A 138,903-nucleotide genomic window follows, 5' to 3' on the forward strand; every position below is an offset into this window, starting at 1 on the left:
TTTGAACCCACAGTAATGTTATCATTATTATCAGTATTAGCTAGCTAACAGTTAGGGGTCATTAACATACCAATACATTACGTTAATGGTAGACATATAAACTGTAGAACGGCACATATGGTTAATGCCATATAACCTTGACAATTGATCAATAGTTAAAGAACCCTGACCTTAATTTAATATTAAAATATTTTGTCATGAATCATCAAAACCAGATTGAGAAGCCTAGCTAGACTGATAAGTGGATCGATAAACAGATTTAACATTATCTATCAAAGCTCTAAAATGAACTAGAATTTTCTTATTAACTAAAATAAGATTACTTCCTTAAAAGGAACTGATAGCTGTAACAGGGTTTCTGCAGGTTTGAACAAGTCAAATTTTAGACTTTTTAAGACCTGTTTTAAGACCTTTTTGAACTAAATTAAAAACTTACACGAAGTACGAAACAGTAATAATAAATAAATAATAAAGTCCCAGAATTACTTTCAAAAATAACTACATTTATTGCCATTCACAGAGCAACTCAAACAATGAAGAATGGAGTGAGTGTGTGTCAGGGTTATTATACTTTTTAAATTTCATTAGTTTTTTTTTAATTTGTTTTTTCAGTTTGCTTTTTATTTCAGTTTAGTTTTAATTAATTTAAGAAGTGATTAATAGTTTTAGTTTAGTTTTCATCTAGGAATTTAACCTAATTTAGTTAACTCTAATAACCCACACTTTTTTAAAAAACTGCACGCACACACACACACACCGTGTTCAAAATCCAAAGCACCTCCGCTTTCAACGTCGGAGTTAAAACGAAGATGGTTTGAATGTTGCTCGACTGCGAGATGGGAGAGGCAGCGCAGAGTTCGAGTCGAGCAGAACTGGACAAACTTGGACCGGGAACTGGTGACAAAGGCGTACAAAAGCGCGTGATAGTGGGACTTCCCTGGAGACTTTTAGAAGCTTAACTGGTGCTTCTCCGATTTTGTGTGTGACACCAGCGCTTTCACACCAAATGTGCCCAATTTGAGGGTCCTCTTGCAGAGCGTACACTGCGCTTCAGATTCATCATTATGCGGCTTTTAACCAACTGAATTCTGGTTGTTCAAGCCAACACACTAAATTTACACTTTCCCATAGTTGTAGCAGTTTCCGCAGTCGAAGTCTTTCCGGAACTGGCGAAGTGTACGGCGATAAATTCCGACCGGGCTGTTGGCAAAATGCCACTTACGTTCCTGATACTTCCGCAAAAAATACAACACACGGCGCTAACTGTGACTCTCACCAACACGTTTCCCAAAAACGAAAAACAAAAAAGAAGAGGACGGAAGCGGTAAATGAACGTTCATATTTAAGACCTAACTAAATGTAATATAAGACCTATATGCAAAATATGGACATATTTAAGACTTTTTAAGGATGCGCGGACACCCTGTGTAAGTTCTTGAGAAGATTCTTTCAATGTGTCTCTGTTAAAATATAAATGACAGGGAAACAGATGCTTCAACACTTTCCTGCATCACTTGTGAAAATCTTGATTTTCTGCAGCCAGTTCAGAACACAGCAGCTGGATTTCAGCTTCATCTAACAGGAAAGATCATTGAAGTCTTGTTCACTTCCTTAAATCTTCTTCCAGCTGAAGAGTTCAGAGCTGATTTGAAGATTTCCTGCTTGTTGTTGAAGCTGCAGCAGCTTGAGCTCAGTTTCTTGTCTCTGTGTGCAGAAGAACTCATTTTAACTCACTTTCATTTAGCATTGTTGTTCATATTTGTGTGTGTTTGAATGTGTTTTCAGCCTTAATGGAGTCAGTATCAGTCCTCTCTTTATTATATCTGTTAACAATATCATCTGCAAATAAAGACCTCTTCACCACTTCACTCTACACTGTGTTTTGTGACTCCTTCATGTACTAACAGTGTCATAATGGAAAGTGAATATTCTCTACTATGAATGTCTTGACTCTACTAGTAGTAAACCTTCCCTCTGGTGGCTTGAACAGCTCTGTTCTCTCTGGACACTAAAATATGTCTTAATACAGATAGAAATGCAGCCAAAGTGAGCTGAGAATGTCCAGAAATCTAATAACTCAGGCTACTTTCAGAAGGTTTGGATGCACATGACCACCTACTCTGACCTAAAATGATGGAGATACATTTCACACATCTTAAATGTCCAACTAGTCGTGTCTGCAGTGAGCATACAGCATGAAAAACCTCCAGACCACAGGTGAAGTATTGTAACTGTCCAGTTGAACAGCACATATTGTGGAGGCTTGATGCTCCACGTCGTGACAGTTAAAGTCAGTTCAGTCAGGACGCTCATCAGTGTTTGAACCGTTTGTTGTAACTAGTCTCAGTGAGTCCAAACCTTCCAGGAGTTCAAGTGGTTTTCAACAGAATTTGATAAGCGCCTCTTTGTCTCATCAAAACACTTCCCCTTCCTTTTCTGAGAAAAATAAGTGCAGAGAAAGAAGGAGGAACCAACAGACCTCAGACCACAAATACACGGTGGGACTGGACACAGTGTGAACGTGAGACTCAATAAGAGTCTTCATATAGTTTGTTTGTTACAGTGTTAGATTGACTCAAACATTTTCCTTTGTCTTGTAATCAGTGACTTTGTCTTCTTCACTCGCTCATTCCAGTTTCACAGGATCTTTGTGGGGCTGCTGCGAACTCTGACCTCTGACCTCTTCACTGATGGCTGCGCTCATGTTGCTGATCAAGAGTTTGTGGTTGCTCTCGGTCACTGTGGATGAGAGAAAACTACATTTCAAACCTGTAAAAGTGGAAATTGTGACATTTACCAGAAATTCAGTGAGATAAAAATCTAAAACAGACTAAGATTAAGAATGAGGAAGTGACATCATGTGAACCACAGGAAGTAGGTGCAGCTTCTCTCGACTAAAGCACGACTTTAGAAACTCAGATGATCATAAGAACAGAGACAGAAGAAGGAGAGAGACAGAGAATCATGATGGTCGAGTTCAAATGGATTCAAATGTCTTTATTTCTCACAGCGATGCTTCAGTTCACAGGTAAGAAGACGTATATCACATATAGAAATAGAAGGTGCATTGAAGTTTCTTTATTGGATACATTGGATTCAACTAAGAGAAGAAAATATGTTAATATTTGTCTTTAACATATTGAACAATGAACATGCCGAAGCATCCTTGAGCAAGATGCTGAACCCCTAAACTGCTCCTGATGCGCAGTTTGCACCTTGCAAGGCAGCCTCTGCCATCAGAGGGCCCTGGATGAAGTGGCGTCTCATCCAGGGGTGTACCCTGGCCTTCGCTCTGTGAGAGCTGGATTTGGCCCCAGTAGCCCCGCAACCCTCCGAAAGGGGGGGATAAAAGCGGCAACACCCCGCGACCCCAATAGGGACATAGCGGAAAGACAATGAGATGAGAGATGAGACAATGAACATAACAAACATTTTCTCATTTCACCAGTCTCTCTTATATTTATCTCTCATCTTCTACAGCAGTAACTGGACTGAAAGACACCTCCGTCACTGCCAGAGTTGGAGATGAAGTCACTCTGCCTTGTGACAATGTGATCAAACATCAGGACAAATGTGACAGTACTTTTTGGCTTGCCAGTCAGTATGAGGTAACAGCGAAAGAGCTGGTTAAGCATGGACAGATCAGTAAAAGTGAGATTCCAAAATCTAACTCAGACAGACTGATGGTGACAGAGAGCTGTTCTCTGGTTATTAAAAATGTCACAGTGGAGGATGTTGGTCGTTACAGCTGCAGACAGTACGACAAATCAGGAAAACAAGGTGAAGATGCTCTGGTTCATCTGTCTGTTGTTAACGGTGAGTATTTAAATCTTAATGTTTTTAGATCAAACTGTTTTGTTCGAACAAAATACTAGACATTACAAAACTAATGATGACAGTGATGAGGTTAATTTTATTCTTGTTGTCTGTCTGTCTCATCTTCACCAGTGGAGAAACACCAGGTGAATGATACAGACATCTTGACCTGCGCTGTGTTGAGATATGCTGGATGTGGACACACAGTGAAGTGGCTGTATGCTGATAATATGGATGGAGTGGAGACAGTACGGCTTGGCTGTTCTGCCAGGGTGACATTTAAAACTCCTCATCTTAATCAGAAGTCAAACTATTACAAGTTACCTGAGTGTGAAGTGACAGATGATCAGAGTGGACAAACGCTGCTGTGGAATGATAGATCAGGTACATTTGGTCTGATTTCATGAATCATAATTTTAAGATGACATCATTAATTCTCAGTGAGTCTTTTTGGATGGTAAACACCAGGTATCATATTATCATTTGTGATGTGTTATCATTTCATGTCCTATTCAACAATGAAGGAAGCAAGACACCATCTGCAGAGGACGACACTCCACCACAACTAGGTACTCTCTCTCTCTCTCTCTCTCTCTGACCACTAAACTCACAGTTAACATCTTTTAGATGCTGACAGACACTTTGTGTCTGTGTTTTCTGGTTTGTGTTGTTTCATCAGTAAATGGTTGAATGTTTGGAAATGCTCGACACAGTGGCTGTAGACAAATATTATTTAGAAATATTTGCATTCATACACAACCAATTACAAAAGCAAACAAATATTTTGTAAGACATAAAATATCCTGAGGGATTTGATCAACCTCCAGCCATGTAGTCACCAGTTAAAACTATGAAGTGATTGTTTAAACACTTCTGAAAGTCACATGTAATCTTCTTCTCTTTTAGGGAAATGATTTTGGAACTAAACAGGAAGCTGCAGCCAGAATGTTGTTTCTAACATGAGAAGCAACTTTTATTTCCATGAATCACTTGAATTAGATTTTCACAGATCAAAAACATTTTCTTCATCCAAATTATTTCAAATGCTCATTAATGAGACAACGAGTCTGCAGCTGTTATCTTAGTACAGTGTGTCAGCGACCGCCTGACATTTCCATCCCCAGAGCCACGTCACTGACATGACTAAACACATGTGTTGTGCTCCTGATGTTTGATGATAACTTTGTTCTCTGACATGATGTTTCTGCTCCACAGCTCGTACAGATTGTTCTGTTGTCAACTACATCATGTTGGTTCTGCGTGTGGCTGAACTCGTCCTAATTACTGTGATTACTGTTCTTCTCATCAGAGCTCGAGGTGAGAAAATTCACACCAACATTTGTTTGGACTGATGAACACAAACTGTCAGTTTAGAGCTGAAATGTTACTCTGTGCTTTATTTTCCAGGGAACCAGAGACCAGTGAGGCGTTCAGGTGTAGCAGCGAGCCAGGTAAAGATCAGATCAGACACAAGCTGGTGGTGCGTTCAGGTTCTGCTGACTCAGTTTATAAACATCAACAGTCAGCTGGGAGGAACATTTGGAGCACTTTTGGGATAATATATATACACACACATACAGATATATATACAAGTAACAGTAAGTGATGGTGCGTTCAGGTGTTGTCAGATTATTTCTTATTTCTTGTGTTAAATGTGGGTCAATGATGTGAAAGTTGTCAGTTGAAGTGTTTGTTTGTGTTGTGTTTCACAGGTGGATCATGATGAAGATGAAGATGATGGTGTGGTGAAATATGAAAACTGTGGAGACACTTCTGCCTCTGTCAGACTCCACTGAAGAGTTCAGAGCTGATTTGAAGATTTCCTGCTTGTTGTTGAAGCTGCAGCAGCTTGAGCTCAGTTTCATGTCTCTGTGTGCAGAAGAACTCATTTTAACTCACTTTCATTTAGCATTGTTGTTCACATATTTGTGTTTGAATGTGTTTTCAGCTTTAATGGAGTCAGTAACATTGGCAGCTGTGGCTCCGGGGTAGAGCCAGCGTCTTTTTATATAATATTGTAGTGACTGGAGGAGTACCAGTTACGGACAGTGAGGGCTAGGTGGCGCAATGACTCATGGGAGTGTAATGTGGGATACTCATATTACTGTCAACGGTAAAGCCCAAAGAGGTTTTATTTATTGCTGTGGCTTTCAAAGACACATTTTCCTAAAAATGTAAAATTATATATATATATATATATATATATATATATATATATTAGATTTAGATTTTGAATGCCACAGCAATAAATAAAACCTCTTTGGGCTTTACCGTTGAAACATTTTGTTGTGTTAAGTAATTTTTTCTTTCCATCATATCAACCTTGACCACATGTATTGTTCGTTCCAGATGTGGAAGTTGTGAAAATCATTAGCCATAAATAAATGCATAATAGAAGATTTATTAGACTTAATAAGGCATTGTTCTTGCTTTAGATCCAGTACCTGCAAAAAGCATAGTTAACTGTTAACAAGTGCATAGTTAACTGATAATAAGGGCATAATAAAGTATATTTTATTTGATAAAGCAAGCAAAAAATATTCTTAAAGGCATAATAATGCACAGTAAAAGATTTATCAGCCTTAATAAGACATTGTTCTCGCTTTAGATCCGGTACCTGCAAAAAGCACAGTTAACTGTAAACAAGGGCATAGTTAACTTATAATAGATTAGCAATAAAGTATATATTAATGTTAATAAATCAAAGAAAAAAGATTAATAAAGGCATGACAAAGACATCATGGTTGGGCTAGTTGAGTCAATATATGTGTTTGTAATGTTATTATGAACAATTATAAGATACTCATGAGGATTTTATTAATGGTCTTAAGCCTCCACAAACAGTTAACAAGTTTCTTACAAGTTATTATAAATCTCTTATAGTCTGCTATTAACTATATTATAATGAGACTATTAATACTTGTAAGCACTTATAAGAGCCTTATTACCTATTAACTAACGCTTATTACAAGGACCTTAAGATTAATAAAGGCATAACAAAGACATAATGGTTGGGCTAGTTAAGTCAATATATGTGTTAGTAATGTTATTATGAACAATTATAAGATACTCGAGGATTTTATTAATGTTCTTAAGCATCAACAAACAGTTAACTAAGTTTCCTATAAGTTATTATAAATCTCTTATAGTCTGCTATTAACTATATTATAATGAGACTATTAATACATATATAGTCTTATAAACACATAATAATGTTAATAAGCTTCTTGTAATCACTTATAAGGGCCTTATTACCTATTAACTAATGCTTATTACAAGGACCTTAATATAAAGCGTTACCGTGTTGGGGTTGTGTCCTGTTATATTGATGCTTATTTAACACACACATCCTTAGAACATAAGTTTTACATTGTGCCACCATGGCCGAATATGATATAGCGTGTAATGACGTTCATCAAATGTTTGTGTATAATAGTCTGATTAATGTCATAACTGCTGCCCTGGTGTTGAATTGTGGAAGTTGCACGGGATCTGCCTTGAATGTAAAGGTCTGTCTCGTGAGACTTTCTTCCTACTAACTCTGCCACAATGTATTAAAAAGTATATCATCATAATAATAATAATCCTAAACTTATCTTTTTATTCAATCCAAACGTTTAACTAGACTTTACAGATTTACAGTTTGGAAAAGAAGCAGGGATCACAGCCTAATCAAAATGTGTTCATCTTGGTCCCTTTATTTACATGAAGTAAAAATAGTCTATAACATCTCCACAGTCACAATAAGATATAAGTCAACCTCTGAATGTCTAACATTTTGAAAGTGAAGGCTTTTAAGGCTTTACCTCCAAAGGCATCAAGCTAAGCCAGCGTCACATATTTTAACTGAAATTTTGAGGTTTTAAAGGTCCAATATTATGAAAAACACGTTTTCGCTGGTCTCTACATATTTAAACTTGTTTGCTTTCCTCATTCTGGGAGTTGGTAGGATCAGGAAGGACAAGTCCTGCATGGTCTCTGCAGCATGGATGTATAATTAGTGGATACCGGACCGGAAAATGGCGGCCATTGATTTCAACGGAGTTGTTCGCCTGGCGCATACGCCGAAAAAGTTTCTGACTTCCGGGTTTACTTCCGCGTTATGGGGCCTGTCATAGAGCATGCGCAGTTGAGTCATCCTCCATGATGCTCTGGGGCCTCCCATCATGCCCTGGGGCAATGAGAACGAGCAAATTGCATTCTGGACAAGCGCTGCGCGCTCATGAGTGCTTGTGGATGAGTTTGACCAGTAACGACAGATCTACACAATCAAATGATGGATTTATAGGGCACATCAACCGATGATGTTCTCAAAGTCATGGTTATAGACTATACGTGGTTAATTTGTGTTGTTTTATTTTTTCTAAGTAAGGATAAAACGTTGTTCTCCGCTGTTTTCCCAACCCTCCTCCCGGTCGTATGCATTTGTTTTCAGCGAAGTCAATCAGTGGATCGATGGATTATCATATACATGTTATGTTGTGTGTATTTGTGTAGTCTGATCTGTCATAAACAACAGATTACATGTTACGGGACGCATTTGTGTCGCGGACTCACGGTGCCACAGAGATGGGAGCTTTTCTTTTTTTTCACCGGGACGAGAGAGCTGAGCCTGTGGCCAGAGTGACTGTCTGTTTAGTGTTTCATACTGTACACAGTGACTCAACTAAATGCACACAGTTATGGCACTATATTCTACACATGTGAGACACAGTAATTATGGTACATGTTCCACCAAATACTAACAAAGTGATACACCATGTCCAATCTCCCTCTAGTCAGGATCCTGACTCTCCCTTTCGGGCGGAGCTGGTGTGATGTGTAAACAATGTTGTGTGCAAATCCAATAAAGTGTAAATATCTCTATCGAAGTGCAAGTGCCATTATTCATGTGCATTGTTAAGTTGATTGTGCATATATGTATCAAAAATAATTGTAAAATATTTCCAAGGCTCAAACAAATCTGTCCCAAGTAAAAATTGTTTATTTTGTGATTAGTCTGCAAAACTGAGAAAAATTGTTTGTAAGAGCCAAGTATAACATGTGACTGCATGTTGACTGTTGTTTCTTACTTTCTTTAAATAGAGAATGCTTTGACATTACGTAAGTAAAATGTGCATTTCTTAATTAATTTTATCTTATATTTTTCTATTTTATTCATCTTTATTATTTATTGCGTTGTAGTTTATACTTGCATCATCATCAGTATGCTCTGCTGCAGACTGCATAATTCCAGGCCATCAGACTGAGACGGTTCAAACCGTAATAAAAGGTCGTTATGATAGGATGAAAAGGATACTGAACATCAGTCAAGGTGAGACCGAGACCCTGGTGACACACATCACCGAAACTATCACATGCATGGTAAATAACTTTTCGACTTTTACACAGCAGTGGCACTGGCAGTAAGTGAAAATGCGGTCATTAAGCGGGTAATTTAACGCCAAAATACCTTTAGAATTGCATTTAAAAATACATGCCATTAAAATATGAAACTTGTATCACAACTCTGTCTCGAAAAAAACTCACCCTGGAGTCATTTAATTCACTTTTCCGACCACGTTTAGCCCCGTTCAGAGCTGTCATTAAGCCAACAGGCATCCTCGCTCCCGAGACACAGCACGGCCGCGTTTGGGAGTGCACGCACACAGCTGTGACGTCACCATGGAAAATGAGACTTTGGGGCTTTTCTGGCCTTTAGAAAACTTTTTGACGGTTTAAAAGTCCATGACATAAAAATATGGAATACAAAGATTAGCAATTAACAGTGGTTACAGCTGGAGGTGTCCTGAGAACAGTTTTACAGGCTTCTCTTTTACTATTACGGTCTATGGGAAAAATGCTTTCTGGGCCCCATGGGATTTTTTGTTGCAATACCATGAGTGGCCACTGGAAAAAATCTGCGTGCCTGCTGAGAGGCGTCGTCATATCCAGGTCTTATAATAGATGCATGCTCTGCAGCCCACCCACTGTTAAAACAGGGCTCCTACAGGCTGTTCAGATTCAGCTCCTGTCGTTACGTAACGACAGGAGTGATTTTCATAGGCTGGGCTCCTCTGCGCAAAAACACTTCCCCCTCTCCCCGGAGATATCCGAGAGGGGGGAAGTTCGGTGCGTCCAGCGGTAAGCTAGCAGTGTTTTGCAATGTCGTCGCTCAGAGCTAGACACGCAAATTTCTCTGTTGTTGGTTGTAAAAATCAACATAAGTGCCTATATTCTGTCCCAGCTACAGAAGAACAGAAGAGACAGTGGTTGGGTTTCATTTTTGTCATCAACGTGCCGGCTACGGTTCCTGTAAGTCTGTTTGTGTGTGCTAACCACTTCACATCGGACTGCTTCAGTAACGAGGGTCAGTACAAAGCTGGCTTTGCCTCGACACTGACCCTCGTAAAAGGATCAGTCCCAACCACACGGGACCCAGCAACTGCACCCGAGCAAAAAGTGTCGCCACGTTTTGATAGTATTTACAGTTACCTTTGAGTATGGTGAAGTCAGCTTGAAATTGGCTAACTAGTTGGCTCCGCTTTGGTCCGTTATGCATTGGCGGACAGAAGCAGACTGGAGACAGAGACTTGCGGACAGTGTCCAAGCGTTTGGAGACTGTGTTGGAGACAAACACAGCTGTTTTCTCTGACAGCTGTGTGAAATTGATGAAAAACAGTATAATATGGGACCTTTAAGGTCCCTTGAAGTTTAACATATCTGGCGTTGGATTTTCAAATGAGTAAAAACTGAGTATAAACCCAATACCTACATATACCTACAATACCTACCTACATTTTCTTTCTTTCCCTCTTTTTTTTCGGGGCTGAGGACTTTTTTTGAGCCTGTGCGCGGCGTTGTGACCTAATTGTCCTTGCAACGTGACGTTGTGCTGCGCTTCTCCAAGGATCTAATCAACTTCAACTTTTCCACCACAACTGGCTACGTTTTTTTTTTGCGGAACCCCCTGCAGGCACGCACCGCCACAGCCAAAACAGACTACCCTCATTAAAATGAATGGGAAAACCTGCGTTTCCGGATCCAATGTGAATATAAGTCCTGTTTACTTTTTGTCCCCACCCAAACATAATATATATTAGGATTACACAGATTACCAGTGAAGACTGGGCTATTGTTTTTCTGGTGAATAATGCCCTACAGTGCATACATTATCATATTTGTTTGTTGATGATTGAGTAATATACTGAAATAGAAATGTTTTTAACATGTTATATTGGGTAAATTCGTTGTTATATTAATCGAGTAATAGGTGCAGCCCTAAAATATTTCTGAGATTTATGAGTTATTAAAATGATGACACTTAGACATGTTAGTAGGGTTATTATTTCTGTGTGTTGTAATTCCTCTGGATGCTCGTTATGGCAGAAAAACAGTTGAAATTCTTTCAGGAATAATTTTCATCCTGCAACATAAGAACAGATGACGACTCTGCAGCCCTGACTGTATGTGGGGGAGACAGGCTGGTGGCGTTTATAATAGTTGTGACGCACGAGGTGGACTCCTTTCTGTGTGTGTGTGTGTGTGTGTGTGTGTGTCTGTGTGTGTGTGTGTGTGTGTGTGTGTGTCTGTGTGTGTGTGTGTGTTATTCATAGTCTCGATTGGCGTCATCAGCCCTGAGCAACCCACTGCTGTTTCAGAAAGACACGCTGTGATGCAACATGTTAACCATCAGCACGCGTTATGGCCCACTCCCAACTACAAGCCGAGCTGTCACCCTGTGTGTGTGTGTGTGTGTGTGTGTGTGTGTGTGTGTGTGATGGTGCAAACTGAAGCTCTATAGCTGTGTGCACTGGTGTGTTTGTTTGCATTCATGTGTGTGTTACTTACATTATTCCAACACACTGCAGGTTTTGGTCGAAGCCTCCAGGGAGCCTCACCACTGGTACGTTGTTACACTGGAGACACAAACACACAGAACAGGTGCTTAGACGAGCTGCGATGGTGTCATGTGTCCACCAGGTGTCAGGATTTCCCCTCACAATGAATTATAATGAGTCTTTCAATGAGCTGCTGTCACATCGGTGGGATTAAAACATATCTGGAGAGTCTACAGCATTCAGCCATGACATGTGTGCCTGTTTCTGCTGAGGGACTGTGGAGGACTGAAAGTTCCAAAATGAATTTTTCATTTGCTTTCCCATTTCATTTTCAGGTTGATATATTCATTTTAAATTACATTTATTTATTAAACCATGTTAATGCATTTATTTCTGCATTATTTTCCCTTTGCGTTTGCACCCCAGTTAAATCCACCAACTTAGTTATTTCAGTATATTTTCTTCTACATTTCCTTCACCATTTTTCCTCCATAATTTTATTTTATTTTATAATGTTTTTTTATTTATTGACTAATGCCTCCATTAATTTTTAATATTATGTTTTTGTTTATTGAAACACATTCATTTCTTCATATATTTTGATTTGGAGGTTTCAGTCCTCCATAATGCAGCATTGAATGAGTCCTAACTTGATTAAAACTGTGCTTCACCTCTGACTAGCTATAAAAAATGAAATAACATCCACCCGTGAACTGTAGGTTTTAGATTTATCATGTAACAAATTATTTGTTGGCACGATAGACTGTCTAAGAAATGATGACTAATTTTACTGTTTTACTGTTTTCTAAGGGACCTTTGAACTGGAACTGCAGGACAAAGTCAGATTTTACTCGTGTTTGTCCTGGAAAGCTGTAACTGTTCCTGCACTGATATCCTTCTCCTACAGCACTAAACATACTGTCTGCTGCAACCAAACAGTGGAGATGTTCAGAGTGGGTGTGGTGAACCCGGGTCTTACTGTGTGTGGAGGAGCAGCAGGGTGACTGACGGCTGCTGCTGCGGGTATCAGGAAGGCGTACACAGGCCACTGATACGGTAGGAACTGTGGAGACAGAGAGAGAGAGAGAAAGAGACATTTAATAAACCCATGGCACCCTTCCTCCACACATGAAGACACAGAAGAATACAGACATTACATTCAGGAAAACAAAGTCATCTTACATTAAAATGAACATTTTTCCTGCCTTCTTTTGCCACAAAGCACCCACCATTGACAAATATCTGTATCAATACAGACACTGATCTACTTCTAATGACATCTTTGCCTAGCCTATACTGAGTATCTCACCCGTGCCTGGATGTAAGCGTCTTGCAGACGTCCACCACGTCCTCTGTGTGCAGGCTCAGGCTGGGTGTTCAGTTCCAGCACAGCAGGGTCTGGAGGAGGAGGTCAGGATTGTCAGTGGAGTTTCTGTTCACACAAATTGTAAAGAAGCTGCTTTTGAGACACTTGTACCAGGACTAACATATATTATATTCACTTAGGGATATATATTGTACTTCACTGCATTTATATGACAGCAGATATAGACAAAATATATGACTGGTTAAGAAAAAAGTGACGATTTGTAACTAACAAAGCACCACCTACAGGACTCGCATCTCACACACACACTTACTTTGGGAAGTCTTTTGGCGATTCCCTAATCCTCCTCAGCACAGGTACAACATGAACAGAAGGTCTTCCTCATCCAGGAGAAGATGCGTCTGAAGCGATTCTTCTTCTTCTGACGCTTCTTCTTTGACCCCATGTTTTCTGAAAGTCAAAGGACATTAAAGACCTCAGCCGTACTCCAAAATGCACAACAGTTCAGACGCAAGTAGAGATGACTGTTACTTACCACATGAGCCTGAGTCCTCACATATTGAGGACTTCATGCTACTTTCAGTGTTGGTCACTGAGGACCCTGACGTCTCGTTCAGGCCAGACTGAAAACCACAAAAAAGTTAGTTAGAGTGTTATTCCTGTTAATGTCATCACATCTTAAAGCTGCAACAAGGAACTGTTCATTTCATTTCAGATCTTGATCTAGCTTCGTGTGGATTTGATGTGGAAGTGAGTGAAAGACAAAGGCAACAGGTTCTGATACTATTTTCATCATCTCACCTGACTGCACTCTCCTGGTCTTCCAGCAGCGTGTGCTGGGCTGTCGCAGGCCGAACCAGGATCACACCTGATGGTGGAAACGTGGGATATGGAGTGCAGCAGTGTGGTCGGATGTTGATGACGTCATCATCCGTCAGAGGAGGGGCAGCAGGCTCACAGTCAAAGTCCTCACTCGAGGAAGTGAAGGCAGAACTTCCTGAGATCTTGACAATGTAAGTCCTGCCACTGAACATGAAAACACACACACAGAATGATCCTGTTATTGTCATGACATCTTCAAGAATCATTTCTCTGCTATTCTTTCTGTTGATCTGAACTATTTTCTCATCTGAGAAATGGGTGTCGTGACCAGAGGAAGACATCTCACCTGACTTTGCTGCTCAGACCTTCCAGCAGCAGCGTGTTCTCAGTTGCCGCAGGCCGAACCAGGATCACACCTGATGGTGGAATTTCTGGAGATGGAGTGCAGCCGGGATGGGATGCTGCTGCCAAAGCCCCATTGCTACAAAAAGACACACTCACTGTTACACTGATGTCCCAGAAACACGACAGGACACGGATCAAATGATAAATCATCACTAACTAACAAAGCACCACCTACAGGACTCACATCTCACACACACACACTTACTATGGGTAGTCTTTGGTAATAAATGGATGAGTGAGGACTTCACGGGGAGTGATCCTCTCATCTGCATCCACCTTCAGCATGGCCTTCAGGAGCTCGATGCACTGCTCTCGCTCTGCGGCCTCAGCTTCATGATTTTCCTCAAGACGCATCTAGTTGAGGAAACAACGGTCAAATCCAGCATCACGAAAAGACAATCGATCATAGTGAGGATGAAAGTTACTTCACACTTACTTCTTTGAGATCGTCCAGAGACTGGAGCTGGTCCTTGTTGGCACAGATGAGGTGATATCCGTGGTACTCCATAGATGTCTGAAAGAAGGATCAAAGTGGTTCAAAATCAGTCTGAATGATCGACTGTTAAATGTTGGGAAATGTTAACAAGAAAATATTCTGATAAAAGATTAAAGGTCAGAGAAGGTTCACTGTGGTACCTTGAGCTCCCAGCTGTTGGACCCAGTCTGGTTAAAGTAGTTCTCTGTCTTTAGACCAGCACTGAGAAGACGGTCCTCTGGCTGACCCAGGAGATCAATGATGCTCTGCAGCTGGAGATTAAACACAGCACTACATCAAAATGTGCAAGAGGAAGCAAAATATTGTTCTCAGGAGGGCAAAGTAATGACTCTCCGTATCTGAATGGCCAGTTCTCATCGGTTGGTTCGGTTCAGGCACGAGGAGTGAGATTGGCCAATCAGAGGCAAAGTAGAGCAGGTCATTCTTTGACTACATGCTAATGCTAACACCTCCCATCGTAGCTAAGGTACAAAGTTCTTTGAACCACTAAACATCAGATTACTTCCTTCTGTCACACTCAAAGTAAACTTTGAGCATTTTTTCATCTGTTTGAACAAAACACAAAGATGGTTTCTCTTTGCCTATTTTCTTTACATTTCCTTTTGATTCCCAGCTTTAGATTTCTCATCATACATGTGGGATGTACATTGATCACTAATTAGAGCAAATCCACAAGCACGAGTGAAGACACGCAAGTATGAGTAACTGACAGACTGTCTGAATATAGTAGGTGACTTACTATTTCATACTCTCCATTGTACAATGAGAATCCATTGAACGGTAGTTTGCCACAGCTCATTACGAACATCAGACAGCCCAGGGACCACATGTCAATGGCCTCAGAAAAAGGACAGCCCAACATGATCTCTGGAGACCTGAATGTGGAGGAGAAACATTACACAGGATATTTACATTGTCAGACTTGGGAAGGGAGCAATAAATGGTAAACGACTCACTCACTCCAGTGTAATAATAAAAATAATGAACCCTACCTAAAAGACAGTGGTTGCAGGGTCAGGCCCTGGCTGGCTTCTGATCTGGACATGGCAATACCGAAGTCAATGAGCTTGACTCTGAAGGGTCGTGTTTGGTGATTCACCATCATGATATTGTGGAGGTGGAGGTCACCGTGGATCACCCCGATCCCCTTCAGCTGCTGTAGCCATCTGAAAGTACAAGGTCGGTAAGAATATACCAAAGCCTAAAAGTGACAGGGTGCTCAGTGCTTTGCTTTCCATCTGATGTGATGGTGCTGCTGGAGTTCATACCTGCTGGATGACGGTGGTGATGTCACTCAGACGCATAGGCGCAAAACTTGTCTTTTTAAGGTAGTCGCCTAGGCTGATATCCAGCACCTCAAACATGATTGCCCTTCCATGTTTGGTTTGAAAGCAATCGATGAACTCGACGATGTTGTGTCGGTCGAGTTTGAGGCGCTTGAACTGTCTCAGCATGGAAATCTGGAGACACACAGCAAGTTTGACATGATTAGTTTTTACTGTCAGTTAATGTGTTAACGTGTCTTCATAATGTGGTGCTTAAAACTTAGTGTACAGATAATCACTATATCTTTACATAGTGACGTTTGTAGATAGCTTAAAGTAGCTTACAGTAAAAGGAATTGCTTGTTTGCACGAGGCACTTACTGCACCTCTGACTATACAATATCTTTTACAACATCAAAATCAACACCTCCTACCTCATTGATGGTGTCCTCGTAGAAGAATTTAGGAATCTTCACAGCCACAGTCTGCTTGATGTCCTTTTTCCAACATTTCACCACCTTTCCGAAGCAGCCCTCTCCCAGAACTTCCAGAACCTCATACTCACTGGGGAGCTGGACGGGCTTCATCTGGGAAGATGAGGTGGACTCGATGGATACTTTGGAGCCCATTTTGTCTCTCAGAATACTGAAACAAAACAGGTGAAAACAAGAAAAAGGAGAAGTTACTTTCATTCCCTTTGAAGGACCATAACAATGTTTCATATATAGATATTGAGGATATTTATTTTTGCTACCATCTGTCGGTTTCTGCCCAGTCAACAATTGGATTACACAAAACATGTTAAACCACCGCTTCAGGTCTTTACAAAGACAATCATGTAGTTATTTCATATTCCACATTTTCAGTGATCATCTGATCGTCTGAGGTCTGAGCAAAATCAAAGCAAAATTTCCACTAAATGTTAAAGATTTCTACAGGTATCTACAAATAAGATAATAATAATAATATATGAAAAACAGATAAAACCAGAATTCTCTGAGGAGGGTAATGCAGTGATAATTCAAGCTTATAAACACAAAAATGTCTAAACTACACCAGGGTCTGCAGAGGCAGAAAGGGAACAATACCGAATATGTTAAAGTGAAATGGGAAAAAGAACTAGACACAGAAATATTACAGGAGGCTTCGACAATAATATTAAAAGTAAATGCATTAATGAATACCCTAATCAGACTCATCTCTGTCTCTCAAATAAAAGTTCAAATTAACAAAAAACTTATCTCCAGGATTTGTTCACCTCTACAACTGGAAAGGAGCCTTTCCACAATGTATATTAAATCAAGATGGGAGACAGAAGCTAACATACAAATGACTGAAAATGAATAAATATCTGTAAGACACAGTCAAACACCTCAAGTTCAGGTATCTGGAGGGAATTCACCTGGAAAAACACCTTAAGGTTTTCATTACTCCCAGAATAAAAAAAATCCTGCAGTAACAAATCCAAATATGGCCATTGCTGGAGAATGTGTGGTAACATGTCTGCAGGTCACTATCAAATTTTTTGGGAGTGTCCTAATATCTCTGCCTACTGGACAGATGTAGTAACAGAGATCAGATCTATAAGCGGCTCAGATCTTGATTTTTATGGAAGCAAATCTGGACCATAATCTAAATTAAAATGGATTAATAGAAATTCTTTTTCATTTTTAGAATATAGCTGCATTTTTTGACTCAAATTTGACATTTCAAATTGAATTTTGGTAACTATTTGCTGGGGCATCTTTTGAAAATGTAATCTTAAGCGTCCTTTTCTTTTTCATTTTAATTAAGTCACAGAATGAGCGGTTTGGAAGAAGAAAATGAAAATGCAGTTTGGATGATTTATTATTAATTTCATTTATGAGTCAAAAAAAGCAGTAACCAGGAAATGGCGGAGTTAAGAGTCTCCAACAATCCTTGAGTGGACAGAAAATAGTTCAAGAAATGCACATAATGGAACGGTTAACTTTCTCTCTGTTCTCTCTCTCTCAGTTTTGAATTTTTGTAAAGATTCTGTCCAGTATGTGATCAAGAGTATTAAACCGTATTCACTTAATAAACGGACAGAATAAATACTCAAAAAGTTCTTTGTTTGTGGTGTTTTTGTTGTAAATACTTTGTTCAAATAAATGTGTCCATCCACCACAGAAACAACACCTGAGAACCATTTAAAAATGTTGATTTGAAAAGACGTTATTTACACCCTCGACGTGCGGTCGAGCTCGTGCACGCTAACACTTTTATCTCAGCAGCTACAGTGAAGATTTGAGGTTAATAAAGTGTGTAAATAACATATTTTCAGATCAGTTTGTGATCTCGGGGCTTCTGCAGACTTGGATTACACCAGACGAGCTGTACGGAGACATTTGATGTTGTTTTTTGTTGTTTTTTTAACCAGCGTCAATCTGCTGTTCTGAGGATTGAGGCCGACACTGTCAGTCCTCATAAGAGTCCATGTTAAAATATCTTTCCAGCAGAAATAAACATGTTTACAGCTGCTTTCTGTAGATTATTTATCCATTCATCTGAACTTTTATACAACTCACTGCTTTAAATTAAATTAAGGTTTACAGTTATGCATAATTAGGGGTGTGGTCTCTTTAATAATAATAATAATAATAATACATTTATTTTATATAGCGTCTTTCAGGGTACCCAAGGACGCTTAACAAAGTGGAACATACAAAACAAAGAATAGATGGAAAAACAAAATACATATAATATAAAGAACTAGCAAATCTTTGAGTGACAGGTAGCTGTGAACTGTGCTGCCTCACCTCAGATCATTCAGTCACTGATCTTCACCTCATTGTGTTTGTGCTGTTGGAGCCTTTTGGAGGATTTTAATTCAGATACTCTTTACAAGTTACATTACAGATGAGGGTTTTACATATTAAAACCTGAGATTAGCTCATAAAATATGATGCGGTGTTACAGATTTGAATACCAGTTGATTCATTTATTATAAGAGTCCGTCATGTAAAGTAAGTAGGCCTATCCTCCAAGAACACAACCATTGTACTATTTATATACTGTACATCCGCCAAAACGTCTGTTGTGTACAGAACAGCATGCGCCATTTCACAAGTGAAACTGTGGGTACCTTGGTTAAAAAGCACGCAGTTAACAACAGGACTTCTCTAGCATAAGCACACAATAATCTGTTCTTCTGGACACCACTCTCATCTCTTCACAACTTTTTTCAATACCAACACGTCAAGTACAAGCTCTGAGTGCTGACTGAACACAACAGGGAAAGGTCCTTCACAAATATGACCAGCTGTGAACTTGAACTGTCTCAACAACATATCCGGTTACACTTTAAGTTCACTTTCAACAATTCTAGCAGCAGCCTGAGCTGCACGCAGAGAGACGGGCCTGGTGCGGTCACACCTGCAGCGTCATCTCCTCACGTTCCATCGTCTCCGTGGCTGCGCACAAGACAAAACCCTGTTTATTTTGGCATTTTTCAAAAAAAAAAAGGCCCGGTCGCCATCTTTTCCTCTAAATTCCACTTCTCCAGCAGTTAAAGGTGGTCCACGCTCTGCGGTAGTTGTCCTCAGAAAAAAGATATCCAAAAGGTTTGTGTGAGAAAAAGTGTTCAGGTGATCAGGTAAAATCCAAAGGTTTATTTGAGGAGAAGTTTTCAGGTGTTCAGGTATAATCCAACAGGTTTTCTTGTGATAAAGTCTTCCAGTTGATCAGGTTTCTGATATTTCAACTTTCCAACAGTAGATCCGCAGGAGGTCAACTTGTCAAAGTTTAGTGCGTGCGCATGATCGAGTGACGGATTCTGTGCAGCAAATTGATTTATTTAGTTTTCTTGTCTAAAATGTCCTCATTCAATAATATGTCATTTAAATGTGTCAATAATGTAACTTCATTCATACCAATAAAGTTTATTTGAATTGACAGATGTAAACTGTGGGAGTTGTTGGAGTCTGTGTTTCTACAAGAGCTTCACTTAAAATCTTCACTTTGTGGGGTCTAAAATGCCTGACGTTAGGGCGAGAGATCAATAAATACACCAGTTAAAGAAAGAAAAGATGAAAATTAAGCTTGATGAGTAAATATTTCTATTGTAAGTCAAAATTCTGAGATAAAAAATCTAATTATGAGATAAAAAGTCACATTGTTTTAACAGACGTGCCAAATTAAAGACCTACCCACATTACATACCATATATCACAATCACAATCAGAAATACTTTATATATATTGTATATATATATATATAAGTATATATATATTTATATATATAATTGAATAATTTATAATATTTTTGGGTAATCCTACCCGTTAAAATAGATCATGTACTGTGTTCTCATGCCTACATTTTCATTACAAGCATGTTGCCTTGATGCCGTTAGCATTTAGCTCTCAGCAGCACTTGGCATAGCTGTGCTGAATGGCTCGATTAAGCACATGTAGCTCTATGATCAGTTTTATTATGGGTTTTCTTTCATCAATCTTTCTGAAAAATCTACAATTCTCATTTAAACCAATACATGTGGCGAAAAGCCTGGAGTCATGTTAAGTCACCTGCCTGGTTATTATGCTATTATAGTCCCTCCCTGCCAGATTGTCTTCAATCACTCTCACTCTTTCCTGTTGGTTTCTTGTAACATTGAAGTTTTTTCCTTCTGTCACTGTCAGTATGAGCCCCAAAAGCGTCACCTACAAACCTACAACCTAAAATATAAGACGGCTCAAGGTATCTCTGCAGGTCGTTCTGACAGTTTGATGGATAGATGAGAGACTCTGGCCTGCATGGGTTCGACGTGAGGTTTGGATGTTGTGGTGGCACTCATGGGAAACACACACACACACTGTGCCCGGCAGCCATAATGTTCCTGTCCACAGGCAAAATGAGAGTAATCAAGTATAATTTTTTATTTAATAATTTATTGCCCCATATGTGGAGGGATGAAGTCTGTTGGCAGGTTGAGCCACAGAGGTCAAAGGTCACCTCTGAAGTCAAGACCTTCCATTATTCTCCTGCTGCCTCAGGGATTCAGACATGCAACCTTAAAGGAGCACTGTGTAGTTTTGGGGGATAGTTTTTATTAAGAGAAAGATCTTCATTGACTGATTTTTTTTTTTTAAACTAAATAAAAAAACTGACCTTAAAGGACAACAGTTTTATTCTGTTTTAATTTGTTTATATGTGGCGGACCCTGCCAACTATCTAGCTTCAGTGTGCTAGGGACCTTATTTTCTTCTGGTTTATTCACTTATGGAAAGGATTAATATTTGTAAGTTTGTGTTATTACCTCATTAACATTGTTCCAAGTTTGAATTTCTTCTCCAAAACTACACAGTGCCCCTTTAATACTGCAGACTGGTGAGAGGAAACACAGTCATTTCTAAGTTTCATACAAGTTCGGTTTATTATTGATTACAGTGTCTTTGTTTGAATAAAGGTGAATTCCCCATTACATAAAGTTCAAACCAAGATGAAAAACATTTTTAAATCAGAATACAAAGAAAAGTCAGAGAAAAGTAAAATATAATACAACATTCTGTAAGTCAGGACATGATCATGAGATATAATACAGAGTCTCCAGAAACACTGCAGCTCTCTGTTGTAAACATAAAGCTACAAACATCCCTCTCAAACTGTCGTGATCCTCTTCATCGTTGACATGAATTCTCTGTGAGGAGCTCAGCAGACTGACCGGGCTGAACGGGACCATCATCTCCAGGAGTTCAATAAAAAAAAAGGTTTGCAGAGGTGCAAATTAAAATGATCCATGTGAAGTGCTGTCCTTGTCAAATCATCTTCATTTGCCCCTGCTCAGTCTGGATTTGATGATTTTGGTGTTTCTGATATAAGCAACCATCAGCTGAGTATTACTGATATTGTCAGTTGAAATCTCTTTAACAGACACTCTGTGCAACATCCGACCCTTCTGGTAACCTGGAGATGATCTCATCAAAGTTCTGTAGCTTCTCCAGGTTGTGTCTGAACCGTGAGGATATCTGGTGCCTCCTGGTGGCTACGTGCTCTGCACAGCGTTCTGTGGACTCGAGGAATCTGCAACAATAACAGTGCACAGTGAAAGGAAATAATAAGCAATGTTTAGCTCATCACAGATATACTTCATCAGAGCAAAGAGCAAAAAAAAGTGTTATAAGATCATCAAAGAAGATTATTTTAATTGTGAAATAACACCTTCCACTCTGAATATCAACATGACTCCGCTTAAATCTATAAATATTCGGACTTTAAGAGCCTGTATAACTTGCTTTGTTACCTGTGTGCAGCGTGCTCGTCTTTATGCGGCTTTCCTCCACCGTTAAGAAGCAGCTGCTCTTCTCTCCGGTCACGTCTCCTGCCCCGATATCACAGGTCATCACCATGATGGGACCCCTCTCCCCCTTCAGGTGGACCTGGATGTTGTCCTGTGTCAACACAAACACAGAAGACCTACATGAAATACAATCTGTAATATCAACAAGGTCTATATTTTAATCTCATAAAAATGAGTATGATATGTCTCATATCAATACATCTCAAGTAAACATGAAATTGCATAATCAAGACCATTATAAACACATTTTATTCAAAAAATAAACAAAGAGCACATTTATCTTCTCAGATAAAAAAGACAGAACAGAGCCGATGATCCTGAAGATGATTCTGCCTTCGGTTGTTTTACCTCTTTGGGTGGAGGAACCTCAAGTTTGGTTTCCTCTGGAGCTTTGACAACAAACAGCGTCTGCTCCTGGAAAGCTGCGAGCCGGCTGATGTCCTCGTAGGTCACGTAAGCCGACGTGAAGGCACAGTTAAGGAAAACCTGCTGAGTAGTTAGCTCCTTAGTTAAAAATATACATATACATATATATTTCGGCCTTCTGGTTCAATTGATGGTTTAGAACTTGTGGTTGAAACCTGTTTCTCCTTCCTCATCGGCCTCAGTGCATAATGTGACATATTAATCACAGTCATTAAAATAAAATGTCTAATTATTGGTAACTGGATCAAAACCACTGTTGGTAGATTTTAGCAGTTTTGGCCACTTGGGGGCAGTAAAGCAAGCTGTAAACACATCACTGAATCCAATACAGATAATATGGAAAACTTGTGATAAACAGAACTTTCTACACAGGTACAGAGAGAAATCATTATTCATTTGGAGCCATGTTTGTGTGCACCTGATTAATATAAGTCCAATATTCACTCTCCTTTAGCTGTGGTATTGGCCTCCACCAACTCCAGATGGAAATATCTGCTTCTTCAGCAGCCTCATGCTTCACTATTTTCGGTTTGCTGGAGCCAATGATGCAATAATTAGCAAAGATACTGACGATTAAAAGTCATATATGTAAACCTGAAAGAAAATCAATATAAACACCATTGTTTTCGCTATTGTCGGTCCCACAACTGAGGTGCACCGTCATACTAAACAGCAAATAAAAGACAATGTTACCTGAATCCAAAATTTTCAACGACGTCCAATTAAAACATCCTGATTAAAACTCAGTGGAAATGCAAGGCTAAACCAAGAACCAATGCCTTCCGTGCTCTTTAAGTTCAGGTTATGAGAAGCTCTGGTATTCAGGTCGTTAAGTTCCTGCAGCAGTAAAGAGCTCATGAATGATGAATGGAAAGCCTTAATTAGCAGCAGCACTACTGCTCGTCTAAAACTGGGTCTGATGTGAAAGGATATGAAGCGCTTTCCGTGTCGTCGGTCATGTCGAAGAGCTGCTGAGCGCATCTTTTGATGAGGGTGTCCAAGGTTTCCTCCACCAGCTTCAGGTTCTCCATCTCTCTCTCAAACACCTCCTCATCGTTCCACAGAAAGCTGGAGATCTGAGACTTTCCTCTGGACCGACGACAGGAAGAGAGCAGGTTTAATGTAAAGATCATAATCTCATAAAGTCCCCATAAAACCTGGAGCCATCTGATGACAACTGAGCAAACTCCATTCACTGATGGAGGACAGACTGAGTGAAAAGTAGTAAGAAGGAGTAGCTGGTGCTTGGTATGATTCAAGACACAACATCTCTGGCGCGTCCGCTCCCAAGGCAGTCAACGTTCGGGAAACGCTGATCTGATTATTATTTTTACAAACCATCATTCAGCCTACAAAGAAATCAAACTGCAAATAACTTGTTTTCTCTGAGTTACAACCCCAAACCCAAAGAATCATTTTTTAAAAACATTGAAAAGCAAAAATGTTAGCATTTTTTTGTGTATTGAGTTCATAAAACACAAATGTATTAATGTAACCTGCACAGTGAATAATAATGCAAACACATGCTTTCATCTGTTCACTCACATCCACTTGAACTTGTTGGCCGACTGCCTCTCGACGAGGCTGATGCCTTCCATGACGTTGGTGATGTCATAGATACGCCTCCTGCGGGTCTGCAGGTCGATGATCACCTGCCTGATGTCCAGCGAGTGGTCAGGAGCCGCCAGCATCTGGTCCAGGAAACGCCGCGTCAGCACGCCCAGGGACACATCTGGATACAACACAACACACAGTTACAGCCAAAAACAAAACAAACCTTTAATTATACATCATCTTCTAATTCAAACTCCAAACTGTTGAGGTTCTATAACCAGATCTTGTTAGAACAAAGTTGTTAGAGCGAAACTCCTGAAAAATTATTCAGTTAAAAGACAGAAGCACGCACCCTGTCTGTGGCCGACTCTGTTAGTGTGGTTCACCTCTTTCTTCTGATCAGGGTTGACGCTGGAAAGAAAACATCTTACTCAACTTTAAGTCAAATTTGTATTTTCTGTCAAGATCATTACAGAAACCTGCAGTCTGTTAACATGTATGAGGAAAAAACAGAAGCAGAGAGGTTTGTTTACCCGGTCGTCTTGGCCTCTGAAGTCCTCCCGGCAGCTGGACACTAAAATTTAGAAAGTGAAAACAGAGCAGGTTAAAGCTGCTCTCATTACATCTGGAAAGAGGGAAATACTTGATTATTTGCCGAAAGTTGGGAGAAATTATTAATTTAGCAAATCAAATCATTGGTTACAGGAATTCTGTCATTTTAATGAATATTTTGGGTGTTAAAGGGGAACTACCGTTTTTTACAACCTGGACCTTATTTCTAGCAAAATATATGATCATTTACTCACCCAGATAACTTTGGTGTTATTTGAAGTCGTTCGGACGAAATTAGATCCAGTGTAGCGCCGATATATCCATATAATGCGAGTGACGGGGCAGCGACACACAGCCTCTATAACGCATTATCTGCCACGAAACTAGTTCATTTCACCAATATTTTGTCATGATACGCTAGTGCTATTCCCCTCTGAGTCCGGGCTTGTCTGTTATCAACATCCGGGGTCAAACTAGCAGTAGCAAACTACAGTAAACAAGCCGGCTGTCGCGGGTGCGCGCGCAGCTCAGAGACGACATCTTCTAGGTCAGAGGTAGTAGATCAGCCTACAGACCCCGGATGTTGACAACAGACGAGCCCGGACTCAGAGGGGAATAGCACTAGCGTATCGTAACAAAATATTGGTGAAATTAACTAGTTTCGCCGCAGATAATGCCCATAGAGGCTGCGCTTCAGTGCCCCGATCACTCGCATTATATGGATATAGCGGCGCTACACTGGATCTAATTTCGTCCGAACGACTTCAAATGACACCAAAGTTATCTGGGTGAGTAAATGATCATATTTTATGCTAGAAATAAGGTCCAGGTTGTAAAAAACGGCAATTCCCCTTTAATACACATTATGTCTGTTTTTCTGACCTGCTGTGGTGGATCCACTGCAGGAGGTTCTGTTGGAGGAGGAGGTTCTGGTGCCAGAGGTTCCACATTAGCAGGAGCGTCGTCATCATCATCATCATCTCCACCACCCCACTGGTCCTCTTCCTCAGACGACTCTGCTCCCCAGGGGCTGATCATGCCCATGGGCCCATCCAGGCAGGGAGGCATGATGGGAATGGCGTCGTTTTTCACCCCATTTTTGAAGATGTCCTCCGGAAGGAAGTGGTCTTCACAGATTAAATGCTGCTCTGTAGAGTCCTGCTTGTCCGTCTCCCTCAGAGCCGCCAGCCATACCTGAACAAGGTCATCATCAGTGTTACTGCTGTCTGCTGTGTTATTTTACACTGGATATTTACAGATGTTTATTGGCTTTTCTGATTTCTAATTCCATTTCAGATCCCTGATGTCAACAAACATGTCATGTTTTTGTAATGTCTGTGGCCCAAAATCAAGAATTCAGAGCCTTTAGAAGGTGGATGTCATGAATATCATGAAATCTATTGACAAAACACTGTTTCTTTTCTTTTGCATGACCTTAAATTAATATCAAAACATTTCTAGGCCATATCCCAATACATGATATATACCTCAAGATTTTGAAATATCATTAATGCCAGGACCGGGCGACAAAATCAACCATAACAATATTTTTAACCCAATAGACCCGACTTCGATATCAGTATTGCAACAGTATTATAGGATGACTCCTGGTCCTTTCACAAAATAGTATCAGAATGAGAGTTTTGATAAATCAGTAATGTGGATATAATAACTAAGTGGGTAAAGGCGAGTATTAGAAAAAGTAGAACAGTTTTGTTTTGTTTATACCTGGAATATTTTTAGTTGTGTTTACATTGTTTTATGTTATTTGTTTTCAGTCTATGCAACAGTTCAAGTATGGGAGTAACTTGTCTGAGTATAGCTCAAACCAATTAGTAGCCGGACCTTTGCTTAAAAGCAGATGACCTTTTCATTGTTGCATATCTTTGTTTAAATAAAAGATGTCAGTACTTCTTCCACCACTGAAATCTTTACAACAAGACAGGTCAGGTAGTTGTTGCCTAGAAGTGAACTGAAACTAACGGCTCCCTAGACATTTAATCAATTTCAGTAATAATTAACTGATTTAAAAACTGGTCATTTACTTATTCATTCATTCAGTCATTTACCAACTTACACACGTCAGTGGCATGTTCTGGCCCATTAGTTAACCAATGGGCCAGAACATGCCACTAACGTGTGTAAGTTGGTCCTTTAATTACAGGTAGTTAGGTTAGCTACTACATGTTAGCATCAAGTTAGCTAGCCGGGGAAAAGAGGATAAAAGAAGGAATCCTTTATTCAGGTATTAACGCCACCTACACAACCATGTCTTAGTTTGTGGTGGACTCAAATCTCCAGAACTCACCTTGACTCGTGTTGGGTCTTTGGGGAAGTTGAAGAACCTCTTCGGCGGTCGGTTGAGGACCCCCCGGTTGTTCGCGTTAACGGTCACCACGCGGTTCGGACACCCAGAGACGACACACTTCACCATGCTAACCGACACTTCTCCACCCAAACCGAGCCGAGTCGGGCTATCGGCACATCCGAGCCCCGTTTAGTACAGTTTGGATTCTGAAACAAGCGCCACAGTCACACGGTGTTTGTTTACGTCGTGTTTCACAGGCGTCTCAGACCGGAAGGGGCGTGTTTTTGACCCGGAAATACAACAATGGAGGGAAAACTGGCAGAGTGATGGCGCCAAATTTGCGCCCTCTACCCTCCATTTTGTGTCACACACGTTTACTTACTCATGTACATTTATCGTTATCTACTGATTTACTTGAATTTTTGTAGACAAAAGTACATTGACCAAGAAATCCTGTTTTGTTTTTATTCAGTATTCACATTAGTGTAAACTTAAGACCCCATAATACTGAGGATTTTGTAACCAAAGCAGGGTTCTGGGGGTCCTACTGCCAAAACAAATTGACTGTGTTTCCTGCATTCTGGTGCCATTTAAAGAAAGAAAATAACAAAATAATAAGTTAAATGCACAGGGTTTTTTGTATCAAATAATTTTATTTTATATTTTTAATTCTCAGAAAACACAACACAATAATTTGCACCCTCTTTATTTAGCACTTTACATTAATTCCCCAGATAGTACACATACATCTCGCAGATTGACCCAGCTAATATAATTCACGTTGGAAAGTATGGGGAGCATTTGTTAAGTGGGAAGACGTTGGTGAGACGTCCCAATATGTCTTGCCAATTAGCAAATGTTGTGTTATTGTGTTATCATGTTTGGTTCAGGAGATGTGTCACAAAATACATAATCCAGTTAAAAAACAGAAACTGACGATGAGCAACAAAAAACTTTGAGTGGATTGACCTTCCTGCAGCCGGAGGAAACTGAAACAGGTGCAGGTACTGTATGGCACCTTCAGAAGATGATCAATATGATTTATTCAGCCGCAAAAGATGTGCAACTTGCAAGAACTGTGCATGGTGCTGCTGTTTCCAACAAAAGTTGACTGTGTTCACTCAACAGACCTGGACTTCAAGTTTTTGTTGACTCTCCTGAAGTTTTGTGTGTCCCTGAAAGTCCAGGAAATGGACCACTTAATGAATTAAAGTAACTAGTAACGTCAATATCCCAGACTCCCTTACAAAACACATGATTTTAAGAGTTGTTGCACCATGAGTAGGTACTCAACAAACTTTGGTAAAGCAGCTATGGCAAATTCTAAATCACTGGTGCCTCCTTGTTAATTCGGCATTAAATACAATACACTAAATGCTTCCAAAATCCTTGTGGAAAGTGTCAGTTTGTCGTGGCATCACTGTAAAAGCTTGTCTGTTTAAACTCATTTCACATTTACACTAAATGCATTAAAGAACATAACATGTTGACAGTAAACACTAACTAAAACTACTTCTTTTGGAGAAAGAAGAAAGTGGAGAAAATCACCAGACTCCCTTTAAAAAACGCTTAGTTTTGAGACTTGTTGCATCAAGAGAAACTGTATGAACTCTCTGAACCGTGTCTACAACACATTCTTAACTGTTCATGCCTACTTGTTAATTCAGCACATATTATGCATGAAGATATTTCTTTCTTTGTTAAAAAAAAATATGTATCTGTTTGTTCCAGTGAATAGGCGTATATTTCCATATAGAGTGGGGAAGTGAGATCTGATCACAAGAGGTCACTCAAGGCGCATTTAATGCCAGGTGTGAATAGACAGGCTCGAAGCTGGTCACTTATGATTGGATCTCCCTCTCTGTCATCTGTTTATGGTATGAATATTTGGTCAGAAATATGCTGATATTTGTCAACAACACCCAGCACTGTTTAGGCTACTGTGATGAATTATTAATATACACATAGGCTGAGGAAGCATTTAAAATGTGGGTGGGACAATTTTAAAAGAGGTTTGGGGGTTCTCACCCAGATTATTTTTAAATAGAGTAGATGTCACTTCATGTGTTCTGGTGCATTTTAACAGGCAGTTTGATCCTTTATCTGGCTAAAGAGCCCCAGATCCCATATTTAACGATATTAAAAAGCTAAAAGTATGTACACTGATTCAATGACTCATTTATAAAACTTTGTGGCACAGGCCCATGATATACTGTACTGATTGGTAAAAAAATACATCTTTGCTAACATTTCCAATAGAAAATAACTTAAAATTCAACACATAAAACCAAAGATTTGAATGAAATGTGACACAATTAATCACCAACAATGATGATATAATAGAAATCATGACCTCACACCATTATAATGTGCCCAGTTGTAACATCTAATGTAGTAGAGCTGCACTAACAGTTAAGATTTAAGATAACAATATACAATTTTAATTTGTAGAGCTCCTCCCTGCCTTTATACCCTTCATCCCTTTTTGTTTAGTTCACTTGTTCCCTCTTTACCTCTTCATTTCATCCCTTTCCTTCCCTCCCTCTGTTTTAGTCTCATTTGCCATCTTCCTTTCCTCTTTCCTGTCATGATTCCCTTCTTCCTACCTAGTTTACTCTATTTATCGGGGCTTTTTGTGGTGACAGTGTGTGACCCACCTTCACTCAGCTGCCTGCTCGTTAATGTTTGCAGCCCATTTGTGTCGGTGTAAGGTAGCAGTGAGAACGAGGTATGGAGTTTCATTTATCGAGGCATTCTCTCAATAAGCAAGCAGACCGGTTTTGATAATGAAGCACTGATGCCTCGCTCTGAAAAGAGCCCAGAGTGGAGAGACTGACGCATCAACTTGTTATGAGTGGGGGGACTAAAAAAAAGTGTATAATAGCTGCCCATGAATCTGCAGCACATTTAAAGATTCATAAGTTGATCATCATAGAAGTGATTTAAAACTTTTGCCTCGAAAGAAGAAAAAAACACATTCAACAGTAATCATCAGCTTTCGATTCAAAACAAGAGCAGGTCGTGAGCAGTGTTGCAACACAAGATTTATTCAGAGCAAGAGATGCCGACACCAGCATGATAAAAATTGTACAAACTTCACAAGTCAAATTAAAATATCACGTAGCAACTCGTGACCTTAAACATACAGCAAAAATACCAACAAAACCCATGCCATGTGGTAAGAAAACTTCTGTTGAAAGTCTGCGAGTGACAGAGAAAAAGGGGTAAAAGGAGAGAAAATGAATGTTGTATAAAAACCCCTTCTCAATGCACCGCCGAAAAGAAACTGCAACATTTTCATAAACGGATGATTTCACATATTCATATGGATTTCTTTTGCATTCTAGCATGTCACATGTTAGTGTTGAGATTCTCTATGTAAATAGTTACAGTTTAGCTTTTACATCTGATATTACAATATCTAGTCTATTGACTGTCTTTAAGTGGCAGAATTGTGCTTTAACTCCCATTTCCTTTGTTTCAGTAAGAATAACTGACTGAATAAAAAATACAAGCTGTCAGTCTATCTAATGCAGTAGTTTACTGGCAGGAAGCTGCAGACACAAAGCTTTGGACAGAGATGTGAAGTCAGGGAATGAGGCTTTGCAGCAAAAGTCCAAAGAAGGAACATCTTTAAAGGAAAACTCCCCGTTAGCACTGTTTGTTTTTCCTTCCTGTGGAAAACTGGACCGAGAGCAGAGAAATAAGCAGAGATAATTCAACCTGGTATTTAGAAGAACCCTGGACGCCAGATTTAACCCCTTGCATTTTGCAACTTTATAGACGGGTTGTTTCAGTTGTCCGTCACTTTTGAGGAAGAGAAACAACTCTCATAATAAATAATGCAAACAATGCATTCATGTTTTAATATTTTCATTTCTTACATTATGTTTCAGGTGGTTAAAATGGAAAATTTCTGATATTTAACAAAAACCATGAAAGGTATTCAGACAGAAGCTTGTCAGTGTGGTTCAGCGTCTTGTTTTAGGAAGATCTTTTAGAATCGGTTTGATGGGTTAACGACTACACTGGAGTGGAGCAGGTTAACGGTGTCAGGAGACCAGAGGGAGAGTTTTCCTTTAAATAACAAGTCAACTCAGTGAAATTTGTTCCAGGTCGCTTTCAAACAGGAATCACCAGCACAAAGTCTTGTCGAAGTCACAGTTTCCACAAACTCGCTGTACAGTTTTTGCTTCATTTACCACATGATAATACTTTGACATACTCCAATAAAGTGCATGCATGATCGACGGTGTTCAGAAAACATACTCCATCAGTACTACTGATTTTCAGACTGAATGTCATCGTAAGGCCGATTCAGATCAAATACTCAGTCTTTTGATTCAGTGCACAGACATCGCATCACGACTGCTGGCTCTAGTTTTCATTCATCTTTTCAAGAACAATCAAAGACAATAAAAAAAGTGCTGCTTGGTCATCACTTCGTCTGGCATCATGTCCCATTGTGGCTCAGACAATAAGATGCATGATTGGAAAGACGTTTTCTACAGGACGAGTGCAATATACAATGACGGATGGGGACGTTTGACCCTGTAAGTCCAGTGGAGCCATCAGCCTTTAGGAAGGAAAATCATATCTACAAATCCTTTCGCCTGCCAAGAGCCTCTTAATCGACAATAAAAACATCAAAACATGGAAACAAAGGTGTCCCTGTGCAAAGTCGAACATGACAGAACCAAAGTCCTTTCACCCGCGTCAGATTCCTAAAACATGATTGTAGTAAAAGGTTTATACAAAACGCAATACATTTATAGTTAGTAAAAAGATCTATCAGCTCTTTGCTAGTTTTATTCATAAGAAATTGCATATACCCAAACATGTTTTCATATAGATTGCATCCCATATCTAAACAAACGATTTAATATTATCATACCAATATTGCTGACACGTTGTCCTATTAGCTAGTCAAGGTTGATGATTAAAAGAAATTCAGAATGGCAGATTGTCTCCTACATTTTCTGTAGCCATTGGTCTCTCCGCTTCGTTCCCCGCACCAACAAAGAAAAAAGCGACAGAACAGGACAGGTTGAAACGAAACAACTCCGAAGGGGATGATGGGATTTGCACCAGTAAGTTTCCGTGTCATGATGTTTGAGATCTTCTCGCTTATAGCATTGGTTCTTCTTCTTCTTCTTCATAATTTGAGCTAAAGATTTACAGTAACATTAGTGTCCACACGGTCCACTTTTTCAAACATTACAAAAATGAATGAATTTACATCCATTGAACAACCTCTAGCTTTACGGCTCGTGAGAAAAGCCTTTCGAAAATGATTGCTCTTCATGTTCGCCGCTCCGCTCCCCGTTAAACCCGTGACGCCCAGTTTTTTCATGTATGTAAATTGCATCGAAATAAAAAATGATTCAAGCTTACGATAAATAAATACATACATATACACTAGAATGTGCATACATTAGCAGCTATAAACAGTACATCACATTATATTAGATCATATGAAAATGTACAAAACGTGAATGTTTGTTTAAAACGGTAATTTGTTTTTCAAAGCAAGGCAACAACAATCAAAAATAATTTAAAAAAAAGATACCCATGGAGTTGAGAGCATAACAGCAGAAGAAATAAAAGAACTATGATAGATTACAGCAGCAAAAAACAACCATTTCCCCTTCTTTTTGACCTTTTTTTTTCTCTTGTTGTTTTTGCTTTGCATTTGTTATTTTGGCCTCTGTCAGGGCTACACCTGGATACCCTGAACGGCCTGTTTGATGTTCTCCAGCAGCGCCTTGTTCTCCGGGCTCTGGTACTGGTCCTGGTGAGTGTACATGTCTGTCAGTGTACTCACATAAGTGTCAAAGTTCTGTTCATTCATTGGCTCCTGTGAGGAGAAAGAAACCCATGAAGAAACAAACAATCAGAGGGATTAGAAGACATGTGTATGTGTTTAGACAATCATTTTCTATAAGACATTTTGGGAAAGAAGACAGGCGGGCAGCAAGGGAGGAAGGGAAGACTATCAGGAAAGCATGACTCAGCTACTCCTTTTTTACTACCTTTTAAAGTCTATACTTCAGCCTGTGAAGGTCTACAATGCAACTCCAAACCATGCAAAAATCAGGAGAGGGATGGTTAGCTTGTGGATAGATGGAAGGTTAATGTTTAGCATATGGAGACAAAATCAGGATGTTAAAAACCAATGGGAGGTTAATGGGCAGATGACAGAGACACAACTGAGAATTCAACTTAGCCGACTGGGAGTTTTGATCATTTACAGAAAACATTTCTCAGAGACAGAGCAGCTTTAGCTTCAGAAACAATCTCATTGGTTGAGTTCACCCTCAGTGGTTGTTCAACTGTAAAGGTCATGATTTGTTTGTTTGGATGAGCACAGTTGTATATATGGTGTCCCTCAAGGCTCGATTTTAGACCCATTTCTTTTTATCCGGTTCGTGTTTTCACAGCGCTAGAAATACTGAGTGCTGACCACAATCTTTTCTAAACATTTACCATAACTTAAGAGAGGTTGTAGAATTTTACAGATGTTATAATTTGGTGTAAAAATCATTCTTGTTGAATGCAATCTAGGATTTTGTGAAATCATCAGATATCATTCTTTTAGAATGATGTAGATATGTTATAGATATTACAATGATGTTCGATAGCTCGTCTTTATTAAGTTTAATAATCAGAATGATTCGTTTTATATGTTTAACAGAATGTTGCATCACTGTTGCAAAATGTTTTCTTACTTGAACCTGGCTAGATAGACACCATAACAAGAAATGAAACAGTCGTGTAAGACCATTTCTAGATGGGATCCCTTTGAACTACAGTCCATTTCTTTCATAATGTGTCTTTGACACTTAAATTCGACAGTTACCTTTTTAGAACCACGACAGTGACAGATGTTTACATTTCCTGATAGGCGGTGACCTCTTGTGGCTGTAGCAGTTATTACAGCAGTAAAGGAGGAGGTCAGACGAAGTAGTATAAACAGCAATACGTCTGCAGAGGGAGGAGGTTTGGAATAGAAACCAGTACAGGACTTTCATCCAGGAGTCAATCAACCTATGAGGATGTGTTAACAAATCTGTACTTCAATCACTGGGTCCCGCCAACTGTGGTTTAACTCAACCAGTCAGATTGTTTCTGGTTCCAGAGCAGCTCATCTTCCAGGTTTGTGGATCCAAATCAGTTAGCATAGCTGTGACTTGAACAATAACATCATATTTCCTGTTAAATGCTTACTGTTACTTTGTCATGTGAATTTAATTTGTATTGTGTATTCAAAGGTCCATGTCTCAGAGGACACTTGGATATGTCACAATTTAGGTTAGTTAAGTATTTCAGTTAATCTATGTATGTGTTTATATCTATATATATTATCATTAGGAAGGAATAACAAACCAGAGGTTCCTGACACTCTGGAATGTGACTAATTACTTTAAAAGGAAGTCTTAGCTTCCTAAATGGGATTCATGTTATTTACAATTTGGGGAAAAAAGTCATAAAAGGCAATGTTTGTCTGGAATTTGCCACATGTAGGTTCACTACTGAGATTATACTGCAGTATACATGGATAGTTGTGATGTGTGGACGCCACTAAAGAGGGAGGGGAGGATGACAGTGCAGAAGAGAAGGATAATTGGATAAAGGATAAATGGATCTCTTACTCTGGGAGGCATCTGTAAACAGCAGTTATGCTTTACTGGGGCCTCTTTCTGTGGCAGCGGTCTCTACAGGAGAGGGTGTACAGAGAAGTCTATTAGCCCGCTAGACACACGCCAGCGGTCACAAGGCTTCATAAGCTACACTGAAAAAAACACACAATGTCCGCCTTAACCAATCATTTCCCCTCCAGCTCTCTTCTTTATGTTTCTAGAAACAAGAAAGGGAAAAGTCTACCAATTCTACCATTTTGAATGTGGAAATTTCCACCTTGTCCGATGCAAAATCTAGAGGTTGTTTTTAGAGGGGATAAAGATCAAGTTCCTTGTTAAGACGGACATTTTTCCTACAGTGTGATATGAAGCAAATCCTGCACATGAATGGAAATACAGGAAGCTAAGAGTCCAGTTATCAAGCAACTCGATTCATACTACTTAAACAGAGATTATCCAATTAGCCCCAGTCTTCCTTCTACACTGAGACAACATGACGTCAAAAACAGCCACGAGCACTTCACTCAAACTGAAAAAAGACGGGGCTGTTTCCTTATGTGAAACTCTGTGAGGCGTTGTAAAGCACAGAAGAAGCACAGCATGGACTGCTGGGAAAAAAAAGAAGGTGGTGAACAGAAAGAAGCAGATGAAGAAAAAACCTGAGTGTCGCTATACAGAAAAGGCTAAAGACGACTTAAACAGCTCCCTGGATTAAAACTGTGAGCAGATGTTAAATGATCTCAGATCAGTTCAAATCTTTACAGTCCCACAAAGAGATATCAGAGTTTAAAATACAGCAGGAGAGAAGGTTAGGACATTAAGTACGAAACAAACATCTGAAAGAAAATCTAATTCACTCAAATAAAATGATAGAAGTAAAATTAAGCTAAATTAAATATAAGCTTATTATTATGCTTTCTCAACTTTTTTTTATTATTAAGTCACAAAAAAAAATAAATTCTTTCCCCTAACAATACTCAAATGCCATGTTTCAAGAGTCATCTTTTGACAATTACATATAAAAACAAGTTTTGAATCTCATTTCACCAGCAGTTTTTTCATGTTTTTTTTACAGATTGTATTTGGAAAAACGAAAGATTGATGTGAGAGAATAACATGTTGGAATTTTACATTTTTGCAAACCACAGATGCGTTCAAATTTGTACGAGTCACACATGCAGTATGAAATTCACTTTTTCAACATGTGTCATATTACAAACCTAAAGGAACATAAAGTTGCAGAAACGTGCATTGCCAACATTTATTGTGCCGATTGGGTTGGAAATATCTGTTTTTCTCAAAATTTGTAAGATTTTGCCAAATTCAGTCCAATCCACATAAAGCTGGCAAAGCTGATGAGTTATTTTTTTAGCTGTAAAGATTCTATTGCAGCGTTAGACTGTAAAAATATAAGTCTTAACAAACCATTTGCCTCAATTTGGTTTTGTAAAGCTGAAGTGGACTTTGTTCTTACCATGTGTGGAAGCTGGATGTTTGCTAAGCTGTTGATGAGCGACTGGCTGAGGTTGGCCAGCTCGTGCAGCAGCGAGTCGTTCTGCTGCTCGATCACCTTGTTCTCCTCCTCGATGGACTTCAGGTTGGTCTCCATGGTGGTGATCTGACAGACCAGTAAATCAATCATCAGCATGTTACAGTTTTGATAGCCATTTGACGGAGAAGTGACAGGAAACGAATAGAACATATGCTTATATCTACACCAGCATCAATGTACCTATTTACTCAATGTATTTAAACTGCATATCTGGAAACTGCCTTACTTGTGTCCTCAGTTTTATCATGTCTGATTCCACTTGATTGTTGGACTCATTCAGATCTTTGATTTCTTCATCCAGCTGTTTGATTTCTTCATCATTTTCGATGCCTGAAACCAGAAACAACACTTAATTTGAGTCTGATTGGTTTTAGTTTTTGTGTCTTGTGTTTTGTGTTAGGATAAAAGTTTGGTTCTGACCTTTGCTTGCTCTTTGCTTGATTGTCAGCATGTCCACGCTACTCATCCTGGCCTTCTTCATGGCCGAGGTGGCACGAGGACAGCCGGAGAGACTGGAATGAAACACACACGCACAATGACGATAGGTTGCCTGCGTTGGTTTATCAATCTGCTGCAGTTTTGCAAGTCTGTGCTACTTTATTTTAATTCTAGACATAAAGCTTGTACGAAAGAAAATCAATCTACATATGGTGTGATTTACAAAGCAATTGGCAGGATAAGCATCGTAGAGCATCTTATAATGACAACAATAATAACAACAATGAAAAACAATAAAAAGTGATATAGTTGGAAGAGAGTGACACAGAGCCACGCCCACCTCCGATGGGTCAGGAAGCTCCCACTGACGTGTCCTGAGCCGTCACAGCCTGGGGTCGGGCAGCTCATGCCATCCGTCTTGCCAGATTTCCAGACAAACTGCGAGCCGTTGACGTAGCTGTCCTTCTGCCGCTTCGCCGCCAAGGGGCAGCCTGACGCACTGCGGTGGGAGGCGTACTTCCCCGTCACATGACCCTGTCCATCACAGCCCGGCACAGGACACCTGAGAGGAAGAGCACACACAGAGGTGTCACTTTCATCACAAACAGGCTACAATAGAGTAGTATAGAGTTGAGTAGAGGAATACTGTTGGCAGCAGTGTGGCTATATGATCATCTGGCTTTTCCACGACTACACTTGTCTACTACTTGTCACTTTGAACATGCAGATTGCACTATGCCATAGAGGAAATAAGTGACAATACAATATAGAACTGAATGTAGGAATACTACAGGTAGCAGTGTGTCTATATGATCTTGTAACTCTTCGATGACTAAACTTTACTACTTGTCACATTAATCATGAAATTGACAATACTCTATAGCATATATAGGCTATAACAAAGTATAGAATTTAATATAGGAATAGTATAGGCAGCTGTGTGGCTATATAATCTCGCTCTTCTGCTACTACACTTTACCACTTAATCACTTTGATAATGGAGGTGACACTACTCCATGGGGTATAGAGGCTGCATAATATAGAATTGGGTATGGGAATACTATAGACAGTGTGGCTATATGATCTTCTGGCTGTTCCACCACTATACTTGTCACTGTGACCATGAAGATGACACTACTCTATAGAGGTTACATCGTAGTATAGAACTGAGTATAGGAATACTACAGGCAGCAGTGTGTCTATATGATCCTCTCGCCCCTCCACAACTGGTATAGAATTTAATATAGGAATAGTATAGGCAGCTGTGTGGCATATATTTTCACTCTCCTGCTACTACGTTTCACCACTTGTCACTCTGATCATGAAGATGAAACTATTCTTTATAGTATATAGGCTTTAATATAGAATAGAATTGAAAAGATTAATACTACAGCCAACAGTGTCTATAAGATCCTGTAACTCTTCCGTGGCTAAACTTTACTACTTGTCACTTAAATCTTGAAGCTGACACTATTCTATATTGGCTATAATATAGTGATGAATTCAATATTGGAGTAGTATAGGCAGCAATGTGTCTATATGATCTTCTGGCTCTCCTGCAGCCAACTACACTTCACAGCTTTTGCTAACAAGGGGAATGGCATCCATCTGTATCCTCCTTCAAATCGCCTAATAATCATAAACGGTATAGACTGACAAGTGCATTTCACTGGCTTGTCATGGCTGAATCCAGATAAAAAAGGAATGCTGCCAGCACTCCATTTAACTGTGTCATCTTTTAATTATTGGGCTAAAACATGGAAAACGACTGGTTCAGTCTCCACTTTAACTCTATGCAGGACTTTTGATGGAGGACTCACAGAGTCACGATTCACCTACACCACCCCTCCTCCCCTCCAAGGCCTCCAGGCCACACCGGTGTAACCATGAGCAGGACAAACACCCCTCACTCTGCAGATGACACCCCCTCAGCTCCCAGACACTCTGCTCTGCCTCGTGCATCCCAAAACGCCCTTCGCAGTGACATTTGAGCTGATTAGAATGAGCTGAGCGTCGGCAGGCCGCTCCCCAGCCGAGCTCAGGTTAAGCTTAATTATAACTTCACTGTTAATGATGATGGTGGATGGAACAGAGGTGGCAGCAACAGCTGGCTGCAGACTGACACCGGCTGAACTTTAGATTATTCACAAGGTCGTATTGGCTTAACATTATGGCTCTGCTTTAACGCAAATGTCAAACGCTCACTAGTGCTAACCTTTACTGGACCGGGCCTGCTGGGAGCGGGAGGTGAAGTGGAGGACTGACCACAGCTCCTCTCTAAAATATTCTTTCCTGAAGTTACAAAGGTCAGTGTACACTGGCAGCATTTTAAGAGAAAGTAGACGGATTAATCTGTTAACAGCATGACAGACATCCCTGTAATGTGGATGCTGTACGTTCTGTTACACACTAGGAAACGTGAGTTTTGTATTTTAGTATATATGTGTGTAGGTACGTTACAAAAAAAAAAATATTATCCACAATGCTTCATAGGGAAAATTTTGTTGAATTTTAATTCTAATTACTTTTTCAAACTAGTGCTGAAACATTTTGTTAAGTGATCTATTAGTCAACTGACGGATCAGTTATTCAAAAATTATTTTAAATTCCTCCCAAAATCACTGGTTTCAGCTTCTCAATGTGAAAATGTGTTGTTCTCCTCTATTTATATCATTGTCAGCTGAGTATCTTGTCGGCTGATCGGACAAAATCTGCTGTAGGAAAATGCAGTGATGGAATGTAACTAAGTACATTTACTCAAGTAGTGTACTTGAGTACAGTTTTGAGGTCCTTTACTAAACTATTTACATTTTCTTTATACTTCCACTCCACTACATTTTGGAGACAAATATTGTACTTTTTACTCCACTACATTTATTTGATAACTTTAGTTACAAGTTATTTTGCAGATTACATGCAGCATCAGAACTAAGAAACACATTTTTAATTCAATTCATTTTACTGGCAGATTAAAAAAAAAAAGATGATGGGATTGATAGGCCAATAATTGCTCGACCCATTGTATGCAGTATGATTTACTTTTACTTTTTTGTTTTTTTACTTAAATACATTCATTGCCAGAAAATTTTAATGCTGAAGAACAGAAACTTTAAGACATTTACTCAAGTATTAGTCATCTTTCGCAACACGATATCTTCACAGTGTTAAGATATCACAAAAAAGTGCCTAAAAAATTAAGATAAACATCGTCATATTTTTTAGACATATTATCGGCTAAAATGTTCATGAATTAATCCTCAGTAATGAAGACAATAATCATTAGTTGCAGCCCTCATTCATACCCTCTGTGTATCTATTTTTGTCGACTCACTGTAGTCATTTTTGCTTAAATTACTGAATTATTTTCTCTTATGTTGCACCGATCAATATTTTATACTAACAATATGGGTAAATGACTGTGTATGTGAAAGAAGTTGCACGTAAAGACAAACCCACAGAGAGTTATCACCAGACTAGTTCAACGCTCTACCGAGCATTTCAGTCATCTCAATGTAGGTGCTTTTGCAGCCACAACTGAACTGTTTTGGTTTACTGTCGTCACTCTCAGCAACCTCGTTTCCAGCTGCAACAGGCAGCTGTTTTTAGGGAAAAAAGCTCTGCCAAACACACTTCCTGCCCAGCAGAAAATACGAGAAAAAACTGTTAAGAGATCAGCTGGTGAAGCAGTTAGTAGAAAGTAGAGAGTTGGTGGAGACTAAAACAGAGCTAAAAGTTGTAGTGATGGGAGTCATTAATACATCCAGATACTAGTCGGCAGTATAGGCTAGCATTCCTACCTGACAGCTACACTCATATTGTCTTGGTTAGACGGAGGTGCAATAGCAGAAGAAGATGCAACACAAGGCTGTATGTACGTTCAGAGCTCTGCTGCAGATCTTCATAAATGTGTTTGCTAAGTCATGTTTCTTCAGTTTTAATGAAAACCTAACAAAAGTGAGAGTGAATATTGGACATGGATACGTCACATTGTCAGAAACATTTCTACAAATAGATCCTCATATACTGGATATGTAAATATGCAACTTTATTTTTTAAAATTTTGCATTTACATCTTGTTTTACTGCCCACAATTTGTCAAAAAAGTTCATCCTGCGTTTGACGAATATTACATTTCCTCAAAATATACAACTTTTCTCTCAAATGAGTTCATTAAAAGTTGCATAACGTTAAGTTATTATGTGCTTTCTGTTATTCATCCTTGTCCTCTCTACTCCCTCACCAAAGACTGCTCGGGCTTAACTGGACTCATTTTGATCTTGGACTGAGACACTTCAGGTTTTGGCTGTGAAACAAAACACTGACTGGATGAATTAAAGGTATGAGGTTGTCTTCTATAAAAATGGAGGTGAGCATACTCTAGTAAATTGAGGGAATGAAATAAGAGGTGAAACACTTCCCAGCAGGCTTTATATCAAAGCTGTGAAGCCTCTCAGAAACCTTACTTGATTGGCTCCTGGTCGTCTTTGTCCTCTTTGCTGTGGAGGATTTTGATGCCGCTCTTCTTGGCTCGTGGACAACCGGACAGACTGCAGGAAAATAGACATGTGTGTCATGAAGCACTCTACATTTTTGTTGTGATTTCATGTTGTAGTTGTAGGAGTGTGGTTACTGTACCTCCTGTGGGAGGCGTAGTTTCCAGTGATGTGTCCTGATCCATCGCAGCCGGGGGTCGGACACCTGAGGCACAAACACAAGGGTAAACCACCGTCCCAGGAGGTCAGGACAGCATATTTAATGAGCAGAGATGTGTTGTTTTGGACTCGACCCCCATTCAGATTTGGGCTTGTTTCGTGGTCTTGACCGCAGCCCTGCAGTATAATGACTTTGTAGACTCACTTGAGTTCCTGTGCGTTGGTCGTCATCATCCCGCGGATGTTCTTGTCGGCCAGCTGGCAGCTTGACAACCTGCAGGACGGAAAGAGACACAAACTGAACATCGACAACATTTTATCTTGAGTCTGAAACTTGTAATTTCCTTGGAATCTTGTATCTTTTCTATGTATTATATTTAAATATATATCAGATATATCTAATTTGTTGGTTGTTGTTTTTTCCGGCCTCTGTCTTTTTCTTGATTTGTCTGTTCTTATTTATAAGTGTATTATTTTGTATTTATGTGTTGCATCTGTTAAGTCTGGTTCAGTCTGATTGAGTACCTCCACAGCGCTGTGCTAATCAGTTGGAGGTATGAGGGAGTCTTACGTGATGAGCTCCTTCTTGCTCTCCTTGCAGGGCGGGTACTTGTGGTGTTTGGGGCTGGGCATGGTGACCTCGGCCGGGTAGCGCTGCTCGTCCAGCAGCTCCTGGAAGGGATCCAGCTCGTCGCTCTGGTGCAGGGACGAGAAATAAGCAGACTACAACATGTTACTACGGGCTCCAGGTTAGCACGTTTACATTCAGCACAATTTAACAGACACAGACAGTAAGTTGGGATTGTTACCTGTAAAAAGAATATTATCTAATTTAGGGGATTTCTCATTTTTCTCACAGTCTTGAAGACAGAAATTTTACAGTTTTCTTTTACATAGTCGGTAAATCTATCTTCTGTGAGACTGATAATATTTAATATGCCTTTAACAAGACATATGAGCGATCACACCACTTCTGTCCCGTGGCTGCAACTAAAGATTGTTCTCATTATCGATCAACCTGCTGATTAATTTTGTCAACTATTGTTGAGTCTATAAAATGTCCACATTGTGAAAAATGCTCATTAAAATGACCCAGAGCCCAAAGTGACGTCTGCAAATGGTCTCTGTAGTCTGTAGTAGTAGTAACCAGCAAATGTTTAAACAGTTAAACAGTTAATGAACTAATCAACGCAGCTCTACGTGTCTGAATGTGGTTTCGTAGCCATAAATTATGTTTAAAAACTACTTCAAACTACAGATTTGTGTACTTCTGATCAAACATTGAAGCAAATAGTTTCATCATTGCTTTGCCTTTATTGTGCCAGAGAGATCTTTTTATGTGTATTAAACTGTACGTTCCTGTGAGTTAACACCTCTCTGTGAAGCATAATGATATCCTTTACAGTCATATTCTACTTTAATTACTGCTCTAACTGCTTACAAGCTATTTCAATAATCTTTATTTTATTTTAAACATGATCTTTGTTTTTATGGAGACTTTTGTGAAATTTGATAAACAATTGTGTTATCGGTGTGAAATAAACCAATCAGTAAAAACACAAATAAAGCTCCAAGAAAGTCATTCTTCATTCTTATACAACTGTGTGTCTGTGTTAATTAACAACATCAAACTTTTTAAGCAGCTTTTCTAATGAATAACGGGATTTATTTAATTCTTATTTAATTTTACTGTAATAATATACAGTATGTCTGGTAGCAGGGGGCATTTACTCTTCACTTATTGACAATAAGACATAAATGACCATATAATGTCACTATCAACTTGTTTGCTTGCTTGTTTAATGACAAGGAAGCATGATCTCAACTAGAATTAAAAACAATGATAATCAGTTATTGTTTCAGTCTTTTTTTTTAAAAATGTCGAACATTTCCATCATATCTGTTGTTTTTCTAATGTGGAAATAAACTGAGTATCTTTGAAGTTTTTGACTACTGATAATTGATTTTTTGTTCCTATCAATATTTATTGTTCTTGTTAATATATCAATTTGTGTTAATTTCTATCATCAACTGTATCAGTTTATTCTTGCACTATTTCCTTTAACTTGACTCACTTTAATCAGCACTACATGCACTGTTGAACTTCCGCACAGTTTAACTCTCAGGTTGCACAGACTGTAGCACGACAGTTAGCAGTTCTGGTGGCTGAACTATGACTTCACTGCTGTGTGTGTTTTTTATTCTGATATTCTGTTCTTAAATTCTTGTTTACATTTCCTTGTTTATACTCTTTTATTACAGGTTTGTTTTGTGTTTTGTATGTGTCGTATAAACTACTGGATGTCTGAGCATCGATCTATCTAACTATCTATTGTTTGGATTACACATGATTTTTGATAACATTATATTGGAGTTTAGGGGATTTCAATTGGCTTCTTTCAATATAATTAATTATTACATTATTTTCTGATATATTATTGACCAAAGAAATATTTTATAACCACAGTATGAATAGGCCTAAAGAATTATGACCAACTAAACATGCAGGACATCCTGACAATTTCACCATTATGTTTGAGAGCCTGATATATCATATCATGTATATTAACCTTACATTTAACATGCTTAACATATTATTATAACATGGCATGCATGATGTTATTATTTTTTTATTCCAACTGTCATTAAAAAATAATAAAATCATGCATCCCATGTTATCAGGCTTTCATTCTGTGGTCCTGGATGAGTTTTTGTAATTTTGACTATTTTTCACTTGATGGGGCGATTTTACCTGTATTTTGGCCCAAATACATACTATATATTAAGTATATGGAAAACACTTTTTTTGTGTGTTTTCATTTAAATAAACAGTGGCATCATGTAAACAAACTCTTATTTAAAGGGATAAAATCCTGAATATGAATGAATACATGGTCGTTATTATCAGGACTGATGTTGGTTGAAAAATGTAACCCAGTGAAAGTTGAAAATAATATTATCATGGAATATTTTTCGCTCTAAATGTGGTCTGTGTAAAAAAACATTTTAAAATTTTCATCAGTTGCATGAGGGTTAATTTGACAGTTCATTATTATCTTCAATTCATTTGTTTTCTAACCAGTTATTAATCAGTGTTTCCATTTACTTCGTTTGACAACCACTGTACTGGTAAAACTGCACCAAATGGTACTAAAAACAATAAAAAATCACATGTCTGTACAATGTTGAACTCCTCTGTGCGCTCAGTTTATCATTTCCAATATTTCTCCTCCCATGTAGCGTCTGTTAAATCAGCTGAAGATGAGAATGAATCTCTTTCCTCCTGCCTCCACTGTGTCCGCACTGGTTTATTTGATTATTCCTACACGTGCTAATGCTTCAGTGAAATAAATCATCTCCAGTTAACCAGTTCACACTCCCTCTGCACCAGTTGGATCTTTTGTGGCTGTGAGCGCTGCAGTCTGCTCTGCAGTCCACACATCACACCTCCTCAGTGGGGAGCAGAAATCGTTCAGGACTGTCTGGAGAAAATCCCATCAGCAGCCTGCCTGCCTGCGAGCTCCGGGCTCTGGCTTCCTCCGCAATGTCGTGCTTCATTAACAAACGCAATTACTCTCCTGATTAAAACCTTTCACTTGAGCGCTCTAAATCCAACGAGGCAAATGTAGCAATTTGCTGCATGGATTGCTCTGTGTGATATCAGATCTGTGAGGATTTAAAGCGTGCAGATGATCTATCATGTTTTACTTATGTATTAGAGGTGTAATTCAGCATTTTAATGCACCGTGCTCGAGCTCCTGAAGCGGTCGTGCAGCTGACGCAGTGCCGCTTTTGACCACATGAGAGCGCACTGAGCCTGCTGGAGAGACGACTGCAATCCTCCCCATCAACCAGGGATATTTATCAGACTGCTAAAAGTGAAATATTAAACTTCCTTTTACTTTTACTCCTGCTCACAAACTGGAGAATAAAAGCTGCTTATCAAATTTCTTTTGCCCTAAAACGAGATCTGGGTATTTTTAACCTGTAGAACGTTAAAAATAAGGAGGTTTTGTAAACCAAAGCTGGTTCCTGCATTCTGATGACTTTTAAAGAATGTAAATTTTTTGTTAAATACTTTCAATTATACTTTTAATTGCCAGAAAAAGAATCCAGAATAATTCACCCTCCTGATGAATGTGCGTGAATCTCTGGCACAAACTAATGTTCATCAGTTTTTATTCATTCATCCTTTTTTTTGCCGTTGCCCTTAGAGAATCTGTGCACGCCGTCACCCTGCGACTGTCAGCCTCCAGATGGTGATTGACGTCATGCCTACCTGCCTCTTTGCTTTAAAACTTTCTGTGAAAAACAGCAGTACTTGTTTCCATGACGTCTGTATAGTTTGAACAATTGTATTTAATCAGGAGAATTGTGACCCAGGGAGGAGACCAGGAGAGGGAAATGAAAAACAGGAGTCATCGACTACCAAAGTATGTCCACTGAAAGAGCTTGTTGTTGCCACTGACAATATGAGATTGTTATTCTAAGTGTCTGACAACACTATAATAATTATAATAATTTATAAACACAGTTTACAAAGTGCTTTGACAAACAAAGCAAAAAGCAGGACTGTAAACCTAGAAACGGATCCCTACAGAAACTGCCACGATGTCGGTCTTGCCATAGTCAGCAGACAAAAACAGCAATTTTATAACCATTACAACAAACTTCATTCAAACTTTACAGAAACAAAATTAAACTCGACAAAACAACATCTGAGTTCATTCTTTTCCATTTTTCAGCTTGGTCGAAATAAACCCATAATTCAATTACAAAACTTTTCATTACTTTTTATAATCATTTACACACCAAAATATGTTTATAATAAAGATAGGGTCGAGGTGAAATTCCCTTTAAGTTTATTAAAGCTAATTTATTTAACACCACTTTGGTGTTGACAATCCTGCTGCTGTCAGTGATGATGCAAATGACGACGACTGATGAGAGTCTGAAATCTCAGTTTACAGTAGAGCAAAGCACTGAGTGTCGACTATACAGAGAGTAATGAATGAGTTTGGACACGGCTGAAGTCTCTGAGCAGACATGTGATCACACTGTTGTGAGTAAAAAGAGAGTAAGTCACTTGACATTATGTCTCGTTCTTCTCTTTCAGTGAAGAACTTTGTAATCTCTTTTGGAAACACTTTAGATTAGGCTACACATAAACTTGATGCTTATATTGGTAACATGTTGGCTTTAATTGTCATTATAAAGCACTTATTAATTCCTTATTCAGTAAATATTCATTCAGCTACAAAGCCATTAAGAGTTTTCCCTCAATTACTTTAGAAGAAGGAACATATTTTGAATCATAAAAAACTTAATTTAAAGTTATTTGGACACTATAAACACGTGTAGTTTTGTGTTTTGTTCAGTAAGAACAGACCATAGTTATGAAGTGTTATGAAGGGAACCTGCTTAAACCAAGCAAAGCATATTAAGATCTAGGAAAATTCTTGTTAAAGGCATAGTAGTTAAATGAATATGGTTCATGCACATTAAGGCATTAATAAGCATTTTATAATTACTAATCAAGCACCAATTTGCTACTGATATGCAGAGATGGGACATTACAAACTACAAATAATTTGTTACCGTACTTAATTAGATTTTCAGGTGTCTGTACTTTACTTGAGTATGTATTTTCCTGACAACTTTTGACTTTTCCTCTACATCTGAACACAAATATCTGAACTTTCTCCTCTCCTTTTTCTCCTCCTTCAAGACCGGCTTGTTACTTTAGTTTGATGCATTTGAGGGGAATTATGGATTATTTTTATTTGGCGTCATCGCACGCTGCTTTCCCTCCTACTGATTCTACCTTTAAGTTTAATAGTTTGAATTATATTAATATGACGTGAGCTTCAGTTAGCTTTGACCAGAAATGGCTGCTAGAAATGTCCTTCAGAGGGAGACTCTTTATTTTGATACTCTGAGTACATTTCAGAACCTGCCTACTTTATTACTTTTACTGGAGTAAAAAAGTTGAATCAGTACTTCTACTGTTACGAACAAAATAAGAGTTACATTTTTCTTTTTTGAGTATTCTTAAGAGTAATTCTCGGAGGTTCGGTCTGGTCTGATCAGAAGTAGCTTCATGCTGCCTGACTGTCCCTCCCTGTGCTGCCTGTGACACATTTTCCTCTTTATATCAAACTTTTTAAAACTCAATCATCATCTTCTACTTTCTTCTCTCTCACTCTCTCTCTCTTTGTCTCCGGCCTTTCCTTAATATTTGTAGTGTTGAACTTTTTCTATTGAGTGGCTCCAGGGTGAGGAATAACAACAAAAAAATGGAGCAACTTTGGCAAGCGCCGTCGCTCTGTGCAGCTTTCATGCCTTTGGTTAGCGAAGGTGTACATACACACACATACTGGACCGATCCAAACTCACAAAATTCCCTCTTATGTATGTAAAGTGATGCAAAAATTATGCGTACCAGCAACCACAAGTCCGCCCTCGCAAAATAACTCCACAACTTCACTATGGTGCTTTTCTGCTGTGCATCAGAGGACGAGCATCCCTTTAAACAGCTTATAAAGCCTAATCATGTCTTAATCTATGCACGCAGCCTTTAATATAAACTCTGTGCTCTTAAATCTCTCAATATCATGCTTCAAATTATCCTTACTTGGCATGATTAGGGGACAGGCTGCCTAAATATTAAATTAGGTGGTTAAAGCCCTCAATCATGACTGAGGGCAGAGTGTGGAGCTTCAATCTGGTCTAAAAATGATTAGATTTTTACCTTTTCATGTCTTATTTAATGCATAGGTTACATTAATCTTCGAATAAAATGTTTAAGGTGGCTTTAAGGTTTAAGTGATACTGGTAAAACTTTTGAACAGTTTGAGCTGAACCTGCCTCGTAGAGATTACTCAGACAATCTATTAAGGTGTGCAGGGTTTTCCCGACATTTATAAGGATTGGGTGAACTACCCGAGCCAAATGGATGTAAAATTAATATGAAAAGCATCTTAAACTGAAAAACTAAGCAACATTTCCCTGGTACAACAGTTGTAGTCCTAGTTGGACCTCACACAAAACTCAAACTCTGGTCGCCTGGTTGAAAACTCAGACTTTCTGGCTCTTTCAACTATGTTCTACTTTTGCCCTCGTCATTATCGCCCCCTGCTGGTACTGCACCCTCATACAGGCGTAGATTTTCAGCCAGGGCGAGGCAAACCATCACCCTCACACGCTGTCTTCTAGTTGATCGGCAGGTTCAAGGTTCAAATTGTATACTGTGCTGTGTATGGCACCTGGATTATTTTTTTTTTACAGGGCAATCTTTTTAAACTGAGGGAGGAGATTGTGTACAGGTGGATGGTAAAACAAATAAAATAACAGCAACTGTGCTATGCTAATTTTGATTAATTTTACTTTTGCTAATTTTACTAATATATTGATAAAAACATGAAAGTTCCGAAAACGTATTTTTCTTCATGCGCTCTTTTTAAGCACTGTCCGCCATAACCACAATAACAAGAGTCTAAATTATCAATACTTAGATTACACATTACATGTGTAAAAAAACTACATTATTACATTAAAAATGTTCAGTACAGCTTTTATAAACTTGCGGATTTTTAAAACTACCTCTAAAGTCTGAGGTGTTTCTGTTCATTGTAACAGACAAACCTGTAGTAGCAGCTATAAAAAATCATGACGCTTTTGTTGAATGTGAACTATAAACTCTGTAACTCTAGTTTTTAAATCATGAACTCTCTCCACTGTAATGGTCTGAGCTGTAAATGTCATCTTCTTTAAATCCCTGAGAAGGATCTGTTGATTGTAACCCCTGTGAACTTGTTCGGCGTCTTATGTCTTGTCCGATGTAGACCTTCCTGTTACCTCTTTGTGGTCCTGCTCATCCCCAAGCCGCTTGATCTTGGTGTAGTCAACGGGCAGGTCCCAGCAGTCTGCGTCGCTCAGCTGGTAGCAGCGGCTGCTGAGCAGAGCCTGCCGCTGGGGCGACATCGGCTGCAAGGGGGTCAACACCGTCCCGCTGCCCTCCGGACCGCCGGGCTGACCGGACACATCCACCGCACCGCTGTCGTCCATGTCGCCAACAGGACTCTGATGGAGACAGGCAGGGAAAGGTGTAGCAATATACAAATAAAAAGCGGTTGGTGAAAAGTCTGAGGGTCGGTGCAGAAAAGCAAGTTTTTCAAGGGCATGACTAAGATCACATTTCTTTAAAAATCCATAAAGTTGGGAGGCTTACAAGTCATCGATTTAACATAAAATGCTTAAAGTAAAAGCAACAGAAGTCGAGATATTCTGACTTTTAGTCACTACTGTATGAGTCAAGAACATTCTGGCTCTACAATTCCCATAATCATTAGGCTCTCCTTGTAAACACCCACATTTTTCACACACCATGTTTTAACAAAAAAAAAAAAAGATTCTGTTAAAACTTCTCAAACCATCCGAGAATTAATTTACACGTCAGTACTCTCCCTGTTGAGTCAACCAAGTGCCCCTTTAGAGGATCCTCATGCTACGCATTCATGTTACAAAGCAAACATCACCCTTTAAAACTCAAATATCACTATCAGTACCTGCCTCAAAGTCTCAGTTTCAGTCAGGCTCTCATGTGTGAGAGGTCCGTATCTGGATTAACTGCCAGCAATAATGCACCCTTATACTTATTATCAGTTTTGTCCATGATTTCAGTAATAATAACACTGTACTCACCAAGTTGACTGCTGAGATCTGGAAACAAGGAAAAAACAGTTTATCCACATTATTAAACCATTTTCTTTTGAGCAAGTGAGCGCACCTGAAATGTTGATGATAATAATCCCTCATTGTGTGCTAACAACTTTTTTAAAGCAGCTACAATTGGGCGTTCCTGGCCGAGCCCAGCAACGAGCAGCATCGAACAGCACATTAACAATATGCCTCACTAATTTTGAGTAGTTTATATTGAAATGTTAATATTTTTTTAATAATAATATTTGGCTAAATCCAAATCTGTTCACTCTACCCAAAGGTACAGAAACATGAAAGTTATGAGTGCACCTGACACATGAATGGATTGGGGTTTACAGTGTAGAACGTTTAAATGCACTGCAACTTATTAGTCTACTTTACTTGGTAATTTTGAGGTAATTGATTTCCTCGATTTTATTTAAACTAAAGTCACTTTGTCAGATTTTACAGTGTACAGTTTGTCAGTTTGGGTACAAAACGAGCCGTTTGCCTTCGTTTTTCACACTATGTATTTTCTACTTCTATCTCTCAATCGCAACAGTGAAATCACAAATGTAGTTTGATGACGTCATGAAGTAATGTGGAATCATGGGAGTTGTTGTCCTTTGTTGTCCAGTTGGTAATGTTTTTAAAGTTTTAATCACGTTACGTTTACGTTAACCGACTCCTTTACTTCACTCTGTGACTAATACCCTGATTTTTCCCCATAAGTTATAGTGACCGGCGACCAAATAAAATGCACCCTTAACTTGAATAAAATTAGGATTTCTCTGGTTTGAACATTGTTGGAAACATTTAGGGTAATTTAAGTATACAACTCAACAAAATATATACCAAAGGTCTGGTAATTTTTAGACATTTAAAAGCAGAAATATTATACATTTTATGTTTCACTAAACAGGGTTGTTTTTAACAACCTGCCTGATTGTCTGAATGCTTGGGTTTCTTGACCTGTCAGACTTCTTTTCAGTGATTTTTAGTGATGTTTCCAGATCTCAGTTATTACCTTGGTGGGTACAATGTTATTATTGCTGATGAAGAAGGTCAAAACCACATAAACGACACTCGAGTTGTAATAAACGTCCACTCTCCTATAAAACCTCAACGTGATGAACATGAGTCAAACTTTAACTGTCGTTCTGAAGACTTTATTTGATATCTCATATAAATTATATCCTATAAATGTCAAAATAACATTCCGATAATTATCATAATGTTTTTTTAATCCAGCCATAGTGTATGAATGTGATAAATGAGTGCAGGCGTGTTCGTGCACACCGCCTCAGTCTACCTGTGTCAGCAGGTCCTGGGGTTTCCCTCCCAGAGCGTGCGGGAGCTCCCTGCACCTCGTCGACAGGTTCAGGATGGCCGTGGCAGCCATGTGTGCCGCCTCCATGTCGTGGGTGTAGTCGAAGCTGCTCTTACTGCAGGTGCTGCTGGCGCTGCTTCCTCCTCCTCCTCCTCCACCTCCTCCTCCTCCACCACCTCCTCCTCCACAGCTCAGGCTGCTGCTGCTGCTGGGAGCGTAGCTGCTGGTCGTACTGCTGGCCGGGCTCGACGTCTTACAGTAGCGCTTTGCTGTTGGGAGTCACACATGTTTTGTTTTTTTGAAGCTTTAAAACTGAACAGCTCTTTCATTTACATATCATAATGTAATTATTTTTTTACATATTTCATTGTCAATTTTCTATTTTCTCTTCATGCCTCCGGACTTGCAGCACTTTTTATCCGTCTCTATATATTGTTATACTTGTGTTTATTGTTATACACCCAAAAATCAACAAATTCCTCGTATTTGAAAACCTACTTGGCAATAAACCTGATTCTGATTCTTATTTTGATGCTGGCCGCGGGCCAAACAGTGCAGCAGATGGATCGTTACAAAGGATCTAAAATTACAAAAAGAAGTTCTGTTGCATCTAAAAAATGCAAAAAAAAAAAAAAAAAGACAGACTGCAGAGCAAAGAGAAAGAGATACGGACTGAGGGGCTGGTGATATTCTGCTTCAAGACCAAATCTAAATGCATTGATCCTACCAACAAGTATTACCTGCAAAGCCTGATGTATTCTGCCCATTAGAGCACCAAATATTGATTAATCCATCGCTGAAAATAGTCCCCAACAAATGTACCATGTCCTCCAAATGCAGTGATGTTTGATTCAAGGTAATTCTATACTCTTCCTGCTGTTTTCCCATCCCCCAAATGGCAAAACAACACAACAAGGCTGGTGTTGCGTTTATGGCTTATATTAGAGTTCAATGCACCATTCAGCATCCCTCATTAACATTACAGTTAAAGGTTAGCCTGCATGCCCAAAACATTTGAAAATCATATCCAATCTGATCTGCAGTTGGTTCCCATCAACACAAGTGTGGGGATTTCACTGCACCATTTAGAATCAAACAATGTTTGATAGAATTCACTCCTGTTTTCCCATCTCAAAGGTCCCTGGTTTATGTTTAGAATGCAATACGCCATTTGGCATCCCTAATTAAGATATGGCAGTTAAAGGTAAGCCTGCACGACCAAAATATTCATATCCAATCTTGTTTTACATTTCCAAACAATTGCTTTGTTTTTCTAGGGTGTTTTTAGTGACTATTTGGCATCCCTGCTTTGGCGTCCATAATGTACCAGAACTGGCTGCACAACAGCCGTTTATTCTTAGGGATTTTTCTGAGACAATAGGTTGTTACTGCCCTATTGTGCTTTCTCAGTTAATTCAAGTTTGTGTAATATGCAGCTGTGGGAATTTTCCTGCACCATTGAGCATCCCTAATATAAGTAACAAGATTCAAAGTAATTTGTGCTTTATACCCATCCCAAAAAGCAATTAACAAATAATGGTAGGCTCTGTATGTATGTTTTATGCTTAGATTTCAATGTCAGCAGCATCTCTAGGCCTATGAAAATTAGAGGATGGCCTGAATGGCGAAACGTTTAAAAATCATATCAAATCTGGTTCCACATCTTAGTAATTAAGCAGCATAGAAAAACACAAAGTAATTGTTCTTGTTGGTTGTCTCCTGGCTATTTGGCATTCCTTCTTTGAGAAATCTAAAACATTTTCTGCTCAATTTGGCATCCTCAGTGTACCTGAACTGGCTGCACAACTGAAAGCTGTTGGACTTCAGAATGCATATTAGCTTCCCAGAAAACCCAGAAAAGAAGAAAGGCTGAATGTGCGGACGACTTTGTTACACCATTTGGCATCATCCCATTAAGAGATACAGAAATATTGAATCCAAAACTAAATCCCCAAACTGTTAGCTTCCCTTTTCTAAATATTGGAACTATATGTTGAAACTACACATTTCTTGATGACATTTATATACTTTTTGGGTTTTTATGTCTTCAGGGGAAGCAACACAGACAGGAAGTCAGAAAGCTTTGAGAGAAGAACCACCACACTTCCCCTTTTGGTCTTTTCATGGGATTTGTCGACCACAAGAAAATATAGAATATCACCAGAGAAGGAGACACAGAGAGTCAGCAGAATAATTAGACAGAGTAGGAGAAGAGAGGAATCTATGGGGACAAAGAAAAAGGGAAAGAGACATTAGGACAGTGTGCTGGTGTGATGGAGAATCGGGGCTCAGCAGGCTGGAGTGATGCTGATGGAGGGAAGGAGGGAGGGAGTCGTGACGGAGGGGAGCTCAGACACCTCGTCTAAAAACCTCCCTCTTGCCTGCATCTCACTAATGGCTCCCAGCCAGAGAAACAGGGCTCGCCTCCATTATCTCTCTCCTGTTTCACAATCCCTCCATCTGCACCTCCTCCCTCCCTCCCTCCCTCCCTCCCACCCTCCTTCCATCCCTCCATCCGCTGCTCTGAGGAGGCAGGCTCTTAGCTTGGCATTTCCATAACTCTGCTCTGCTTTCACTCTAGCCATGTGGAGAGGCGGAAAACACCGGCGCTTTCAGTGCTATAACAAAGAGAATACACCGCGTACTGAGCCAGTGTGTGTGTGTGTGTTCTCATGCTTTTGTCGCCAAGTACAAAATGCTCACCCTAGAATAGGAAAATGAATAGAAAACCCCCATAGTGAAATCATTTTGCAGGCTTTATTCCCTTCAAAAAGACAAAAGGCTGACAGTAAAAGACAGTAAGAAAAATCTGGAAAAATCACAAACTCATGTTATTTTTTCTTATACTTACCAGAAATGAATTTTGACATATCATTAAAGAGAAAATGGGATTACGACCAACTGTAACAGATTTGTCAGAAAATAATGATGTGTTGTTATTTTTCTTTTAACTTGTACTATAGATGCAGCATCTGTGTACTGCTGCCACCCACTGTGACATATTTCTTTCCACCAGGAAGCCAAAAAAGAAGCAAAAATATCTGTAAACAAGAATGCTAGAGCTCCTTTTAAACAAAGGAAGCAAATAAATGATAAATGATAGTAACATAATGTTATTGTGAGACTGATGATTTAGAATTCAGAACATCTTGGTGGTGTGCGTTCATCCGAGTGTTTTCTTACCATCATATCCCTTTGGGGAGGTGTCTCGCCCGTGGTGGGACTTGCCTGTCGGGCCTCTCTTTCCGTAGCCGCCGTGCTGGCTGTCGTAGCCGCTGTAGTCGTAGCTGGTCTTGGAGTATTTTTCCAGCTCCTTCGCCAGGTTGGACCGCGGCGTGCTGGTGGGAACGTTGTTTTTGTAGCCATACTGAGGAATCTCCAGCTGCTTGACGAAACACATCGGCCTGAAAGGCAATCAGAGGGCAAAGAGGCTGTGTTTGTAAATGAGGATTTCACTGCACCATTCAGCATCCCTAAATTTTGGACTGTAAATATAATCAATATGTTGCCCAAAACCAAGATGACCATGAACAAGACAAAGTAAATCCTGTGTTCAGAGTTTATCCTGAAAATTTGACTGCACCATTCAGCATCACTTATTGATAAAAAGATATACTGAACACACACGTAGTTCGTGTAAGTTCATATGTGGGGATTTCACTGAAGCATTCAAAATCCCTAATTAAATTAGCAGGGGTAAATATAGTCTACAGCTGTTACATATGCATACCAGCTTCTCTTACAACCCAGGAAAATTAAAAGCCGGTGGTTCATTGGACCATTTGGCATCATTAATTTACGAGATGCATAAATATTAAATCTATAAAGTTCTGTAAGACATTTGACCAAAGCCTTCTTGTCTTGTACAACTTTTTGAGAGTCAAGGCCGGACTGTTTGTACACTGTTTCCCAAACCCAGGATGACACTAAACACGATGCATTAGGCTTATTATGTTTTGATTTAAATGCACCATTCAGCATCTGCATGATGAAAACACATGACTATCATTAAAACACATTATTTAAATGTTGGGGGCGGTACCTGAGGACCCGATCTGACGTCTGATTGGTCTTACTGCCAGTGTCAGTCGAGTGGCTCTTCTCGTGGACCTTCGCCATCTTCTCTGCGGCAGCAATGGGACAGCCGGACAGACTGGAGGAGGAGGGGGGAGAGACAGCACACGGCCTGGTTACATACTGTACCGAACACACGCACACGCGCACACACACACACACACACACACAGCATCTGGCTCTGAATGAAGAGTGGTTCAGCTGTCAGTAACAGCAGTTCAGAATGAATTATGGATTTTAAATGGCCTACTTCATGATGACTGCATTACTGGTTCACCGACTGACAGTTTGTGACGAACTGACTGGTTTACAAACTCTAACGTTGACTGGTTTACTGACTGACTGGTTCACAGCTGTTGGAGCTGTAAGTTTGGCCTGAGAAACTCATTTCCACGTTATCTCTGGTGAAGACAGTTTCTCGCTCAGCATCTAAATAAAGTTGGTGTTGATTGGACGGACAGTCCTTTACGCACAGTTTACGAGTTGCTGACGTGGTGTTTCTGGAGTGAGTTTAAGGGAAAGGAAGACGCCAATTGGCTGAAACACAGTTTGAATTCTAAAACTTAAACTTGCTGCTCGTCCGTCTGTGCGTCACTCCAGGCAAACCCTAATCACGTCATACACAGAAGGAGAGAAATATTCCTAATGCCAACAAACACATTTTTAAGGATGATAGGAGTGTGTAAGGAGTGTGTGACAGATCAGCACGGTGGCTGCTGCTGCTGCTGCTATGAAGGCGTTTCCATGGCGACTGCCAGACATGAAAGCTGTGTGAGCCGGTAGCTAACAGTGGCTAAGCTAGCTAGCTCGTGCTTTGTTTCCTCTCCCAGCGGAGCTGTGCTACATAACACACCCTGCAGCCACGTCTGAGCGAGTGTGTGTGTGTGCCTCTCTGTCTGCCAGCGCACGTGTGCTGCTGTCTGTGGGCTAATTTGTAAGTGTCTTACTGTGTGTGCGTGCGTGTGTGTGTGTGTGTGAGAAAGAGAGAGAGAGAGAGTGTGTGTGTGCAGATATGTGAATGTGTGTTCCAGAGTTTGTGCGCATGAAGCTGTGTGTATGTCAGAGATCTGAGGCTCTACGTATGTGTGAGAAAATGAGTGTGAATCCTAATCACATTACATAACACGAAAATATGCATGTGTGTGTGTGTGTGTGTGTCTGTGTGTGTGTGTGTGTGTATGTGGATGTGTATCTGCTGCCTGCATGTGATGCTCTGCTCTGCCTGTTAAACAGCTGAACTGCTGATGTGACGCAGACACACCTTCAGTTCAAACATGGACCATTTTAATTTAAGCCCCTGTCCCACATGAAGCTAAAGGAGGGAATGTTCCATGTTTTGAATGATGATAATAGAGTCAGAGTATTTTTTTTACGAACAAAAATGTCCCAATTATTTGTATTTATGTATCAGCTGTATTAGGACAAAAACTGTTACATTAGTGGGTAAAAAAAACACAAAAACAAGTGCAGATCTCACATCTAAGAGGTTACGTGTGAAACTAGAGACTTTCAGTAGAAACTGGAATTTTCTTATTTTAAAACCAGAAGAACAAGGTAACTGTTCAGAAATGTCAACTTCACATCAAGAAACTTCTGCCAGGTTTTGTATAGTCATTGTATGCTTTCCTTTGCTCTGACATGACGCATATGAACACACCGAATTCTGAGGAACGACTGCCCAACTCAGGGAATGGGACCAGCTGAGGAGCACGTGAATTTAGCAAAGTCCTTATCTATACAATGTGTCATTGCCTCTGAAAGGTGAAAAAACATGCAGGCAAAGATTAGTAACAGTCTGAGACCTCTAAGTCCGTGAATTGTGGAAAAGATTGCAAAAACCGAGTGGTGGCGACAAAATGTTTTGTCCACCAGTCAGCAGACGCCTGAGTTGGCTAAACAATTTTTATCAATAATCGTTCCACTGAGACCAACATTTCACGAAATAATACAGGAAGTGTTTTATATGTAGTTCTGTACGGTCTGACTTCTCTGGTGTGCCCTCTAGTGGAATCCTCATGTGGTACGTAGGCGAGTATGTGAACAATAACATTGTCTACAGTTTCTACAAAAGCAAATACATCTCCAGAGTGATTATCGACATTCAGGGGCTAAAGGAGCTGCAACTGACTTGGAATTGAAACTTGCTGAGGAACGCTGTTGCTGAATGATGTTTCATTCTCAGAAAACAGTGTGAGGTAATTCTTACATGTGACGTGTGACATCAAGTCAAAATACACATGAGCAAATGTGACGACCTGGAGATGTGGCTACCAATCAGAAAATGGTCAACTAAAATGAAGAAGCTGAACGTCATAAATCTGTTTCATCTTAAACTTCTCCAACAAGCTTACAGTATCTGTACTGTAAATGTGCCACAGTGACATGTCGGCGGTGTTATTCAGCTGTTAGCGACCCTGAAGGACGCTCACTCACCTGCGATGCGAGTTCCTGTTGCTATTGACATGACCCCGTCCAGAGCAGCCAGGAGTGGGGCACTTTAAAACATTTTCATACATGGCAAGGACTTTGACAGACAGGAGAAGGTGAGAAAGACAGTGAGGGTTAGGAGCAGACAGGAGAGTTACTAAGCGCTCAGCTACGACGGTTAGGCATGCACACGGACCAGTAACTTTCAAAAGATGATAATGAACACAACAACAGAGATTCAGTGTTATGACGAACTCCAGCGTGGAAGGATTACATGTCACTATCACCTGTAGGTCCCATAAATCAGCTCACTGAGGTAGTTAAAACTGAACTTTATCTATTAACCTTCAGGTTCTGGTTCTACAGTATCTAAAGATAAACATCTCTCCCAGTAGAAAAGTTTTTGGCACAAGTTGCGAAACATTTAAGTTGCCCTTATAAACTGCTCTCTCTTTCTAGTAATTTCTGCTACATGTAATCATTTCCTGCTGGGGAAACAAGAGTCTCATTTGCATTTTGATCACTGCGCTCATTTCATGAAATTTCATGAGACGAGAAGCAAGAGTTTGTCATGCACTGTTAGAATCTACTGATGACTCTGCAGATGGTACAGGAACAACGTGTGGTGTGATGAATGTACAGGAGTTTATGAGTTTGTATCAGAGGAACTAAATGTTGTGTTAGAACAGAGGTAATTGTATCCGAACCAACTATGTTTATACGTGTATTTACTTTAAAATACATTATTTTAGCTCACTTTCCATTGCTGCCACAACCCATGCATCCTCTATCTGAACGCTCCTGTCTCTTTAAGCCCCTCTCCCAAAAAAACCCAGTCTGCTCTGATTGGTCGGCTCTCACAGGCCTGAGCAGGCACCGCCCACCATTTTTCCACAAGACAATAAGGCACAGGAACCTTGCTTTTTACAAAATGGGAGCCACAAAAAGCTTTAAACTACTTCTTTCACATATGGAGCAGTGCTCCCCAAGACTTGTAAGCACACTTTAATGTGTCAAATTGGTGGAGTCGCCCTTTAAGTCTGATCTAATGTAATGTAACATGTTACCTGTGAGTTTAGTGTTCGCAATAAAGCAGGTGTGGATGTTCGGAAGTGTTCTCATGCAGGTTGTTTTGTGAGTTTTTGCAGGCAGCAGCAGGCGGATTAAACTGATTGTTCATGCTGTTCACGTTACATCAGCAACACAGATACAAAAACAAGACATCAGGCAGGTGTGATGAGGAGGAAGAAAAGAAACTAAAGCAAAACAAAAATACTCTATTGTATGAGACGACCAACTTTTTGTGCCATGAAGACTGCAAAAACAACTAAATGTGCAATGTACATGACTTTTTTATGTACACTTCTGATTTTAAGAAAATAAAATGATATGCACTAGAAGTGAAACTATTCAGTAGTTCAGCAGTCTTTGAAGCTCTAAACCTTCATAGTGTTTTGCTGTGATCAACGAATGATCACAAAGATGACAGAACCACTTGTACCAAATTCTGATTTAAAACATTTGAAATGACTTATTGATAATGAGCAACAAAACCTCGGCTCCACCTGTAGCTTTTACCGAGTCGAACCCGGAGCAACAAAACACAAACAAAGTCATGCAGGACGGATGCATGATGGTGGACAGATAACATGCCCAACATTGTCCAACGTTCACTGCTTCACAATCGGTCTAACAAGTCATTTAAAGTCAGTATTAATTCTTAACACCATATTCTCTTTATAAAGAAGAGAATGTTGAGATTATCCCACTTTAGAAACAGAGTGTTATCATCCTGTCTGACCGGTAAATGTAAGTGAGATTTCTTTTGGATCATGAAGTTGGTGATGTATCTTACAAGCTAAGAGGTTGACATAAATGTATGGCAGCCATGATACTACGTGTTTTTACAGACAACAAAATCTAAATACTGTCAGATAATAAAGATTTTGGTTTCAGAGCTACAAACATTTCTCAGAGGCAGAAATAATCGGATTAATCGGATCAAATTAAACCTCAGGGGTCGGAGCTGAAGAACCGCAATTTCCCTGGAAGTGTGGTGTGAATGCAGCTTAGACGATGCATTCACACAAACCAGGAAGAATGGGAAACCCTTTCCATCTTGGGTGCATTATTCCAAGATATAGTAGTAACCACTTTTAGTAGCCTTGTAGACAAACAATAGCTGAAATCAGACACCTTTACTGTGTTATTTATCTGTAGAAGTTTAACAGGTTAAACCAAGTACAGACAGCGTTTAACTCCATTTAAAGTGGCTCTGTGGAACCTTTGTCGTTTGATGTAAACTGGTCATTAGTTTCTGTTAGCGGACTCCATTTCTAAACTAACGTCAGCTACTCTTGCTCTGTGTTAGCAGAGCGGAGAGAGGCACTGAGACGAGGCCCTCGAGAACGTGCATACAGTCACGTATTTTGGATTGTCGCGGAAAATCTGACGCAAGTCCTTCACAGAGAAAACTTTAAACTAAACTAAAGTTTTAAACGACTTCAACAAATTGTCCACAGGCTTGTTCCAGCAACAGAGAGAGACGGGGAAGGTTTCATTTTTTGCATCATGTGACAACCAGCTCAAGTGTGGCCAATATAAAAGTGGTTAATACATGAAAATTGCAATGGATTGCTACACAGAGCCCCTTTAATTAGCTAAATCAAACTAATTGGAGTTAATATTGGATTTTATTTCATGTAACTGCCAGCGATGGTGGGTCCACAGACATTTTTCCAATGTTTCACTGAGGCATCTGTGGTGTTTTATGCTAGGAATACCCAATATCTCCAACTCAGAATAAAGAAGCTGACGTGAAAGCTGCTTCTATTTACCACTACTAAGTTGTCTAAGTCTGCTAAACCCTGAAATTCAATCTGGTAGCCTTAGCCTAAAGCTTGAAATTAACATTAGCTAACACACTGAACTTCAAACATTGCATTAGTTCCTTCTTTGCCATTTCATGTTAGTAGTTAGCCAACTTCACTAATTAGCTCAATGGTCTGAAGCTCCCCCAGCTGAGGTTTAACTCAACCAATCATCTGATTTCCGCTTCAAAAGCACCTCTGAGAAATTATCTTGTAATTAAACTCACAAGCCACAACATCAGACTGAAGTGCTACACTATCTGAAATGACTTGTCAGACTGTTATCATTTTGACTGTTTATTTATTTATTTTTTTTAAAGCTGGGTGTGTTTTCAGTGCAGCATGACATTCAGGCAGTGGACCTACTCTCAGGTGGGACTCGGTCTTTGTGAGGACACCCGGACAGGCTGCGGTGGTGCGGGTACAGACCCGTCACATGACCGGTCCCGTCACAACCCGGCGTCGGACACTTACTCTCCTTCTTCTCACCTCTGGAAGAATCTAGAAAAGCAAAGAGAAGTGAGAAAGAAATAAGAGAGAGGTGGGGTTGAGTCTAACCAGCGGCTGAGTGTCAGCTGTTTTCTGCAATCAAAGGACCGAATGTGAGCCGGGTCTGGTCCTTATATGGGTTTGAGATATGGCGACTAGTCTGTGTCTAGATCCCTGGATTGCCGCCCACCTCTCAGATTTGTTTAGCGAGTCAAATAGGTCTACCGAACTACACCTCCCAACCGAATCACACAGAAGGAAGCATGCATCGATTCATGGACGAGAGGCTAGCTAACTAAGCTAGCACACTAGCTCAGCCAGAATGGACGTGCTGTCACAAATACGAGCCTCTCGTCCATGAGTCAATGCACGCTTCCTACATCACTTGGTCTCTTTAAGAATGGGTAAATCATCCTTATACATAGCTAGCTAGCTACTCTAGCAACATTCCTGAAAGATTGTGACTGATCATGCAACAACCACGGATAAGATGGGTGCAGCAGCACAAGTTGTTGTTAGTCGAAATGACAGCTATTAAATCAACATATTTATTTGATCATCAAGAAAAACATTAACTGTTCCTAGCAGCCACTAGATCATTCATGGGGGGGACATATCACTCTCTACACTAATAATTCTCCCCCTTCCAACAAGAAGTCAGCTTCCCTGAGCACATTGTCAGGCTGAATGAATGACATGAAACTAAATGACATGCTGCAGTTTTAGGGGTGCAGATTTGCTCATATCAGCATGAGAATCAGATCCAGTTAGCAGCACTTGGGTCAGCTCTCGGCCAGAAGTTGTCCTGAGTTTACTGTCTTTGGTCAGATTCTTCCCTGTGGACTAATATTAACTTCCTGTGGGCTAACAAAAGCATTGTCTGGGCTAATGAAGCAGTCTGAAACCCATCTGAGTCCGTGGTTTGGCTGATGACTGCACAGCTCCGACTCCCTCCCAGCGGCGGTGGGCTTGTATTTGAGTGGATATAGAGAAATAGGCCGCAGATAGTGTCCCACAGATGGATTTGCTCTCCTAACGGGCCGTGCAGATTGCCATTACTCATGCCTGACAAGTCGGCCGTCTGATGTTCCCACACCGGCCTATTTTAACAACATAAGCTGCTGTCAGAGGAAAACCATGCATCTGCAAAAAAAGACCTGTGTTGGTCCTGAATGCAGAAAATGAGTACCCATTATCTCATCGGCGGCCATGTACAGCGTTTCTGAAACAACACAATGGGATTTTAACAGGTTTTAAGAGCCCAGGGGTCAGAAAGCTCATTCAACCCAGCAATGTGCACAGAAACGTTTGAATCAGGGAGGAAAAAGACTCACTTTAAAGTTACAGGATTTTTTTCTGCTACAGCACTCATAGCCTCTGGCTGCCGCAGTGTGGAGGGTTACAGTAAGTCAGGCAGACAAGATAAACTTCCTCCCTGCTGACCTGGGGTCAGATTTTTGGAGTAAAAGCAGATTCAGGTCAAAAGTGATGCAAAGAAGTGATATGGAAATTGGCACAATTTGGAGAGGAAACGTGATCAGAAGACCACTCTGTGAATAAAGCTCAAACACAAGGAGTATTTGTGGTAGAGAACAAACAGATTTCATTGTTTTTCATCTTACAGTTTAACTTTCTCTGGGAAGATTCGTAGTTTCATAGCTGGCATATATCTTATAGCTAAATTGACAATTGTTTTGACATTATTTTGTTCAGGCAGTTATATTTATTTATATTTACGCATATATTTTCACTAAAAGAACTTGAAAGCACCATGTCAATTGACGTGACATTACCTGACCCCACTCATTGGGTCCAGATGGGTTTTGGGTAAGACTGCTGTTCATGTCCGGTACGTAGTTAACGTATGTGACAAACATAACATAGGTTACGTACATACCTAAGAGAAGTTAAATGACTTTTGTACATATTTTAACCCAAATCAGGATGTTTTCCTGAACCTAATCAAGGCGTTTTGTGCAAATGTTGGCCGTACAATGACGGTCCGGTACAAGTGTTAGGTGGCGACCTCTGGTGGTCATAGTTATTATATGAAAGCAAAGGAGAAAGTCAGGTGATGGAGTATAAAGAGCGACAAAGTCCACATAAGGAGGAGGACGGGTTGGAGAATTGGTGAAACAAACACAAGACTTTAAGCCAGGAGAGCGCTGTTCATTTGTCAGAAACCAGAAGTCAAAGTTATTCAACCTGACGTTTCTTACTAACATAATTAAGTTACGTCACATACATGATGTAACTTAAGTTACAAAGATAACGTAGGTTTTTTAACCCAAACCAAACATTTTCCTCAACCTAACTTCACTGCAGGCATACAACGAAGGTCTAGTACGCCTGTCGCTGGTAAGCTGCAACGGTCATGTTGTTTTGGTAGGTCACTAGCAAGCAACCTTTTTGGTTTGAGGATGTGTTGCATGAACACATAGCATACAATACAATATGTGATACAAAAGACATGAGACAGAGTTAAGTTGGTGCTGCTCAGGAGACTTATTGAGTGAAAGATTTTCCGCATCGTCCAAAGTGAATAAACATAAAGAATCAACATATAGTCTTAACAGCGATCAATAATGACCCAGTGAGGGTCAGTGTGTGGGTTTCTGCTGCCTACCTTTAGGGTAGTAAGCCCTCTTCAACCCGTCGTGGTGCATCCTGGACTTGCGCTCCTCGCCGGCGCCGCTCAGCCTCGGGCTGTGCTCGCCATGGCCGCGATGATGATGGTGGTGATCTCGACGGGGAAACGTGTGCTCTGAGGCCATCCGGTCCCTCATGACCTTGGCCCTCTCTGATTCCAGGGCGATGGCCTTCTCCAGCAGCGACAGGTTTCCCTTGGCCATGTCAAAGGTCTCGTCCGAGCGGTCAGAGGCCACTGACGTGGTGTCTTCATCGCCCTCCTGGCTGCAGCTTGTCGGATAACCTCTGGACGCAGGGCTCAGCTGCTCCTCCAGCTTCATCAGGTTCACCATGTCAGAGTACCTGGGCTCCCCCGGTGCTCCCTGCTGGCAGCTGTCATACCTGAGCCATAAAGAGGAGGAGAAATGACCACAGATGTGTGTCAAACTATGAGTAACTCTTTTGATAAGTTGAGGTTGTCTAGAAGTTACAAAAGGTCTAAATTTGTTCTAAAAGTGTGGAGAAACAATGATTTGTCCATGACACAAGGCATTGTTTGGAGGGCAGATGCTAATAGAGAAAGTTTGTTGCTGGTTTGTTGTAAAGGAAGCAGTTGAATCGTGTGTGTATAGTCTGAAATTTCTGTTAATGTCAGTTTGGTAGACACAAAAGCTCATTGTCTGTACCTGCTTTTGTTCCACTAAATCAATGTTTGACCTGTGGGCCAGAAAAGTTTTCACTTTCATCATTTACATCAAAACTTTTACATGATTTCCACAAAGCTACTGTTGATAACGACGGGGATGAAAGGCTGATGTAAGTACCAATTATGACCTTGTGACATCTAATATGTCAGAGACAGCGACGCAAACCAACAAAACTGTGCCTTGTTCTGAGGCAGACTACTTGAACAATCTGAATCTAATAAACTTACCTGATGAATAACAGTTTTTAAAATAATACAATCTAATTAATTTCAATGACACGTGTTGAATTGAAATCTCAGTTATAATTCCACATTTTCAGCCTGCAGTGTCTGACCAGAACAAATATCTGTCTTTCAAACACAAGCAGATGGCGTTCATGCAGTAACGGCATGCTGGTGACATTTTTTCAAAGGTAACAAAAACAACAGTAGCTACTGTCGTCAACCATGAATGAAGCAGGTCCCTGTTTATCCTATTATGTGTCGGTCACATCTCCTGTCTCACAGTGCAGCTCAGAACATACATTCACATATGCGAGTCATTTTAACCGAATGAGTATTAAGATAAGTTGTTAGAAAACAAACAAAAACAAATCGTTTTGTTAATAAAATCTAGGACTATATCTCAAACACTGACATATTCTTATCTAGGAGACTATTCTTGGTCTGCTTCCCTCCAACCTACAGGACCACATCTTTCAAAAAAGTGTGGGAAGTTATGGCCTTCGCTCCCAAGATTTATTTCTTCTCACTGTCCCTAAAGTCCATGCTGAAGGACATTCAAGTACTCTGCTCCCTCAGCTTGGAATCAGGTACAAAATTGTCTGAATCTTGGGGGACAAAGGACAACTGGCTGAAGATGTTTTAAAAGTTTTGCCTCAGCAATTTGTTATCTGTCTTCATTTTAATTGTTATACAGTATGTTTGTTTCATGGCTGTAGCTGTGCCGCTGCTTTGGCCAGAATCTCAATGAGATTATTCCTGGTTAAATTAAGTAAAAAAATTAAAATAAAATGAATGAATAATAAACAAACTGCTACTAAGTTTTCTTTTTACGTGGGAACAGGTGGTTTTCTAAGTCTGACACTTGGTGTTAAATCAGACTCTGTATCCAGATATGTTATCTGAATAACAAAAAATCTGATCTTGCCTTTGCGTTTACCCCTGGTATTTTTGAATGTGTTAATTGTTATCCTTGTTGTGGGGATCGGCTCTCTGTCCTCAAAAGCAAAACCTGTGCCTGAGGAATTTGAGGCAGTGGCAGATCAGCCCCAGACTCCCTTAAAAAAATCACACATTTTGTGAGCTGTTGTGTTAGAGGAAGCTTTGTAAACTTTATGAAATGCTGTCTACGACAAATTCTTAATTATTTGTCCTCGCTTTTAAACTCGGCACCTGTGTGACTTTCATTTTTCACACAGTTCCGTTGAATAACTCATCTTTTAGTGCTTTCATGGCACAGACTATACTGATTACAGTATAATCAGTAATTATTTTTCTCTCTAAATGTAAACAACAACCTGTATTTTAAAATGGGTTCTATATCCGGAAACATATTCCAAATATTAATAAGTCCTCCCTTTGCCCTCTGTTGCTCTCTGTACTCCATAGCAAAACCTGCACCTAGTAGCCCCAGACTCCGTTAAAAAAATCACATATTTTACGAGTTGTTGTGTCCGGGGAAGCTTTATGAACTTATGAAACACTGTCTACGACAAATTCTTAATTTTTTGTCTGCCTTTGTAAATTCTGCACCAGTGTTGCTGTCATTTTTCACACAGTTCTGTTGAATAACACATTTTTTGGTGTTTTCATAAACCTATTACAGAATAATCAGTAATTAGAGGTGTTTATTTTTTTCATTCTAAATTTGAACAACAACCTGTATTTTATGTTAACTGAAAACAATTATACGCTGTGTGCGGATACCACTTTGTTGTATGGACTTCATTTACACCAACCTAAGATCCACAAACAAAGTGCGTCAGGCTACGTCCAGATGTGGGCAGATCCAGTCAAATTCCAATCATGACGCATTAACACTTTACAGATAACGTGCATTTTTCCTTGTCCAGATAAGGTTGTCATAGTACCAGAACTTTAGACTTTGATACAACACTAATAAAATACCTCTTCAGATACCAAGGCAAAAAGGGACAAATAGTCATAAGCACACAAAATAAGATAGTTTTTTTCTTTTTTTAGTAACAACCTGCACACAGTGCTGGTACAAAAAAAGGTAATGAACACAAACCAACACCAACATTTGTAGTAACGTTATTATCTGTGCAGCCTTGGGTTGAAAATCTGATGTTTTGTTTTTTTATGGGAGGATGAGAGGCTGAGATTCAGATGTGACTCCTCACAGAGCTGAGATTTAATCAAAGGGACCTGTGTCCTCAACACATAACAGATGATTTAATCCGAAGGATCTGTTAATCAATGTCTGTTTAATCAATGTAGATGATTTGTCTCATCACAGAGTTGACTGTCATATAGAAACGAGTAAACATAAATCAAAGAATATGACAAAATAACACTAAAAATAATAATGGACCAACAACAATTTTCTTCTACGCCAACCGTGCTCTCATCTTGGATGTCTACAACATACGATGGATGTACACACAACAAAATGTGATGATACTCAGTCTGGATAACAGGGAGGGTCTTCTTTCTATCATGTCTCAGTCTTTGTGGACATTTATTCACTACTCTCTTTATTTTACTTTATTAGACGCAAACTGCGACACTCAGGCACTCAGGGTTTTTAAGTATTTTAATTGCCTCCATGAGCCGTGTGTCACAGCTGTTAACTGTGTTGATGAGGGGGTCAAATCAGCAGGCAGAATTACAATAACTAACATCCTGTTGTTTTTAGAACGCCGTTATGCATCTGTCTCTTTCACTTCAGTCTCTTTTTTGCCTCATGTCTCCCCCTCCACATTGAATCCCCCGGGGAGGCGTGCCTCACAGTCTGGAAACCTCTGCTCTGGAGGAACAGCTTCCTCCAACTGTTTTCTGCTATAAAACAACCCAGATATCCTTTCAGTCATAGCAGAAAGGCTAGTGATAAAAAACAAAACAAAAAAAAAACATGATGAGTAGTAGTCATACCTGCTCAGGTGATGCATCATCTGCTGATCTGTTGAGAGGTGGAGTTGGTGGTGGAGGGCGGGTCGATCAGACGTCTGTGTCTCGCTCAGTTTCCGAGCCAGGTCGAAGCACTGGTTCCTCAGACACTCCAGGCTGCTGAGACACACCTCCTCCTCGCTCTCGTCTGCCTGAGCCCTCATGCGCCCGTTTGCGTGGCCACCATCGTCCATCATGGCGCCTTCAGGGTAGCCGTCCTCGGGCAGCATGGCGCCGTGGCCCTGCGCCAGGAGCTTCAGGGAATCCACCGTCTCTCTGACCACATCGCTGTCCAGGTCCACGCTCAGCTCGCCTTTCCCGTCGCCCTGATCGCTGCCGTCGTCATCCTCGTCGTCCTCGTCCTCCCCGGCGCTGTTGGAGGAGTTGCTGTTCATCTCAGACTCGGTCATGGCCTGGTAGGCGGCGTCTTCTGCGATCTTGCCGAGGTTGAGCAGCGACTTAGCGACCAGCTCGTCGTAGTTCTCGTACTCCTCTCCGGTGCCGTTACCGGCGCTGATGGTGCAGCTGTTGTTGTTGTCGTCCTTCAGGATCGGAATGAGCTTTGATTGTCCACTGGCTTTGTAGTGGTTCTCTACTGTCAGGAGGGAGAAAAACAAACCTCTCAGGCTTTTTTCAGGCATCCAAACACAGAACTCATCTCACATCACAGCCAGTTTTCACAAATCAGCATAGCTTCACTCAGTATTTTGCACAATAAACCAGATAAACAGTAGGTAATTGGTCAAAAAGAGGAAATGGATTCATTTTGTAGATAATAAGACAATCTTCTCATTTATAGAATATAAATCCTGCAGATGAAAAGCAAATGAGGCTCATGCAGCCTCTAATAAACTCAGCAATGCTGATGAACCCGGATTCTTCTCATATATTTCTGAATACATTAGCTGCATCCCTCCCAATTATGATTCACTGTTTACTCACAAAAAACATACAACCCAGAGCTGTGCAGAGCAGCGCCGCTCTCCCTGCTAAGCCTCGCTGTTGATTTTGGGGACAGAGACGTCGAATGAGAGCAGAGAAATTGAAAAGGGAGGCGTGTGAGGTGCTCCGATTCGGGAGCCATAAATATTCTCAGGAGGAGAAGCCGAGCGCATGTGACACGTCCGCCGAGACGAGGAGGCGAACGGGGAGGGGAGGAGAGGGAGGGGAGGGTGGGAGTTAATAACTCAGCAGAGCTCCTCTCCCGATTATTCGTGAAGCGCTGTCAGAAGCGATTGAGGACACGGGGGGTGTCGGGGGGGGATCGAGGGAAACGTGGCGGGCGGGAGAGCGCAGAGCATCTGGTCTACCAGAGATTCAGCTCAGCAGCTCTCATCACTTCCTCCTCTAACACCAAAATGCAAAACAAGATCGGACAGCAGTTTGACCCAGAACCAGAATATTAACCCCCGGATTCAAGTATCTGTTAAAGTCGTCGCTTTCTGGGGTCAAACATATGTTTACTTTATAGAAAAGTTCCAGGTTGAGTCTGGTCAAACACGACAAGACGCCTGAAAAATTCTCACAAGATATCCTCCCCCCAAAAAACATCATCCTCTCAAACATCATTCTCAAAAACTCGATCTATGACCCGTTTTAACATTTTCCTGAAAAGTGACCTCTCGAGTAATGACTGTAATTATTGCAAGAATACAACAATTGCGAGGCCACGTGAGGTCACTTTTAGGCCTTTCTGACATCTCATTGTTTCAGCTTTTTACTGAAACAAGATGGAGCTCATTTGGAGAAACCCTGAATCCTCATCATACTGTACGTTGACTGTGTAACTCTGTATTTCAGACAACCAACCCCGGATCTGTCATAAACGACACAATCACGTCTTTCACGTTAATGAGCCAACAAACCATTCAAACCTATCAAAACCTCTTTGTCACTGTATTTAATGGGGCGTAAAACCATTTCATTTTGTTATGGTTCTCTTGAAGTTTGTTGTTGGAGCCATCTGTAGTCAACATGGTAAACCCATGTTACCAGCTGGATGCTGACAGGGATACACCCTGAACAAGTCGCTGTCTATCATAGGGCTGACGCATAAAGACAAACAATTATTCACACCTACTATGGGCACTTTAGCGTCAATTAGCCAGGTAACCGCACCTATGTATATTTGCACTGCTGCACCTGGAGGAAACCCACTCAGGCACAGGGAGAACATGCAAACACCCAGCCAGCTGAAAGTTTCACACCCAGAACCTTCTTCCTGTGAGGCAACAGTGGAAACCACTGCACCAACAAGAACTTCGGCAAAAATTCACATACTCTACAAACTCAGTTGCTCCGATTTTGCCCTGAAAACACACTAATCCTGGAGTCTTTGTATGAACATTTGATTTTCTGAATCTGGTAACACTGTCCCTCAGAAGTAAAAGTGGAAGTCTTGAGGCACTGCTACTTCTGTTGGATGTGCAGTGTCTGATATTGACATGAGCCAGCGGGACACATTACTTCTTCTTAATTAACAGTTAACTTTGGCTTCTGTTAACCATGATCTTTCCCTAACTGATAATCCAGCACCTTTTCTATCTACATTCACGTCTCCATTGTACAGGAAATGAATGAATAAACTCATACATCCACTTGTTTTGTTGGTGGTTGCAGCTCAGAGCTGTCTTTGCAAAAATAATACCATCAAATAAAACTACTTTGAGGTTTCTTGTTGTCTAAGTCAGTGGTTCCCAGAGTGCCTTATGAAAGGCTGAGGATGTCACAAGATCTATTTCCATTTGAATGTTTTTAGTAACATTTCACCGCAGGACAGAGGACAGACAAGGAAACATTTACATTCTCTACTTTTTCATGTTTTATGTTTTTAAACAGGAAGAGGAAGACTAGCTGTTGTCATGGCGTTAGCCAACGGGGATCCTAATGAACTAATAATGTCAACATGGAAGGAATAAGTAATAAACATCAAAAACATTATATTAAAGCATAAAGATTTTCTTAACATCAAATCTAAGTTTTGAGTCTATTAATTGCCAGTAATTTTTCATCAATAGTGATTAAATGTATTTGCTTTACGGAGCCCCTAAAGACCTGGCAGTTCATTTTTAAATCTTGTATGCAGAAGTTATTATCTGCAAATTTACTTTAAAACTTTCATTTCTTCATGCAAACCTGTGCTGTATAATGACAAATCACCTTGAACCTTTAAAATAATCACTAGCAGGACTGTAGGGACTACGTTTATTCTGTAACTACGTTTTTAGCATACTATATTAAATTGTTAGATGCAGAGTTCGCCATTCCCATGATGACTTTAAATTAACTACATAGGCTCAAGGGATTGGCAGGAAAGGAAGCATGCATTCAATTTAGTGTTGCAGTTTAAAATTTTGTATCAGCATATGTTGAAAAAGGGGTGGCAGGTATTGGCCCTTATTTAACACAGAGGTTAGCACCGATAACAATTGAAAAATGTATCTAAAATACAACATGTTTTCACCTTGAAATGAAGAAAATACTTATTCTTTACGTAGAAAATATGTTTTGTTTTTTTTTAATTTTGGGGTGAACTGTCCCTTTAAATGAAACCAAACCTTAGATAAACAATCAGAAGAACAAAATGCAGGAAATACGCAGAAAAATCCAAAAATCAAACTCACCATGCTGATGATTCTGCTCCTCCTCTTCCTCCTCCTCCTCTTGCTCATCTTCCTCTCCCTCATCGTCCTGCTCCTCCTCATCGTCACCGTCCTCCACTTCGTCCTCCTCCTCGTACATCCCCTCCTCCTCCTCCACCCGCTCTCTTCCCATTGTCGTGTCAGCTCTCTCCACCTCCACTTCCTCCTCTTCTTCCTCTTCCTCCTCCTCCTCCTCCTCTCCCTGCTCCTCGTTGTCCTCCGAGAACTCGTCCTCCACGTCGCCGTCCTCATCTCCTTCTCTCTCCCCGTCCTCTTCCTCCTCGTCCTCCTCCACTACCTCCCCTTGCTCCTTCCCCTCGTCACCCGCCTCCATGGCTTCATTCTCGTAGCTGGTGTAGGCGCCGGCATCCTCCTCCTCCTCCTCCTCCTCCCCCGGGCAGGAGGTGAGGAAGGGCCTCCTCTTGGCAGCCGGCTCCAGTGGCTGTTTTTCCAGAGCCTTCCTCTTCTTGGCCAGCGGGCAGCCGTAGACACTGAAGCAAGACAGAGGGCACATAGGTGATCAGCAGCCATCTTTATTCTCTGATATACTATTTAATCTTTTTGAGTATCTTATCTTTAACTTCACCGGCCTGAAGTTTGCTCTTCTGGAGCAAACTGGAGCCGATTCTCAGGTCAAATAAGTCTGAAAAACGAGCCAATCTGGCTGACACATATGGGCCAGATCACATTTGATCCTAAAGAGTCAGAGCACATCTGAGTGTGCCAACAGAAAACCCTGCCCTGGTTGGCTAGCTTGGTCTTATATTATTTTTGGCCCATGAGAACCATTAAATGTTTGATAGACTAAAGATCACAACTGTTTGGATGAACGTGAGCCCCAAGCCTGCTTGATGGAAGCCCGTAGAGGTCAAAACATTGTGAATCAATGAGCACACCATATATGTCAATATGACATCTTTGACCATTCTGTTTGTTTTTTGTTGGGTTTTTTTGTTGTTTTTTTGGTTCTCTTGCATGACAAGAGATCTTCTAAGTGCTTAAGATGTATATTTTCAACCAGATTATGCAAACTGTGAACTCCAGAACACATTACCATCTGAAATTAAACTAATTTAAACTATAAAATAGTTTTCAGCCTCCTTGATTTGTAACAATCGGTATCAGCCTTAAAAAAACATATCAGTCGACCCAGAGCAAAAAACGTTCTGGATTGCTTGTCTTTCTGTAAATCAATCATTTGGGTGGCGCAAAATGATGTCTGGGGAACTTGTTTTGCATGTGGGAAGATGAATCATCGCAAAAGAAAAGGTAACAGCTGCTTGCAGTAAGAGCTACGGTAGATTGCTGGCTCGGAGGTTGTCGTTGTTGTAGAGACAGAGATTCTGAAAATGCAGGTAGCAGAAGGAGGGAGCACGCCGACTGAAAATGTGAGCCAATGGCACTTTTTACTTATAGTCTACTAGCATGACACGCCTCGAATTCATCAAGATTCAAGCCTGCATTTGAGAAAAGCCATCTGATTTTTTTGACCACGGGACGATGAGTCGATCAGCCATGAGTCATTGTCAAGAGAGTGATTATTGTTGGAATACGGAGCTATTTAACACCTATTTTAATGAGGAAATAACACTTACAGCAGCTTATAAAATGGCATTAGGGAATTCAGAATTTCTGAAATCTAAACAACAGTTTACAAAACACTGTTGCTGAATTATTTGTGGTTTCAACATTTTAAAAAAACGTCTCCTGGTCTTAAAATAGCTTGCTTTGTCAAGATCACACCATAGTTGCAATGTTTCCAATTAAAAAAGCAAAGCTCATTACTGTTAAAATAAAAATGTTTTTAAAAATCATCATTAAAAACAGAACAATAACCCACTGCCTCTTCAACTTGCACAGATTTCACTTGACTTCTTTCTATTCGCTTATATATCAGCCTTGAATATATGTAAGACTTACACATATTAGCATTTTATAGAAGCATTTTAATTTGAAACTGGTCACAAAATAAAAAAATGTATGTGATTCTGTCATGTTCAAAGATGTTTTCCAGCTCAAACAAAAGCGCCTTTCGCCAAAAATAAAAAGCCAGAGTCTGATGGTGTACAGTTAGGAGGGTCATCAGGAGAATGAAAGGCTCTGCGTGTAAAGGTCAAAGGTCCCGGTAATGTGATTCCCTTTGCTGCGGTCTGTGTGTGAAGACACTGCAGTGGATATCCACTCGCCCTCGCTGAGAAGGAGAATGAGCCCCTAAAAAAACCAAAGCTTATTCAACCGGGGCCTCAATTACGCAAATCCCATTATAGTCATTAACTGTTGGGAAAATTCTGCTTTAATTGCTCCAAAACAGCAAGCACAATTATACACGGCTTTAATGTAGATTTTAGGAAATCAATTAGTGCATTTCCATATGAAAGAGCTTATTTTGTGTTTGGAGGGCGAGTTGGAGGAGGTGACGCTGCTTTTCTGACTGAAACCGCTGTGTGTTTGTCTGACGAACCTGCAGAAAATAGAACATTTAGACCGTTTAACAACGACTTTGTTCTTTTTCTTTCTTCAAGTGACAACGTGACAATGTTTTAATCAATGTTAACCTGCTACTGAACTGCCTGCATATGAATTATTAAGACAGTCAGTTATTTCTAGATCATTACTGAGATTAACTACACTGAAGTCGGTGAAGGGCCACTATCTCTTTTTGGAAAAAAAGAGGTAGAGCTTTGGTGAGACGTATGCAGCCCAGTCTCCAGGATATCACTTTGGCCCTTAGCATTTCTGAAAAACCACAGACCAGAGAGGATAACATGTGTACCAAACGTGGCATGTCACGTTCACATTAAATCCTTATTATCCATCCATTTTTGTGGCGTCAAAACCGGCTATTTTTCACGGGACGTCGGACCCCCTCCATCCGTGATCATGGCGAACAAAACAAGTCTTTTAAACCAAACCATGATGTTTACCGAACCCTAACCAAGTGGATTTTGTGCCTAAATCGAACCAGAGCATTAGCACAGCGTGGTGTCAAGAGCGGCGTTATCAGCAGTGGTGTTGTCGGCAGCGCAGTCATCGGCGTTGTCAGCAGTGGCCAATTATCGGATCTGATATTCAACATTTTTCTGATTATCATAATCAGCGTTATTGTTGTCGTTGTTGTTGTTGTTGTTTTTCTCACCAGATTGCAGGTAACATAAATTAATTTAAAAATGTGATGCTTTGGCTCTGTTGCAGCATGTGATCTGCAAAGTAACTAAAGTTATCAAATAAATGTGGTTTATTTGCCTCCAAATGTAGTGGAGTGGAAGTATAAAGTAGTATAAAATTGAAATACACAAGTAAAGTACAAGTACCTTGAAGTTGTACTTGAGTAAATGTGCTTAGTTACATTCCATCACTGGTTTTTAGGTTTTAACATTGATGTTAAGGTCTTCGATCGATTCTTCGACACAGTATCTTATCAATCACGTTGCATCATGTCAGACTGCAGCAGAGCAGTTTAGTAGGAAGAGAAAATGTGTGAACCCCCCTCCTCCTCTCTCTCTCTCTCTCTCCCTCCACATAATTACCATGCGTAGTCTCTCGCCCTTGTCTGCAGCATTCCCTCGTTTCAGATCTGCTTTAATTACCACCGGAATTTTAATTGGCGGGAGACAGCAAGGTGGCTGAGGTCACACACACACACACACACACACACACACACACACACACACACACAGGCAAGCTGACAGCTTATAAGGTAAAAGATGGAGTGATCATTAGAGGAGAAGTGCGTGTGTGTGTGTGTGTGTGTGTGTGTGTGTGTGTGTGTGTGTGTGTGTGCATGCATGTGTGTGCATGTGTGTGTGTTATCTGAAATATACGCTGGAGTGTTACATGGTGAATGAAACTGATTTAATCAGTTTCTCTTCTCTCAGTCTCTAATCAATTTAAAATTCCATATTGGCTTCTCTGACATATCAAGTGTTGCCATTTCATGAACATATTCAAGAGACTAATTACATTACATGAAAGTAAATGTACTGAATGTCTCCCTGTGAAGAAATGGAAGCATCTTAATGCAAAATGGTAATAGATAAAGTTGTTTTCTGAAGCAATGGTGTTCTCAAATCATTTATTTTTTTACTAACTTACTATCAATTACATTTAGGATGGATTATTTTGTTTGTGGAGTACTGGCTTCACGCACAGTATTTCAACTGTTTAGTTTGTGTAGTATTAAAAAAATCAGAAGAGTGACACTCAAATCTCATCTATCCTGTTCCTCAGTTTACTTTCGTTAAATGTTGTGGAAACACAGCATCTGTTTGCACACATATGCTGATGACGCTCAGTTATATATTCTACTAAAAGTCCTGCAGTGATGTTTGCCAGATTAAAGGTGTTGGACTTCGCAGAACTTATTATGACAAAATTACTTAAAATCTGAAATCCTTTTATTTGCATTTATTTATTAGCAAAGGCTTTTTTTAAAAAACTGTTGATGGCATGATATGATAAGATGACGTCATGATAGCACTGTGGCTCTGGGGATGTCAGTGCCGGCCTGTCGCTCTGTTGCTCAGTTGGTCCACACCTTCGGTCCAGACTAAAATATCTAAGAACTGTTGGACTGATTGCCAGGATGAATCCTTCTGATTTTGGTGGTCCACTGACCTGTCCTCTAGAACTTTTATTAGGTCAACATTTTCAGTTCTTCAACACTTTGGTTAATGCGACAGTGCGACTCATTATCACCACTGGAGTGAGTAGTACATTTAACTTTTGTGTACTCCTAGTGGAGACTGGTGTCACTGAAAGTCAGCGGTAAGTTATTTTAACTTATTTACGTAGTTAAGTTACATTGCATGCATAACGTAACTACAGTTAGGTACGTAAAATAGGTACATTTATAACTCAAGTTACATTAGTTAGGTAGTTATTTTAACTCAAACCACAATGTTTTCCTAAACCTAACCAAGCTGCAACAATACAGCTCTGTATGCATGTTGCTGGTACACTGCAACGGTCATGTTGTTTTAATAATGGGCATTGTACATTTCACATACATATGTCATATTTGTATGTTTCATATCAGACAGATGTATTGAATTTTTGGTTCTTTGCCTATGAAACTTCAAGTTTATGTTGTCACAGCGCTAAGGTTAAGGTCTGGTTAGGTTAAGGCACAAAGAACACTTGGTTAGGGGTAGAAAAATATCACGTTTTGGCTGAAAGTACGTGGTTTTCTTGTTTCAAAGACGGCTGCAAAATGAGCCGACATCATGATAAATATTTCTGGTAGTTACCCAAAAGACAGCTACAAAATGTTTCGATGTCTCAGTAAAAACCTGTGACATTCCATCAGCCTCAGCGGCAGTTAGTGTTTACAAGCCAATTTTTGCCACTATTAAGACGCCTTGAATCCATTTTTGCCTCTGTGTGGACACCTGGAAATCAATTTTTGTCTCTGTGTGGACACCTGGAAATCCATTATTGTCTCTATGACTACGAATCCATTCTTTTCTCCAATTTACCACAGCAACAAAGAGAGGGTGTGTTTTAAATCCACCTATGTGCTTTACAGCATGTTTGTAGTCAGTTTAACCCACAGTCAGTTCAGCCATCACTTGACTTGCTGTCAGAGCCTAAAGCATCTGCACTGTTGCTAAGACTACCTGCAGTTCAATATACGTTGAGCACTTATTTAGATCAGAACTGTTTGAGGTCACCACCTGTCAGCCAATCAGAGAGATTTTCTGCAACTGTGTGAATCTTTATCAACACTGGAGCGAGCTTTACATTTACATTTTGTTGTTGTAGGTAATTATTAAAATGGTGCATTCAACAAATATAATACTATAAAATAGTTTTTTTATCATTATATTATTATTATATGTATTAACAGTAAAATTTCAAGTGACTTTAAACTGTGAAATAAATGAAAAAAAAAATGATAGTACTTGGTGAATGAGGACAATTATACAGGAGCCACAAATAGCAGCTGCAGAGTGATAATTACATCGAGGTATGTGTGGTTAGGTGGGATCATTGCCGCCGGCTATGCCACATGCCAACACTCATCGCCGTGGCAACGCTTTGGCACCAGCAAACAGGGGGAGTTGTGGGGGGGAGGGGGGGGCGGTATATATAAGAGATCGGGTGGTGGCAGCGAGACGAGGGGAGAGGAGGGGGAGGAGGGGTAATGTGGGCGACACGATGTTCACATCCTATAAGAGCCGTTGCTATGGGAGACAGGCTGCATCCCTCCTGGTCCTCATACTGCAGCATCGGCACGGTGCTGTCGCCATGGTGACATCCTCCAGAGAGAGAGAGGGAGGGAGGGAGGGAGGGAGAGACAAAGAAAGGTAGGGGAGGAAGAAAGGAACACTGGGGGGGAGAGAGAGAGAGAGACTCTGAGCCTGACTACACCCCCCCACCCCCACCTCCACCTCCACCCCCAACTCATTCAGTAGCAGGAACAACAGAAACTGTGCCTCTGCTTTGAGAAGTTATAGATCCCAGCAGGGAGACGAGGAGAGGTGGAGAAATGTTGTAGAGGTTGAGCATTAAGAATAAGATTAGGTTAGAGGATATCAGGCTTTAAAGACCACATTCTTTAATTTTCTTAATCTCAAAGAATCCCATGAAAAAACCCATGCCTTGGATTCAAACTGCATGCCTACGCTCAGGGGATTCACATGCTGTGTTCCAATTTCATAGCACAAAGGACGGACCATGTGTCCTCAAAATAATATATATTTTTAGGCAATACGACAACACACAATATGTATCTCCATGCTTTGAAATCTCCTCAAAAGCACTTTATAAACGCTTGGATGGCAAAAGATCAAATATCACAATTCTTTTGCCAAATGAGATTTTTGATAAATAATCATCAGTAATGTGGTTATTATGAAAGGCTGAGACAAGTATTGGAACAGTCTGGTACAGTATGTTCAGAAAATTACAGCCCATTCTCATCAGGAAAACAACCATAGAGGTCGACTGTGAAAGCAGCTTATTACAGTATGACCCATATTCAATTTTCTTGTTAGGCAATGATCTCTAGTGGCTGTAGTAATTATTACGGCAACAAAGGAAGAAGTCAGGTGAAGTAGAATAAAGAGTGAAAAAGGCAGGATGAAGAGTAGGTCATGGATGAGTTAAACAAAGGCTTTCACTCAGGAGACTGCTGTTCCATGTACAGTGTGTAACCAAAAGTCAGCAGTCAATTATTTTAACTAACTAACGTAGTTAAGTTACGCCACGTACCTAACTACAGTCAGGTATGTTTTTGTAACTAAAGTCACATTAGTAAGGTAGTTATTTTAACCCAAACCACGATGTTTTCCTAAACCTAACTAAGTATTTTTAGTCCCTAAACCCAACCAAACTGCAACACAACACAGGGTACGCCTGTTGCTGGTATGTGGCAGCAGTCATATTGTTTTGAGAGGCACTGGTAATCGACCTATTCAGTCGCTTGCTGATGAGGATGTTTTTGAAAATTACATCACTTTACTTTTATACTCCCTTTAAAACCAGGAAAAGGAAACACTGCCAGATCACAATAAAATGATATCCGTAACAGTATAATTTCAATTTATTTCCCAGCCCCACAGACTAGACACTGATTGTATAATTCGGTCTTAAATTACTAGTTTAAACCTGCACTCATTAATATTTTTATAAGCACGGTGGTAAAATGACTATTGTATGTGAAAGTAGTCACTCCACTCAGAACGTTTTGACATCCTTCAGATCATTGTTTCTGTCTTGCAGCCCAGACCATTTTCCTTCAGTCTCACCATTCTCATAAGCATATTTTCTGGCAGCAGCAGGGAGCTTTTATCGTTGATAAACCTCTGATAAACCCGCTGTACTTGACCTGCCCAGCACCAAATACCAGTGGCTGGTGACGAAAGTGGTTTAGCCTTGCTCCACATTATCAGCCAGTATGCTACCACTTCACAGCTACTTCCAGTCTTTGTGCTAAGCAACTGCCTCTGCTGATCATGATCACACATGTAATCGAGAGCTCCTGTGACACGGACCTTGCTGTGGGGTTACAAACAAAAAAACAACTCAGTCACCAATCGAATATATCCAGTTTTGTTGCCCCAAGTCCGGCTGCAAAACGTCTCAACGTCTCAGTAAAAATATCAGTTTTTTTGCCCCAAAGAATGCTGCAAAATTTCTTGATGTCTCTTTTAAAGTATCTGGTTTTGTTGCCTGAAAGATAGCTGCAAAATTTCTAAATGTCTCCTTAAAAATATCAGGCTTTATTGCCCCAAAGACGACTGCAAAATATCCCAACTGCTAAAATTACCCAGTTGAAGCAGTCTCGAGCTGTGGGGGCAGACAAAGTTGGAGACTGGCTGGTGAAATTGTGGTTTAACCTTGCTCTCCATTATCAAGCAGTAGCTACCAGTTCCCAGCTACTTCCAATCTTTGTGCTAAGCTCGACTTAACACATCCTTGACTTATCTCTGTGCTGGACACACTGAGATGAAGCTGATATCCATCTCCGTCTCCGGGGAATGTCAAATAAAGCAGGTTAGAAATGGTTGATCACTGTTTGGTAGAGTCGGAGGAAACTTCCCAAACTGTAGCTATAGAAGGGATAAAAATAACGCAGGCCGAAAACAAGGAACTGATACTGTGCTCTCCCCCTCTGTGTCTTTGTAAAATCAGACGTTTGTGTACAGTATACTCCTGTGATCAGCCGATGATTAACTGATTAAGTGATTCAGCCGTTGTTTTCCCCAGAGAGGGAACCATCAGACGACCTACTTCTCTCTCTTTTTTTCTCATTCTGTCTGGCTCTACCTCTGTCTTTCCTTCTCTGTCACTTCAGTGGTTTGTCGGTACGACTGTTTATCAGCAGTGATGAAAGGAAGAACGGTCTCGCGGTGAGATTATTACTCCTGTTTCCAACGTCGAGAGGGAACTTTGAGCCTCGGCTTTTAAGTGAAACGTGTACGAGAAGTCCTTAAAGTGCTCAGAAAATGAAAATCTACAATTCTGTGAGAACTGGGCAACTTCCTCTGCTGATGAACATCATGTAATATGATTGAGAGCTCTAGAACACCAACCAAACGGACCTTGCAATGAGATGCTTTTCTTAAGGGAAAGATCCAACACAATAGCCAGAATAAATGTTGGCATTGCACATTTCTGCAAACAACGGATATGTTGAATTTGTCCAGAGTCATCCAGAGACGTTTCAGTTTTCAACTGCATGTTGTGAATGTTGTGGTTAAGGTCTGGTTAGGTTTAGGCACAAAAAAACATTTGGTTAGGGTAAGGAAAATATCATGTCTCAGTAAAAATATCTGGTTTTGTTGCATTAACCATGGCTACAAAAAGTCCTGACGTCTCGACAGAAGCATCCAGCTTTGTCTCCTAAAACATCAGGTTTTGTTGCTGTAATCCTAACCTTCTAGATCTCAAGTTTTGTTGGTGTGAAGCAGTTCGAAGAGGTAAACAGCACTCTGACGCATTCATGTTTATCTGGCAGACTCCTGTCTCATGACTGTCTGTATAGTATAACTCTGGAGCAGTTTTAATCCAAAAGAGGAGATTAAAAAAAAATCTCTGACACACAGCTCATAAACTTTTGGACTCTTTTTTGGGTTCTACGTTTCCTCAAAGGTCAGCACAGTCAAGACGACTTACTATTGGTCAGCAGTGCAAATTCTTTCGGCAAATCGAAGCTGAACATTTTCCCCTCTCAGAAAATTGCAAATTACTTTGAGTTGAATTGCTTTTGATGCAAAGTTTGCCAGTTTTAAATGCTGCTGTAACCGGGCTTTTACACCATGAACTGAGGGCAAGACAAGGCATTTCATACATTATTCAATATTAGCATATAAGCATTATTCATATAGCATATTTCATTCCCAAAGGCAACCCTAGCGCTTAACAGAGTGCACACAGGCAAAAGCACAAGAAACAAATGATAAAACAACAGAAGCAAACAGGAGAACGTGCACAGAATGAAAATAATAAAACCAACTCTTCTAGCATTTTGTTCCACATCTGAGCAGCATAAAGGCGAAAGGCAGCTTCTCCGTGTTTAGATTTGACTCTGGAAACAGCCAGAAATCCAGAACCAGGTTCGTACAGGGTCAGGAGATCTGATATAGCAGATCTATAAATACATCTGATAAGTATGTTGGACCTGAACTGTTCAGTGATATGGCAACGCAAGAGTACTTGAAAGTTGATTCTATGATAAAATGGTGAAGCTTAACTTAAAATATTACCTTTAGTACCTAGAACTCTGTAATAAGATAAATTTCTATTGCAGAGCTCCTGTTATAATGACAGAGTAGTGGAGTGAAAGACGGAGAGGTAAGAGGGTTTTTTAAATCTCGTCTTTGTCTGCTTCCATCCTCTAAGAACCGCCATCAGAGTATTTATAAGAAGGTATGATTAGCGCTCTTATTTTGGTGTTTGACTCTGTGTGTGCCTGATGCTGAATTTTCCGGCATGTCTCTGTGCCCTTCGCAGCACCATCAGTCTGCTCTGCCAGCGATTCGCCATCCTGCCCTTCTCATTATCTCTCTGTTACCTCGGGCGTCAAACCACCGCTGTCCTGAGCCGTGCAACCTCTATACGCCAGCCTCCCACTCACACACAGCAGAAATAACACCACAGAGATCCTCCAAAATAACCTTAAAACATCTCAGAGAGTGCCTTGATTTTATAATGGATGTTTAAATCACATTTTACAAAAAAAAATATTTAAATTCCCTCCTCCACAGCCTCACAGTCAGGCTTCAAATGATATTGTATTTTAGCGAAAACCTCTACTTCAATGCAGCTACATTACGCTTTGATTTATATTTCACCTGTCTTATAAAATTTATGACGTATCGACCAGAATGCATTTTGCAGCTTCAGTACAATGATCTCACTCTGCCTGCAGGTTCACTTCAGAAGATTTCACACTGGACATGAGCTGAAACGATTCGTAGAAAGCGTCACTTTTTGCAGCGGCCCCCTGCGTTTGTTGGTAATTCACCGTTTCCAAAAGCTTCAGAGATCTGAGGCAGAAGCTATCCACCAGTCCGATCCCTGGAGCAGCAGGACGGACAGCCGTCGGTTGGTGTGACCTGGAGACTTCACAGCTCCACACTCTGCCTGATTGGTTTTCTATCTGCGGCCCCGGTGACAGAGCACCGGATTCACGGAGCTGCAGGCTGCGACCTGCAAACGCTGGCGATCCAGGAAGTCTGAAACCGTGACGCAAGCTCATTTATTGTTGGTACGATTTGGTTTCTGAGCTGCTGAGTTAGACGTTTGAAGAAGTAGTACAGATACTACCTCTTTACTCTAGTTAAAGTAATAAAGTACAGGCTCGAAAATGTTCCCCTCAAATGCAGATATTTGTGTTCAAATGTAGGGAGGAAAAGTCAAAAGTGTCAGAAAAATAAATACTCAAGTAAAGTACATATACCTGAAAAGTATTTGTACTTTGTTTCTTCCCACCTCTCTAGATAATTTTTAAATTTAAGTAATTCATTTATTATTTTTGTGCTGATGAACAAAAATACATTACCAGCCTTTAAATGACTTGCCATATGTAGTTTGTGTGTTATCATAGAAAAAATACCCAAGACATGAGCTTGGTGTCCTCAATGTATGGTGACGGTCCTGCCTGCGCAGTCGGCTGCTCCATGTCGCAGCAAACAGCCCAATAAGAGATGAAATCGAGGCTTTAGGAAATGTTTTATATCTGAGTGAAGCAGAAATATTTGAACACTCACCAGGAAACTTATCAATTGCCGAAAATGCAGCAAGACACAACCTGCCAATTGAATTAATTCAGGTAGATTTTTGAAAGAACATTTGGAGGAAAAAAGGTTCCCAAGCACCTTTTCACAGACGCTTATTTCTTTCAAATAAAAGCTGTAGAGAAGAGACTTAAACCAGAAATCTCAAAATCTGATTCTTGTCCAAACCTCGGCAGATGTTCACACTGTTTAACATTTAACAAAAGATGCTTCTGACAAAAGCACCAACGTTTTCTAGTGTAGAACACTGATAAAATAAATGTATTGCTTTCTTCACTTCACATGTTCATTTTGGTTTCATACTAAAGAGGACAGTCGAGAATAATAATTACTACTGAGCTTAAGACATACTTTTCAGACTTCGTACACAATTAGATTATTCATTAGGCAAAATAAAATGACTTTAATGCAAAATCAGGAGATCAAAGAGCACCCGAACAAACGTCCGTAATCTCAGGTGAAAATTAAGTCTCTCCTTCCATCCACAGTTTCTTTGACATTGACACAAAGAACTGTCTGAATCTTTCATTATTAGTGTTTAAAACATGTGGTGCGGTTCATACCTGCGGTGTCTGGCGTACTTCCCGCTAACGTGACCGCTGCCATCACAGCCTGGGGTGGGACAGCTGAGGAGGAAACACACACACGATCAGAACATGCGCAACAAATCGCATATTGCAATGATGATGATCTTCATGCCTGGAGTCTGTTTTTCATCTGCTGGTTCTGAAGCTCCGCCGGAAGCGTTGCAATTAGTGGCTTTCTTGCAAATTGCCGATCGTTTGGAGCATATATGAACACACGGATCAATGATGGAGGAGTGGACTATGTTGCTACCTAAAAAAGCAGCCTGAGAAATATCTGCAAATGATTCTCTGCCTCTATCTGTATCTGTTAAAAGGCTACGAATCCAAGCTGACTTTAGCCAGTGTCCTCCAAAAACAAGCAAGATACAAACCTGCTTGTTAGATTTTCGATGGACTATTATTATAGGCTGTGTATTTCATGAAAGAATCAGCCCAGTCTCATCCAAGGTTGACATTTGTACCAAACGTTCACATTAAGTGCTTATTAGCCACCTTTCACATCAGTAGGTGGAGGGGATGGTGGGGTCGTTATTACAGTCAACAAGGCTGCCAAAAGGTTCGAGTCACACCACTGAATATTTTTAAGGACACCTGCAGACATCGCCAGCTATTATGCGGCGAACAAAACAAGCTATTTTTCACGGGAAGTCGGACCAACTCCACCCGTGATTGTGGAGATGTGACAAGACAGTAATAGAAAATCAATTTGCAACATAAAGAAACTTTCAGTTTTACTGCCACTGTCCTGACGTTACACAGAGGGTGAAAAAAGCAGAGTCATCGAGTTACCTGGTTCAGCTTTTTCACAATGCAATCTGAGCTCATCCACCAACGTACAGTGTTCCTGGTGCATTCCCTTTCCCTTGTGATCGTCATGTTGGTGATAAAATATTGCAGCCGGGATGACTTTGGTGAACATGTACTGGCTTTTGGATTGCAGGAAGATTAGCTGGTGCCAAGGGCATTCGAGTAATGGGATCCTTTCAAATACATGAATACATAATTAAGATTACACCATTTTACTCCAAAGTAAGTGCGTATCCATAGGTTTTTTAAATACGGTTAAATGCGCATAAAACCATTGACTCGAATCCCATTGCTAGTAGACGAGTTTGCCCTTCTGCCTGTTTTTTTCTGGTGTGTAACGCTCAAAATCACAAATTCTGTAAATAACATTGTTTCGCAGCTAATGATGGAAGCAGCTAAGGAGTGAAACATCTTGCCTCTTTATCATCTCTGCATGTGCGCAGCAACGATCAGGTATGACATGGACATCAGGGACAATGTTACAGTACAGTAATGTTATCTTTTATTTCAGTCTCTCTTTCAAACTCAATGCCGACTGAATAATAATCGAGCGCTGCCTTAAACGGAGACGGATGGAAAAGCATTTATGCACTAAACTCCTTAATTTCCACGTGTCATTGCACCGTGCGGGAAAAGGGGTGAAAATTAGCGTGTCCACCCAGGTGTTACCAGGTGTTTCCATCACCATTGTGCAGTCTTTAGACTTTTAAATAAACCTTCAAAATCATGGATCAATGACTCAATCCTGCTGTCTGCGATGGATTTCAATGTCTCACCAGTACCTGAATCACCACCCTTGCGTCACTGACGGTTTATTGTTAGCCTCAGGTTGATAAATATGAATAAGTACGAAACAAGGTTAACTAGCAGGGGCTTTCTGCAGTCCTGTGTTAGAGTGAGCACCGCTCTAAGAAAGGTGAGTGAAAGGTGAGTGGAGGATGTTACCAACAATTTAAAAATGCTCACAGTATCTTCGTGTGGTCTTAATTCGGAGAACTTCTCTCATTCACCGTCAGCAGCACATGAAGCCTTTTCTGTCAGGATGTTTTTGTTTTTTGTATCGTGGCTACAGATTTCTCCGGAGCTCTGAGTCACTCTGCTGCAGCTCTCAGGCCTCTCTGCCCTGAAGACACGCAGACCGCCAGCCAACGCACGCCGCCTGGCTTCAGGGACTCCACACCCGCGACCTCTGAACCCCGCACTGCACGGCTCCACCCACCCTCCACCCAGCATCACCTGATCTATATGCTCCGTAACTGCAGGCTAAAACGAGAGCTGCATGAAGACTTAACATCACGAGTGCAGGGAGGCAGAGGAGGAGGACAGGGAGGGAGGATGGTGAGAACGAGGAGGGAGGCGAGGAAAGGATGAGGGTGAGGAAAAAGATGGACGAGGAGGAGTAGAAATAGAAGCTGGGTGAGAGAGGAAGAGGAGGAGAACCAAAGTGTGTAGAAAGAGGGTAAAGAACGGGAGGAAGAGGAGAGGGAGAAAAAACACGAGGAAGAGGAGGCAATTTGTTCAAGGAGAGGCAGCTCATCAATCAGTGTGGGAGCAGAGAGTGATCGTGTCGACTTATTGATCCCAGCACAGCTCTGTGTGTGTGTGTGTGTGTGTGTGTGTGTGTCTGTCTGTCTGTCTGTCTTTAAATCCCCCGATAAGACGTCGAACACTCCTTCCATTCATGCTATAATTCACAAAATGCATCAGTGAAGCCTTAACCTTAACAAGCTGCTGCGTTGAGTCTTAAAATCCTCCAGAATACATTTTCCTCTGTGGCAAGAAACTTCCGCTTGTTTCCAAAGCAACTGAAAATTTCTTTTAGGAAGTTTCTTGACTCCAGTATCATTTTTCTTCTTTATCTCGGTGCAGAGATGTGTATTACTTACTGACGTCAGCGTTATGACTCAATGCAGAGAAGAGGGCAGACAGAACTGTAGATGACTGTTAATTACCTCCCCTCATATTGTGACACTATCCACCTACAGATTGGTTCCCTATAAATGTTGCTTTTACTACGCTGTTCAGTCTGCCACCAGGCTAGATTTTTACCGCAAAAATGGAGGTCGAATTAGGCCACAAAGGAAGCACATCTACCATTGTGCAGGGATGAGACAATCAACTATCTTTGCCCAGACAGTTACTTTCATGCACTTCAGGTTGTACTATCTATCTCAGGTGAAACAAACTGTAACTTACACCTATGTCTGTTGAAAATAACTGAAAAGAAACCAAGTCTTACGCTTTTTTCCCTGTTTTACCAAACTCATACCGAACTGTAACCCCAAAACTGATGTACAAACTAAACCGTGACTTCTGTGTAGCTACTCTTACAAGGTACAAGACCATTTATTGGTCATTATACAACACAGGGTTGCATAATGAAATGAAAGTTCATTTATATACAAATATACAACTTTTGGATCTGTGTCAGGGTGAATTGAAACAGCAGCAACAAGATGGTGGTGATAATCTAGTCGACATCCTTATATTAAAAAGTTTGACATTATGAAACACTGTCCATCAGCTTTGACTGTATGTGAGCACCAAGCATCCATGTTATAAACACAGAGTCCAGCTCTCCTCGTCTAGCTGTAGTCCCGTGCTCTGTCGGGTCAAAAATAGACCTGAAAACAACCTATAAACAGTCATAATGACATCATACCAGCCTTTCACTACAGTTTTAATGTCTGTATCTGTAGAATATCACATCATCATATTTATTGATAATTAGATTGATCCTAAAATTAAGTAAAGTTGCAACATATCTGTGGCTTGCAGAAATGTGCATTTGCAACATTTATTGTGCCAATTAGATTGGAATTTTTGCCAAATGTTGAAGGCTGCCAAGCCAGAGACCATTGGTCAGGATTGCATTTCAACATGTGAAAGCGTGAAACCACTGGTTAGTTTCAACAGGATGTAGGGACATTTTCCTGCCATGCTTGTGGCAAAAGAACCAAAACATGATCTCTAACCAGGTGGTTTTTCTGCCTAAACCTAACCAGACTATAATCAGATGTTGTCACAATATAAAATTGAAAATTGAACCTAAAGAAATTTGAAGTTTCAGCATAACATTTATTCCGGCAATCGAGTTTAAATGTTGGCCAAAAGATGCTGCTGAAAGAAATATCAGACATCATGATTCATCCTCAGGGGACCAGCATATCAACAGTATATTTCATGAAAATCTGTCCACTCTAGATCTCCATCTTTAGTCTGCTCGTCTAGCAGGACAGAAATCACGTATAGTCACTCTGGAGTCGAATTTAAAACTCAGAGCTGTGATGCAGCAGAAACTGCAGATCTGATTCCCACTAAGCTGACAGATGTGATGTGTTTATTTAGCGATTAAAATTAAGTCATGGAAGACTTTTTAATATCATGGCCACATGTCTTTTTTTCCCCAAATCTGCCACGCCACAATGACAAATTAATTTGTATATGTTTATCCCTGCAGATTAGTCCGTCACTGTGATGGAGAAAATAAAATTGATGAGGAATATTCAATGATCGTTCGTGACACGCTTATGGTATTTCGCAGCATTAACTGTATGAGTCATTTCTAACTTCAAAGCATCACTGTCCACGTCTGGCCCTGGGTGCACAGCCCTCACCAGCACCCATCAGATTTAAATTCTTGGTGAATCACGCTGAGTTTTCTGCTCCTCTGCTCAGGGCTCACACAGCGCAGACAGGACATGTTGTTTACAGTAAAGCGTTGACCTGGATCAAACCGGGTTCAACCGTAATCTGCTGCACGCACCAATATTTGTCAGTTTTACTAAATGAGATTAAGTGAAGCAGAAACTACACCCCCTGCACACACGATCACACACACACACGCAGGTAGCACTCATGTTCAGCAGATACTGTCAGCAGCCGCCGGTGTGGCCGCGAAATGTACTAAGTCATCAAAATGTAATGAATTACTGGTAGACATTCTTGTTCACGTAACATAATAACATGACCCACTGCTGACCTATAACTGAGTGTCATAATATTATGATTTCCTCAGAGTTACAACATCCATATTTCCACTTTGCCTCAAGCTCAGCTCCCTCTTCAATTCAAAAATCTGGTGTAGCTTCTGCATCGCTGCCAATGCACCGAATCAATCCGCCTGTTAGTCCTCCGACTCTATCTAATGCAATCCAATCGCCAGAATATATCTAAAGTAAGTTTTTGCAAAACCACAGGTAAGTCAGAACTTAATGTTTCTTCTTTACGTTTGTTTAGGTTGAATTTTCTATTTCTCTCTTGTCACAGCGCTGTGCTTTCGCTCTGGTTAGGTTTAGGCACAAAACCCACTTGGTTAGGGTTAGGAAAACAAAATGGTTTGGATTAAAATACCTGTTTTGGACGCCATGATCACGGATGCAGATGGTCCAATTTCCCTTGAGAAATAGCCGGTTTTGGTCGCTACAAATACTGCTGGTAATGTCTGCACATCTCCTTAAAAAACACCAACTTTTAATACGACAAAAAAAGGCTGGAAATGTCCACAGGTCTCCTTAAAAAAACTCCTGCTTTTGATGTGACAGAAAAAAATGGAAATATCCCCAGGTTTCCTTTAAAATATTTAGCTACTTGAACTGCAGAGGACGCAACAGAACTCTAATCATCCTGCAAAAAGCAAACATGCAACGCCGGGCCAGTGGTGACGTGGTGCCTGATCAAAATCCAGAAAAACGGCCCCTGGAAGCCAATTTATTTTTGACATTTTGCTGACATCTTCAATGCACGACTTGGAGTCTTTTAAAATTGCAGTATTGCTACTTTCAGGATCTGAATACTTCCTCCACCTCTTAAAAACCCCTGCTGTGCCAAGGCAGCCAGTGTAACATCGTCATTTAACGTTATGTCAAGAACACCGTTTCATGTCCTTGACAAGTTCTTACGCTCGTTCCTGGGTGACACGATCAAACAGCACATGTACACTGAGTTCACAACCAGGACATCAACAGTGCTTCATCTGAATCAACAGGATAAACATGTGGTAACAAAGCACCATCAGGGACAGATCAGGCGGGTCAGTTATTACCACATCGCGCAAATTACAACATCAGACAAATTTATGAGACATGTAACTCATAATTACGAGATCACGTCTCTTAATGTTATTTTCTTTTAATGAATGTTGGGTGGTGACTTAATGAAATACCAATAATTAATGATATGATGAATGTGTGGATCAGCGGAGGTTTACCTACCTGAACAACTCCTGTGTTACGGCTTCCACGGCGGCTTCAGACAAAGATGGAACAAGAAGATTAGTGTTAAAACGTCAACAATCTGCAGCCAACCAACAGTAATTAACACATCTACTGTCCACGGGCTTCAGATTAACATTCGATGATGTTCAGAGTCAGGAATTAAAGTTCCTGTGAAATCAAAATTAGTTCTCTCACCTATACGCCAGTATCAGGCACAATAATGGCAAAAATAATCCTTTTCTAAGTATTTTTTGATGGTATTTGAACGTTTGTAACTTCCTGGAAGATTACAAGGAACTTAAAAAGGAGGGAAGAATCATTACAACACTGAATCTCACTTTGGGGCCAGACTGTGGCGACAGCTGTATTGAAGTCTATGGGAAATGATGGAGAAACACACTAATACCCGACATATCTAAGTCGTATGACTTCTGAGGAAGAAATGCCTTTCAGAAAATGAAAGAACACACTTTCAAGAGTAGGTTAGCGACTGATTTTTTTTTATTTTATCAACATGTTGTTCCTTTCCTCAAACTTGTGTAGGAAAGGCTCCTGTTTGTGCTGATGTTCACAGTGTAAGTGCAGTCTCATCAGCGGAAATCAGTCGGACCTGCCTCGTTTGATCACAATGTTTTCAGCCCGTCAATCATTCAGGGGAAAAAATCAGTGGTTAACCGACTCTCTGAAGTAAATTCTTTCATTTTCTTGAGGCATTTCTTCCTCAGAAGTCATATGATGTGGATATGTTGGGTTTTAGCGTGTTTCTCCATGCATCTCCCATAGACTTCAATATAGCTGACACCACAGTCTGGCCCCAAAGCAAGATTAAGTGACGTAATGATCCTACCTTCTTTTTTAGGTTCGATGAAAATTACTTTAAAAAAAGGAAAAAATGATTAAAAGAATGACTCATTCTGCACTCAGGGGCCATTCCTAATATTTTTGTCTCATAAATGCAAGAGTTTATTCTTTTAACTTGTTTATTCTCTTTGTTAACAAGTCGCTCCCTTGCCGATTATTTTTAAGGAAAGGCATAACTATCTAGTAAATAGCACTCCATAAGCTGTTTCATGGGAACTTTAACCTATTTGCATTTAGTACAAGGGTGGGGACTGCAAACAAAGGGACAATCTGACTGAATGTTCGTTATGTAATCAGTCCAATTTTACACAAGTCAATGATGAAGTTACTGTAATAAAAACTAAAGAAATGATTTACCGCAGTATTTGTTCTACACGGTAATTTAAACAGTGTACATCAAATATTTCATCTGTGATTCATGTTACAATTCTCATACATAAACGTTCAGTGTTGGAAGCATTTGAGTTAAGATTTGTTATTGCAGCATGAGTAAAAATAACCTAGCAAGCATAATGTAGCCAGGCTGCCTACATTAGCGTGTGTCTTGTAATGTGCAGTGATTCAGAAGTCTTGAACAAGGCTATAAAGAGACAAAAAACGAAAGTGGACAGACTCGTACCTCTGACTCCTTTGGATCGTGTGCGATGGCGTTTTTTAACCACATTCACCTCCATCTGAAGAGGAAAACACAAGTCAGCACTTACACTGAAGGAAAACATGCTATATATAATTAAACACATACTAGTGTTTGCTGTGCACAACCCTCCTAAAGAAAGCAATCTCAGTGAACCCAATGGACTGCTAGCAGCAGCTTAGTTACTAGCTACCTTGAAAACCATATTTATCACTTTATCACACCTTAAAACTACTTAGCAGCGAACTACCCAACCGCTACAAACCACTTTGAACAGCAGATGGTTGCTAAAGGAGGTGGTATGATTTTAGGGGTATCAGCAGCCACTTCTAAACATGCTAGCAACAACTGCTAACATTTTTGCAGCACCTTAGCAGTCCACCAGCTCCTGCAAAATAAAGATTTTTAAGAATCCATCTGCTAGAAATGTCGGCTAACAAGCAACATCTCAGCAGGTAGCAACATGTTAGCTTCCGATTGTAGAACGTACTAAAGTGTATGCTACCAGCTAGCACCAACAGGACTGGGTTGAGCCTGTTCTTCCTTGTTCGATCCATGTTTGTGCATTAAGTCGCCTATTTAGTGGCAAACTAGTTGTAAAGTAATGATTTACTGAGTCTGGTTAAACCCTTGCAACTTAAAATTAGGGGTTGTAAAGACATAAGGCTAACAGGAAGTGACTGTTGCATCACAAGCTGTAACATAACTCCCAAAAATAAGTGCTTTAGTGGACCAAAGACTATATTAAACTTAACTGCAAATACTTTTTAAATATTACTTTGTTTTATTTATAAATTCAGAAATAAATTTGTTTTGCAGTTAGTAGGCTATGATTTCATAAAGTTTACAAAGAGTGGGAAATATCCAATTATGCTAATCTCGCTGACGTTATTTGGTCATTTGAGGTATGTTGTGTTATTTTTGTGAAATACGTGAAAAACTTTTCCCAGTTTCCATCATTATTAAACAACATTTAATCACATGTCAGATAAGATTAGGGTGGCCAGAAGTCCTGAAATAGTCAGGACAGTCCCAAATTACAAGCAGCTATCCTGAATCTCATTTAAAATGTTAAATACTTATTGTGATAGACTTTTTTGGTGACCCTGCAGCTGAACTTTGACAACAGCAGTTCATATCCTACATTAATCATAGCTGTTGTTTATATTGTTGTGTACAGTAGTGCCGCGAATAAGTAAACAGCTACTGCAAGGGCGATGTTATGACATATTTGAATTTTAAAAAAATGATGGAAGGAAATTAAACCATCCATCACTGAGATGCAGCCCAGTGTTCTGGGACCTGGTGAACATTCAGCCAAAAAGCAAAAAATGTGACTGCAGGTAAATATTTAGTATCTCTGCATAAGATCCAGAAATGTGGTGTAACCTGTTTTAACGATAAATCTCCACTTAATAAACATTTATGTACTAGTTATAACTGGGGTTTCAACTTATGAACAGCTGGTTTAACCACTTCTGGATTCCTAAAACACGCACTAAACAGAGAGCAAGATTTTACTTTGCCCTCGCTTGCTGTTGTTGCTTTTTTCTTATTTTTCTGCTTGTTCACTAAAGATTATTTCTCTCATTGTTCTGATTTTACAACAATGAATAGAAAATGTGCAAAACAATTATTGTGACTCATTGAATTTGACAAAATCAACAGCTGGTTGTGACGGTGTACCCACCTGGTCAGAGCTCGGTGTAGCACTGGTCATGTAGCTGAAGAGTCTTTATACCAATTTCAGAATTTCAGAGGGCGTCTTCCAAAGTCATGATCTGCAAAAGAAAGACATCTTAGTTTTGCAGGAAATCAGATTCCTGTTTGGAATTTCCTTGATAAAGACGCTGAACAGTGGCCCGCTCGCTTCCTTTGGACGGCTTCTACGCTCAATTCTCTCTTTGAAATGTATAATTATGATTTTCTAATGACATTTTGACATTTGAGAGACTTCTGCCAAATACCATCTACACATTTTTACTGATAACTTCAAATGTGAAATCTAATTTAATGTAATTCACTCAGTCAATTATGTGTTACCCTGGAGAGGTTGCACAGACGCACTGCTAAAAACATTTCTGTGACCTACAGCACAACATTTAATTCATTCAGTCAATTAGGTGTTCCTCTGGAGAGGTTTAAAAGATTCACTGCTGAAAACATTTCAGTGACCTACAGCAAAGCCAGTGAATGACCCATAACAAGGCCAACAATATGAATAAAAGCAGTCATTTGTAGCTGTTGGGGCCATTTATACAATAGGAAAATACTTGTAAATAATTGATATTCATATTTGACTTGCTAACGATAAGCTGTTCCATCGTTTCACTGCAGTATGGTTAATTATGGCCAATAATGACTGCAGTCAGCCTTGGCTTCTGATGAGGTGTAAAAATTCTTGCCCCTTCTTATTAGATCATTTTGTTGAAGTATTTTGTTAATATTTGATCAAAGATAGAAGTTTTCAGGAAACTGTTGAAAGGAAGAACATGGACGACAGAGTTTTGTTGAACGTGTCAATTATATGCTTGGACTTCATAGCTTAAATGCTCAGCATGTAGCAAAACACAAGATGTAAGTAACATGGGATTGTGAGAGTTTTTGTCCTCACTGTCAAACAATAGAAATCAGTCCTTAAACCCAGAAAATAGTTTTTGCACTTGCGGTTCAATGGGTTTACAGTTAGATGACTGAAATAAGATCTGTGGTTAACAGAAGCTTGATAGATTTTCACATCTACGACATAAAATACAACCGTAAATACCCCAGGTTTGGATTAAAAAGCTTTTACACCTTAAAAACGGTGGTTGCTAACAAGTGTCTAAATGAGACTACAGAGGTTGTCGGGGCATTAAATGTCATCACAGCAAACAAGGAGACACATCTACTCACTAATCCGTCTTTACAGGCCGACTTTAGTTACAAACTATTCTAACTCTAACTTTACAGCTTGAACATTGATCAGTTTATAGTACAGAATGTATAAGAGCCGCAATAATGAATCCTAAAGCCAGGAAATCAGTCAGCATTCTTGCAAGTCAATTAGTTTTTTTTTATTGGTTTTTGGCTAAATGTCTGAAATAAGGTCTATGGTTACTACAGGCTTAAGATATTTACACGTTTTGTTCTAGGCCATAAAATATGCCAGTTAATACCCCACGTTGAATTATAAAGTGTCATTAAAAAAAAAAGGTGGTTGCTAACAAGAGGCTGAATGAGACTACAGAGATTGTCGGGGGCATTAAATGTTGTCATGCTGAGTGCGGAGACTCATCTACTCACTAGTCCGTGTTTACAGGCCGACTTAACATTAGCTTTTTTACTTTACCTTTATTTACTAGTCAACAATCACAAAAGTGTTTTTCATCTGTGAAGATTATCTTGTTGAACAAAACATGTAAATATCATAACATTTTCTGAAATAGTCGAAAATCCAATTGAGAAATCCCATAAGCTTCTTGTCAAGCAAACCAGGGCGATGCTAACTTCAGTTAGCCTACAAAAATATAACATTACTGCTGCCATCTATTGCTAATGAAAATGTACCTATGTGACTGTGGCAGTAATGTTTAATGACGAGGTGATGTTTAAAAGTTTAATTCACATTACGTTAAGTCATGTTGATTTGTACTTTGTACGAATACAAGAAATCTCTAGTCTTTTCTTTAGACATTTAAATTAAAGATAATCTGTAACAGACCACATTAACAACTGCATTTATCTTACTCCTGATGGCTTCAGAGATGAAAAATATTCTTATAACACCAGACAGGAAATAAAGATTTGAAAATTACGATGGTAGAACAGCTGTGCTTTAGTACTGAGAGGAGCAGAGGGTAACAGTGGATCACGGTTCTCAGTAATTTCATTTTTTAGGACAATCATTCATCTGAACATCTCAGCCTGTGGATTAAATATATTTTAGGTTTCAATGTGAACAACAATATTAATACATTTGAAAAGTTTGGGAAATGACTTTGGACATCCAGGTCTCTGAAAGGAAAATATTTTTTCATAAACAATGGTATGTGAATCAAAGCTGGAGCTTTTCAAGGCTCAGAGAAAAATAAAACTCTCCCGGTTGAATTACAAGTACAAAAGATTAATCACTCTGTGGGTGCACGAATACCAAGACGAATGAAGCAGCATTTAGTTACAATACCAGAGACCTGGAACAAACTTTCAGTAAATATAACAATGGCCATGACTTTAACTACTTTTAAATACAGATTCAGAGCTTTAACATTCATTATTTTCCTCCTTGCACTTACATGTTACCCTGATCTTTAATTAGCTGTGTGATTCTTTTAATTTCTCTTAAAATTGGGCCCATTCAGATTGTTTAAAGATTAATTTTAGGTAGTCTGGACAGCAGTCTGAAGTGTATCAGAGCAGCTGAGTAGAAACAATGCTACTACTAGCAGAGCGCTATGGAAGACAACTCAGAGAACAACAGTCTGCGGACAGTCATACTAAGTAAACTATCTGCTCTGTGATTGTTTGAAGGGCGAGATGATGGATCTTCTGAGTTGGAAAGCCGCATCACCAGCGGACGTAGTTACAGACGCCTGTGTTTTTACCATAGCAAACCATGCAGATAGGTCGGCGATGTCTGGACAGAAAAATCCAATCTGATCTTTGCAAATAATAGTGCAGGCAGTCTGTTATAAAGATTCGATTTGAGGAACAAATCTGACTCGCCTGCAGTCTGAACAAGGCTTTTGAGTCGCCTAAGTGTATTAAAGGCTCCAAAAGCAAACTTGCTTTTCCAAAGAAACGTCTAATCAATGAGCTAAAAATCAAACTTGATCAAACATTCAGCAAAAAGAATCAGCTAAGTTTTAGATTCTGGGTCAATCTGATGTGAATGAGCTGTGTCTCAATTCGGGGGCTGCATCCTCTGAAGGCTGCATTTAAAGGCCAAATGCATCACAGCGGCGCAACAAGGCCATCCCATTTTGAAGGCTCCTTCAAATGCGGCCGAGGAATGTGGCCTTCGTTTCCAGTTCCATGAAGAATACAATCGTTTAATCCTTCGTGGCCCACCGTATCCCAAGATTCATTCCACTCAGTTGACAGTTGGATTTGTTTCCCCTAAAGACAACTACTGTGGACACACAGAGCAAAACAGCAGCTAGTATGAGGTTTGAAGTCATTCAAGTAGCTAACAATACAATTATTTAAAAAAAACAAGGGACCCAAATACAGTCTAGGTTGCTAGGCGACAGGAGCAGTGCTTCATAAAGTAAGTAAGGGTAAGCCGAGGGGAGCCGGCGATGTATACAGGAAATTCCCCGTATACCAGACCAAGGATGCAGCCCCCGAATTGAGACACAGCTATGGTGTTTTCATCCCGAAGGCAATGATGAAGCATTCTGCGTTTGCTACAGCTTGGATTTGTTCTCTCAGCAGGTTTCCTCTCCAAATTATGGCAGCTGATGTCTGCACAGTCACCAGAATGAAATTGTGGCATTTTTCTGTAAGCCACGGACACAATCAATCAGTACCTTTGTTACGTATCATATCAACATTCCCACAATCTATGCCTTACATACATTGAGGTGGAGGGAATTGCAGGCTGCCAAACCAGAGACCACTTTTCGAGACAGCGCTTGTGTAAACATTGTGTAAACATTTGTAAGCATGAAGCCACTGGATATTTTAATCGGGACCTCTGGACATTTTCCAGCCACATTTCTGGCGACAGAACCAGGTGCTTTAAGCCAAAACATGATCTATTCCTAATCCTAACCAAGTGCTTTTTGTGCCCAAACCTAACGGGACCGTAACACATTGTTGTCACAGCATAAAATTAAAAGAAGAACCCAAGGAAACGTAAAGTTTCAGCATATCCATGATTTGCAGAAATGTACATTGCCAACTTTTATTCCGGTAATTATGTTGCTGAGGCTCATGGTTATTGAAGTATGTAAAGCAGTACCAAGCCGTAAGCCAGAAACAAATATGAGATGATGGTCATAACAGAAACATATTGTATTGTTGAATTATCCAGGAGACTCTGGTGTTAGTATGCTCAGGGACACTCCGAAGGATCTGTCTGAACTTGCTCACTAATAACAGGCACTCAGTAGTTACTGTAAAGTTAGTAATATATTTCTGGCATTTACTAATCATCGTTATTTTTCGTTATCAGTGCAGCTCAAAGACCACTGCAACGCTATTACAGCACCAATACCATCCAAATGAAAGTACTGCATTTTTTTTTTTTTGTTTTCCAAAATTTGAAGCAACACAAAAATCTCACTCTGGGCTGTAATTATTACAGCAGAGCATGAGCTCGCTGGGAGCATTTCAATGCAAACAGCAACATAAAAGAGAGAAAGACAACACAGAGACGACGGTTTGAAGACGAAGACGTGAACACAGCAGCTCTGCGTGCTTCTCTCCCCTCAGCTGCAGTGCAGCTCGAGGGGTTTGCAGCCTTAATATAAATGTAAATTCTGGACAGCCTCGCCTGAACTCTCAGCCTACTCCCATTATGGTGCCACAGCATACCGAGGCCGGGTGCATCTGAGGCCGCCACTCCACTGAGCGTGCTCCAACGCACCACCCTACATCAAACACAGTCTTCCCTCCCTCCACCATGAAGAGCTCGGCTGAAAAAAAATCCTCCACCTCCCTGGAAACTATACGACTGAGTGGGCTGCACACTTAATGGGTGTGTGTGTGCTGCAGTGTGTTCATGCATGTGTGCACATGATGTACTAACCTCACCAGAGAGTCTATGTGTGTTTCCATAGGCTGTGTCCTTGTTCTGCCTCTACATGTGCGTGTGTGTGTCTGGGTTCTTGTGCTTGTATCTTTGTGAGGACCAGTTTCGGTTTCAGACCTTCAGCAGGAAGACATTTTGGATTATCAGGACATCCATGGAGATTGAGGACTTGAAATGTGAGGAAAAAGTTCTTTTTGGATGGACAGTACTTTTGTATAGTGAGGACATGGAAGATTTTTTTGGAGTGAGGACGGTTCTGAAAGGACAGGGTTCTTTTAGAAAGAATTGTTGGAAGATCAGGACCTTTTACATAATGAAGACGAGGGAAAAAAGTTTGGGTGGGGCAATCTTTCATACGTCCTCATACCTGAACGACTGAATAGGTTGAATGCCAAAGATTCTTAAAATACGTACATGCAGTACACCATCACTGATATGCGGACTGCTGTCCAGGTCCGGACCCAGACACTGTCCTGTCCAGTCGCAGACATATAACTGCTAAATTATTAAAAATTGTGACATTTTGGACAAGCTGCAATCTCTGAAAGTCAGGAGGTTTTGGTGATATAAGTAAATGTTTTAAAAGCGAGTACATTTATGGATATTTTTTTAAAGTTTTAGAAGGCCAGTATGTATTTTGGAGAATGAGAACATTTTGTCCTGTCTCCATTTCTTTCCTTCAAAGGGTTAAGACTTGGAGGCTCGGGTCTGTGTACTATCAGTGCGAGTCCTCATACATATAGAAGTACAAATATTTGTGTGTGAGCATACACATGTATAAAAATGTACAATATTTCTATGTGTAACAGTAATGAATAGTAATGTAAAAATATTGTGCTCCATCCTCTTGAGATTTTTCAGAAGATCTTTGATTTATTTTGGTGTTATGGAAGCCTACCCTGAATTATTGAAGCAAAAAACAAAAAAACATGCTCGAGTTGTCAGTCCCTGTGTGTGCGCTGTGTGCGCTGTGTGCATTTCTGTGTGTGTGTGTGTGTGTGTGTGTGTGTGTGTGTGTGTCACAGTGTCCTATATGGCTGGATTGGCGCTGTGTGAAGAGGAGCTTCCTGCTGTTTAGTATTCAGTCCGACACTCTGCCTGTCTGGTACAATATGATGCAGAGCTCTATACTGAGACACACACTCCTATACACATGCATGCACACACACACATACAACACTTCACATCACATACACACATGTAGACATGTAGGTTTTGCCATAGAAATATACCTGTGGGATTTTTCTCTCTGAACACATTCTGATACTGAGTCACTTGAACTGATGCTGGTGGCTGCAGGGCCCCCTGTAGGTCAAATCCAACACCACACCTCACACTGCTGACAGTTGTTTTTTCTTATCGCTTTACCTAATCATTTAAAGGGTAACTCCACCAATTTTACACATTAAAGTGTATTGACAGGTCTTGGTGAGTACTACTGCATATGTGACACAAGTAGTTTGAAGCCCTCCATGTAATCTGTTAAATTGCCTCCAGTGATGTCACTCAGTGGCATTGTGGGTAATGTAGGCTAATTTATCCCCAATTGGGAATCAATAAAATGTCCCAACAACCCGGGGACTCTATAACATACTTACAATTGTTGTCACAACTCCCTAAAAATGTTCCAGTTTCCGGCCTGAAAAGTCTGTAACACACCCAAACACAGACACTCAGGCAAATGTTTGTGTGTCCAAACAAAGCACACACACACACACACACACGCACAGCAGCCAGGTGAGGTGTGTGTTTGCGGCGGAGCTCAACAGCAGCTCCGTGTTTTATTACAGCGGAGCACTTTTATCAAACCCAACAAACAGAAACACCTGGTGTGTGATGTGACGCTGCAGTGCACAAACCAAACAACACAACCGAACAGAGAGAGAGACGCAGTGCTTCCTCAGGTCTGTCTGCTCTTCTGTCTGTCAGCACATCAGCAGAGTTTGTTATTCTGGACATTAACTGCTTAATAAAATGTCAAAATGCCTACAGTTTAACCATGCTGATCCCCTGAATTCTCATTTAGCGCCACCTACAGGTCAAACTTTCAACATATCCGGTGCAATATCACACTAGATAGATCGTCTCCAATTTTGATTAAGACATTCGTAATTGCACTCTGGCTGAATTTGATTTGATATTTTTATTTAGGGTTTGAGTTTTGTCAAAAGTCTACTTGCCCAAAGTCATGTTTCTGCCTTCCTCTCAAACAAATAGATATTTTTAGGTTTGTCCACATTATCTATCGCCACCCAACAAAACTCCTGTTTCCAGGATTATGAAATGTTTGCTTAAGCTTCAGCTCATAAACTCTTTACCCTAAGCCATTTTGGAAGGAAGTGACATGACTCACTCCTTACTCCCATCATCAGCTCAAGAAAAACGATATGTTTAATTCTTTTTCAAGTGAGTTTCTATATTTACTAGCCTGTACTTGCATCATGTTATGCTTATTCTTGAACCATGAGCCATTGCGAGTACTGTATATTAGCATTTAGCTCAAAGCACAGCTTATTTTCTGTGTATAACAAATAGCTTTTTTCTTGATTGCATCAGCACTGTCCTCATGAGACAGTGTTGGTTGATTGTTGAGACTTAAATGACGTAACTTTACTTTCCCTTTTCAAGGTCTTCCTGTGGTCATGTTAAAATTAAAAACTTGTTTATGGAGCAGCAGCAGAATACAGCATAACTCTATGAGCATCATTAAAACCATTGTTCAGGTCAATAGTCACCATTGTATTTCGTTTTTAACCATAACCACAAAGATGAGCACAACACTGACACAAGACATTTTGGAAAAATCTTCTCGACAGTCTCTCTGCCTGAGAGGCTCAACTCAGGGCAAATAAATTCCACATCTAAACCCAGCTGAGATCGTATTAATAATAAAGTATGCTGTCTGCATCGATAGAGGCCAACAAAGATGGCAGTAATTGTACTTTAAGTAGGCCTTTCTTTACAGATTAAGATTTTACAAAACTGTACATTATCATTGATCAAACTAACCAAGACATTTACATATAGTGCTTGAAATGAGCTAAATATGCATATCAATAATTTGCCGATAAGACTTCTGTACGTTTACATAATTTCAATGTGTTTTTGCTACTTCAACCACGGAAGACGACTCTAAATGACTATAAATACTGTAGACTATTCAGCATTTAAGCTATCGCAGCTGCTAACAAATGGATCATTAATGAATTCCGTTATGACTAATGTACAACTGCAGTGCAGTTTGTACACACACACACACACACAAAAATAAAATAAAAGCAGCAGCAGCAGCCCTGCTGGTGTGACGCCCTGACTCCCTCCTGTACATCAGCCCCACTCCTGGTTTCCATGGAGACTGGACTGATCGGGTGATTAGCTGCATCAATTAACCTCTGACCAATCACAGAGAGAGCCTGAGCAGCAGCAGCTGACTGTGATTTGCAGATACGATCACAGCTGAATTCAGACATCTGAGCGCTGCATGCTAAATAACAATGAAAGCTTATGGGAGTTCGACATTAGCATAGTAAATCACATTCCTGCACATGGTTTTTTTTTCCTTCTTTTTTTTGATCTCGTCCCTTCTATCGTACTCCATAGAGTAATCTTTGTGTTGTTGGTCTTTAAAGCCTTGTGGTCCTTGTGTTCACTGTCTGTTTAATCTGGAAAGCTGAAAAAAATGAATGAAGATTTGTGTTTTTGCGTTTGTTTGTGGGCTTCAAAAACAGGAAATGACTTTCCTGTTTTCATCTACTACTGAAACCAAAATCAGAAAATATCTTTGGTCCATTCTATTATTTTTAGAGTCTTTTTGAGATTCCACTTTTCCAAATGCTGGATGGATACATGTGCCCACTCCACACATGAACTTGCCTGATTCCCCTGCAGGGTTTCCTGGCCGTAATGAACTCTGGTGCACTTCATGTTCACCCTCTAAACCCTGTAAAAGTGGGAATGTGAAGGGGCCACGCTGCAGATTTTCACGCCTGGACTCAAACACAGCGCCGGCCCGCTCCCCCCCGCTCGATGACCAGGTCTGTGGTGTCATGTCAGCACTTCAGAAGAGATAAAGTCCTCTTCAGCCCTCAGACAATCTTCTGTCAGAGGATATTCACCTCATAGCAGGAACTCATCGACTGTGAGTATCTGCACACAGTCGCAATATTCAGTATCTGCAGGCAACTGTGTCAGTTTTTACAGTGAATTTTACTCTTCATGATGAACGCATGCAGCCGTTTCTTTTGCGAGACTAGTCCAACTGTTCAAAAGGGTCAGTGTTAAAACGCTAGTCAAGGCCAAAAGTTAGTCCTCTTAGCATTCTGCTTCATCAAAGCAGTTTATTATCACTGAGGTCAGTCTCTTTACATGCTATACAGCTATAACCTCTGTCTCTCTAACAAGTTGTTTCATTCTTCAGAATCACTTGATTGCTCTCCAAAAAATGTGAGTTGATTTCTAGGATGATCAGGTTAATGTCTGGAGGAGTAGGTCTACAGGAAACATCTCCTGTAACTGAATTGTTGATCGCAAATCATGCAAAAGAGGGTGGTGAATTCCAGCTCCTTTGCTACGGTAGACAAGAAGCACACTTCCAATTGTCTTGCCAACGGGAAAGGAGACAATTGCTTTCAGTCAGTTTAACCACACTTCAAAAACCTGCATATACACGCTAATGTTGGTGCAAAAATGGTATGACTAGAACATGTTCGTGTTGGCTACAGTACTTTGGCTCACTTCTAAAGTCAGCTTACGTCAAATGTTAAGTTGCACATTCCTTCTGTGTGAGTACAGTGCGATTTATAGTGATGATGCTACTAATCGGAGTAAAACCACCAGTTTACACGCCTAGCCGCAATCAAACTGACATTTTTCACAGTGCAGACGACGTGGCCTCTCCCTCTCCCATCATTCACCTCTGTCTGCGAGGAACAAGAGGGGTGGGGCTCTGTGATTGACAGGTGGAACGGTGGATGTGGTCAGTGAGTGAAGCTTTAATGATCTGTAACAAGCAGACGAGGCAGGTCGTCAGTGGCAACAGAGCCGCAATCGTTACTGCTGGATTAATGTGTGTGTGTAATCGGAGGTGATACTGACTATAAACGCGGACAAAAGAAGATATCTGACTCAAGGTTTTCTTTTCATCCAGACAGAATTCAGAGATGAGAGATGTCACAGGTAATGGATTACAGAGAGGTCAGAGGTCACAGCGGACGGAGCACATGAAGAAAGTTTTGCATTAATCCCAAAGCTCTAATTTGGATTCCACAGCTGTCGGTCTGCGCCTCACATGAATGATCTTCCACCAGCGCGCGCACGCTCCATGAAGAACAGGATCTACCCACGATGAGTCATTAAAAATGTGTGTGTGTGGATAACGACTGAGTGTGTGTATGTGTGGCTCTTACACTATGAGTCATTCGGAGCTCCAGAATAGAAAGTGGATGATGCCTTCTGCCGCCTGTGTGCGTGTGTGTGTGTGCGTGTGTGGGTGTGTGTGTGTGTGTGTGTGTGTGTGTGTGTGTGTGTGTGCTGGCCTCCATTGATCAGAATGAGTTAATCGGATTGATGGCTGTCTTGGCAGCAGCTCAGATTTAATAACCCACAGACAGACAGTGAGGCAGACAGACAGACAGACTGGCAGACAGGTAGTTCAGACGAGGTCTCACTGGTTTGGCTTGACAGTTTCATCACCGACTCGACAGTAACCAGCTGATCCTCCGTCATGGAGGAACACAGTCTGTGAGACAGATGTGATGCTGATCGTCTGTGTCAGTCTCATGTCTCTTAAGCACTGGAGCTACATTTCCTGCTGGATTGGACTTTTCTGTAATGCCGAGCAGAAGCTGGCAGACTTTGGCCCTGAATTGGTCACTCCGGACTATTTTTAGATTCGTGCCCAATTTCTGCCAGATTGGTTGTCGTTTGAGGTGCAGTTTGAGGTCACAGCGCCTGATTAATTGCCTGAACGCTCAACCTTTAGCTCACAGATGGATTTCTGAAATGTCAGAGAATTTGGTTCAGTTCTATCGTGGGATTTCCCTCATGGCTGCTGTCAAAAGATCATTTATAACTGCGATAAGCTTGTTTTGATATAACTGGATTGGTATTTTACATGTTGTGGCTAAAACTGTCTGTCCGACTGAAGCTGTACTGTGAAATAATGCTGCGTTCGCAACAACTTGTAAAGTTGGGGTGACATCCATTTACCCAGATTCATTAAGGAGCAGTTGTCTAATGTCGCACAACAATGGGCCGATATTCAGCATTTTTCCGTTTATCGCTATCTGGGATTTTTCAAACGGATTGCCATTAAAATAAACTTGAAAGAAAATTTGCTACTGGTTCTGATGCAGCATCCTCTCACACACATGTCCTGCCCACAACAGTATCGCATTGGGGACAACAAACATAATTCACGTCGCGGTAAACCAGCAAATCATCGCCTCGTAGCAAAGTCAGCTGGTTTAAATGACAACGTAGAAGAAATGAATCTGATAGAAAAATATCGGATTTTATTGGCCGGTATTGGCTTATCACAAATACATAGGTATCGGCCAAATGTTGTCCAGTTTTGGCCAATAGGAAAATGTTTTACTGTTTACTGTTTCAGTGCAAGTGTTTGATAACCACATTTGAGCTATCACTGCAAAAAATGTGATTATATCAGCCGATACATCGATATCAGAATTCTTTACTCCCTAATATCAGCATCAGCTCCAAAAATCACGTAGTCTCACGCAGTGGGAATGGAGGTACAGAGAATTGTTGCAATAGAGATAATACACTGTCTCGTCTAGTCGCATTGGTGTGAACTGGGTGACTTTCACGATATCTTTACTTTTACTCAAATACGACTCTGGAGACTTTTAACAACATTTATGGCTGGTCGGTTGATCTGTATAGTATTTGCAGGTTCTGGCTGTGCAGTATTGAAACATGTATTGTGAGTTAACAGAACATTAGCGACTAATAAAAACATACAGAGTCTGCCCGGCTTTACACTTTAATCTGAACTGACCTCGCACTGATGTGAAGGCTACAGGTTAAATGAAAAGAGATATTTAATGTGCAATTTGTTCTGCTTTCTGAGAGCAGTGACATTTTCTTCTTTGGTCAGAGAGGTCAAGGGACACAACTCGTACATGCAAAAGTTGCTAATTAGTTGCTAATTAGGGGCTGTTTGTAAGTCTAGTGGAGCCAGATAAGCAGCATTCAGATGAAGCTGCCTGTTGAGCCGGTTATCTTGTGCCCAGGTACACTTTAAGTCCTACCAAGCTTTTCTGCTCATAAATGGGTCGGACATATTCTATTTTATGTTTTTCAATTTAAAAGAAATGGAAGTTTCACATCATTTTGGACTATTATTGTTACCACATCTTTGTACAAAAAGCTGGAGAAGAAAAAGACCAAATTAGCTAAAGAAGGCCACTGGGGACTACAACCATTAGACAGGGGGAAAGTTAGATATCAAGTTAAATAACCAAATAACTGACAAGCTAACTGGCTAACAAACTCGACTCCCTGATAAATCAGCTCGATAAATACTACCTGACACACGGGATACCACTAGAAAAAACACAATTTGGGAATGTTTAACTTGGATGGACAGTCATCTGTCTAAGAAAAACAACATTTTAGGATTTCCCAGGCCTGAAATCTCTCAGGAAAATGCAGATAGAATTGGTGCCATGCTGCCAGTCTGTCTGCATCACCAGTCAGGCAGCCTGGCAGCATTTTTAATCTGCTTTCACATCTCCTCTATAGACTGAATGAATGCATTAACTCACATTAACTATGTTGTTGGCAGCGTATTTGGAGGAGGGTTTTGGAGACTCTTCCCCAAAAGAATTTTACGTTTTTAAATTTTAAATTAATTGCAATTTTTCATCATTTTGGACCATTATTATTACCATAACTGTGTAGAAGAATCTGGAAAAACTAGAGCAGAAAAATGAACAACATCAAAAAAAGACTACATTTGTTAAAGAAGTCCACTGGGGATTACAACCATTAGACAGGGGGAAAGTTAGATATCAAGTAACTGACATAACCAAATAACTGACCAAACAATAACCAACTAGCTACCTAACACACAAGATAACAGTCATCTGTCATTTTTTTAGGATATCCTAGGAATGAAATCTCTCGGGTTTGACTAAATGAATGAATAAACTATATGGAGGAGGGGTTTGGAGGGTCTTCCCTGGAAGAATTGTAAGTTTTTCGATTTAAAAAATTGCAGTTTCTCATCATTTTGGACAAAAATTGAAGAAACTAAATTAACATTGAAAAAGACCACTGGGGACTACAACAATTAGATGTGGAAAAGTAATTCTGTTAGTTAAGATGCTTTCCACATTGATCTTACATAAATTTCACGTTACGCGTTAAATATTATTATACATAGGAACGACAGCTCAAAGGCTAACAACCAGGTTGCAGATAAACTGGTAATGTCATACACTGACGTTGAAACAAAACAGCTCAGTTGATCACAGAGATCGGCACCAGGCCTGGTAGTGGTGATGTGAACAGACCTACAGGTGTGACCAGCAGTCTGGTCTGGTCTGACTGGTCGACTGAAAGCTGAGCCGGTGTTTAATATGCTCTGTCACACACAGGTGGTGCAGGGCTGCAGAGAGGAGGAAGGTTTATGAATGATCACCTCCTCTGGACTCTGCAGAGAGCACACAGGAGATAAAGGAGGGTTTTCTCCTTTATTATTTTTCAGCTGAGTTCACCTGATCTCCATGTTTACACAGCAAAACAACCGCAAATCAGGTTGAACTGAGGCGGGTACATTCTCCATCTGAGCAGAAAGAGAAGGTCGAGACGTCAGAGGTCACTCAGCTAATATAATAGTGACACCAGAATGATTAAGATGATGATGACATAATGCTGTTCGAGAGAAAGGTGCATTTCTGGATTGTTTTTGGACACTGACTGTCTAACTGACAAAACTACTACCAAACTGCACAACCAAATAACCGACAAGCTTATTGGCTAACAAACTCGACACCCTGACTAATTAGCTCAATAACTGACTAGAAAAATAACAACAGTCGGACCTTGTCAATTGAGCACGTATAATTGGTGGCGAAGAACGTTGTTAAGAAGAATTCTGATTGGCTGTCCAGCTCAGCGAATCAGTGCATGAGAGGAGAAAAAGGGAAAAAAAGTGAGTCTGTCACTGTGGCATCCATGATTCCATCCATTCAGTGCGTCTTCCCCTTTTTTTCACCTCTGTTGCTTGGCCAGTGACAGTTGCAACCTTTTTTCAGACATAATTTAGATAAGAAGTGGATATTTTAGCGAGAATGGTGTCAAAAATGTTTGTTTTATCATCACAAAAGTTATGAGCCTTCTGGTTTCCTGTTTATGAATGATGTATACAGACTACCACCACCTGGTGGTATGGAGAGCTATTTCCTCTCACAAAGGGGCATAACGTACAAGCTAGTTGTAATGTTTTGTGGTTTTTGGTTGCTTGTTTCCTGTTTTATTTTGTAGATTTTAACCTCGTGTTGTGTTTTACTTTTCACTTCCTGTCTTTGTCTGTTTTCCTGCTCTTTCTCTGTATACACCTGTGCTCTCATTCCCCTCAGTCTGTCAGATTGTTGTTCCTGGTGTTTCTTTGTTTGATCCTCACGTTCTCTGGCCTCGTGTTTTTGCAGTCCTGCCTGTGTTCCTCGAGTTTCATCCTGGTTTGTACTTTATTCAGGTTTTGTATTTCTCTTTAGTCTTTTGGATTTCCCCCCCGTCTGTTTTGTCAGTGTTGTCGCCTGCTCTTTTCACTGCCTGGATTTAGATTTTTGGACTAAAGCTCATTGTTTTTTTCTCTATCTGCCTGTCATTGTATCTGCATTGGGTCTTGCATTTTCAAGCCATAACACTAGTTGGCCGTCAGCTGTAGTCTTTGCGTCGTGTTCAAGTGCAGGTTTTTTGGCTAAGACACAGGTGATGTGAGGCAACACAACAGTCGGCCTTTGTTGCTACTAGCTCTTTGATGTTGATGTTGGTTTGGTGGGTGTCTGGGCCAAAATTCAGTCTCTTTTAGCTCAGGTTTTCTTTTCTAACATCTCTTAAGAAAAACTGTGCTCCCCAAGTAGTTGCAAATGTCTCTGTCATTTTGGTTCTTGGCAGGTAATGTATGGTGGGTTAATCAGCTGCCTACTGCAGCTGAAAAAGATGCAGTAAGTTATGACCAAAAATACCAAAACAATGACCTGAAAGAGGCTAAAATATCCCGTAGAGATTTCATGCATTTTTAATATAATAGTATTGATTGGTGCAGCTTTAAGGGCAAATTTCACTGTTTTACTTTTTTTATTTGATAAAAAAAGTACAATTACAGTACTAAATCATATCATTTTGGTGGCACTCCTTAATCTACTGTGAGTGGATGTGCTTTTCCATTGCAGTATGCTGTATCTAGAAACTGGTCGAAAACACTTTGGCACAAACTAAAGATATTCACCAGAACCCAGGAAATGAGTCCTTTCCTGCCTTTCAGATGGCATGTCGCCTGTTTTGTGACACTAACTGAACAATAAAACAGCCATAATGTGGTTTAAACATCAGTTAGCAGAAATGTAGTTTCCAATGAATTAAATCATCTTTTTATACAAAGCGTATAACTGCCTGCTCTCACCCTGCAGCGAGCCAGCCTTCTCCATTTTTCTCAATTTACAGTTGATTTACAGTTTAGCATCAGAAAGTTTGAAAAACACATCAGACTTCTGCAACACTCCTCTGACTCTGAGTCCGTCTTAAGTGTTCAAGCCGCAAGATCCCGAACTTTCCTCCGGTGCATTGCTGATGTTATAAAACCACTGCAGCAATAAAACTTTTTATATTAAGAGACTTAAATGCAACTCTCTGTACACTCAATCCCAGCATGAATAGTGAAGATATTTTCATGGATATATTAAGGTCACTGGAGGCTCGTGTATATCTACTGTAGAGAACATATTATATTCCATACCTCACCCCTGTAGACTTTACATTACTGATGATTGGATTGGCTGATGATGGCTGGATGTATTCCAGGTTTTACGTCATGCTGTCACTTGATATATATTGTTTGATGTAATGTTGCAGGAGGGGCTTAGCAGTTGAGATCTTTAAGTAGAAGTAAAGGTACTGCAGTGTAGAAATACAATTTGCAAGTAAAAGTCATGTATTGAACCTTTATTTAGGTAAAAGTATTTGCATTAATATGTAGTTAAAGCACCCAAAGTAAAAGTACTTATTATTCAGATGTTACTGGATTATACTTATTAATGCATTAATGTGTTCATCACTTTAATTTTGAAGCTGGTAACAGTGGTTTTAGTACTTTATTTATCAGCCGGGTAGCTTGTGAATTTCTCCCCGGGGATCAATACACTTTTATCTTAAGCTATAACATTACATCAGAATTTATTTGTTGATCATGTTTCATATTATGAAGCTCCAGAAATGTTTTGTAGACACTTCACCTGACTTTCCATCAGCATTGGGGTGAGTAGATAATGACTGGATTTTCATTTTTGGGTGAACTGTTCCTTTAATTTATACTTTTACATCACTACAATTCAGGTCAAATACTCTACTTTTTACTCCACTACATTAATTTGACAACTATAGTTACTACTTTGCTGATTTGGTTTAATAATATGAAACATAATCAACAAAGAAAAATTGTGATTAAGATAAAACTTTATTGATCCCAGAGGGGAAATTCACAAGCTACTGTACCCAGCGGATAAATAAAGTGGTGAAACTACCGTTACCAGCTTCAACATTCAAGTAATGACACATTAAAACATCTATAATTGTAATCCAATAATAGAATATGATTAACATTATTCTGAAATAAGTCTTTCTCCATGATGAGGACTTTCCATCGGCAAGTGGGTACGTTCCTATGTGAGTACATAATGCCAACATTTCCTTTTACAGAAAACGGAAATACCAAGTAAAGTACGAGTACCTAATAACTGTACTAAAGTACAGAACTTGGGTGAATGTATTTAGTTTAGTTCTGTTCTGCTACATTAGTCAAGTGTTACATCAACAGAAACCTGTATTAATTTACCTATATTTTATTATACGGGAGTCAAAATCGAGTAAATGCTTTAAGAATAGTATAGGCACGCAACATTTAGTGAAAACTGAGAGGATAAACTTAATTAAAGCTCCCATAAGGCCACTGCAGTCTGCTTTAGTGTAGTTACTTAAATATATACTCATATTAATTTACCTTACTTTTACTACAGGAGTCAAATATGTGGTGTGAGGGTTCAAGCAAATCAAGTAATTATTTAGGCAAATCTTCAAGAATAGTATAAACACGCAACATTTAGTAAAAAACTGAGGGAAAGAACTTAATAAGGTCACTGTAGACTCAATAATTAGCAGCACAGACACACTTTAGTTCACTGGAAGCATTACAGCAGTATGTCTAAATGTTTAAAGTCATATTTACTCCAGTTTAAGTCGAGTTAACTTGCTATTTTTTTATTTCTTTCAGTTCCGCTATTTTAGTCAAGTGTTACATTAACATAAACTTGTCTATATTTTACTATGGGAATCACTGCAGACTCACTAATTAGCAGCACAGACACGTTAGCCTAACTGAAGTCGAGTTAACTTGCTATTCTTTACTTATTTCTGTTCTGCTACTTTAATCAAGTGTTACTTCAAAATAAAATTAGCTATCTGTTGTTACGGGAGTCAATGATTTGGTGTAAAGATTGAAGCAAATCAAGCAGAAACTTCAAGAATAGTATAGACACGCTTCATTTAGTGAAAGCTGAGGGGATAAACTTAATGAAAAGGTCCCATAAGGTCACTGCAGACTCACTAATTAGCAGCACAGACACTCAAGCTTACCTGAACTCGAGTTAACTTGCTCTTTTTTAATCTATTTTGTACAAAAGTCAATTATTTGGTGTAAAGATTCAAGCAAATCAAACAAACGCTTCAAGAATAGTATAGACACACTACATTTAGTAAAAACTATGGGGATAATTAAAGGTCACTGCAGACTACTTAAGTCAAGTGTTACTTCAACATAAACTCATTTATTTACCTTTATTTTACTTTACAGGAGTAAAATATTTGGTTTAAAGATTCAAGCAAATCAATTAAATATTCAGGCAGATACTTAAAGAATAGTATAGACACACTACACTTATTGAAAACTGGGTGGATAAACGTGGAAGCATTACAGCAATATGTTATATAATAGTTAACATGCCATTTTTAATTTATTTCAGTTCTGCTTCGTTGGTCAAGTGTTACTTCAACATAAACTTGTCTTTATTTTACCACGGGAGTCAATTATTTGGTGTAAAGATTTAAGCAAATCAAGCAAATACTTCAAGAATAGTAAAGACGCACTACAATTAGTAACTCATTAATTTAGCTGACTTTAACGGGAGTCAAATAATCGGTGTAGCCTAAAGATTCAAACAAATCAAGTTAATATTCAAGAAAATCAAGTAAATACTTCAGGAGTTGTATATACATGGTACATTTAGTGAAAACTGGGTGGAAAAACTTAATATAAGGTCCCATAAGGTCACTGCAGACTCACTAATTAGCAGCACAGACACACTTTAGCTCAATGGAAGCATTACAGCAGTACTGTGGGAACACTGACACTTTGTGACACCCTGTAGGAATACAAAATATTACACACAATAGCCCCTGCCTGGATTATCATATCCCATTAAGCTCTGTCCTATAGCTGCTATACATAACAATACAGGCTTCACAGCACCCTGTAGGAACATTACAGACGTATTACCAGAATATTATAGGATGTTATAGAGCAGCGGGTGCCTCAAAGTAATAATAGAGAAATTATAAATGACTTTGATAATGACACATGAGCATAAACATAATCAAAAGGTGGCATAAGGTCACTACAGAGCAAGCAGCAGTGCAAACTGATTCAGTAAACTGGATAATGAGACAAACAGCTCTGCATGATGACACAATATAATGAAAATATGAGGATGTTATAGGAGTATGATACTGACAGGCTATAGGAGAGCATCATAAAGCAGACAATGTCCCTGCATGCAGACACACTGTCAGAGTATTATCAACAAAACTGAGCTGAGGAACAACAGAAGCATGACTGACACACTAAGAGAATATTATAGGAACATCGTAGAGGTGACCGGAGCTGAGCAGCCGCGTAAAGACGCGCAAAAGGAGCGTCACGAGCCGCAGATTATTATAGAAATATTATAGAAGAAAGACATGAAACGTACTGAAATGGCGAAGATGGAGACTCCTCTATCTCTGCCTCTTCTTCCTCCTCTCCTCTTCCTCTCTGGTCGGAAAGTCTGCAGCCTCCTTCACTCTCTCTCTCTCTCTCAAACTCACTCTCTCTCTCTTTCTCTCCGTCAAGCTCTCTCCACCGCTCTCTCTCTCTTTTGTCGCCGTGATATCTGGCCGTGCCTTCACTGGAGGGAGGGAGGGAGGGAGGGAGTGAGGAGGAGGAGGAGGGGGGGGGGGACCCAGACACACAGACAGGAGGGAGAAGAGGAGGATGATGATGGCGGTGATGATGAAGATGGTGGAGGGAGACTGAGACACTGCAGCAGCAGGAGAGGAAGAAGAAGACGGCGGGTTTACCTCTCTCTCTCTCTCTCTCTCTCTCTCTCTCTCTCTCTCCTTCCTCCTCTTCCTTTTCCTATTTTTTTCTTCTTTATTTCACGGGGACGCGCACGCAAAAAAAGAGGGCGACGCGCTCGATGGTGAGCGAGCGGGGGGCGGGGGCGCGCATGCAGGCTCTCCAAGGATGCCAATGCATTCCCATCCTCTCTCTCTCTCTCTCTCTCTCTCTCTCTCCCTCTGAATTAATTCAAAGCATGTAGACTGTGTGTGTGTGTGTGTGTGTGTGTGTGTGTGTGTGTGTGTGTGTGTGTGTGTGTGTCAGCCCTGCAGTCAGTCTCTGGGTGTTGTTTGGATTTTCCAGCCCGCAGACCAGATCACACACACACACACACCCACACACACACACACAAACACAAAAGTCTCTACAGGCGTTGAAATGCATCAGTGTGTAATTTCCTTTGTTCAGCTCTGTGCAACAAAGCCGTCAGACTCCAATTAAAACTGAAACTTTATGATTATTAGTATTGATAAATCTGAAGATTAACAGATTATTAATAAGCGATTAATTAAAATAACTTCCAGGCTGTCAGATTGTGAAATCTCTCCTCCTGGCACAACACTTTCTTTGTCTTTTCAGTCCTCTAATGGGACATTTGACGAGCTTCTGAACCAAATTCCATTCAAAAAATCCACGTTTTTTGTGTGTGTGTGTGTGTGTGTGTGTGACATCCAAATTGCTCCATACAGTCTCCGTGTGCAGCATCTGTAAGGCGGTCACATTGCTCACAGATCGAAGAACACGTTCAGGGATTTCAGGGTTGGCTCTTTCAGTGGGTAGAACAGAGCAGCATGCAGCTCGGTCTGCAAACACTCACAGTGGCAGCAGGCTCTCTCTCCCCAGCAGAGACTCTGTTTCTCCCCAGAGAAACACCAGCATCGGCTGGTTCAGAGTGCCCTCGAATGACATTCTGTTATCGTCAGGTGACAAAGACCTCTGAAGGATGAGGCTGAATCAGAGGAGATGTTGTTATAGAGCCACAAAGTCTGCGTGGGCCAAAGAATTTGTCATATTTTAACACTGTAGACAGCCGTTTGTTCCCCAGTCAACGATAGATCTTTCCAGAACCTCATAACCACGTGGTTATTATTATTACCATGATAATGAAGTAGTCATGATCAAACTGTGATCTCTCCCCTAAAGTTAATTAAACTTTAGTCTTGCCGAGCCAGACCTCCACACTGTGTCAGTGTTCGAGAGGCGTCCAGCTGCATTGTCAGTCTGCTATAGGAGAAAAACACTTTCTGTTTTTGTATTTCTTTAATTCAATCCCAGTTGCCTGGTGCAGTGCTGAGCCCAGGATGCAGTGACAGTGCCCCTGAAACATTTAGCTTGTTGCGTACGTGGGGAGACAACCAGGTTAGAGTAACTTGTCGATTGCTAGCTCAGAGGTTGGTTCTCATATGGATGAGGATTTTGAAATCGTACCACATAAATAACAGAGGAGAGGAAAATTCCAGCTGAAATAATGAAAGACATATATCAACAGTTTACCTCCGTTGAGTCAAACTAATGGAATGTTAACCACAGCGTGGTCGGAGGGGACTTCCAGTGATGCGGACCGAGCAAAATATCCTGACTTTCACATTTGATTCAGCCCAAACTGGCTCAAAACACGGTTTGAAGTTTATGTGATGTCCGCAGAGCACTTCTAGGTCAGAACTCCAGTTAAAATGGCTGCTAAATCGACTAAAAAGAGTTAATAAAAAGAAAAGAAAAGAAAAGAAAAGAAAAGAAAAGAAAAGAAAAGAAGAACACTGTGGATAGCAGTGCTGACAAAGCACAAGATGGTGGCTCAGAGACAGCAGAGCTGAACTACTAAGCCCATGACCAAGGCCGTGGCTGCAATTACAGCAAATATCTCAGAGGTGATCGAAGCTAACTTTGAGTCCTTCCTACATAAAATTGGAAATATTGCGGAGGAACTGCGAGACACGACCAAGCGTGCTGACGAAGCTGAGCAACGTATTTCAGCTGTGGAGGACACAAATGTTGAGACAGAGAAGCGTATTTCATACCTGGAAGAGGCTTTAGCGCTGCTGCAGGAGCGTCTCGATGACAAGGTACACTGATGCAGACCCGACAATCTCAGGATAGTTGGCTTTCCAGAATCTTCAGAGGGCTCCTCGGCCGTACATTTTATTGAGTCGTAGATTCCTGAAGTTCTTGGAACGACCACCAAGGTGGGGAAAGTGAAGCTGGAGAGGGCGCACAAAGTGTCTGGGTTCACGAGAAGAATAAGATGACGTTTTATTCAATCTTAAAAACAAGTGTGTCTTCTGCAGTGTTGGGAGTAATTTGTTACAGAGTGATCCATTTGATTACTCGGAGAGTAATCCGTTAATGGAAAAAAATGCTGCCATCTCCATGGAGAGGCTTTTTAGCCTTGGAAGTCTTGTCCGTACCCCCAAGATGAACCACCTGTCAGACAGGCAGACAATTTGAAAAACATCTCATGCGTTACAATCACTATTTTAGAGTAAAGTAAACTGGAGAGAACAGAACATATGCTGGGTGAGTCTGTGTGTATGAAAGGCCTAAATGCACGTATATCGTTTGTGTGTAGGAATGTCTTTTGAAAAAAGAAAAAGCCCATACACAATCGTATTTGTGCTTTAACTGTTTCTATGGAAGCACTCATAGTTTACCAGCTCATTGGTTTTCTCATTAGATAATGCAGCAACGTAACAAGTTACTTTTTAATGGCAGTAATCTTGTAACATAATGAGTCACCCTTAAATGTAACGTTACCCAACACTGGTCATGTTGTATGAGACTCATCAAGTGTTGTCATGTTGTCATTCTTTATTTTAAAGTTGTATCCCTGTTAGTAACCCCCCTTTTTTGCTGAATGGATCTGTAATCTAATTACATCTTCTTTTCCCCCCTGTAGCTGTACTGTAAAACAGTTACCTTTTTTGTATCCTAAGTGTGTAATCCTGTTACATGTATTACTTTACTCCCCAAGCCTGACGATATTTGCTCAGCAATTCACACGCAGCAATTTGAGGTTGTTATTCTGCCTGCAGGGTACTTCGACGTGCAGCCGGGGGATCTGGGGATTGAACCACAGAAAGTTCCGATTGGTGGACGACTTGCTCTACCTCCTGAACCAGAGCTGCCTGGTTTTGAGTTTTTCTTGAGTTGTTCCACTGGAGTTTTTTGTATGCATGAATTGAAAATGCACATAAAACAGGTGGGTGGAAATACACCTCGTCATTCTGGTTTGTTTTCTGCAATATCGCGATAACAGCACTTCTCTGTAGAAAAGACTTTGTTTATTTTTGGCTAGCTCATGGGTATAGAAGAGGTCAGCCGACGGTCAGTAGATGGAGGCGAGTAATTGCTTCAGGATAGATTGTTTGAGTTTTCTCACACCTGATGGTTTGAATGAAGTTTTCTTTCATTGACATGTTTTTGCAGCAGGACTCATACTCCACATCTTTCTTCCTCTCTCAATATAATTTCCCTTCTGTCCATCATCCCTTCATTTCCCTTCAATTTTTAATTCCATCTTTGATCATTTACCTCCCTCATCCTTCCATTCATCCTTTCCTCTGCCTTGATCTTTCTCATTCCATTTCTCAATTTTCACCTCTTTTCTGTTGCCTCCACCCATCCCTCTTCTCCCTCCATCCTTCCTTTCACTCTCCAATCTTCCCCTTACCTTCCCCCTTCCTCTGATTACGCTCTCCTCCCCTCATCCTCCTTTTATCCCTCCTTTCTCATCACTTTTCATTCCCACATCCTTCTGGCTGTTTATATCCTTCCAGTCATCTGTCTCTTTCTCTCTGCATCCCTTCGTTCTGCTCCTCTCTCCTCCACCTCTCCGCGATCTCTTCCTCCTCTTCTTCCCTCCGTCTCTCTGCTCTGACAGCGGTGTGAACTGAGGACACAGAGACAGAGGGAGAGGGGTAGAGCGAGCTTGGCTTAAACAGGCTGACCTAGTTAGACTCTCCCTTCAATAAAACATTGAGACTGAGAGAAGAAACACACGGGTCTCTCTCTCTCTCTTTCTGTCTCTGTCTCTGTGTCTCTCTATCGTTGCTTCTTTTAGAGAGTTCACTCCTCAGTTCAAGATTTAATCCATTTACAGCTCCGTCAGTTTAAGCAAAGGTTGAAGATGAAAATTTGACTAAATATTAAATATAGAAGTTGTAGAGATGTGAATCTCAGCAGAGACGTGTCATTTCCTCAACAGTTTCCGATGTTCTTTTTCATCTATGAAAAGAAAATGGATGTGTAGTTGGCGGCTCAGATCCTTGACCTACACCTGCAGTTCAAGACTTTTTAAATGAACATGTTACATTCAAGCCTTTGCCGAACATGTTTACACAGTGCTGATTAAGCAAAGGAAATCCCTCTGTATTTCACAGTATACCTGAGTATTAAAATCTGGAGTCTGTGGCGCATCTGTAATTATGTGTTTTATGTCAGCCAGCAAAGATGGGTTTGGCAGAGTTGAGATCAGAGACAGAGTAGAACATGTCAGTGCTAGCAGGGCATGTTATTTAGCATACAGAACGGACATTACTCTGTGTAGCACAGTGTTTCACTTGCGATCACTCGGTTTGATCTTGTGCCCCAGTTCACAGTGATGATCTACCTTACATAATGGTTGTTTACTGTTATTTTGAATCCGTCAATGAGGTCAAACGATCAGCAGGGGATCCCAACACGTCACACACGGACCACGGAGTGACACTCCCACACCGCCGCACAAGACTGCGGCGAATCGCTGCACCACCGGGTTTGGTCTCAATGTACCCAAAGTGCGTCAACAATGTTTGGAAAAGAACTTTCACAACCAGAAGGGGGAGACAAAAATTCTGCACTGCAGGTTTAAACAAAAGTAGAAATACCAGTCTTAAAATGCTCAATGAGAAGTACAATTTCAGAATTTTACTTGCAAAGAAGTACAGAAGTTTTCTGAGCAAAATGTGCTTCAGGTATCAAAAGTAAAAGTTATCATTACTGAATAAAATGACAAAATCTGACACACTAGGCGTTGACCCAAAAGCACAAAAAAACAAGTCTTTACTGAAGTAATTCAGGAGATCAGTCAACATGGCAAAACGGTACAAAAAAGGGATCAGGCAGAGGCAAAGGTCAGGTCCAAAAACATGAGGAAAGCTATCACTAGGAAAATGCTGGAACGCTTACAACAAGGGCAAAGACGAACTGGCCAGAAAACAGAGAGCAACCAGACTAAATACACAAGGGAGGTGGAGATAATAGACACCGGTGGAACACCAGGGAGGGGCAGACAATCACAGCAGATGGAAACACACAAGGGCAGGAAGACGATCTGAAACAAGAGGAGAGTTAGACACCAAAATAAAACAGGAAACAGAACTGAAAGAATTAGGGAAAACTCCTAATATGACACCAACTCAAATCAATGTAACACTGATTCCATGGACACACAGAAAACTGAGCTGGAAAAACTGTAAAAGACAATTAAAGTAATTGTACACAGTTGTGAAGCAGCTTAGAAAAGAAAAGTTAAAGATTTAAATAATCATTTCGCTGTGAAATTTTCCGAAATGTGGAAATTGGAGCATTCTTTTCAAATTCACCGTTTGAAAACATTTTTCTGTCTTTCCCTCTTGGCACAAAGCAGTGGGCTAATGAACATGAATCTGTCACATACCAGTTGCTAAGTGAGAATCAATTTACTGTGTGTGTATTTTTAGACCAGTCTTCATTTACATCCACTCCTCTTTTCCAAATTGTGCATTAGAGAAACTTCTGCCCGAATGCCAGAAAATGAAAAACAGCTCGCATATCTCAGGCTGATGGAAAATTTGAAAAATTAACACAGCGTTGAAGCGTGTGAGGTTGTCACGGTAACCCTGAAGTCTGTGAAGCATTTAAGTGGAACCTGATGGAACCTCGATCAAGTTTGGTCAGGAACACTTGTTTCATGTCACCTCACCAATCTGCTGCAGTAAGATACAGTATGTATTCAGATGTAAGACAGCCCAGACACACCCATCAACACTCTCTGAACCAAAAAACACAAAGAAAGTGAAATATACACTGTGTTATTACTCTGACTTCTCATATATTGTTGATTAATTTGACCCTTCCAGTTGTCTTATCTCCCAAAATCAGTTTTAATGAATGAACTCAACACTTCCTTAGAATTTTCACTTTCAACTGTGCAGCCATCCCTTTTTTGTCTCTTAAATGCAATTTTCTCGTCATCTTCAACTATTTATTTGCTTTTCTTTTTATTGTTTTTATGGTGCATTTTCTTTCCTTAACGTCTTAATTTTAATGTGTTTCTGTGTCTCTGTAAAGCACTTTGAATTGCCTTGTGTCTGATTTGTGCTATGTAAATAGGCTTGCCTTACCTTGCCTAAAGGTAGGCTAAGGCTACAAGCTTTTAATGTGGACATTTTGTTGACAGTAGTTTTATATCCGTCACAGGACAATGCCTGGTGTTGATCTCATAATCCTCATAGGCTCTCAACAATTCTGCTCTGTGTTGTCTGTGTATATCCACAATATATAACAAATAAATAAATACATATACAGATGTGTGAAAGTATAAAAAGCCTCTTTAAAAAGATTTGCTTATTTATGTTTGGCTCAGACAAGGGTAAAGAAGTGGTCGACATGCCCAAATTACAGGGCAGAGAGGGAAAGTATTGCCTCAGAGATCAGCTGTCGATAGTTTGAGTTTTCTTCCACCTGATGGTTTGAACAAAGGTTTTGTTCATTGACATGTTTTCTGTAGCATGACGACTTCCATATTTTCACATTCGCATCATATCAACATTTCTACAATACATTTAATTTAACATTATTCTGTTCAGTATATAAGCTGACTTTCATATGTGAAAAAGGATGTTGTTGGTGTTTTGGCAACAAGGTGCCAATTGAGAGACCACTTTAACTGGACAATAAGCAGCCATCTTTGAGACAACAGCACCAGGTTTTTTAAGCCAAAACATGACCTTTGCCTAACCCTTTTATTTTTTATCTTCACTCCTGTATATCAACCTGACTGCAGCAGTGATCTGCGGAGGTGACATAAAAAGTACTTTACTTCATGATCATTACAGAGAGGAAAGGGGGAAAAGAAGAGAAAGAACCAGAGTCTCTGGTGAGTTTTGAGTTCAGTGGGACGTTGACCTGAATAAAAACACACACCCTCGATGTGTGCCGTTGTTAGCTATGTAGATCATGTACAGCAAAGTAACCTGGCTGTTGAGGCAAAACCACTTGCACAAGTAGGGCATGGCGAAACTTGGCTTCGCTGGTGGTGAAGACAACATTAAACATCCACCACTGATGATGAAAATCTGTCTGAATTGACTCAGGCACAAAAGTTCAGTATTGTTTGCTTTACATTATGGGACTTCCTGTTCTCACTCTCTCTCAGTTATAGCGACACGCGACCAAATGAAACACATCATTACCTTGAGTAAAGTTGTACATTTCTCTAGTTTGAACATTGTTGGAAATATTTGGTATAAAGAAAGTTCACAACTCAATAAAATATATAACAAGGGCCTCGTCATTTTTTGACATTTTAATACAGAAATCTCGCAAGCGCAAAATAAAATTGAAAATTAAACATAAAGAAATGGAAAGTTTTAACATTTTCATATGATGCTCACTGTATGAAACATACAGTCTAACATACCTACACAAAAACGTACAGTGCCGGCATTTATTCTGCCAATTGTCCTTGCGAAGAGTTTTGTGGGCATTGGCTCGATATCCATTGAAAGTACAGCAAAGCAGAAATGACTGGAGCAGCAGAGTGGAGATTATGACATCACTCTGTTATTGTACTGATGGAATTTCTTCTGTGTAAATGTACATTATATTAAATTTACTGTGTACAAGTAATTTCCGCCCCCTCTGTTTTTTTTTCACCCAGCCTCTTGTGCCAGTCGTGGTCCGCCATTATTTGAGCACAGGCTTTTATATGAGGATTTATGACGCACTCGTAGACAGTGACCTTGTCGTCCTCCTCACTGTCGGCTGCAGGGCACCTCACATAACTCTGACAATAAAAACAGACGTGATGTTTACTGTGATAGATTACAGAAACTTGAGCAAGTTTCAAGCATCTGCAGGTTGGCTTTGTGCGCTCACATTCACACCTTTACACACACACACACACACACACACACAGAGATCCGTCACCCTCACACTGATCTAAGCTGTTTAATCAGATTTCTGTCGTTCCTACCTGTTTGGATCTGAATCAACAGACACAAGCTGTCGACTGGATGAATTCAGAGACACGCTCCCTCCTCCCTCCTCCCTCCCTCCCTCTCTCCCTCTCTCTCTATAGGTCTGCAGTGTGTAGGTGTGCAGCAGTGTGTAATAGGTTTTTCAGTGCAGCTCTGCAGCCTGAAGCCTCCACCGGGCTCAGTGGGAGAAAGTCAATTACAGCAGGGCTGAGCCTGGCCTGCGGGGGGGCGTATGGGAGGGAGATAAGAACGTAAAGATGGCTGCCGCCGAGCGCTCCCCCGGCTGCATGCATGGGCGGCGAGCGCTGCACTTTGCCCTCCTGCAGCTTTCCAGACGCAGAGCCGGAGAGCTGCAGCAGGAGGAGGACTGAAACACAGGAGAGATAATGTGACCATGTTTAAGATTATTTATACTAATGTACAAGTTTGTTTATCGATTGTTTTTGTTGATTTAAAGGCACATTCACCCATCTAGGTTTAAGGATAATTCTAGTTTATTACAACTTTATTGATGTCTGTCAATTCATTACTGAAATCTGGGAATACGGCGACTTCTCTGCAAGGATGTCCAAACACCCAAGCAGTCAGGTGACTGAGGCCCTAAACAGGCCAACAGTTTACTGACAGTTCTATATTATCAAAAACTGAAAGCGAGTTTACTGTAAATGTCAGAAATAATCCCTCAATGAACATGAAAAAGGCTGCAGGTGCAATAAAAGGCACTGAGATCATGTCCTTCCTGTTTCCTTTCCATCTCAGAGCATTTTTTCATTCTACAGTAAAACATTTAAAAATGCTCCAGATGATGCCAAAATCTTTAAACTCACCAAAAGTTATAAAAAAACAATTTTTTATTGTTTATCAAAAAGACTTCTCCAAAGAATACACCAGTGCGTCTTCAATCGCAGCTCCCTCAGCTTCGCCAAGCCCTCCTTTCTCCTTGAGATGCAATTTAGAAGTTGAGACATCCTTCAATATGACAAGCTGAGATCGATTTCTGGGTCACAGACAGAAGGAGAGAGGAAAAGAGGAGGCAAAAAAAATATAGAAATGAGAAGAGCCCAAAGACGTTAAATCGGCATCAACTGAAACAAGTTTTAAGTTGATATGGTGAGTCTGTTAGCAAACATTTGCTTTGTCACAAATCTAACAGTCATGCAGCAACATCATTATGTTTGTGCCACCTGATGAATGTAAGTCCAATTTTTACTCTCTTTAAGCTCAGTTTTTTGGTCTCCACCACCTCGTCTCGTTAGCTGTTAGGTGCACACGCGCCGTACCGATCAGTGTGAAAGGGGTATGAGAGAGCCGTGAGAGTGAGCAAAGTGAAGTCGTGGTCAGACAGTTAAAGAACGAGATGAAACTCTTTATAAAGCTTTGAAGAAGCCGAGGGCAGCTGCAGATCCAGCTGATAATACTCCTCATTATTATGAGCGAGTCCTTTCCATTGTCATGTGATACGTTGTGATTCTAAAAATATTTCAGTTGCAGCTGTAAGTGTTGTTTAAAGGTCAGGACTACAGTTAGAATTAGGTTTTATTTAACTGTAAAGTTCAGGCTGAGACAATGTATGATGTCAGCTGAGGGTGTGCACAAGCATAGGAATACAATATTGTGTGTGTGTGTGAGTGTGTGTGTGTTTGTGAAAGCCTAAAGCTCCTGGCTGCACAGGATTAGCAGTCTTGCGTTTCAAACAGAGAGCGAATGTCAGCCAGACTCCCTCTCTCTCTGCAGAAGCTAATAAGCTCCACTGGTTTTCCTCCTGCAGTGAGCTGATTACGGCGTTATATCTCATATACTCCCATTCACCTCCCAATACACCAATATACTCCTCAGTAAACTACAGTATGCTGTACTGTACCTCCACATCTGAATATTCCCTCAAATACAGTAAAGCCCAGTGCACTCCTGTTACCACATGGTTCATGTTATCGAAGTTATTTTTGCCATTTAAATGACATCTTATTTGTTTCCTTACATTTATTCCTACAATAATACTTTGCGTTTTCCTCCTGAAAAATAGTCTTGTTAACATTCATGAAAATTTAAGTAAAATGATCCTAAAAAGTCTAGCCTGCAGTAAATTCAACACTGTTGCTGACCCATTTGGTTATTTATTTATTTATTTTTCTCTCCTGAATTTTTTAACGCAAAAATAAGCTGCAGATGACCTGTAACTGTCCCTATTAACTAGAAAACACAATCATATTGGACAAGTTCCAATTAAGTAATATCGCTGAACTTAACACATGTTGTTGCCTGGCAAAAAAAAAATCCTTTTGTGACCTCACAATACACCTGGTTGAGTGTAAAAACTCATTATAGTCCTTTATTTCCTTATTTACACTGACTTTATGAATATAAATTAGTCAAGGTGGAAAAACAGCCTATACAAAGAGCAAACTGCATACATGTTATAAACTTGGATAAATTCCTAGCTTAGGGCTTTAAAACCAAATCAACTTATATATTCACGGATCTGAAATCTCATTGGCTACATGATGCGTCAATCATCCCTGGTGTGTAAGTGGCTCCAGAGAGAGGAGAAAGAAGAGAGGCTGGGTCTCTTGTCTTCCTGATTGCTCGTTAGCTGTTGCAGGCCACAGGGTGGGCATAGAAGCTACTAACTTGTCAAATGAGGTGTCAATCAATAGGTCAGAGTTCGGCAGCCATAACTCCGTGTGGCAAGTAGTGGAGTTTATGACGGATAAAGCATGAAAAAGCATTCACGATTGCAGTTCATCACTATTTTGTCACCGTTTAATCATGGAATACTGCGTTTTGGACTAAACATGTTACTGAAATGGATTTACTGGACTTTTGGGAATAAGAGAGGAAAGCTTTTGTTGGAGGTTGATTCACCACTGAAACACCCAGACGCATCATTGGTGAGTTGCCAGAAACCTTGGACCATCATTGGTTGGTGGTTTATAAAAGCTCTGGTGATGTTCAACATTCTTCTTTTCACCAACAAATCCCCTGAAAATACCAAAACCAACAATGACGTTATCTATAAAGTATTGTGTGTGTGTGTGTGATTGGGGGCAACTCCACTGGTTTCAAGAGATACGTCTGATTGTATGTAAGCTAATGAGAAAATGACACCACTTCTCACTTGATTTATTACGTCAGTAAACAGTTTCCTAATGAGTCTCAATCTCTACTTTCAAATCTTCTTCAACACAGCCTGATGTTCACTTTGTAATTTATGGTCCATTTAGGGTAAAATAGATGATGAAGCAGGGTGGTATGATTTGGGGCGTGGCTACCTTGTGAAGGTAGGTAGGTTAAAAGTTAACATTTCTTTATGTTGCAACTTTACATTTGTTTAAGTTGAATTTTTCTATATCTCTCATCACAACGCTGCGCTTATGCTCTTTTTAGGTTGATGTACAAAAACCATTTGGTAAGGAAAAAAATCATGGTTTGGCTTGAAATACCTTTAAACACCTGTTTTGGTCGCTACAGAAATGGCTGAAAATGTCCCCAGGTGTCCTATAAAATATCTACTGCTGTTTGGCCGCCTTGTTGGCTTGTAATGACTGCCACAAATACCCATCAAATGCACTTTTTCCTCTCGTTTGAGTTATGTTTGTTAAAAACTACCATGGGCAGGAAGTCAACAACACGTAGACAAAAAAATATATAAAAATATTGACTTTTACTTTGGTCTTAGCTGAAACCTTTACTTTGAAAAGCTTAGTATCAATTGTAAAAGTATTTTTACTCTTTCTACTGTTCCATCACTGCAGAATAAAGGTGTTAAATATATTATCTCACCTAATTAGATATATAATAGTACATATACGGAATGTAGTATAGCATAGACTCACAGGGGACATTTCTCTGCATTGAGTACTTTTACTTTCGATACATTTTCCTGATAATATCTTTATCTTTTGTATTATGTATTACAATGCGCAACTTCTATATGTAACAGAGTATTTTAACAGTGTGGTATTAGTACTCAAACTTAAGTAAAGAATCTGATTACTTCCTGCAACACTGGCACTTAGTTACATTCCAGCCCTGCAGACGAGTGTTAAAGAATGAGCCAGGTGAACGTCTGTGAATGACAGCTGTGCATGTTTGTAGAAGCATGTTGTAGGATGGAGAGACAAAGAAAGGAGAGACGCTAGATGAAAGGATCTCTCTCTTCCATTCGTTCTTCTATCCGTCCACTCAGAGACCGTCAGTGTGTGTGTGAGAAAGTGGGAGTGAGGAGCAGAATATAAAGCAGGGAAGCAGAGACACTTGGGATACAGTCTGTCCCAACACACACAGGAAGGAGGAGAGGAAACAGCGATGGTAGAATTCTGCAGCTCTGCTGGTCGAGTCTACAGAAAAAATGAAAAACTTCACCATCATGAACTCAGGACCATCAGGATTTAGCTTCATACTCTCAGAATGTGTGAGAGTATGAAGATATGTAACGCTGTATCAATTATATGTGAGGTATATGGGATTTATAATGAATATATGAATGCTCATAAGGGTAGATGTGGGAAATAAAATTGATATCTTCTATGCAGGGGTGTACGGAGAAAACTGGGATACATTGATCTAGAGTAGGGAGGACATCAGGGTAGAGAACATGAGGGTATATAGAAGGGTATATATGCCCTACATACAGTACAGGGGTATAAATTATGGGAAAAGTAATCAGCATCCTCAGGATGTATTCTTTAGCTGGCAGCAATACCACGATGGTAAACTACTCTAAGTTTTCTCCCAATTAAAGATCTAAAGAAAAAGGCAAAAATAACACAAATTAAAGAATGAATAGTCAAAAGTGTAAATTGGTCGTCATCTGCTTCATGTACAGTTCATCTAGTTCTCCTCTGAAAAGGTTTGCGGTGCTATAGCAACATCACACTACTATTATCAGTCCAATCGGATGAGGTTGATGTCAGGAAAAGAGAAACAGAAGTCTATTTAAAGGATGCGGTTAGTAGCAGGATTTGTTTAAGAGAGGATGAAAACTAACAATGAGTTAGTCTCTCTGTCAGTGCTAATAGTGTAAATCTGTAACAGCACACAAATACACAGTAAAACTTTTATGAATTATTAATTTTATTATTATTTAACAGCTGCTCACTGTAGTTTTTATCAATCGTAACTTGAACAGGATGACAAAGTGCATTTCTGTTGGGGACTATTTTCAGTGGCGGATTAATCTGCATTTGGTGCTCTAGTGAGTGTTTGTTATAGCAGGACAGTGAGTGTCTGAGTCAAAATAAACAACAGTTTATGGTAATAACGAAACAACAGTGTGGCTCATTGATGTGTTTTTAATAGTTTTTGGATTCACTCATGTATTTCAAGATTTCATGTCCTTTCCTGGAAATAATATATAGAATATCACATCTTTTTGGACAATCTGAAATCCCCCTGATCTGATACACACAATACTTCTTAGTTTTGGTATTTTTTGTGGGATTTGTTGTTGATATGTGTTGAAGAACATCACCAGTTTTATCTAGTAGCAGGTTTATGGTTCCCTGAATATGTGTGTGTTGATTATTTTACAGCCATTTGTCTGTCGTCATTGCTGTGCGTGAGGAGGAAGTTGTTTTCAGGTCAGTGGGCGTCACACGACCTGAGATACATCACAGCCTCGCAGCCAGTTATCAGCTAAACCCTGATCACATCAGCAAACAGGGTGTGTGCGTGTGTGTGTGTGTGTGTGTGTGTGTGTGCTTGTGTGTGTGTGTGTGTGTGTGTGTGTGTGTGTGTGTGTGTGTGTGTGTGTGTGTGTGTGTGTGTGTGTATGTGTGTGTGTGAGCCAGCTGAATGACCTACAGAGAGGACATCGCACACACACAAACATCCCAAACTTCTGCAAACACACAGTGGGTGTCTCTCTCCTGCAGTGGTGCATCATGGGTAATAGAAACATCTGGATGACTCCTCTCCTGCGCCAACCTCCCTTTAACCCCCCTTCCTTTCTGTACCCCCCCTTCCCTCTCCTCCTCCTCTTCTTTTATGTCTTCCTCTTTTCTCCCCGCCTGTTTCATCCTCTTCATCATTATCATCATCATCTTCACCTCCTCTTGTTTCCTCCTCTCTTATTTGTTCCTTTTCCTGTCTCCCCTTCTCTTTTCAAGTGTCCTCATCATTCTACCCTCTTTTTCTCCTCTTCTCATCTTTCTTCCTCTGTCCTCTTTTGTTGTATCTCCTCTTCCCCTCCTGTCTTTTTTCCTATTCTCCTCCATCTAGTCTCTCCTCTTCTTCTATATCATTCCCTCCTCCCATCTTCCTTTCATCTCCTGTTCCCCCTTCTCTCCTGTTCCTTTTCATGCCTCCTCTCCTCTCCTCTCCTCTCCTCTCCTCTCCTCTCCTCTCCTCTCCTCTCCATTTCCTTTCCTTCCCTTCCCTTCTCTTGTTTCCTCTCCCCCAACCTTTCCCCCCTCTCTTATCCTCTGCTCTCTCGTTTCCTCCTCCTCTTTTCTTGTCTCTCCTTCTTATCTTTCTGCCCTCTACTTCTTGATCCTCCCTCCTCTTCCCTCCACCGATTTTCCTCCTTTCTCTTCCTTTGTCCCCTCCCTCTCTTCTGTTCCGTCCTCCTTCCTCGACTCTTCTCCTCCTCTTTATTGTTTCCCTCTTGCCTTGTTTCCTTTCCCCCTCTTTTCTTGTCTACTTCTCTTGTCTCTTCGTGTCATCCCCCCTCTTGTTTCTCTTTTATTCTCATCTCTCCTCTTCTCCTACCTTGTTTCCTCCTCTCATTTCCTTTCCTTCTGTCCACTTGATTCCTCTCATCTCTTGTTTCCTCTTCTCCTCTCCTCTTGTTTCCTCCTCTTGTATCCTATTCTTTATTGTTTCCTCCTCTTTTTTCTTCTCATTTCCTTTCTTTCTGTCCACTTGTTTCCTCTTCTATCTTGTTTCCACCTCTTCTCTTCTCTCGAATTTTCCTCCTCTCTTTTCTCCTGTCTCCTCCTTCTAATATCCTCTTCTCTTTTCACCTTTCTTGTTTCCTCTCCTCTTTTTCCTCCTCTCCCCTTTTTATCTCTCCTCTCTTGTTTAATTCTCTCCTTTCCTTCACCTATCTCATTTCCTCCTCTCCTCTTGCTTCCTCTCCTCTCATCTTTTGTTTCCTCCTCTCGTCCTGCTTCGCTCTCTTCTCCCACTCTGTCTTGTTTCCTCCTTTCCTCTCCTAACCTCTTCTGCCATGTCCTTTCCCTGCTTTTTTAATTTCGTCCTCCTCCACTCCTCACTGATTTCCTCCTCTCCTCCTCTCTTCCTCCTCACCTCTTACCTTCCTCTTTCCTCTTCTTGTCTTCATTTTAACTCCTCTCTTCCTCTCCTTCTTTCCCCTCCTGTTCTCCTGTTTCCTCCTCTCCTCTCACCTCCCCCTTTTCGCTCCTCGCCTTTTTACTCCTTTCTTCCTCCTCCATACAGAAAGTTTTCACCTGTGGTTTCTCAGCGTTGGCGCCTCAGGCACAAAGATCTCCTCCCAACACCTCCTCAAAGCCTATACCACCTCCTCCATAACACACACACACACACACACACACACACACACACACTTGAATCCATATTTGAATTCAGTTATGTGACTTTACTGAGGCCTGTCATGCTGCGACGAGCTGTACGTTCGATGTTCGGATGAGGAGATTTGGGATTCGTGTGTGCGTAAATTATTCATCGCCCCTTGAAATGCAAACGACAGCCGAGGCGAGGGAGCCGCCACGCTATGTAGGTCACTTCCTATCTCGCACGGCCGCGGTGCTGCAGGAGAGGGAGGTATTGAAGTGAAGCGACCGGCTGATGAATCGCCAATCAAGAGACGCACGCAATCACCGCCGACAGGAAGTGCAGGTAATGGTGACGGCGAACTCTTCTTCACTGGTTTTCTCAGAGGGACGAACATCTCTGTGAACTTAAATTTCCTCCCAGGTAAGTTCTACTTTAAAGTCAAATCTCCCGATTCAAACACACTCAGGTGTACTCCACTATTATTGTCTATTAATGTCTGTTTCTAATGTCACAAACTTTTTTGTTTCAAAAGTTTTTATATCAAATAAACTAATCTGCAGGAAAAATACTCAGATTTAACAGATAAAAGTTGCAACAAATCAGAGGAAATTATAATCGTCTCCTCTAGAGCTGGAACATTTTGGATATTCCTGTCGAACCGTCAACGTACGTGGCTCGTGGGCTAGTTTACGCAGCCGCACACACGATGTGGAACCAAACTTTACAAACTAAAGTTCCTCCTGGAACCTTTAGCTGTTTGCTGTTAGCAACACGCGCTGAGGTTAGCACAAGACGCTGGTTGGTGTGTGATTCAGACACACTAGAATTTTTTTTCTAGGATGGCGAAGGAATGACCCGCCTTACTCTGCCTCTAATTGGTTAGATCTCATTGCCTTTGGTGGTTAGGTTTAGGTACAAAGTAAAGTACAAATACTTCATTACTGTACTTCAGTATCTGTACTTTACTTGACTATTTATTTTTCTCTTTGAGGACAGTGGGTCCATCACAGCAGGGTAATTAATTAAAACATATCAAACATGCTGTTTTCACCGCTTAATACAAAGCAATACATAAATGTTAGGGTGATTTCAATGTTTAAATATAGCCAAGATGGAACTTATTAAAAGATGTTTCATGCACAAGTTTAATTTTTTGTTATTCTATTTATTTTGTATTTTCAGTTGCATATCATAACCTGATGCTTTTAAGTTTCATGGCCTTTTGTGCCTCATTTGGTTTTGGATTCTTCTGTGTTTGCACAGTGTAATAGAAATGTTTGAAATGTTCCTTATATTGAGTTGAGCGATGCTGCCTCAGTCTCCGGATGATTGTGTCCGTCTTTGACATTTTCACTACGGTCTGTTCAAATTTCATGAAAAGGAACATGTGTTTTTATAACTCCTTAACCAGAGTATGAAATGAACCGAGATTTCTGTGCACCCTTACACCCTTATTCTCTAAAGATCTTTTAATCAAAAGTTAACTGAAATTGCCGTAGTTTTCCACAGAAATTATCCAACTCACAAGTTCTTTTACCAGCCAAAGTCAGTTATGAATCCAGCCTCAATCTAAACCAACAAACTACTTGTAACTGTGTTTTCAGACAGAACACGAAGTGAATTTTAGACACAACGCGACTGCAAACAAAGACGATGGAAAGACGTGATTAAACATGACTTCAAAGCGCAGATATGAGCATTGATTTGTTTGTTGTTCAATGTTTGGTTTCTTTGCAGGGGCTGTTCAAGGTCAGAAATGCGTATCTGTCAGTCTGCTGTCATCACTCGTACTTTGACACTGACTCATGGAAAAATATTTGAACTATTGTCATTAGCAGAGCAGGTAACTGCAAAATAAATCACCTCTAACAGAGCGAACGGGACTTCCTGTTCCCCACAGAATGCAACTAAAAAAACTGTGACCTCCCTCTCTTTCTCTCTCTTTTTTCGTCTCTCGTGGAAAAAGGGAGAATTTCCATTCATCTCCTTGGCGGGGGGGACGTCTGTTGTCTCCGTGGAAACAGGCAGCCATTTTAGATTCTCACAGGGAAGCTGATGGCGTAAATGCAGCTGCCATCAATCAAACTGTGGTTCCCCGTGGTGACGGGGCTTCTGATCCGAGCTGCAGAGCGTGTCTGCTCACATACACACACACACGCACACACACACACACACACACACTCACACACACAATACAGTAGATTTAAAGGTAATGCAGTCAGTACACTAGTTATATCTCACATTCCCAGTATATACATTTTTAAAATGTAGTTCATGGATGTAGTTAACATATTTTCCAAAAATGTATCGTACCTACAAGGAACAAAAACGGTGCAGACTTGACAGTGAAGTAAGAAAGACAATGGTGATGTGATGATGAAGCTGCTGATTATCTTTAAATTAACTTAAAACTCTCCACTGATCAACAGTTTTGAATTAAAAGAAATCAAAAACTACTGTAAAAGTGCACTTAAACCAAAAATAAATATATATAAGGTTGTATATCTATAAGATTATCAGGGCTGCGTGTCGCACTGCCCCCTAGTGGGCACAAAATCAACACATGCAGCTTTAAAGATTTAATATGTAACATTTCTGCATTAAAATGTCTAAAAACATCTAGACCGTCATTATAGGTTTTGTTGAGTTATCTACTTACATTATCCCAAATGTTTCCAACTATGGTTAAACCAGAGAAATCTGTAATTGTATTAAAATTAACGGTGCATTTCATTTGGTTGCCTGTTGCTACAACTTCCGGGAGAGCAGGCCAAACCACAAATACGTTCATCGTTGACATTTCCAGCAAATGTGGCATATCACATTCAAATTATATGCTTATTAGCTGATTTTCTGGATGGTGGTTGCATTGTTACAGCCAACAAGCCTGCCAAACGGCCGACCACAGTTTGAGTCACACCAGTTCGTATTTGTACGGACAGCTGGAGACATTTCCAAAGATTTTTGTGCTGACCAAAACCATCTCCATCAGCATTGTTACAAGAGAGATATAGAAAATTCACCCTAAACAATCAGTTCAGTTTTAGCTTATCTGTGGTTTTGCAGAAACGTATACTTTGCTATAGCTATACCTACATCTCAAACACACCTGTAGCTGCCAGTAGCTCCTTTAAGGACGCAGATTGGTTCAACACCTGTGTGTTCAGGCACAAATAGCTTGAAGCCTGGCGAAATGGATTTGCGAGATCACTCGTTCACTTGATCTCGCAAATCCAGCGGCCTCTCGGGAACGGAAGTTGGTGAGTGCGACTTAAATTAATGTGAATAAAAACATCAATACATTACCTCATTCGTGAACATTTCTGCCTTAGTCACGTCAGATACAACTCCCACTTTTTGTTTTCGTTGTTTTGATTCAGAGACCCCTAGCAGCAGATATTACATGTTGTACATCGTATAGTCCAAATCTTTTTTCAGACTGATGAGCAAACTGACTGGAAATGTTCTGTGGATATTCATCGTCCCCAGAGGATGAATGGTGGTGGTTTTGGAGGCTCCTTGACCTTCCTTCTAACACCAAGATTACTGCAAATATTCTGTATTCAAGAAATATTAAAAACTGCAGTGATAGTCGGCAAATTATCATAAAACTTACTGACAGTGTTTCAGCTCCCCAGAGGATGATCCCATCCCCTGTTCTCCGGTGGCCCCCTCAGGACAAACTGCACAGTTTTCTAAAGATAACTATCCCGTCTCTCTATCTACCTTGTATTTAAGGAACGTGGCATGTCTCTCAGCAGGGTCTCTGCTTTGAAAAGGTTTTTTTGGGCTGATTTCTGCATAAAGAATGAGGAGAAGATTTGGAGCTGAATTAAGACACACAAAGCCGGTGAGAGCAGCTGAGTCTGCAGGAGGCTGATTAACATTTAATACAACTGAGAGACGGATAGACAGGCAGAGATGGTGCTGTCGGTGCTACTGAAGGAATTCAGATGAGCTGCAGTAAATGAAGAGAAAAACATCACAACATTCAAACGTCTGATTATCAACATTACATTACCGCATGTTGCTTTGACAGCATAGTTTTGTTTCCTGTCTCGTCAAATAAATTAAATTCACAGAGCCTGAAAGTATTTCTCTCCAATATTAAACGGTCATTCCACTGATTTTAAACAGGGAGACAGTTGTGTAAAGTCTGATATTTGTGACTGTTTAGATAGTCACTATGTGCGTTTCCATCCATGAATTTTCGATTTGAGCATTAAAAAACCCTGAGTGGAAACACTTCAAATTAGAAAAAAATATTGAAATATCGCAAACATGTTTTTTGCAAATAAATTAAACCTTACATGAAGCACTTCAACATCCACTGGAGCTTCCACTCCACTGAAGAGACCAAACATAGTGACAGATTAAAGGTACAGTTTGTAATATTTAGTGGCCTCTAGCAGAACAGACTTGGCAGAAATGTAATGTAATATTCATAAGCATGTTTTATTTAGTGTATTATCACCTGAAAATAAGTGTTGTTGTGTTTTCATCACCTTAGAATGAGCCGTTTCTATCTGAATAGGGAGCAGTTGCACAGCCATGTTTCTACAGTAGCCCAGAATGAACAAACCTGGCACTAGTGTGGACCTTTCACGTGGCGGCCAGAAATGCACCGGTTGAAAGACAAAGAAGAAGAAGAGCAAGTGGCTGCTGTTTCCTGCCAAACTATTTGCATTGTGAGAAGTTTGAAACCACAATCTGATAAAGGATGGATGATCATACATATTTTGTACAAGAAAAATCACCGGAGCGTGAATCAATGTTGAAGAAATGGAAACTTCAAGACGCTAAATGAGATCGGGACAAGGAACGGCACAAAACAGTAATAAACATTGGAGCTGCCTTTCACAGATGGAAATCTCTGATGACAGAGAAATGTTTGCAGAACACTGACTGATGCAGAAGTGTCCCACTTTCTGCTGGACAGGTAAGAGTAACGTTAAAGATTACAGAAGACCGTAATATATATTTTCCCTGCTGCTAATGGTACATTAGCAGCTAATGGTACATTAGCAGCAGGGAAATGGTTTGTTAGTGCCACCTACTGCTTATCTCGATGAACCAACTCCTAATAATTGTATAAACCTGCTATTCTCAAACTGCGGTATGAGAATCAGTGGTGATACATGAGCTTCCTCAAGTTCTATGCGGAAGAATCCCAAATTAATTTAAGTTTATTTAAAAACATACAATTAATACGACCAAAATACTGCATTACATTACATTAACTGTAAAGTTTTTTCAAATAAGTTTTGTCTGTCTTGTTATGCTTAAGTTTCAGGATGCTACGTAGTCTTGTTCATGCAAGTCGCACATGCGTACGCCATCCATTAATAGTTGGAGCTAAACTCAAACTGTGATGATACAAGACCGTAAGCGAAGGGAAAATGAAAGCTTCAAAAACACTACAGACTGATGTTGAAACTGAAGTTGAACTGAGCACAATTGCTAGTAGCTACTGAAGCAGAACCACTGAAGTGTCCACGGCACTTTTTAGCCACAGTAAGCTGACAATAGTATGCCTATACTACTGTGTTTTCAACGTTGGTCATACTGATATTTTCTGAGGTGGTAGACAGAGTAAAAAGTTTAGAAAACACAGTTTTTCAGAAATTCGGTTCAAGTTTGTGATGCATTTGGCTGAAAGACATGACATACACATTGGACTCCAGCCAATCATAACTCTCCATCAATCACAACCTGCATGATGCCCTCTGGAAGGAGATGCAAGAACGTAAACAGGCACGAGATCCAATCCTGTCTTTAAAAGCCTAAAAATGAAAGAAAAGTATCGACTGACTTGTCACTGTTCCACCAACATCCTACACTTCATCATACTTCGATTAAAGAGCCCAGTGTCCTCATATTGGTCAAGAGAGCTAAAACAATTCTGTTAACCTGGGTGTGATTTTAATCACATTTGATCAAACAACCTATTGATTTGAATGGTGCTTAATCCTGATTGGTGCACAGAAGTATGTAAGCCCTGTCCATTTCAAATAAAAGAAATACAAGAAATACAAGAAATACAATACATATCTCTGAAGTGAAATAATCAAAACTGTTTTAAATAAGTAGAGCAATCTAACTGATGTGACCCAGGCAGAAATGTTCACAGGCGAGGTAACGTATAATTCACGTTATGTCTTGTTACGTTCACTGACGTCCCTCCTCACTCTCCGACATATCACCTGATGAATCCCCGGAAGTCATGACGACAAAACTCACTGTTACCTTGAATACAATTACGGATTTCTCTCATTTGAACATTGTTTGGAACACTTAAGATAATGTATGTACACAACTTACGTACTTGTCACGGTCTTAACTGCAAAATCTTTAAATAATCAACAGAGATTGAAAGACAGACAGACAAAAAACAAAAAGAAAGAATGACAACGTTATTAAAAATGTTAATTGTTAATTGACACTTGGTTGTCAAGCTGCCACAATCTGTCCGTGAGACGGGAAGAGTTGTTGAAAAAGTTTCAAAATGTTGATTCACTCATCTGAGTTGCCTTCAGTTGTTACTGTGCGTTCACAGCAATGAGCCAGTTAGCAGGAATGAGTCACTTGCAGCATCTTTTTTGCCCTGAGTTTTGCCTCTCAGGAAACATACAGGCTGCTCTCCCTTATTTATGGATTTTTACAGCCACACCCCCGACCATGTTTGTCATTTTTGTATTTTTGATTTGTACAAGATAAAAAGCATACCTGATCTGTAATGATAACTTAAAGCATTTAGTGGAAGAACGTCTGACTCCTGAAATCGACAGCGCTCTCTCGCTTGTCGATTCTTGTTTTGTTTTTTTTGAACAAAGCTGCAGACAGAACAGCAGCACAACACCCAAAAAATCGAAACAAAAACAATTACAGAAGCACAGGGCTGAGAGAATCAATAAAAATCTGTTTTGATAAGTGATTTTTCAGATTCTACTCATCAATACAAACAGTACAGTACAGTCTGGGGATCGTTTCTATTCACACATCTGCTCTATTTATCGTAAGATGCTGGCAGCGTGTTCAACTGAAGAAAGACAGAATTCAGAAAGTGATAATAAATAAATATAAATAGTCCTGTAAGAGTCGCCCATGGACTTTAAAACCCACAGCTCTGACTCACTGAGGGAGAGGAAGCCCTTTTTTGTGAGGCGCCGCTGAGAGATCACTAAGCAAACAGCACTGGAGATACTTTTTTGTTTCTTAGTCAATTACGAAACGCCCACGTAATAATTATTCCTCCTATAAGTGAATCACAGAGGAAGCTCCGGTTCCCCTGAAGCGAGCGATGTGAAACTCTTGATACTGAGAGAAGAAATGAGCCAAAAGCTAAAAGCTAATTTATGCAGAAATATGCAGCCGCTCGTTGGCCTGTGGCAGACCTCAGAGGGCTTCACTTCGGCTGCCTGTGATCAAACGATACAGCAGAAACACACGATCGGTCTCCTGTCAATGTTTGCGGTGCTGTTTTGTCATATTAAGACCACATTTCCCATCAGCCCCCTTTCCCCTCACTGATGAGGATAAAAACACATCAGTAAGATTTTCCCTCTCTCGCAGTGATTCTGTGTGTTTGTGATGATTTATCAGCACAAACACACCCTGTGTGAGTGTAAATGTGAGGATGAAGATGTATTCAGTGGAGGCAGGGTGTGTGTTTGGGATTCAGACAGTCTGCCTCGGCTGCCGGCTGCCTCTCTGGATCTCAGCCTGCTGCAGACCTGAACAGCATTTTAAGAGCCAGCAGGCAGCTCACAGCTCCACAGTGTCCCATTTCTACCAGAGACAGTACTGACAGCAGAGTACATTTACTCCACTACTGTACTTAAATACAGCTTTGAAGCACTTCCTGCCTACATTTCCTTCACTAGGCTTCATTTCAGAGGTTAATATTCTACTTTTTAATCTTTTATGTGAGAGGTATCGTTAGCTTCTTTGCATATTAAACCAGCACATTATGGCTATAGAATAACTACAAATGGGTGTTTAGATGATATTAGATTCAGCCAGAGCTCCTCAGGAAAACCAACATATAGGCTGAAAATGCAAGCAGGTCATTACGACTCATATTGACGTTTTCCCCCAGTGGCTGCAGTGGTTATTACAGCTGCAGAGGAGGAAGTGAGGGGATGTAGGATAAAGAGAGACAACCCCATATAGAAGCCGAAGCCACGCCCCTTCCTTTGCCCCATGGGACCTTATTTCTTGATCCCAATTTAACTGTGTCTGAACTACACATGATGTTTGTCAGTTTAGAAGAACATGTTTTAAACTTGGGAACGTTTTCTTTTACCTAATTATTTAATATGATGTGCCAGGGCCTCCCAAGAAATACGACTGAAATCGACCAGATGGTGGCGTTAATTAAGGCCCAAATATGCAATGGTGCTTTTATTTGTTCTTCATGACTTGTCATGCCTGTTTTATTTTGTAGATTATATCTTCATGTGTCAAGTTTTACTTTCCACTTCCTGTCTTTGTCTGTTTTCCTGCCTTTTTGCCTGCTCCCCTGTGTTGCATTAGTAAATTGCTGCCTGTGTATTGATGTAGCGTTCCATTGTACTTGGAACTCAGAAACAAAATGATGCAAGATCTGCTTAGCCCGAGTCGGTCGACATAAACACAGACGACATTATGACAGTATGGTGGTGGTGCCTTACTTGTGTTGTTGCCGTGGTACTCATGTCTCCTTGGTTTGTACTGGTTTGTTTGCCTGCTTCTTGTTACCACATTTGGGATTTTGTATTAATGACCTCAGCTTTATTTCACTTTTAGTTTTTCAACCTACCGGTCCTTGTTATGCATTTGGATCCTATTTTTGTAAATCATGACAGACTTGCCTGGATAATTTAATATAACCCTCACACCCCCCACACTGTAAGTCGTTTGACCTGAAATTGGAGTCCAGCTCAATTTCTTCCACCAAGTCTCTCGGACCTTAAAATTCTTACATGATCAACTTTCTGCCATTTTGAATTCTTTATTAAACAGAAAAGTGTCATCTTGATTTTGGCCCTTTGAGCTGCTTCCTTCTATTGAGTGCAGAACGTCTTGAACTCAAAATCGCCCCTTGCGGTTGTCTTTTTCCTGATGGTTGTTCTTCGTTCCTTCTGATTCTACTTTTCCTTTTCTTCTCCGTCTGTCTCCATCACTCATCTCGATTCCATTCCCTCGACCACCTCACTTTTCCTCCTGTTCGTCTTCTCACTCTTTTCATTTTCCCTCCCTTTCTGAGTCACTCTTTCTCCCCTGAAGTTCCTCCCTAACCTCCTCCTCTTCCATTTCTGTCTATCTTTGTCTTTCGCCTCTTCTGTTTCCTCAAATGTCCTCCGACTCCCTCACCGTCGCCGTCTCCTCTTTTTTCTCTCCTCCTTTTCTTCTCCCTCCCCTCCCTCGCCGGCTCTTTCTCCCGTTCTCATCTCTTTTTCCCCGCGTGCATCACGTTTGTCCTCTCTTTCGTCTCATTCCTCCTGTTTCCTGCCTTCTGAAACATCAGCGCTCACAGCGGGCTGTCGAACCACCCGCAGATTCTACCCACAATTCACCTCTCCTCGTAATGAGGACGACGGGCGCTCGCGGTGCAGAGTTCAAACACTGAACGAAGCAATTAAAACAAGTTTATGAGTCAGTTTTGGTGGAGAGGTGAAGCGGGATGGTGGCGTTTGATGCTGCAGTCAGCTGTCAGTGTTTCCCTCAGATGTAAAGCTTTTTAAAATCTTTCAAATGATAATTCTGACATAATGACTCTTATTGTGCTGCAGCGTCTGATCACATCTCAGCTGGACTTCCTGTCTGTTGAAACACATCCTGATCTGTGATAAAACCAAAACGGACTCATCAGCACTTATCTAATGTACAGAAAACTGGAGTTCTCTTTCTCCACACAGAGTTTGATCCATCAAAACATTTACAACTGAATATTTTGCTGCTTCTGGCACTTCAAAATCCTCAGTTTTGTGCTCCTGTAGTCACTAAACATGAAATTATCTTTCAAAACAGAAGTGTGATGACTAAATGTAGCATGTGGCAAGGTTGTGACTAAATTGATATCGGTGGATTTAGACCTTTTCAAGCATCTTTGTTGATAATTGAATTTCAGGTAGAGAATTGGGAATGTGTCTGATTTGCTACAGCTGACCGAGACATAAATGGCTTTAAGGCAACACTTCCCAATCTTTTATTAGGTTTTGGCCTATTCAAGGGATTTTTAGAGGGCTGCAGAGGTGAAAGTATCCATCCATATATGTCACAACCACTAAGTAACTTACTACACAATTACTTTACATATTTTCTATAAACCATGTGGGACATTTAATGATGTATATTACGCTGTAGAACAAAATGTGTAAATATCTTCAGCCCGTGGTTACCACAGACCTTATTTCAGGCATTAAACCAAAAACCAATTCAAAAAAACTGAGGGAACGAGGGGCGAGGAAACCGGAAGTGGAAAACTGCTGACTGATTGACAGCCTTTAGGACTACAGACTACACCACTCTATTGAAGTGCAACGTTAACCATGCTAACCAGCCTGTCCAGGTTAAAAGCTCCTGTGC

General features: G+C 40.3%; 5 protein-coding genes across 10 annotated transcripts; 1 reads left to right on the forward strand and 4 right to left on the reverse strand.

The window, feature by feature from the left end:
• Positions 1-2,153: 2,153 nt before the first annotated feature.
• LOC311271381 (uncharacterized protein) lies at positions 2,154-5,612 on the forward strand (the record flags this gene model as incomplete). The annotated part of the gene is made up of 6 exons (XM_084377022.1): positions 2,154-3,816; positions 3,949-4,200; positions 4,341-4,385; positions 5,032-5,133; positions 5,224-5,267; positions 5,529-5,612. The coding sequence occupies exons 1-6, from the start codon at positions 3,684-3,686 to the stop codon at positions 5,610-5,612; spliced, it is 660 nt and encodes a 219-aa protein (XP_084233148.1). The 5' UTR covers positions 2,154-3,683.
• An 8,158-nt stretch (positions 5,613-13,770) lies between these two features.
• Positions 13,771-15,833, reverse strand: LOC311271704 (homeodomain-interacting protein kinase 2-like). The gene is made up of 6 exons (XM_084377499.1): positions 15,679-15,833; positions 15,426-15,561; positions 14,827-14,937; positions 14,627-14,704; positions 14,132-14,544; positions 13,771-13,983 (listed from the first exon to the last, which is right to left on the reverse strand). The coding sequence occupies exons 1-5, from the start codon at positions 15,789-15,791 to the stop codon at positions 14,395-14,397; spliced, it is 588 nt and encodes a 195-aa protein (XP_084233625.1). The 5' UTR covers positions 15,792-15,833; the 3' UTR covers positions 13,771-13,983; positions 14,132-14,394.
• Positions 15,834-15,909: 76 nt separating this feature from the next.
• Positions 15,910-16,591, reverse strand: LOC311271607 (homeodomain-interacting protein kinase 1-like). The gene is made up of 2 exons (XM_084377357.1): positions 16,386-16,591; positions 15,910-16,146 (listed from the first exon to the last, which is right to left on the reverse strand). The coding sequence occupies exons 1-2, from the start codon at positions 16,578-16,580 to the stop codon at positions 15,949-15,951; spliced, it is 393 nt and encodes a 130-aa protein (XP_084233483.1). The 5' UTR covers positions 16,581-16,591; the 3' UTR covers positions 15,910-15,948.
• A 4,729-nt stretch (positions 16,592-21,320) lies between these two features.
• e2f6 (E2F transcription factor 6) lies at positions 21,321-27,380 on the reverse strand. Its single transcript, XM_084377333.1, has 9 exons — positions 27,108-27,380; positions 25,682-25,993; positions 24,781-24,821; positions 24,600-24,658; positions 24,239-24,425; positions 23,627-23,782; positions 22,616-22,730; positions 22,211-22,358; positions 21,321-21,990 (listed from the first exon to the last, which is right to left on the reverse strand). The coding sequence occupies exons 1-9, from the start codon at positions 27,231-27,233 to the stop codon at positions 21,953-21,955; spliced, it is 1,182 nt and encodes a 393-aa protein (XP_084233459.1). The 5' UTR covers positions 27,234-27,380; the 3' UTR covers positions 21,321-21,952.
• Positions 27,381-30,133: 2,753 nt separating this feature from the next.
• On the reverse strand, positions 30,134-112,446 carry myt1la (myelin transcription factor 1-like, a). Of its 6 annotated transcripts, none has more exons than XM_084378033.1 (25): positions 112,236-112,446; positions 92,923-93,013; positions 91,218-91,272; positions 89,735-89,768; positions 83,691-83,753; positions 71,369-71,877; positions 67,731-68,340; positions 63,906-64,309; positions 61,157-61,291; positions 57,927-58,017; positions 55,462-55,572; positions 54,603-54,823; positions 51,402-51,688; positions 50,093-50,110; positions 49,247-49,471; positions 41,961-42,112; positions 41,595-41,663; positions 41,373-41,435; positions 41,201-41,284; positions 37,072-37,299; positions 36,720-36,811; positions 36,526-36,629; positions 36,222-36,365; positions 34,760-34,822; positions 30,134-32,964 (listed from the first exon to the last, which is right to left on the reverse strand). In XM_084378033.1, the coding sequence occupies exons 2-25, from the start codon at positions 92,950-92,952 to the stop codon at positions 32,824-32,826; spliced, it is 3,933 nt and encodes a 1,310-aa protein (XP_084234159.1). In that variant the 5' UTR covers positions 92,953-93,013; positions 112,236-112,446; the 3' UTR covers positions 30,134-32,823. The 6 variants fall into 6 exon arrangements, with proteins under 6 accessions (XP_084234159.1, XP_084234160.1, XP_084234164.1 ...); XM_084378034.1 differs by having other exon boundaries at positions 37,078-37,299; positions 112,236-112,445; XM_084378038.1 differs by lacking the exon at positions 50,093-50,110.
• Positions 112,447-138,903: the final 26,457 nt, after the last annotated feature.

This window comes from Pagrus pagrus, assembly GCF_965226575.1.
Source record: "Pagrus pagrus genome assembly, chromosome: 16".
Classification (NCBI taxonomy): Eukaryota; Metazoa; Chordata; class Actinopteri; order Spariformes; family Sparidae; genus Pagrus; species Pagrus pagrus.

Excerpts from the sequence above, each read along its gene's own strand:
- LOC311271704 (XM_084377499.1), bottom strand. The coding sequence starts at position 15,791 with ATGATGGTGAATCACCAAACACGACCCTTCAGAGTCAAGCTCATTGAC. Across the intron at positions 14,938-15,425 it reads ACAATGGAGAGTATGAAATA|CTGCAGAGCATCATTGATCT; the intron begins GTAAGTCACCTA and ends TTTAATCTCCAG. Across the intron at positions 14,705-14,826 it reads CCAACAGCTGGGAGCTCAAG|ACATCTATGGAGTACCACGG; the intron begins GTACCACAGTGA and ends TCCTTCTTTCAG.
- myt1la (XM_084378033.1), bottom strand. The coding sequence starts at position 92,952 with ATGACCAGTGCTACACCGAGCTCTGACCAG. Across the intron at positions 54,824-55,461 it reads ACGTCAGATCGGGTCCTCAG|GCCGATGTGTTTCGTCAAGC; the intron begins GTACCGCCCCCA and ends ATTGCCTTTCAG. Across the intron at positions 36,630-36,719 it reads CAAGCAAAGAGCAAGCAAAG|GCATCGAAAATGATGAAGAA; the intron begins GTCAGAACCAAA and ends TTCTGGTTTCAG.
- LOC311271607 (XM_084377357.1), bottom strand. The coding sequence starts at position 16,580 with ATGGGCTCCAAAGTATCCATCGAGTCCACCTCATCTTCCCAGATGAAG. Across the intron at positions 16,147-16,385 it reads ACGAGGACACCATCAATGAG|ATTTCCATGCTGAGACAGTT; the intron begins GTAGGAGGTGTT and ends GTGTGTCTCCAG.
- e2f6 (XM_084377333.1), bottom strand. The coding sequence starts at position 27,233 with ATGGTGAAGTGTGTCGTCTCTGGGTGTCCGAACCGCGTGGTGACCGTT. Across the intron at positions 24,659-24,780 it reads TCAGAGGCCAAGACGACCGG|CGTCAACCCTGATCAGAAGA; the intron begins GTAAACAAACCT and ends TTTTCTTTCCAG. Across the intron at positions 24,426-24,599 it reads CAGAGTCGGCCACAGACAGG|ATGTGTCCCTGGGCGTGCTG; the intron begins GTGCGTGCTTCT and ends TGTTGTATCCAG.